General features: G+C 44.5%; 2 long non-coding RNA genes across 3 annotated transcripts; one reads left to right on the forward strand and one right to left on the reverse strand.

The window, feature by feature from the left end:
- Window positions 1–44,843: 44,843 nt before the first annotated feature.
- LOC142503350 (uncharacterized) lies at window positions 44,844–74,060 on the forward strand. 2 transcript variants are annotated; one of them, XR_012803966.1, is made up of 5 exons: window positions 44,844–45,075; window positions 45,152–45,282; window positions 56,730–56,782; window positions 70,042–70,130; window positions 73,979–74,060. It is a non-coding gene; the product is annotated as an uncharacterized LOC142503350 (long non-coding RNA). The 2 variants fall into 2 exon arrangements; XR_012803965.1 differs by lacking the exon at window positions 44,844–45,075 and having other exon boundaries at window positions 45,088–45,282.
- A 12,508-nt stretch (window positions 74,061–86,568) lies between these two features.
- Window positions 86,569–117,471, reverse strand: LOC142503435 (uncharacterized). The gene is made up of 3 exons (XR_012804018.1): window positions 117,365–117,471; window positions 113,534–113,687; window positions 86,569–89,652 (listed from the first exon to the last, which is right to left on the reverse strand). It is a non-coding gene; the product is annotated as an uncharacterized LOC142503435 (long non-coding RNA).
- Window positions 117,472–144,179: the final 26,708 nt, after the last annotated feature.

The raw sequence follows: 144,179 nt of genomic DNA on the forward strand, positions 1-144,179 counted from the left end.
TTCAAGTAGGATTCCCAGGGAATAAGAAAGATTTGCCTGTCAAATCTTTGTTGTCAGCCAAGCATGGCAAGATAATGGTGCCTTTCCATATTCAGAGAACAGATAGCATTAAATATAAGCATGCTGAAAATAGTGTGATTTTATTTAAAGCTGCAACATTTTAAAATGCTCAGGAAGTCTTTATTTTGGTCCATTAAAAGGTATCCCAGCTAAAGATGGGAGAACTCAAAATGTCACTGAATTTTTTAGACCAAATCCGTCCCCCCACCATAATCTGTCTGTGTATTGTGCATTATAAAATCAGTGTGGATACATTCAAATCCACCATTGGATTCAATCCGATCCGAGGATTCCACAATCCTTGGGCAGAATGTTATAAATTCCCACAGGGATTAATTAGCGGAGAGTGAGTATGTGAGTATGAGTGAGTGAGTGAGTGAGTATGAGTGAGTGAGTATGAGTGAGTGAGTATGGTCAGCAAGAAAACTGACACTTCCGTGACTGACCGGCAAGATGCTATCATACATCTGAGTGCCCGTGTGAGATGTGTGTGTTTCACTACAAAGCAGCAGGAGATTCACTGCTTTAGGCCGCATCCATGGTGGGTGGGTGCACGCATGCGACCGTGCGCGTGCCTTCACGCGCACCTCTAGCTGGAGCAGTTTGTGCCCTCTAGGTCTACGGGACAAGGGTGCTTGTCGTGGGCGTGTCGTGGCTGTGATGTCACGGAGCTGGTTCGCTCTCATTGGGCAAACCGCTCACATGACCCGCCGGGGCTTCTCATCGCGCACGCGGTCACACGCTCTAAGAACAGCCTCATAGAGGCACTGCATTGTGATCGCGCAGCGCACGCAGTCGCAGTAGAGAGATCCTCACAGAGCAGCAAAGCTACACTCACCTAGCAGCTGCAACGCTGCCCATTCCTGTAACCCAAGATAACAAAGAAACAAAGCAAAGGAAGAACCTGGAGTTGAATTTGGTTTAATGAACGCAGATCGCTCTGAGATGTGAATGTGCTCACAAGTGATATTTTTATTTGCTGCTAACCAATGCAACATGCCTCCGTTACCTTTCCAACCACATATAATAATAACGGTTTGTTCTTGTACAGTATAGCACTGCTAGTTTTACGTAGCGCTTTACAGAGACATTTTACAGACACCGTGCCTGCCCCGTGGAGCTTACAATCTATAAGTTTTGGTGCCCATACCACTAGAACATCTCATTACGCCCTCTTGGGGTTGCTGCAGAATGTATACAGTATAAAGCCCCGCAATGTGATGCTTGATAACTTCCATTAGAAAGCTAAAATAAAGCAGATTATAATCTTGAATTTAATGATGAGGTCCCACTTTACGCTTAACCATGTCTGCTTTATTGTGCCATGATTGCCCAAAATGCACAAGCTCACTATTTCTTAGTGATTGAGAGCCACCTTTTACTCCTTCTTACACTCCTATACTCACTTCTGCACTGTAATTAACTCACCTTTCACGAGTCATAATAAATAATAAATCTTGAGTAAATAAATCTGAAGCAGCATTGTAAAATACTGGCATATTTGTAATTTGTTTTCTACTGCTGTGCAAATCTTTTCCCCCCAATAATTTGTATGCTTCTGAGACTGTAATGTTTGTTATTAGGAAGTGTTCGCGCTGGAAACATTTTTTTGATAAGCTTCATGCATAATGGTTGTTTCATTGCAGTCTTAAACAACATATCTTATTTTATGGTTAACTTTCCATTTTCCTAGATATTTAACCAGCAGTCGCTGCAGTCATCAGATGAACCGTTTGTGAAACAAATATCAAACTAATTTTTTTTATTATTAAATTCAAGGAAATAGTGTAGTTAATGAAGGCCCCATTTGTGATGTTCTAAAACATGTATACACATAGGTATCGCCCCATTTATCAGACACAAGAGCTAATTACCTCATATACTGCTGTATTTCTTCCATCCTCTGCATTCCAATTCCCAATATTAACACATAGGTGGTCAAGCTGACCAACGAAAAGTCTGCGTGAGCATGAATGCATTAAATAATTTAATGTAAGAAGAGTTTATTAAACTGCCACATTGTAATCAGCATGCGGACCTGCGTTCATTAATCTCCCACTGCTCCGTGACGCGTCTCCGCAGCCAGCACAGGGAGCGCTAATGTTAATAGGAGCTTTTAACAAACAGGGACAGTTAATCATGGAAAGCGTGCTATTAACCACATGATCATGCATACTGCAATCTGATTACAGTCATGGTTAACCCTACTACTGCTGCTGCTATGGGGTTTTTAATGGGATGCCATAGGATTTCTGCAAATCCATGCCTTCTGCGTTAGAATCTACACAATGTAGGATACTGTAAAACAGAAGCAAGTTACAATGTGTGTTACATTGTGTGTTACATTGTGTGCTACATTAGGATGTATAGTGCACCTTAAAACATAACAAGTGACAAATATTAAAAGAGAATGCTTATTATTATTTTTTTAAACACTGTGATGTGGCTATTGCCATTCAACAATGACGTATTTGTGTGTTTATTCACTATAATATTTTATTTTACTGATGAATTTCCCCCACCGAACTGTATATTTTTATTTGATTATAAAGTATTAGTTTAATGTAAATTAGAGAGGTAGCCACGGTATTCCATTCCAAGTTTAGAAAAAACATTGTATTACAAACATTACAATTACAACCCCCCTCAAAACAGGAAACATTCGGGATATACAGCTGAACACTCGGATCACTAGGGGCCTTGATGAAGAATTAGATATCTGGTCACTCTATTAAGATATGGTTTTTATATAATATTTTTAATATTTCTAATATTTAGTATTCATTTTTTGTGTCCATTGGGTATTGACCCGAATTGTATTATTTATATTTTTAAATATGGTTTTAGTACTTGTGTCCAATCACTGTATTTTATTGTATTTTGTCTTGTCTCACTTTCTATGATATTAAGCAATTTTGCTCATATAATCGATCCTGCTAATATTGTGTTTCTTTTATATCAGCAATTTATTTAAAAGAAAGTTGTTGTGCACTTTTTGATGTTGATTTTTTTTAACCTTTCTTGTTATTAAATTTTAATTGTGTGTAATACTAGTTAATGAAATTATGTATCCATCTGTGTGTATTCTGTTCTCTAGCTGCGATTGGCTGATTAATACCTCCTGGACAGCCAATCACTAGCAGAGTTGGGGTTTAAATACACTATACATCAGTGCATTAATTATCCCTGAAGAAGTAGACTAGTTCTACGAAACGCGTAGGAGAATTGTATTTTGGCATATTGCTTTATTTCCCTAATCATTGCTTGAGCTTATGTGGTAGCTTGCGGTTGCTCTGTTGAGTCAGCGCCAGTCAGTCGCTTCAGTCTAGTAATGTCAGCGGTATCGCTTGGTAGCACCGAGGAGCTGAGGCTTGTACTGTGGGTTTTACCCTCCCAAGAACCAGCAGTGGGGGTTAGAGTGTTCCTCCGATCCGCAGTGTGTCTTGACTAATATTGGGTGTATTTTACTGCCGTGTGGACGTTCTCCAGTGCCGTGTATGCAGAGATTTTAACAGCTTGGAACAGGAGCGTCTGCACTGACCGAAGTGGGAGCCCATGAGGACAGCTGTTCTTCACGGAGTGGGAGTTCATTGACACCTGAGTGGTAACATGTACCAAAAACATGCCCTGCCTAACTGATTTTTTTCTGTACACTCATATTGTAGCACAAATTATTGTTTTATTATATATACATTTAAACACTATGAGAAGTCGTGTGTGGCCTTCCTTTCTTTTCATGATGCAGAGCCATATATCCTGATGAGCAGCAGACTTATCCCACTGTTTATGAGGTTTAACAACAACGTTTTTTGTTACACTGTCACAACTTTAAAAAAAATGTGGGTACAAATTTTTTTTGAGGTCCTCTTTATATAGTCGCTATTTAGACTACAAAATTACACAATTGTATTTCTATAAGTCACTAACTATTACACAATTGGTCCGCAGTTAAATTTTTGTTTTATATTTCGCCTGAGTCCTATTTGTATATATATAGACACATGACGTGGGGCCGGAGCAACTGGACACAACACAACTGTAATGAATTATAACCGGTTTTATACAAATATATGAATATTAGCCAACAGGACACCATGATCCTTAACTGCAGGATCACCTTACACATTACTACACATTTATAATATAGCACAATAGGATCGCTAAGCGAATGGGCTATAGAGTCTAGTACTGGCAGGCCTTCCAGTCCTGGGGGTACAGGCCTATATGTTAGGGGTGCCAGCACACCGGTTGGAGCTCGTTAGAAGGTGTGTGTTGAAGACCTGTGCTTTGCAAAGTTGCTTCGATACCAATATGAATACAGTAAGCGGGAGGTATCCCTCAAAGGTGTGTTCCAAACTTCTTCAGGGTCAGGCAGGAACTGACCCAACTGTCTTGGCCGCCCCCTCTTAACAGCTCCGCTCTTCCTTCTCCTTCACCAGCCTTCCCACTTGCTTGCTACAGTAACCTGACCTGTAGAGGCAAACCTGCTAGGGGCAGTATCCTGTGTTGCGTGTATTCACAGGGAGTTACATATAATGTCTTCCTTTCTCACTTCTCTGTGTAAATTCTTATTATAGGCTAAAAAGTTAGAAACTCCTGGCATTATTGAAATCCCTGCTCTCTGATTGGTCAAAATTCTGGGCATTATTCATTCATTAATGGGCTGGAATTTTTGGCACCTTGCCAAGTTTTTATTTCAACCAATCAGCTTTCCCTTGTCATGCCGTGAGTCAGATCAGCTCTCAGACAAGGGAGGTAATTGGATAGGAGGCACCAGCATGGCGCTGGCTCCGCCTCCCTGCAGAGAGCTCTGCACAGGAGACAGTGAGGAGAAAGGAGGGAGGGGGGGGGGGACTTCAGTGTATTTACAATTATATTTTAATAAACAAGTACAGTAAAAGTGCAAAATAAAATGTAGAATGTTTATAAAAATCTGTATATATTATTTATGGAAAAAAACATACAATTAGATTATAACAGTATTAATCCCCTCAGAACAGGGCATTACGCCCCCACTCCCTCTCTCTCCCCGCCCCGCCACACCTCCAGCATGATAACCTTCAATCCAGCACATTAACCCACAATCCAACACAATAACCCCCAATCCAACACAAACGCAAAATCCAACACAATTACTCCCTCCTTCAATCCAGCACAATAACCCCCAATCCAACACAAACCCAAAATCCAACACATTTACCCCCTCCTTCAATCCAGCACAATAACCTTCAATCCAACACAATAACCTTCAATCCAAAACAAAAACCCCAAATCCAACACAATAACCCCATCCATCCAACACAATAACCCCCAATCCAACACAAACACAAAATCCAACACAATTACCCCCCTCCTTCAATCCAGCACAATAACCCCCAATCCAACACAAACCCAAAATCCAACACAATTACCCCCTCCTTCAATCCAGCACAATAACCTTCAATCCAACACAATAACCTTCAATCCAACACAAAAACCCCAAATCCAACACAATAACCCCATCCATCCAACTCAATAACCCCCCATCCATCCAACACAATAATGCCCCATCCATCCAACACAATAACGCCCCATCCATCCAACACAATAACCCCCATTCATCCAAACCAATAACCCCCATCCAACACAATAACCCGCCATCCATCCAACACAATAAGCCCACCATCCAACACAATAACCCTACCCCCTCATCCAACACACACACGCCCCACCCCCTTACCTTGGGGGGGGGGCTTTATTGCTGTGCTGATTCGGAACTTGAGCCTGACTTCCTTGTGGGCCCAGCTTCTGGCGTGCATGCAGGAGCGGGTCCAACTTCCAGCGCCGGCCAAGCCCCCCGCAGCTGTCGGGCCTGGGACAGTTGTTATGGCTCTCGTCCCTTGTCGGCGGCCCTAAGTGTGTTACCATAATTTTTAGCAAGCTGATAACATGTCAAACTTTTTTTTCTTGGGAATTGACCCAATACCGCTCTTGTTTATCCTTCTATCCTGCCATACTGGGATTGAATATAAATCAAAGTCAGGTTACCAGGTCTTGCTGAATCTGGTGCATATTTGAAATGAAGGATTATTCATACGAGTCATAATGGTGACAAATTGCCATAGCACTGAAGTATAAAGCACATCCCATGAGAAGTCAGGGTGATACAATACGAAGCCTTGTTGAGTAATTATTGATAGAGGAAGTACAATTTAGTATGCTTGAACTAAGAAATGCCGCTCCTTTTGTCTACTAGGATCATTAAACAGTAGTCCTACTAATTTGGTATTAACTTCGTTCAATGTCATCCTACTTCAATCCTCCTGGAGATGAGATCCCCTTGAGTGGAATTTTTTATTTATTTAACTGCGTTTCGTATCTGGCATAATATATTGGCCCTAATATGTAATTAATGGATTACACCCTCTACCACAGCTCTCGGCAGTGGAAACAGCTTAAAAAAGAGATATACACTAGGAAACGCTGAGCAAAAAATACAGAAACAATAACGCTAATAAAAAAAAGCACATCACAAACTTCTCATAGAAACATGAACCACGAGAAACGCACTGAACTGCAAAATGCTGCAGCTTCGCAGGGCAGCAAACACATTGAAATAAACATAAAAACTAGACAGAAACAATACAATAAAGTGGCTGTAAAATAATTGATGGTTATAATATTTGCAGCTGTAGAATATTTAATGGTTTGGTTATGTAGCGGTTTGTAGAATCGCTTTCTAGCTTCCCATTGGGCGAACGAGGGAGGTTAGTGACCAGAGCTCTTTGGTGGTAGAGGAAAGGGTACTTGTGGTTTATTGTCTCTAGGGAACTTCTCCCAACATAATAATAACAACTTTATTTCATATAAGGATTTTCTCCCAATGGGACTCAAAGCGCCTCACAGTTACAGTATAGTGGGCGGGACGCAGCACATAGGAATTTTTACAGCAACAGTCCTGGCCCAGGTGAGCTTGCAATCTATCATTTTGGTGAATGAGGCACAGGGAGATAAAGTGACTTGTCCAAGATCATAAGGAGTTGACCCCAGGAATTGAACCAGACTCCGTGCGGTAGTCAAGGAGAAGCCCCAAATTGCAATTTGGAAAAATGTGTGCAATTCTAGTAGCCTCGATTATCTTATTGGGGCTCTGGAATTGCGATTTTGTCCTAGATTCTTCTTGCCAGCTGAAGTGTTGCGAGAGAGGGGCTTAAATAAAATGCATTTTTCCTGCATCGGATTGATGCCGGGGGTCTACGGAGCTGATACACATTAATACCAGCACTGGAAACCCCGGCATCAATCCGATGTATGAAAAATGCATTTACAGGCAGCTTCATTACCTTAGCTGCTAACCGCTAGGGCAATGAAAGGGTTAACTACAAGTATCCGTTTTATTGTGGGTAGCGGGGGTGGGTGATTTGGCCCATGTGTTTTTTTTGGCCCATGGTGGGTTTTTAGGCCTTGCGGGGGGGTTGCGGGAGGAGTTAACACCTTCATTACCTTAGCGGTTAATACCGCTAAGGTAATGAAGGGGTTAACCCTCTCGCTACCCACCCCATAGGTATAAACACCCACTGCGGGCCAAATACCACTGTAAACCACCCCTGCTAACCCCAATAAACATTTAAAAAAGAACAACCCTAATACCCACCTCTTCTACCCCCAACAACCCTTCGCACACATACACTAATGGGCAAAATTACTATTATCCAGATATATACAGCAGCATAAAGTAAATACAATTTCTACTTACCCATGCCAGGATGAAGGGCGTCATAGTCATCCTCTGCGTTCATGTCCTCCGCTGGCAGGAACACAAGAAAAAATACAATCTAATGGCCCCTAACCCCTTAATCACCTTAGCAGTTAATAACTGCTATAGTAATTAAGGGGTTAACCCACCAGGGATGCCTAACCACCCACCCAAGCACAAGTACCCCCAAGAAGATTTTTTTACCTGAAGCTGATCGTCGCGGAGGATGACGTCGTGGGTTGAGAGCTTGCTGATAGGCCGGGATTCGGAGGGTGAAGATATCTAAAGATAAGACAAATATTGAATGGATGTAATATTTTCAGGTTTTTTTTATTGTATGTTTTTCTTTTTATGTTTTTGATTGCCCATAGACAGCGAATGTATTTATCTATGCCCCTTTAGGCATTACCGGACCGAGACCAGGTAATGTTTACCAACGCGAGAAACTTAAAGGATAAATTGGCTCTTAGCCTTTTGAAGCCCACACCAGCTGAAAATACTTGGCTGGGAGAAAAACCAAAAGGATTCTTTAATGTTCAAAATGTAAAGCCTTAGCCTGCCAGTACGGTAACGCAAAAACTGATTGTTTTTATTGAATGTAATACAAGAAACATTTACAATTAAAGACTTTATTAATTGTAAAAGTACATCAGTTATTTACCTATTACAATGTCCTTGCGGACTACAATATGTAGCCGTAGAACTAGACCTTTTACGCGTGAGGATATTGGAGCATATTAGGAACATTACTATAGGACTGGGAAGCCACAATGTCACCCGTCCAACCCGTCAGGTCTTCTATATCAAGGTATCAATGTTGTCACATCACACAGGAGGGGGGTTAATCGTATACAGGATATCTCTCAACAAGAGACTTTCTGGATACACAAATTAAAAACCCTCAAACCCCAAGGCTTGAACATTGATGTAGATCGTATTTCCTTTTTGGACTAAATACACCACCGTATTATTTTTGATCCTTTTGATACTCTCTCGCCTCTCACCTCTCGCTATCACCTCTCAATACTCTGAACATTATTAGTAATGAACATTTTCTTATACATGCTTCACAAAATTATTTCCAAGATAGTGTACATTTAATCCAACACTTTTTACCCTTGATAACATGGATAAGTGAATATCTGTGGCATCCGTGCTTATTTTTAACAACATCTTCCAGTGGTGCTTTTAAGCGTTATATCCTACTTTGTCTGTAATGTTCCTTGTTGTTGATTGTACACTCAAAGTAATTCCAGGAATTACACTGTAGCAAGAAACCTTAGTGAGAGGATAATAATTTGTTTTAAAAGCACCTTTTAAATGGGAAGATCAGACAGTAATGTAAAATACTGGAAAACTTAAATATAGCTATAATTGTATCATTTTGTTAAATGTTATTTCAACAAATATAGCTTTATCCAGTCTCATTATAAAATATATTTCTATTTGGTAAGAATTATCTTCCTTCATTACATTACTTTTGCTTGACGTGTTAGTCTTTTTAATGTAGAAACAATCAGCCCAGATATTTTAGTAAAGGTTTTAAAATGGTTACCTCAATTTCATATTGAGTTGCAGTGTTAAACCGGAAACGCAAACACACCATTTAGTATCATGAAAATATGGCGTGGGTTACTATAACGTCATTCCCCTTCACTACATTTATTTATTACAATTCCAACATTTATAGTAATTCAAACACTGCATAATTAATCACTATTTAGAAAAAAGACACCTTCAGAACAAAGGAAAACCTGAACGTGAATGTTATGTAAAACTTTCTGCAAACAATAATATTACAATACTTATGGAATTGGTGGTGAGTTCCGAGACTATCACACCAAAAGCTGCACTCACATTCAGAGAAATGGGCATTCTAAAATGTATCGTTTGTTCGAGTACAGATGCAGCAGCCAGGATACGACCACATCTCGAGATAAAAAATGCAATATATTGTGTGGTGGTCCGAGATGGTCTGCTGCAGACTAAATGGCCCATCGGATTAGCACAGCGGGGGTCCCTGCTGTGTTAGTCCCACCGGGTTCTACCTGTCTGTAAGAGACGCGCAGTAAGAGATAGGCTGAATAAGTCACTCTACCTGTGCGCCTCTAACAGGCGATCGCAGGGTGTCTATTTAATTTTAATATTAGAGTATTGTAGCAGGGGGTCTCGAAAGCTGAACCGCATTGATTTTAGGTCCGGGACCCCCTACTTCCCGAGATACAGGCCCCGGTTATGGGGTGCCGGTATCCCTGCCGTGTTAAAATCCTGTGGGTCACGTGGGATTTAAATTCTGCGGGGGGATACTGGTAACCCCATAACAGGACCTGTATCTCGGGAAGTAGAGGGTCCCCGGACCTGAAATCAATGCGGTTCAGCTCCGTAGACCCCCTGCTACAATAACGTAATATTAAAATTAATTAAAACCACCGCGATTGCCTGTTAGATGCGCCCAGGTAGAGTGACTGATTCAGCCTATCTCTTACTGCACGTCTCTTACGAGAGCGAGGGGGTTGCGCGCGACAGAGAGAGGGGTGTGTGCGAATGAGAAATGATGAATAAATCATTTTGTATTTTGTCCTGGTTTGTCACTTTAAAATATGATCACCTTAACATTATTGAACTTTTATCTGGATAAATAAACTGACTAAAAATTAAACTGGATGAACCTATTGAACTTAAATTTTGATTAAATATAAAATAGTCTTGCTATAAGTCTGAATAGGCTCAGGAGTGGGTAAATGTGGTTTGCATTTTTTTGTAAGGGCAATAGGACTGAAAACTGATCGGCAGAGTTAACTTCCACAAAACCCATCTTATTTGTTGGATCCGCTAATTCAAATCAAGCAATTAAAAGTTGAGTTGACATTAGGCTATTTTATGTGGTCACTGTTATGACATATTTGATCCTATTGGATAATCTCTGTCTTATGTAAAAAAAAAAAAAAAAGAAAACTCAGTGAGAGGTTGACTATTAGGAAATACTGTTGTTAAAGGGATTCTAAGTTTGACCCTACAAATTAACCATATGTGTTCTGGGCTGTGGAAAGTACTGTGCTCGGTACAGGTGAATATTGTACCTGTGACGGTTTCCCTGTGCTACACTGTATTACCCAGAGGGGATTGCACTTGGAAACTTGCCACTTTAACTCCCAACCAATCGAATCACCACATATAACCAATCTCATGAAAGGATTTGGGTTTTAATTAATTTATCACCCCCTGAAGGCTTATGTATGCTGGGACAGGCAAATAAAAGGAGAAGCTGTGCGTGCCAGTATGATTTTGGGAGCAGTTAAAGTCAGTAATATTAATTATATTATAGCTGTCAATCAAAGAACCTAATCTTCCAGTAATTATTACCCTCCTTATTTCCTATTTCATAACAGGAGAGTAGTGTCTTTCTGTTTAGTATAGGTGGCGTGAGACAGTGCTGTCACTACGCATGTTCTGTGTTCTCTACACTGGGTATTTCTCATCAATGTAAGTTTTTATTTTCTTTCACAGAATGTAACAATCTCAAAATCCTACACAGCGATTTAGAAAATTTATCTGACTTACTGTACTTGAAACTTCATTGCATATAGTTCAATTATAATTATTTTTATCTACCTAGAGGGAAAGTTTCATACGTACTGTCTTTTATTTGCGTAAACCTTTTACCCTTGTAAGATCTCTTCATAATTACCTTCGTAACGTATAATTATGTGAAAGGGTTTTCAAGTGTAAAATGCTACATTTACCATATTAATGAATATGGGTGCGATTCCATGCAGAGTCAATATGTCAAGGGAATTTTAGTTCAACTTATTCATACATAAACTAAAAAAGGGAAACATCCACAGTGAAGAAAAATACATTTAATAAGTAAGTGCAGCACACAATTCCTCCTTTCAAAAATGTCAGTTCATATTGAACCTTCATTTTAGATATCTTACAATTACTTTGTCAACAGAAGGTGAAGTACTGATGGATGGTGCATTGCTTCTTGAAACCTAACTTTCTGTGAGTTACTTAGGCTAAAACTAAGTGCTTTTACATTCAAGTCTTATTGATGATAGTGGTTTTATATTTATCACCCTGTCATTTCAGTTGACTGTAGCAGCCTCTTCGGTGCAGGCGTAGGACAGTAATGGAGGTGTGTCCTCAGTACTCAGAAGGGTCACAGATTCATTCTGCTAACACGTCCACAGCACAAATAGCTAGAAGCCAAGAAACGGCTTTGCCCATTTTAAATACAGTAGTGATCTGTATCTGCTCTCTTATACGGCCTTTATACTTTTACTTCTTACAGGTTGCTTGTACACGATGACCTGTGTGACAGTGAATGTGTCGCTTTCACCTTTCAGTAATACAATGTTACTGTTTTGTAGCCCTCCCAATAGTAAGTACAATTCTACCTGGACCTTCAAAAGTCCAGGACCTGATTGCAATTCTTTATTTATAAGAAATTCTGTCAAGAATCAATAATAGTCCTGGGTCTCCAGTTCCTTCTTTAATAATACTTTGATATGATTTGTCACATGCTAGCCTAGAGTATCCACTAGATTTTATTACTTAGCTTGCAGCACAAGTCTCATCTTTGAGTCATGAGATCCGCCATGGGAAGACCTTTAAAAAAGCTATATTCTTTACTGTTTGGTTATTACAGAAAGTCTGTATTACTCAATAATATCTTTGATAAGGTGCGCTGTCACATCTTCACATAGGTGTTTAACCCCTATGTACGTATAGTACATTGAATGGCTTCAGGCCATTTTACTGCCACGGACATTGGCTCTCATGATTAGATGGCAAACGAATCAACAATGACAAAAAGTACAATTACTTTTACAATCTTTTTCTGACTGATAGTGTATTAGCCCCATAGCAGCACAGGTTGTATGTAGAGAGCACAACCCGACTGTAGTGTAAAATGAAAGCAACAACTGTTCTGCTTTATAATTTCAGGTACATCATTAATAAAATGGATACATATTGAAAGAGTACAATACATAAGAAATAAATAGCAATGAATTAAATATTAGTTAATGAGATATTTTTATAGCTTTGTTTAATGCAGCAACCTATATTAGATATCGGACGGAAGGGGCCTCCGGGGCTTACCCATGTTACGTGTTACGTGTTACGTGTTACGTGAGATACTAAGCAGTCTAGTTACCGGTGTTCCTTCCTGGATTTTCCAAGGTGGGAACTCTAATCAGAGTGCAGTATACTTTGTATTTTTGCATTTTCCTATGCCCTGCAGATAAAGCTGAAGAGAAAGGTCTGAGTAATAGTTGCATGGGGGCTGTAGACTTTTGCATTCGGAATGGACGGTGTTAAAACTAGGAGATAAAGATGCTGATTTAGAGCTAGGAGCTAAAGATGCTGATTTAGAGCTAGGAGCTAAAGATGCTGATTTAGAGATGGATCATGGCAAACATTTGCATTTTGTGTACTTGGACTTCTGTGGTAGAGAACAAAGTGATAATGCATAATGCATTTTTGTATGTATAATTGTATTTATATAGTGCCAACAATGTGCACAGCACTCTACTAAATTACAAACAATACGAATAAGTGCCACAGGTAAATGACAACATGAGGTAAAGGGAAACCCTGCCCCAAAGAGCTGACAATCTAAGTGCTATGTTAGGAGGCTTACAGGCACAGTAGGAGTAACAGTCCAGTCAGGGGAGTTCGAGTGAATCCGGAGTTCATAGTAGAGGCGCAGAAAATGTAATGAGATGCTTCATGTAGCAGGTGATTTTTCAGCTGGAAAAGTTGCTTGAATACTGTGGAAGGGCATTCCGATGGTCGGGAGATGTGATGGGGCGGCCTGTAGACGGCCATGCATTTTAGGGTGAACCAAAACGTTGAGTGGTTTATTTCTCCACAAACAACAAAACATTGGGCACACTGTCCCTTTAAGCCAAAACATAAAACATAAAATCAAAGCCTACTCCATTTGGGAGACTTACTAGACTGTGGGCCTCATTCAGAGAAGGTTCATAAAAAAAATCACCGGACCATTTAAATCACCCTTTTTATGAGCGTTGCTATCACGGTATCAGAAAGCCTTCATTACCTGTCATAGCAAAATTCACAAAACGGGTGATAAGCCGGTGATCTGATGAACGACCCTCTGAAAAGGCCTTACCCGGCGAGTTGTATCTGCTGCAGAGAGAGCTGCTCTGAGAGAGCCGTCTCTCCCTGTGCAAATATCGCCCGAAATTTATGTGTATAAATTTACATTTTGTTAATAGTTTAGATGAGCAGGGGGTCTCCTGAGCTGAACCGCATTGGTTTCAGCCCCAATGACCCCCTACTTCCCGAGATACAGCCCCGTTATGGGGTGCCGGTATCTCCTATGCATTTTATTCCCATGGTCACGTGACGCGGACATTTAAATGCATAGGAGATACTGGCACCCCATAACAGGCCTGTATCTTGGGAAGTAGGGGGTCACTGGGGCTCTCCGCTATGGTAATAAAGTTTACTGTAAATGCATTTTTATTGCACAGGGTTCATGCCAGGGGTCTCTGGTGCTAATATTAATGGATATCAGCTCCAGAGATTCCCGGCATCGATCCTATGCAGGAAAAATGCATTTTTTTTCTAAGTCCCATCTCGCCGCTTCTCCGCAGGTTTCCAACACCTTTAAGCCAACTTTTTCTGGCATGAGGATTTTGTGATAAAATCACCATTCTAGAGCGGTGATAGGCGTTCATAGCCTAATCACTGCTTCTAGAATTGCCCGAGTTTATGAACATGCCAAAAAGTGGTAATAAGTGGCTTATCACCGCTGCTTCTGTGATTTTTTTTATGACCAATTTTTTTTGAGCAATTCAGTCTTTTATCACCCACTTACCACTGCTTACTGAATAGCAGTAGGCATTTTGGGTGATAAGTGCTTGATAAGTGGCTTATGAACGCTTTCTGAATGAGGCCCTGTGTGTTTATGCATGGCCGAGATTGTGTTTAATTATCTATCTTATGGACGGACATTTATTTGGATGTCCAAACATACAATTCACCTTTTGTGCGTTGGAATTGGAAGCAGTGCATAAATTAACATTGAATGACTGCAGGTGATTTCTATATTGAATGTATTGTAATGAGTTGATTGCCTAATTGCAATCACACAGTTATTCAGGTATTTGGGTAGAAGTGACAGACAGGGCCATAACCCCTGATGAAGCCAGGAATGCGAAACTAGTAGGTCCATTGAGATAGGCATATTGGTGTCAGCGCAGAGACAGACCTTTCACTACAGCTCGCTGTGTTTGGCGGACGCCAAACTGACGGAGAAGGAGCTAAGAACGGACTCCAGGTCTGAAGCTGAATTGCCAGACGCAAAGATGGAGGCAAACACTCACGAAAGTGTGTGACGTCACGTCCGGGATCCGGCTGAGACCGGAGGAACTACCGCACATACCTCAGCTGGGACCAGCTGAAGGATTTCTCCACTGATCATGTGCTCATGCGACTCCACACCCGCCGGCATCTTCTCACGTGTGAGTGATATTATCTTTGTTACTATTGTAATACAGTTTTCCTTATACAAGCTGTGCTTGGCTGTTTTTTTCCCTGTTTTTACCTCAAGGTATTCCCCTTTCTAGGGGAACGCTGGATTTTGGACCCGTCACCCAGGCCCTAACTGATTGCGTACGCTGTATATTAGCTACCCCAGGCCCTAACTGATTGCGTACGCTGTATATTAGCTATCCCAGGCCCTAACTGATTGCGCACGCTGTATATTAGCTATCTATTTTCCCAGTAATCAGCTTAGTTGAGCACAGTTACTATTTGTATGATCTCCTGTTGTAGCTCTATACATTACCATCCATATCTCACTGCTGGTGCAATCCACACATGTAAGTTACCTTTAAAAGGGATTTCCCCCCCTGTTCTGGCACATACCCTGTGAGGGGGCGTCCCCCCCCTGTTCTGGAACATACCCTGTGAGGGGCTTCCCCCCCTGTTCTGGCACATACCCTGTGAGGGGGCGTCCCCCCCTGTTCTGGCACATACCCTGTGAGGGGCTTCCCCCCCTGTTCTGGCGCATACCCTGTGAGGGGCTTCCCCCCTGTACTGGCACATACCCTGTGAGGGGGATTTCCCCCCCTGTTCTGGCGCATACCCTGTGAGGGGCTTCCCCCCCTGTTCTGGCGCATACCCTGTGAGGGGCTTCCCCCCTATTCTGGCGCATAACGTGTGAGGGGCTTCCCCCCTGTACTGGCGCATACCCTGTGAGGGGCTTACCCCCATGTTCTGGCGCATACCCTTACAATGTGCGCTGGTTAAACTAAAAAGGCCATCAGCCAACTCCCAATAAGAAATTACAATCAGACAAAGTCAATATCATGTTCACAATTGTTCAAGGATGTCAGTGTGAAGACTGTAGTTGCTACTCCTGCAGAATCTCCTCCTTTATGTAAGTTAATAGGGAATCTGTGTGAAATGAAGGATTAGGCTATTAGTTATAAATTGTTAGTTTCCAGTGACGGCCTATTTAAAGATTTACTGTAGATTAGGGAATATTAAGTGGCGTGATGGTTATGTGTCACATATCAAACAAATATCTACTCCAGTTCTTATATTGCAAACCTGGTTTTGAAAAAGGATTTAGTTTAGCATGTCATAAGGTTAAGAATTTAAATTGCGGAGCTCTTGTATAGCAACTTAATATATTGCCATATTAATGAAATTGCATCTCATAGTAAACTGATTTTTTACATTTATAAATCATATTGAAACAGTGATCATTTTTTTTCTTTAATAATACCAAAGCAGAGATCCTTCTGTCTGTTTGAGATATGTGAATATTGTACTGAATAGATTAGTATTACCTGAGGTAGCCCCACTGATATCGTGCTGCCAGTTCCAACATCAAGTAGAGTAGGTGAACTGCAGAGGTTTGCAAATTGACTCTAACAAAGGCCTTCTGAACATCTTTCTAGTGTCAATATATCTGACTATTTTGGCCACATTTTGGTCCCTGCTTCTGTCATCACATGAGGTGGGGAATGATTACATGGAGCAAGATATTACTAAATATTACTAGATATTACAAAGTTACTAAAAGCGCATAATATTTGAATGGGGTATCTCATATTCAACAAAACTGTTTCCAATTTTTCCTTATCCGTGTTAAAATATTCTCTACGACTAACGGTCTGTGTTAAATATATAAAAACATCCAAAACATTCTTACAACTTATGTAGCAGCGAATAGAAGGAATAAAGTGGTCCGTGTCCTTCTGGACATGCCTGGCAGGAAAGTGATACTTACCCCGCCATGTCTTATAACACGTATAGGTCATTGGATAAGCGGAAATGTACTGTAGGTACAGCATGGCAAAATGATTTGAGAAAAAGCCTAGAAAATTAGTCAGTTTTACAGAAGAGAGGATTTTAATGCAATACACACAATGATAAGTGCATTTGTCAAAATGAAGGGAATTTATTTTTGCATCCCTTTTTGCTCTGATTTTGTCCAGTTTTGGGCATGTAGCCAGCATTAAATCATCTCATCTAGTGGAGTACATATGTGTGGCGGGGCAGTTTCAGAAGGTTTTGTGAAGATTAACCCTTTCAGTGTTCAATTTTGTTGCAGCACTCGCAGGCCAGTATTTAGGCATAGGCCTACTAGGCCTGTGGCAAATTTCAAGGGGAACATTTTGGGGAGGTTGGTGCTGCGGTCTCAGAGGCCCCAGTCTCTTCCCCACAAGAATTAAACTGATTGCCGGGAGAGAGCGCGGGTCCCCTGTCTTACCTCCTCCTGCAGCGTCGCCCACCTCCTTCTACAGCGTTGCACTGTCAAATAACACCGTGATGTCACATGGCCTCCCCTATGTCATAGATATGAGTCACCATGTGATGTCGGGACATTGCAAGAGAAGGAGGCCAGAGGGGCAAAGAGGTATGTATCTATGGCAGCAAAATGGTAAATCCGGCCTGAGCGCTCCCAAACACTAAAGAGGAGAAAGTTATATCATTTGTCTTGTGATTAATTCACAGCGTTGAAATCCACAATAATGTAACAAAAGTGTGCAAACCAACGGAACGACTATAATACAATCATTTTCTGAATTTGGAAGAAATATGTTGTATAAAAGCTCAGGCCAATACCTCCCTAGAACGCTGTCAGTGCTAGCGTGGTTAGCGCTCAATTCTTCCACAATGTGGTCAGCAGCTTGACAATGAACACACTGAGAGTAGTTCCTGTGGTTGATTGTTTTTATAATGCCACTAAGTTGTGTAATTGTGACATGCTCAATATCTCTTGCTATTGCCACTGCAGGAAATATTATAATATTGTATATACTATTTTTGTTTCTGTATTACTGCCACACGTAATGAAGGACCCCTAGAGGTTTGAAAGCTTGTAACATATAAACTACTTGTTGGTCCAATAAAAAGTATCACACACTCCCTCTTGTTACTACAGGACCATCTATAAAGGACCATCACGGCTACCTACAGTATCATTGTTTGCCTACATTAAACAAGTGATTCATTTGAGGGGATATCTTTTGTCTAATGCACTGAAAGATCCCAAACATTGAACATTTATCCGCCAATATATAGGTCTACAATTCTTTGCACCTACAACCTCTCAAAAGTGCCACTGGCAAACAAAGTTAAGAAAAAGGAAAAGGGTGGCACAGACTCCTCCTATAACTAAAAGAGAAACAGCGCAAAAAAACTCATGGTGTAGTAAATAAACAATATTGTATTAATAAAACAGGTAAGTAATGCACGTACATCAAAGAACTGTATAATTAGCAAGACATGTTAGGGACATGTTACCTCTCTGTGCTCTGCAGTCGTGGATGATAAGATGTGGGTCACCGGGATCGATTCTCCTCCCGCAAGCTCCGTGGGTAATCAATGCAAGTCCTCTGTTCGATCAGATCGAGACCCTTGGTCGCAGGATGCAAGCGCGGTGAACGCCGCCGCGAAGGGGGAGACTTCTCCGTCGGTTCCTCGGCTTCGGGTCACGAGATGCACGCCAGTGACGTCATCAAGCGGCGCCAGCCAAAGGACGCAGGTCGCGTCAAAATTAGTCACCAAAAGCCGGAGTAAGCAGGAGAATGTCCCGAACCACAAAGTGGAAGTGGGGGAGGCAAATAGCAATAAAAACCTCAAACAGCCTCAATGGGTGATGTTAGGAAAGCGCCCTCATTCAGTCCAACGCGTTTCGTATGTAAAACACACTTCGTCAGGGAATGGAGGAGGTGTCAGAAGGGGCGCTCTATATACCTATAGTCCTCCTGTGATTGGCTATTAATGGAAAGTCCAGCCTCTCACTTGGGAAGGTATAACATTCAATGTAAATGCCCAACAACTATAATCAAATGAATTAAATAAAAACCAATTACATTACACAGAATTTATTCAAAATAACAATTAAAAGCATAAAGATGATGATGCTAAAAAATAAAGAGACATATATTAGTCCAAAATAAAAAACGGTAATAAAATAACAATAATAATAATGGATAATTGAATTGCTGATGGAAAGGAGTGGAAATATAATCCAGAGAAATACCTTACACCAGATTTAGAACATAAGGAGAAGGAATGGAAAAAGGCATTCATGCACATATTAACATATTAAAATTAATATTAATATTTAAAAGTCAATATAAAGACCATATCAATTTCTTCATTTAGTCCTAAGGGGGACTAAGTTAGCATCTTGTAGATCCACAGGCTCTCTTGTTTAGAGAGCATCTTATCTCTGTCGCCACCGCATCTCCCAATTGGGACAGTTTGGATACCAATACATAGATCCCTAACAGCAGGAGGTGCAAAGTACCAGGATATATAGATGATAATGCTGTTCTTAGGGTGAGATTCACAAAGTCCAGATAAGGGATATTGGAGCATGATCGGCATTTACTGCCATATAAGGTAATGAATCCAGCGTTGAACCTCTATCCATACCCTACCATAACTGTGCTGCACGCTTTGTTTTATCTATACTGGTACAATTAGTGGATGTGTCAAAGATGTCTTGGTCCACAACAAGTCTCAAAGCACCAGAATAAAGCGCAATTTAAAGGAAAGGGAGGTTTTACTTTCCCCACAGTTTTACAGCAGAGAATCGATGCTATTCAGAGTACGTGTCTCTACATTCCTAAGTATCTACTTATACTTAATCATTTTTGTATAATCAGAAATTGAGTAAATAATTATGTATTTTATGTTATTTTTAACACAGTTTCTGAACATATTGTTATACATGCGGCATAAAAATACTCCATGCAGACAGGAAATTAATGATACATTTCTGTCTCTGACTCGTCCATTTGCCTTTAGTTTATGACCCACTACAGAGCACTTTTTTTGATAACCCATATTACCTTTTATAAGTAAATAACTATATATAATTTCACAAAAAAACAAAAAGGGCACGAGAAGGTTTTACCCAAAGATAAAGAAGACTGCCATATTTTTATATACCATATTCATGTCCAAGCCTTCACTCTGTAACCCTGAAAATTTATTATATATTTGGAAATGACACAGCGGGAAACCTGTCTGAGGAAGATGGGTTTAATTGCTCAGAATCCCTGACAATGTCTCTTGTGATGAGCCTTCAAGCAGGATGATGCCCTTCATAGCTGCCCTCAAACAATAACCACTCACTCACTATGCAATCGCTTCTGGGAAACTTTTCTGAATTACTTAAACCAATCTCAGTGGCTTGATGTCAGAAAACAAATCTTTTTATATTTCTGCACATCCTGCCTTTCCTATCCAGTCTTCATTTCTGTTTGCTCCTGTACTAATATTGATTTTAAACTGTAATATTTATGTTCATTGTGTTAATTAAAATGGGTTTAGTTAAATAGTTGTATGCAGGCCCTTGTAAAGAGGCATATATCTCATTCTCCCTCTAACAGAGGTAAAGAGAAGTTTCACAGTTCAGTGTTAGGACCTGCAAATTTGGTTATGCCTTGACATGGCTTGCAGGCTTATAACGCTTTGGCCAAATAGTTTAACTAAATGACCCTTACTCATGAGAATATTATTATTGAAGTATTTAACTATATACTATTTACTATGTATTTTGTCACATTGGAAATAGCATTGGGCTTTTGTGTCTTTTGTTGTATACATTTGGCCATGCTCAGTATCACTCCTTTTGACATAAATATATATGATGTGGTGGGTTTGTGGGGTTCTGAGTTTGCTGGGATTGTGTATTTGTTAATAAGCATATATTTAGTAACATATATTTAAAAATGACATTTTTGTAAAATCTTGTTTTAAACATGATTCATACACATCTGATTGTTCTGTAAATCATTCATAACAAATCTAAAATATCAAAACGATGTGATTGAGCTTTTGTATTTGTAAGGAAGGCTCTAAATAAAAATGTGTCGTCCCTATTCTATTCCTCGGCATTCATTTCAGAGTTTCTTCCTTCCAATGGTATTCACAGGTTATGACAAAAGCTTTGCTCAGCCCTCAAAGAGGGATCACATCTAAGTGCGGTAGAATAGATGGGTGCAGGTGTTGGTGCTTAGAATCTCATACCTTTTCTCAGGGTGCTGGCGCCCGGGCTGGTGTAAGCAGATGGTAAAAAGGGGGACATGGACTTTATTAGACATACTGGTCACTTTATTTATACACACAGGTTTCATACATACTTCTTCCCTGGGGGCTCAGAGTGCTTCCCAGGGAGACACACATTGGTTGTCACCTTCCCTTGCCCTGGGTATGGGGAACATGCAAATTCTGACTCCAGTGGACTGCAGTCACTCCCAGGTACTGTCCAAGACTGTATAGGACTGTACTTCTATTGCAGTTCCCATCTACCTGTCATCCTTACACTGCCCTAGTGTACGGGTTCCGGTCCTGGGTTTGGCTGGAACTCACCCTTGCATGGCTGTAGAGGTTCCAGGCAAATCTCTTTATTATTCATTTTATTCAGTTTATGCCGTGAACACGTATTTTATTCCAGGCAAATCTCTCCCTGAACTGAGCAATAGGCAACAGCTGTTTCTGGGCTTACACTGCAGTCTGCCTTGGTGCTGCCTTCTGTGCAGCTCTGCCCTGATTGGCTGTCCATGCTATTTAGGGTCAGCCCCTTCCACCAGGAAGGGGCTGAGCATAACACCTTCTTTCTGTGTAACCTGTGCTTGTCACAAGCACCTCTGCTTTGCCTATCTGCCGTATATCCTGCTTCCAGAGGCCTATACTCTGCTTCATGAGGCCTTCCCTGTGCCGAAGCCCCTGCACTGACGCTTCTCTGTTCCGGAGCGTTCCTGTGCTGAAGCACCTGCGCTGGATCCTCGGCGCTAAAGTTTCTCTATTCTGGAGGCCTTCCCTGTGCTGGATCTCCTGCGCTGAAGCTTATCTATTCTGGAGGCCTTCCCTGCGCTGGATCTCCTGCGCTGAAGCTTATCTATTCCGGAGGTCTTCCCTGTGCTGAAGCCCCTGGACTGAAGTTTCTCTATTCCTGAGCATACACAGTGATAGGGTGACCAGATTTTCAAAATGAAAAACCGGGACACATTCAAAAATTATTTATGAAACAATTTACATCACGTCACGCCCCTGTTGCCATGACAACGAGACACTCTAACGTCAGGCGGTGACATGCTGCCATGACAATGTGGCATCACGTGATGCCTCGTCGCCATAATGTGTCCCGTTGTCATGTCAACTTGATGCCGCGTGACGTCATGGAGCGTCTCGTTGTTATGGCAATGGGCATTACGTAACGTCTCGCAGCCATGTTGATGGAATTTGGAGGGGAGGATACAGCCCAAGGCAAGATAAATATATAATAAAAAGATCTAAAAAATGTTATCTCCGGGTTAGCTTTCAATAGAAGGTGGCAACCCTGGCTGCAGTGTGTTTATATGTATAAAGGTGGGTCCTGCAGTGTGTGTTTGTGTGTACAGAGGTGGGTCCTGCAGTGTGTGTTTGTGTGTATAGAGGTGAGCCCTGCAGTGTGTGTTGTGTGTATAGTGGTGGGTCCTGCAGTGTGTGTTTGTGTGTATAGAGGTGGGGACTGCAGTGTGTGTTTGTGTGTATAGAGGTGGGGACTGCAGTGTGTGTTTGTGTATAGACGTGGGGGCTGCAGTGTCTGTTTGTGTGTGTAAGGGGGTCACCCCCGGTTCCCCTGATCTTCCTTTGCCCCCTGCCTTACCCCTGTGGCAGTGGAGGAAGGGGACGGCGACTTCTCCCGGCGGGCCCCGCCCTCTTGGTTATGGCGCGAGCTTCGCCCATGCGCAAGAAAGATCGCGCACGCGGTCCCCATAGAAAAGAGCTTTGCCAAGGACTACAATTCCCAGCAGCCTCTGGGGACTGCACTTTCACCCTTGTCACAGGCAGCATTGAAGTCAATAGAGCTGGCAGCTTCTCATGCTGCAGAGTTGCAACAATGTTGTGTGCAGACAGGGTTTTTGTCAGTTGCAGCACGTTGGGCAGTCAGAGACCGGAGCAGCCCAGGGAAGGAGGTAGGGTACAGGAGTCAGGGACTCCCTGTACTAGGCCAGCACCCCCAGGGCCCGAGATAGCTCAGCTCCCCAGTAAAGTGAGTGTTGCCAGGGACAGCCCTCAGGTTAGGGACCCTGTCACTTGCATTAGTGGGAGCTGGGGAACAGAAGCAAAGAAAGGCAGCAGCGGACGTAGTGTTAAGTTGCAGGGTGTTGCTGCATGCGCTGATAGTGATCAGTTAAGCGAGTTGGAGTCAGGGAGCTGTGAGGGAAGGAAGGGTGCGGGGAGCGAGTGCAGCTCCTGCCCCATAGAGGTACCCACACCCCAGGTAGGCCCCAACTCCCCACTAGCTTAGTGGGTAAGTGCTGAGGGAGGCCCCAGATAGGGACGCTGCCCTTAGTATAGAGTGCTGCCTTGTCAGAGTCACGGCTGTTAGTGCTGTGAGGTCTGACAGGCAGGCACCTTGTTGCGCAGCACGTTGGCTGCAGCATCCAGTGCCTACAGCTTGCTGCTGTAGGCGCTGGGACACGTTAGGGATTAGTGAGGCTGAGAGGACTGGGAAGACTTAGGGGAGTGGGGCAGGTCATTAACCCCCGTAGGCCCCTAGGAGTTTTCCCCGAAGCCACTTCAGGTTGCTGTGCTATAGGGACGGCCTATAGCATAGAGCGTGTCATTTAGTGTTAGTTAGGGACTCAGCGGACGCTGCGGTTCCTGTGGAGCGGTTCGGACCCACGTTGGGGTCCACAGAGACTATTCCAGAGTGGGATCGCCCTGGCGGTCCGTGTGTACAAAGGAGTCCGGTGTAGGATCAGACGGAACCATCACACGACGGATCCTTTGTGAAGCCAGTTGGAGATCCGAGCACAGGAGTGCTCGGCAGGTACTATCTAATACACAAGTGCACCAACGGGCCCTTAGTATAAATAGTGACTGCGCAGTCACCCATTGCCTCTCTCTGCAAGAGTGCGGGACATTGGGTGGGGTTCTTTGGACACTGGGTGGGATCACCTGGTGTTGGGGCAGCGTCCTGCTGGACGTCGCAGTAAGTGTCTCCTCTAGAGAGAGGGACACCTGTTCTGATATGTTATGTGATACCTGTCATGATGTGTTATATTCTGTTCCTAAGTAAATAGTATTAGTTATTATATTTCAGTGTGTGAGTATTGATTATTAGTAATTGTCCTGCGAGGAACCACTCCCCCTCTGGTGGGAGCCATCGCAGGTGGAGGCGCTGCATCGTTGTAAGTGAGTACCCCTAGTATAATTGCCCCAGGTTCCCAGTGGTGGAAGCTCAGCCCTCCTGCGAGCCAACAGGTAATGCACCACACCTATGGTAACCTTGTATGTTCCCTTGCACCCCACACTATATCTGCGATTGGGGGGGGGGAATACCCGTTACATGTGTATAGAGATGGGGGCTGCCGTGTGTGTTTGTGTGTATAGAGGGGGGGGGGGGCTGCAGTGTGTGTTTGTGTGTATAGAGGGGGGGGGGCTGCAGTGTGTGTTTGTGTGTATAGAGGGGGGGGCTGCCGTGTGTGTTTGTGTGTATAGAGGGGGGGCTGCAGTGTGTGTTTGTGTATAGAGGTGGGCCCTGAAGTGTGTGTTTGTGTGTACAGAGGTGGGCCCTGAAGTATGTGTTTGTGTGTACAGAGGTGGGTCCTGCGGTGTGTGTTTGTGTGTACAGAGGTGGGCCCTGAAGTGTGTGTTTATGTATATAGAGGTGAGCCCTGCAGTGTGTGTTTGTGTGTATAGAGTTGGGTCCTGCAGTGTGTGTTTGTGTGTATAGAGCTGGGGCCTACAGTGTGGTTGTGTATAGAGGTGGGTGCTGTCTGAAATAAAGGGTGCACAAAGTCAAATATGAAGTGGAAATCAGTATTTAAATGTAATACATTTGCACCCTAAATCGGAGTTCTGGCCCAGAGATTATAGTGTGTGTGTGTGTGTGTGTGTGTGTGTGTGTGTGTGTGTGTGTGTGTGTGTGTGTGTGTGTGTGTGTGTGTGTGTGTGTGTGTGTGTGTGTGTGTGTGTGTGTGTGTGTGTGTGTGTGTGTGTGTGTGTGTGTGTGTGTGTGTGTGTGTGTGTGTGTGTGTGTGTGTGTGTGTGTGTGTGTGTGTTGTAAAACAGTTGAAAAAAAGAAGGAAAAGCAACATATACAACTGACCTGAGTTCTGTGTGGACTGGTGGTTTGTCAAAAGTCGTCCTCGTAGCAGACGCCAGAGTGCACACGCTGCATGAAAAAGGGTGCACAAAGTCAAATATGAAGTGAAAATCAATATTTAAATGCAATACATTCATATTTCTAGACAGCAAAAGAAGAAAAAAAACCACAAAAGGATGCATTTTTTAAAGTTTAACTTCAACATAACAAATTCTATTAAGTAAAAGGGGATTTCACTATAAGAAATAAAACAAACCACTTTGCAGCCTGAAATCTGAAATGTACTCTCTACTGTACTTAATAAAAAATTAATACATTAATTAAAATTAAATAAATAATGAAGACATTAATTAAAATTAAGACATTTAAAAAATGTGACATTCCTCATTCCTGACCTTGTGTATATATAATATTACAATTTGCAAAATAAATTGGGGAATGGGATTGTGTATTATATATGTTGCTACTTACTTATTAGCTCTGCTCCTAGGAGGTGGATTGAGAAGATAGACAGTCAAATGCAACAGTTTTTCTCAAATTGTCTTGCTCTCTCTTTTCCTCGTGGCTGGCAGTCAATGTCACGTCCTCCCCCACCCGGCATGCTCGCCAAAACTATGCCCCCCCGCCCGGCACCCTCCAATCCCCTGCGGTCCTGCAGCATCCTCCGAATCATCAAGGGCCGCCCACTGTATCAGACATCCAATCTACTGCAACATTATTGGTGTGCTCCTCATCTCACCTCTGCGCCTCTGCTCCCTACATCCGCCCCAGGCATCCTTCAACCAATCCCCTGAGGCCCGGCATTTCAAAGTCCCGGCCCCACCAACCTTCAACCAATCCCCTGCGGACCAGCATTTAGCCCAACCCCCCCGGCATTCTCCACATGAAAATACTCACCGGCTGCTGCATTCTCCTCTTCACCGCCGCCTGGCAAAACCGGGACTTTTTCAAAATGGACGGACAATCGGGACAGAACAGAAAAAAATGGGACTGTCCCGGCTAAACTGGGACATCTGGTCACCCTACACAGTGAGACTCCTCTCCTCTGGTGTCCTCCAGGAGCCTGGGGTGTGGAACCTTCTACACCTCCCCTTGTACCCCTGTGTGATGTAATTATCCTACCTCTGTAACTGGGCAAGATACAGACACCCGTAGCCTATTAGGATTCATACATTTCAGGTGACTATTCTGGCAGGTTCTGGAACTAAAGGGGGGCCGACCACCTGCCAGGAGTTACTTTGCTACATGGAATTAGTTCCATGAAATAAGCTACCGTTAACTAGGGCCTTTCCTCAACATTAACCTATTAACCCCTTTACTAGACAATAGTAATCCAACTAGAGCCATTTTATATATATATACATAACACCTGAGCTATCCAAATATTGAAATATGTTGAAAAGATAGTTTAACACTTGCGTGTCTGTGTTAATAAAGTAATTTCTCCCAAGTGTAGCTTAGAATCAGATATTTAGGTATTGCATACAATTTATATTCATTTTACAATACCAAGTCTTGTAAAAAATGTAAAAGTGAATGAAGACCTTCTTAGGACCAAAGTAAACCAATAGCAGTGACATGGGTAAGGGGTTTAATTTGGCCAATTGGCACATTTTATATAAAAAGACACCTTCTTGTATTTTTAAACTAATGTATTTGTTTGTGAACATTTGAAGCTGGGACATGGAGGGTTAGATGGGTTTTAGCTATTACATTTTGTCCGATGTTGTTGTGTGTTCTACTAGAGAACGGGCGGCCAACTCCAGTCCTCAAAGGCCACTAACAGGTCAGGGTTTAAGGATATCCCTGCTCCAGCACATTGGCTCACTCGATGACTGAGCCACTGATTGAGCCACCTATGCTGAAGCAGGGATATCCTTAAAACCTGACCTGTTGGTGACACTTGAGGACTGGAGTTGGCCAGTCCTGCACTAGTGTTTGCACAAGCAAATTCTCTTCCTCCTCTGCTCTGACAGAGGCACGCTGGGCTAAAGTTAGAGGAAACACGTGAGGAAACATTCAAAGGCCTCAAAGGCCTCAGTCAAAAGACATTCTCCCCAAGGGCCTTATTCAATATGCTGTGAAACTGCAGCCCACCCAGAGCTGGGGAAGAGTTCATCCTCCTGTAAATGAACAGGGCAAGAATGTAATCCAGCTGAGGGAAGCTGCTTCACAGCGTGCGGAATACAGGCCTTCATTCTCAAAGAAACCCAAACAGCCAAATATATATTCGTTTTGTGCATAATTGCTTGTGTGTAAGCAAGCCGACTACGTTAAGTTGTTTACAAAATGTTGTTTCATAAACTAGGAGGGGTTGCATCTTTAATGGATCCATTGCAGCAATATTAGCAATTTGCATGCTTCTTTGCTGTGTTTATTACTTAACATGCAAAACTAGACACATTTTCCTTGGATTCATCCACCATATGTGCTTTACCCAGAAGCATTAAGGCCCTCAGAGGCCTAATTGAAAGACAATGAGCTCTAAAATCCTAATGAATTTATTTACTTTGATATCAATCAAGGCAATCTAAGCTCTGTATTTTGCAATATCAACATATAATTGCATTGCTCTACCTTCCACAAAACCTATTGACCTTACATAGCATCTGTACAGGATGAGATGCAATGGCTGATTATAAAGAGTATAAAGAGAGTTTTAGAAAGTGTATATCATTTATTTTATGCTGTTGTTTTAGCAGAGATAATTTGGATGTAGAAGAGAAAGTTACTATAGCTATAGGGCACATTTAATTGCATTTTCAAAACTTCTTTTAATCCTATAATAACAAAAAATTAAATCAGTGCTGACATTTTTTTGTTGCCAGAAGAAGGTAGTAAAAGGGTAAAGAAATAATTGTTAATTCTGAGAACATAATTAGCAACTTTAAAGCTTTAATCTAAAAATGCATATTCTGAGCCTGGGTAAAAGATTAGGAAAAGATACTGAAAGTCTTTGAAAATGTAACTGTCTTTGTTTTTAATTGTAAATTATGATTGCTGTAATTAGCTCATTCAGGTTGATAAAATAAACAAATGTGAACCGTTTGGCATTTGGTGAAACATTTAAAGGTAAATGACAGAAAATGGATAACATGCAAGGAATCCGCTCTCGTGCTGTCTCGTCGGGCGTAACAATGGCACTCCTTGCAGTGGCTCCTCAAATTCTCCTAAATGAGATCCCCCAAAGGTGATCTCAGAATAACGATTTAAAATATGCACACAGAGGACCAATATAAAACATGACATTTAATATCAGGTCCAAACGACCCTAACAACCAGTTAAAGATAACCATACATATATCAAAAGCATATACATGAAAAGACTATAATGTAAGTAGATCTACTGACACAACCAGATCTCACAGATCACAGAAATAGCAAGCTCAACACTAAATGAAATACTTCAAATAAATACAATGCAAACAGGTACAATGACTAATAAAACAAAATAGCACAAAGGGGTGAACAAGTGCTAACCGTAAGCTGCAGAAGCGGGTGGCCGTGGGAGGTGCTGATGTATATGTCCGGACTGCACCGACACTCGGCAGATCTCTCCTCCGCTTGAGTTTCCTGGTTCCCGTGTCCCAGCCAATGGGTGCGCGCGCTGAACAGCCTCACATGACCTCTACGCGTTTCGCAACTGCGTGCTTCGTCAGGGGGTCCCTGCAATCCGGACATATACATCAGCATCTTCTACAGCCATCCGCTCTTGCAGCTTACGGTTAGCACTGGTCCCTTCCTTTTACAGAAACCTTGTGCACTTTAGGCAGCTTTCAAGCTTCAACCCTCTCTGTCTTTCTGTCTGTCTGTCTCTCTGTGTATGTCTCTCTGTGTATGTCTCTCTGTGTATGTCTCTCTCCTTCTCTGTCTCTCTCTCTGTCTCCCTCTATCTCTCTATATATCTATCTCTCTCTCTGTCTCTCACTCGTTGTGTCTCTCTCTGACTCTCTCTCTCTGTCTGTCTATCTCTCTGTGTATGTCTCTCTGTGTATGTCTCTCTGTGTATGTCTCTCTCTCTCTCTCTGTCTCTCTCTCTCTCTCTCTCTATCTCTCTCTCTGTCTCTCACTCTTTGTGTCTCTCTCTGACTCTCTCTCTCTGTCTGTCTCTCTGTCTCTCTCTGTGTCTCTCTCTCTGTGTCTCTCTCTCTGTGTCTCTCTTTCTGTCTGTCTGTCTCTCTCTCTCTCTCTCTCTCTCTGTCTCTCTCTCTGTCTCTCCATCTCTCTCTCTCTCTCTCTCTCTCTGTCTCTCTCTGTCTCTCCATCTCTCTCTCTCTGTGTCTCTCTCTCTGACTCTCTGTCTCTCTGTGTATGTCTCTCTGTGTATGTCTCTCTCTCTCTCTCTCTCTCTCTCTATCTCTCTCTCTGTCTCTCACTCTTTGTGTCTCTCTCGGACTCTCTCTCTCTGTCTGTCTCTCTGTCTCTCTCTCTCTGTCTCTCTCTCTGTCTCTCCATCTCTCTCTCTCTCTGTGTGTGTCTCTCTAGCTCTCTCTCTCTGTCTCATTAACATTTTCCTAAAATAAGGGTAAAAATAACATGATATTCAGATAAAATCATGCAACAAATGCTGTATAGTAGTTATAGAAACAGAGTGGGCCACTTTCAGTGGTACGTAAACAAATTCATTTTTAAAGAAACGTTTGTTGCAGTGTTAGGCCGCGATTATACAGCGCGCGATGGTAAATACAAATGTCATAATCCCTATGTGGCCGCTCCTAGTGCGCGCACACACCACGGATCGCGATGGCAGGACCGCGTTTTGAAAAGACAAAAAAATTGTCTTTTCAAGCCCGGTCGCATGACGTCATCGTCACATGAGCAGTTCAGCCAATGAGGGCGAACCAGCTATGTGACGTGTCTGCCACGCCTAACCAATCGCTTCTATCACTGAGCACACATTGCTCAAGCGAGAGGCGTCCGTGATGCGATGAACGCACGCGGTCACACGCCAGCATGCTGTATGATCGCGGCCTTACTGCAAAACGTATATACATAATTCAGCTATTATCATGCAATCTGTCAATTCTTGAGTGTGATTGATTGGGTGTGATTGTTTGGGCGTGATTGTTTGGGCGTGATTGTTTGGGTGTGATTGTCTGGGTGTGATTGTTTGGGCGTGATTGTTTGGACGTCATTGTTTGGGCGTGATTGTTTGGGCGTGATTGTTTGGGCGTGATTGTTTGGACGTCATTGTTTGGGCGTGATTGTTTGGGCGTGATTGTTTGGGCGTGATTGTTTGGACGTCATTGTTTGGGCGTGATTGTTTGGACGTCATTGTCTGGGCGTGATTGTTTGGGCGTCATTGTTTGGGCGTGATTGTTTGGGCGTGATTGTTTGGGCGTGATTGTCTGGGTGTGATTGTTTGGGCGTAATTGTTTGGGCGTGATTGTTTGGGCGTGATTGTTTGGGCGTGATTGTCTGGGAGTGATTGTTTGGGTGTGCTTGTTTGGGTGTGATTGTTTGGGCGTAATTGTCTGGGAGTGATTGTTTGGGTGTGCTTGTTTGGGCGTGATTGTTTGGGCGTGATTGTCTGGGAGTGATTGTTTGGGTGTGCTTGTTTGGGTGTGATTGTTTGGGCGTAATTGTCTGGGAGTGATTGTTTGGGTGTGCTTGTTTGGGCGTGATTGTTTGGGCGTGATTGTCTGGGAGTGATTGTTTGGGTGTGCTTGTTTGGGTGTGATTGTCTGGGCGTGATTGTTTGGGCGTGATTGTCTGGGAGTGATTGTTTGGGTGTGATTGTTTGGGTGTGATTGTTTGGGTGTGATTGTTTGGGTGTGATTGTCTGGGTGTGATTGTTTGGGCGTAATTGTTTGGGCGTGATTGTTTGGGTGTGCTTGTTTGGGTGTGATTGTCTGGGTGTGATTGTTTGGGCGTAATTGTTTGGGCGTGATTGTTTGGGTGTGATTGTTTGGGTGTGATTGTTTGGGTGTGATTGTCTGGGTGTGATTGTCTGGGTGTGATTGTCTGGGTGTGATTGTCTGGGTGTGATTGTCTGGGTGTGATTGTTTGGGTGTGATTGTCTGGGTGTGATTGTCTGGGTGTGATTGTTTGGGTGTGATTGTCTGGGTGTGATTGTCTGGGTGTGATTGTTTGGGCGTGATTGTTTGGGCGTGATTGTTTGGGCGTGATTGTTTGGGCGTGATTGTTTGGGCGTGATTGTTTGGGTGTGATTGTCTGAGTGTGATTGTTTGGGCGTGATGGTCTGGGTGTGATTGTCTGGGAGTGATTGTTTGGGCGTTATTGTTTGGGCGTGATTGTTTGGGTGTGATTGTCTGAGTGTGATTGTTTGGGCGTGATGGTCTGGGTGTGATTGTCTGGGTGTGATTGTTTGGGTGTGATTGTCTGGGTGTGATTGTCTGGGTGTGATTGTTTGGGCGTGATGGTCTGGGTGTGATTGTCTGGGTGTGATTGTTTGGGTGTGATGGTCTGGGTGTGATTGTCTGGGTGTGATTGTTTGGGTGTGATTGTCTGGGTGTGATTGTTTGGGTGTGATTGTCTGGGTGTGATTGTCTGGGTGTGATTGTTTGGGCGTAATTGTTTGGGCGTTATTGTTTGGGCGTGATTGTCTGGGCGTGATTGTTTGGGCGTGATTGTTTGGGCGTGATTGTTTGGGCGTGATGGTCTGGGTGTGATTGTTTGGGCGTGATGGTCTGGGTGTGATTGTCTGGGTGTGATTGTTTGGGTGTGATTGTCTGGGTGTGATTGTCTGGGTGTGATTGTTTGGGCGTAATTGTTTGGGCGTGATTGTTTGGGTGTGATTGTTTGGGCGTGATTGTTTGGGCGTTATTGTTTGGGCGTGATTGTCTGGGCGTGATTGTTTGGGCGTGATTGTTTGGGCGTGATTGTTTGGGCGTGATGGTCTGGGTGTGATTGTTTGGGCGTGATTGTTTGGGCGTGATTGTTTGGGCGTGATTGTTTGGGCGTGATTGTTTGGGCGTGATTGTCTGGGTGTGATTGTTTGGGCGTGATTGGGCGTGATTGTTTGGGAGTGATTGTTTGGGCGTGATTGTTTGGGCGTGATTGTTTGGACGTGATTGTTTGGGCGTGATTGTTTGGAAGTGATTGTTTGGGCGTGATTGTTTGGGCGTGATTGTTTGGGAGTGATTGTTTGGGAGTGATTGTTTGGGTGTGCTTGTTTGGGCGTTATTGTTTGGGCGTGATTGTTTGGGCGTGATTGTTTGGGCGTGATTGTTTGGGCGTTATTGTTTGGGCGTGATTGTTTGGGCGTGATTGTTTGGGCGTGATTGTCTGGGCGTCATTGTTTGGGCGTCATTGTCTGGGCGTCATTGTTTGGGCGTCATTGTTTGGGCGTCATTGTTTGGGCGTGATTGGGCGTGATTGTTTGGGCGTGATTGTCTGGGTGTGATTGTTTGGGCGTGATTGTTTGGGCGTGATTGTTTGGGCGTGATTGTTTGGGCGTGATTGTCTGGGCGTCATTGTTTGGGCGTGATTGTTTGGGCGTGATTGTCTGGGTGTGATTGTTTGGGCGTGATTGTTTGGGCGTGATTGTTTGGGCGTGATTGGGCGTGATTGTTTGGGAGTGATTGTTTGGGCGTGATTGTTTGGGCGTGATTGGGCGTGATTGTTTGGGAGTGATTGTTTGGGTGTGCTTGTTTGGGCGTTATTGTTTGGGCGTGATTGTTTGGGCGTGATTGTTTGGGCGTGATTGTTTGGGCATTATTGTTTGGGCGTGATTGTTTGGGCGTGATTGTTTGGGCGTGATTGTCTGGGCGTCATTGTTTGGGCGTCATTGTCTGGGCGTCATTGTTTGGGCGTGATTGGGCGTGATTGTTTGGGAGTGATTGTTTGGGTGTGCTTGTTTGGGCGTTATTGTTTGGGCGTGATTGTTTGGGCGTGATTGTTTGGGCGTGATTGTTTGGGCGTGATTGTTTGGGAGTGATTGTTTGGGCGTGATTGTTTGGGCGTGATTGGGCGTGATTGTTTGGGAGTGATTGGGTGTGCTTGTTTGGGCGTTATTGTTTGGGCGTGATTGTTTGGGCGTGATTGTTTGGGCGTGATTGTTTGGGCATTATTGTTTGGGCGTGATTGTTTGGGCGTGATTGTTTGGGCGTCATTGTTTGGGCGTCATTGTCTGGGCGTCATTGTTTGGGCGTGATTGTTTGGGCGTGATTGTTTGGGCGTGATTGGGCGTGATTGTTTGGGCGTGATTGTCTGGGTGTGATTGTTTGGGCGTGATTGTTTGGGCGTGATTGTTTGGGCGTGATTGTTTGGGCGTGATTGTCTGGGCGTCATTGTTTGGGCGTCATTGTTTGGGCGTCATTGTTTGGGCGTGATGGTCTGGGTGTGATTGTTTGGGCGTGATTGTTTGGGGCGTGATTGTTTGGGCGTGATTGTTTGGGCGTGATGGTCTGGGTGTGATTGTTTGGGCGTCATTGTTTGGGCGTGATTGTTTGGGCGTGATGGTCTGGGTGTGATTGTTTGGGCGTGATTGTTTGGGCGTGATTGTTTGGGCGTGATTGTTTGGGCGTGATGGTCTGGGTGTGATTGTTTGGGCGTGATTGTTTGGGCGTGATTGTTTGGGCGTGATTGTTTGGGCGTGATGGTCTGGGTGTCATTGTTTGGGCGTGATTGTTTGGGCGTGATGGTCTGGGTGTGATTGTTTGGGCGTGATTGTTTGGGCGTGATTGTTTGGGCGTGATTGTTTGGGCGTGATGGTCTGGGTGTGATGGTCTGGGTGTGATTGTTTGGGAGTGATTGTTTGGGCGTGATTGTTTGGGCGTCATTGTTTGGGCGTGATGGTCTGGGCGTGATTGTTTGGGCGTCATTGTTTGGGCGTGATTGTTTGGGCGTGATTGTCTGGGTGTGATTGTTTGAGCGTGATTGTTTGGGCGTGATTGTTTGGACGTGATTGTTTGGGCGTGATGGTCTGGGTGTGATTGTTTGGGCGTGATTGTTTGGACGTGATTGTTTGGGCGTGATTGTTTGGACGTGATTGTTTGGGCGTGATTGTTTGGGCGTGATTGTCTGGGTATGATTGTTTGAGCGTCATTGTTTGGGCGTGATTGTTTGGGCGTGATGGTCTGGGTGTGATTGTTTGGCGTGATTGTTTGGGCGTGATTGTTTGGACGTGATTCTTTGGTAGCCCAGAATAGAACACATGACACAAGTCAGAGGTCATCTGAAAATGGAGTTTCACATTGTGCCATGTTGTCCCATGTGTAGAGACGTTTATATGCGTTTTGCATCTATTAGGTCAGCGGTGCGCAAACTGTGGGGCGCGACCCCCAGGGGGGGCGCGAGACTGCCGACGGGGGGCGTGGGGTTTACAGAGGCCCCACGCGCTTCCCGAAGGCACTTAAATTAAGTGCCGGGGGAGCTGCAGGGCCTCTGTAAACCATACTTACCCGTGGCTCCGGCGGCTTCCTCCCGGCGTCGCCATGGCAACGCGGCGTCAAAATGACGCTGCGAGGTCATGTGACGTCACGTTGCTATGGCAACGTGACGTCATTACACCGGAGCGAGGGTAAGTTGGGGTTGGGGGGGGCGCGGGAGTGAGGGGACAGCCGGCAGGGGGGCGCAGGGAAAAAAGTTTGCGCCCCCCTGTATTAGGTACTGTACTGTATACTGGAAAGTAGCAATTTGACAAGACCAAACATGGTGGGATTTAGCTGTCTTTTCCCCCTATTCTGCCCTGAGGCCTTCATACAAGGTCAGATTGGTGTCAGAAGCAGTACCTTTCTAGGGCTTCATTAGAAGAAAGCCCTGTGAAGGTTTGCAGGGAGAGAGACGCTATCTGTGCTCTTCTCTCTCTTCTCGTGCAAATTGTGTTACATTGCTTAGTGAATAAACCAGATACACTCTAGTACAGGGGCGGCCAACTCCAGTCCATAAGGGCCACTAAAGGTCAGGTTTTAAGGATATCCCTGCTTCAGCACAGGTGGCTCAATCAGTGGCTCAGTCAATGACTGTTTCACCTGTGCTGAAGCAGTGATTACCTTAAAAACTGACCTGTTGGTCGCACTTGAGGACTGGAGTTGGCTACCCCTGCTTTAGTATCTAGTATCACTATTTTAATACTGAAATGATACCGCTTTCACTGCGTATAACAAGGACAATCAGTTTATATAGACAAACTGTACAGCAGTTTTCAAACATTAGTGTCACTCAACTCTGAATTGCAGCATTTCTTTCCTGTGAGATGCTGCTTCCATGGTGGTGTGGAACATATATTTATATCACATGCACCCGTGTAAAGCTCTCCAACGTAAGTATGGATCAGTTAGTACAGTGCCTCAGCCTTGAGGAAAGCTTTATGTAGCTTGATCTTTTCTTTGTGCGATTAAAGTATGTCGTTTGATAACACATTGCGTGACGAGAGATGAAACTGTTGCAGGGCAGAGAATCCCGACGTGCTGGGACCTGAGGTGCTTTTGTACATTGTACAGAAGAAGGCCACATAAATTAGGCATAACACAAATAATATCATACGAAGGAATGAAGAAGGGAAGGAGTGTGTGGTCAGGCTAGTTAAGAAGTTTCTATAAAACCTTACAAAACGATCATGGGGTTACGATGATCATATTTATAATACTTTCTATAAACATCTTCTGTACTGAAACATTCTTTTACACTTATTTGACTGATGTTTTTTTCTTGGCAACTGCAATGGACGTTCTCAGCGATCGCACCTGTACTATGTACAGTATCGCCTCTCCGATCCCTATGTACAGTAACGCCTCTCCGATCCCTATGTACAGTATCGCCTCTCCGATCCCTGTGTACAGTATCGCCTCTCCGATCCCTATGTACAGTATCACCTCTCCGATCCCTGTGTACAGTATCGCCTCTCCGATCCCTACGTACAGTATCGCCTCTCCGATCCCTGTGTACAGTATCGCCTCTCCGATCCCTGTGTACAGTATCACCTCTCCGATCCCTGTGTACAGTATCGTCTCTCCGATCCCTGTGTACAGTATCGCCTCTCCGATCCCTGTGTACAGTATCGCCTCTCCGATCCCTGTGTACAGTATCGCCACTCCGATCCCTGTGTACAGTATCGCCTCTCCGATCCCTGTGTACAGTATCGCCTCTCCGATCCCTGTGTACAGTATCGTCTCTCCGATCCCTGTGTACAGTATCGCCTCTCCGATCCCTGTGTACAGTATCGCCTCTCCGATCCCTGTGTACAGTATCGCCTCTCCGATCCCTGTGTACAGTATCGCCTCTCCGATCCCTGTGTACAGTATCGCCTCTCCGATCCCTGTGTACAGTATCGCCTCTCCGATCCCTGTGTACAGTATCGCCTCTCCGATCCCTGTGTACAGTATCGCCTCTCCGATCCCTGTGTACAGTACCGCCTCTCCGATCCCTGTGTACAGTATCGCCTCTCCGATCCCTATGTACAGTATCACCTCTCCGATCCCTATGTACAGTATCGCCTCTCCGATCCCTGTGTACAGTACCGCCTCTCCGATCCCTGTGTACAGTATCGCCTCTCCGATCCCTGTGTACAGTATCGCCTCTCCGATCCCTGTGTACAGTATCGCCTCTCCGATCCCTGTGTACAGTATCGCCTCTCCGATCCCTGTGTACAGTATCGCCTCTCCGATCCCTGTGTACAGTACCGCCTCTCCGATCCCTGTGTACAGTACCGCCTCTCCGATCCCTGCATGGAGCTGTATTTGTGCTCAGTCACAGCTAAAATATTGTCAATCATTACTACATTTCATTTGTAAAGCTTTTGAGACATTTTACTGTCTCTATAAATACCTTTGTAAATCCCAGTCTATTACATATAGAAAACACTTATATTATTTAATAAAACATTATTGAGAAAGCTTTGAGAGAACTGTTCATGTGCGGAGAAACGCCACTCTGGGCTAACGAATGGGTGTGAAAGTGCAGCGCTGTCTGTACAATCTGTGCACACTGACAGCATGTATCCTCAGACAGTTCATTCCTTCAGCTAGTTGTTAATGACCCCTAAATGACAGATACTCGCAGTTGTGCAACATGAAACCAGAGGTATGTTTCCTTTATCTTCCCATCCTTTACTAAATGAAGAAGTAAAAAGTATTTCAGAAAGTGAGGAATCAGAAGGTATGTGGCAGTGACCTGTGGTGTGCCTCAACACAGCACATTATGAATAAGCATTAATACAGTGGAATGATTCTTATATACACACTAAATATACTGTACAGCAGCGTGCTTGGCTGAGTGATGGTGGTGAGGCAGCGGTGAGGGATTCCGTGGAAGGAGCAAGGTTACCAGGCAGTGTGTATTGGTGTTGAGTTGATGTTGCAGTCACAGGTTACAGAAGCAGAATTCCTTTGGTCGCTCTGAACGCAGTTATAGAAGCAACACATAGAAAAACACATAGAATTACCACTGGAAACACGATAAAGTCTCGCAATGAGAGAAATTGCTCAATTGGAAGTGGATTTACTTCTGTCCTCCTTTATGGAACATCAATGCATCTGTAAATTGAAATGTCAAGATTTCCTACGTCACGGGGAGAGTGATTCTTCTATAGAGACCTTGCTGTGATTATACAGGTATCTACAGTCTTTGTTCAGCTGAGATTATACTGCATGTCCCTGCACATGGGGTGTAGGACAGTCACGGTGCCGCTCTAGCTAAACTAGGAGAACATGTAAGATAGTCCGGGCTAACATGAGATATACCATGAGATATACATGTAAGATAGTCCTGGCTAACATGAGATATAACATGTAAGATAGTCCTGGCTAACATGAGATGTAACATGAGATATAACATGAGATATAACATGTATAGTGTGGCTGGTCCAGCTAGCTCTCTACCTACCCGTGTCATGTAAGTTCGAATCAGATGTAGACAGTGACAGGCTAGCCTATGGGGGTTTCCCCCTCCTCATGCTGAATTCCTGAGTGACAGGAGAGCAGTTGACACGGGTCTGTGATAGCCATTGGTGGTACAGATACTGGGCCCTCCCTCTTTGAGCTGCAGGAAGAAAATGCCTAAATTATAGCTCATTTCAGCCCCTTACGGGTGAGACCTTGAGTTAGTTAGGCCTTGACCCCGCTGCCTAGTACAGCGTCCGCTGTGGCGGACGCTGCACGGATGAGAGCCCTCCCCTCAATGGCGCTGGGCCCGCTGCGAGGGGGGGCCGCAGCGCTGGGGCGAGAGTTGCTCCTGCTCTCAATAGAATTGAGCGATACGGGGCGGCCCCCTGGCGGTTCAGCCAATGAGGGCGAACCTGCCGTGTGACGTCATGGCCGTGCCCCCGTCACTCCCCCGTCACGCCACCCCCCCCCCCGGTCTCTCTTCCTGCTATGAGCTGCAGACCAGGGAATCGGCTGCACGCGCCGACAATCTCGCGGGCGCGCGTTGCAGCGGAGATACCGGGGCCTTAGCCTTAGTGTTGGAGTTGGTTCCAGCCTGCCCCTGCATGGGGCAGGAGCTTGCAGTGTCTCCTCCCAGCCGGGAGTGAGACATGTGCTCAGCCCCTCATGGGCTGAGGCACTAATCTAATCCAGCCAGGCCTCCTCATTCCGCGCAGGCAAGTACCATCCAGAAGCCAGGGATCCACCCTATCCAATTGAAGCCCACGCTGCAAAAACGCCACAGTGGCGGCAGAAATAAAGAACATCCTCATTTGTACTTCTGGCTCCGCTGCAGTCTGTATGGAGGAAGGTAGCTGAGAGTAAGGATTGTCATAGCGGGGACCCCCTTCAGTCATGCTGAAGCCCCCTATGTCTGGAGGCGCTCATAACGGGAAGAATAGAACCAGAAGGATCCCTACAAGTCTGCCCTGTACCCCCCACACCATCGCGGGAAACTCATCTTACCACGCAGGTAACAAGCACCACACTAGGCAGTCGCATAGCCATAATCTCCCAGAGGGCGGTAGAGGGGGGGGGGGGGGGAGGGGGGAGATATGTAAGATATTCCTGGCTAATATGTATGTATCTATGTATGTCTTAATATATATAGCGCCATTAATGTACATAGCAGTAAAACATATAACAATCATATAAATAAATAATACAAATAACAGATCATGGGAATAAGTGCTTCAGACATAAAAGTAACATTTAGGAAGAGGAGTCCCTTATAATCAAATTAGTATGTAGGAAGAACGTACAGAGACAGTAGGAGGGCGTTTTGGTAAGTGCGTCTGCAGGGGGCCAAGGTTTATGTATCATGTGTCCAGAATTATCCACAGTGCTACTCATATGCTCGTTTGAGCAAGTGTGTCTTAAGGTGGGTCTTAAAGGTGGATAGAGAGGGTGCTAGTCGGGTATTGAGGGGAAGGGCATTCCAGAGGTGTGGGGCAGTCAGTGAGAAAGGTTTTAAGTGGGAGAGGGCTTTAGATACAAAGGGGTAGAGAGAAGACATCCTTGAGCAGAACGCAAGAGTCGGGATGGTGTTACGAGGATGGGGCTTCGACCCTGCCCCCGTTATGCGTTCTATGATGAGACGGGTGATGCACATCGCGCTGCAAGGTTGGAGGACACCGCACGCACAGTGTCCAGGCTCCGCCCCCCTGGCACGCCCTGCGATAAGACACATGACGCACACCGCACTACAAAGCCGGAGGACACTGCACGCACCGCGCTCAGGCTCCGCCTCGTGACATCGCGGGTGAGGCGCATCGCACACAAGCTACGCGCAGGCGCCGCACGGCTCTGAGAAGTCTGGCTCTCTCTAATTATTTCTCTTCTCCCCGCCCCTGCCTATCAGTGGACTGAATGTGTGAGGGAGCGGTTCTCATTCATTACTCTGCAGCCTTGTACTAACCAGCTATTGGCTACCTGGTCCTTAAATGCTCAGCCAGCCCTTCTGCACGTTGGCTGAGCATAAACTTCTGTTTATGTGACGAAGTGCTTGCCCCAAGCATCCTGTTGCCTTGCCGTTGCCTTGTTTAACCCTTGCCTTGCCTTCCTTGCTCCTGTTTGACTTCGGCTCGTATTTGGACTTCTACCTTCTCTACTCCTGGACCCCGGCTCCGCACTACGACTATCCGACCTCTCCTATCCTAGACATGGTACCACGACCATTCTACCATCTCCTACCCTGACCCGGCTACTCGACCTTTGCTCTGCACTCCGGACTTGGTTGCTCGGGTGCAGGTCGGTGGTTAGCAACATCCCCACCTCATCCTCGCGGTCCAGTCCTGTTTGTGGTGAGCACACGTTTTAGGTGCATAACGAGAAATTAGGGCTGAGATGTAAGGAGGAGAAGAAGAGTGTAAAGCTTTAAAAGTGAGGAGGAGAATTGAGTGTGAGATGCGGGATTTGAAAGGAAGCCAGGAGAGGGATTTCAGCAAGGGAGACGCGGAGACAGATTTAGGAAAGAGTAGTGATTCTGGCAGCAGCATTAAGAGATATAACATGTAAGATAGTCTTGGCTAACATGAGATGTAACATGTAAGATAGTCCTGGCTAACATGAGATGTAACATGTAAGATAGTCCTGGCTAACATGAGATGTAACATGTAAGATAGTCCTGGCTAACATGAGATGTAACATGTAAGATAGTCCTGGCTAACATGAGATGTAACATGTAAGATAGTCCTGGCTAACATGAGATGTAACATGTAAGATAGTCCTGGCTAACATGAGATGTAACATGTAAGATAGTCCTGGCTAACATGAGATGTAACATGTAAGATAGTCCTGGCTAACATGAGATGTAACATGTAAGATAGTCCTGGCTAACATGAGATGTAACATGTAAGATAGTCCTGACTAAACTCCTGATTGCAAGGGTAGTAATAACAGTAATTGTGAGTGATTTACCAAACCCTCCTGGCTACAGAATGAAGACAAACAAATTGCACCAGTAATATCAAAGAAAAAAGGTCTTATTGGTTTTAATTGGAGTTTTTGATTAATCTGGTACAAATAATTTGCATTGACTTTATCATATATACAATTAACCCCTTAGGGTTCTGTGTGTCAAGGCAAAAGTAGCGCAATATTGGGGGGAACGTGGAAATTCTATTGAAATCAATAGGATTTAATAGATCTAGTTTGTTTTCTGCAGAATTGCATTTTGCCTTCATAATCGGACCCCCTGATGGTCGCCTAAGAGATCTTGGGGCCTATTAGAATTTATTTTAGATTTTTTTGTGCGTCATAAATTTTAGGTCTAAAAAGTCAAACAGACCTTAAACCTTGTTGTATACATTTGCCACGCCCAGTAGCACTCTTTTTGACATAAATATATATTCATGATGTGGTGGGTGTGGGAGTTTGAGCTAGATGGGAATGTGTGTGTGTTAATCAATTTCTGACTGGTAACAGTTGTATGGAGGTAGGTGGCACCTCCCCCCAGAGCTCACCCCTCCCCACCTTTTTAACCTGGGAGGTCTTTTCACTTTGCTGCAAAGAACAGGACTCACTGTGGTTGCTTCCCCTCATACAGAGGTAAAAGGAAGGGTTCACAGTGTAGTGTAGGACCTGCATTAATTTTGGTTATACCTTGACCTTTGGTATGCAGGCTTATGATGCTTTGGCCAAAGGGTTTAACTAAATAACCAAGTAAATATTATTATTATTATTGAAGTATTTAAACTTTATATTTATTACTTTATATGGTTTGTCAAATGGATGCAGCATTTGGCACCCCTGTCTTTTGTTGTAAACCTTAAAATGTGTTTACTATACAGTATATGAAAACCTCGTATATAAGACACATCATTTGTTATTTGAAATAAAAGTTTGACGCATGTTAAATACCTGACTGATACAATTTAAATGAACACTAGTATTAGTGACTATACATTTCAGTGTAATATTATTTATAAATAGCATTAATTAGTAACTATACATTTCAGTGTAATATTATGTAGCCCCGGTAAGAAATGGGGGCTATATATCTTTCTCCTACTGGTGTAAGTCCTGTTAAGGGCAGGCCTCCAGTAGTTATCATGGGTTTTTCCCCGTCAAGCCCTGCCTTGAGTGATAGAGGCAGGCCCCTGACTCTGTCTGCTGGCGAGTAACAGAGGGGGAGGTCCTGCTGACATCATGAGGGGTGGGGCTGTCTAAAGTTAGTTCTGCCTGTTCCTGTAAGTGACAAGTAGTTCTGTCCTGGGAGCAGAGAGAGAATATGGTTTGGGAGTTTGAAGGAGACAGGAGAGGAGACGCTCAGCACCGTTAGTAGAGCTGATAGCACTGTAGTGCTGTGGACCAATGCCCCTCACCCTGCTCAAGGGGTGAGGGGGGAATCTTGCCTCACCCAGAGGGTATACCCTAGGGGTGAGTGTCGGGGGGATATTGGAACCCCATACAGCCCATCCTGCAGGGATACAGCTTGGAGGAAAAGGAGAGGAGGTCAACATTCTGTACACTGCATATGGACTGCTGCTGTGCATGAACTGCTTCTGTGTGCTGTTGTAAGGATAATAAAGAGACATTGCTGTTTTATACAAAGAGACTGTGTGTGAGATTGGAATCTCTCGCCCTGGGACCAGGGCTTCTCTGGGAGGATTCCAGCCTATCCCCTAGGTTTCACCAGAGATGGAGGCGCTGCACCACCACCACTAAAGATGAAGGCATATACCCCAGAAGCCTGTCCCTGTTATCCCCAATACCAACGTGGGAGACTCAGGCCCTCCTGTTCCTCACAGGTATGCACCACCAACAAGCATGTAGCCAGCCCTCACTCCACCCTAGAGGTCCAATCTGCGACCGGGGAGGGGGGGGAACATGGGTTACAATTATTTATAACTAGTATTAGTAACTATACATTTCAGTGTAATATTATTGTAGCCCCCTTTCCCCCTTTCTCTAGGGTGACCACGTGTGATGCAATTACCTGAGTGGCAAACAGGAGGCCTGATCCTCCGCCACTGGGAGCCTGGGGTGTGTGTAATGAATATACTAACAGCGCCTCCACCTGGGAAGGATCCTCACACAGTGGGATAGCCCCTCCCAAGACAATACAGCAGTAATTGCACACAAGGGTATATGTAACAGTATTTACTGAACAGTAACTTATAACAACAGCTATGCAACATAACATAACACCACATCACAGTATAATGAGCACCCCGCCCAGTACCACCAGCGAGTGTCCCAAATGTACTTTGGGTGCTAGGCACCAATACCCTACTGTCCCTTCCCCAGTGCCCAGCCCACCCAAAAGTGCAAGGAGTAGCACTCTCCCATGAACTGTTGGTGCACTTGTTGAGGTACCTGCCGAGTACTCCAGTACTCGGTGTGGCCGACTTAGAAATGAGGATCCGTCTGATCCAGCGACGTGGCCCTCAGCGATGGCGTCCGCCTCTGCATTGGGTGGACTCCGGTAGAAGGGTCTCACCTTTAAGAGTCTTTGTTAACGCCGCGGTGGTCTGGTCCCAGAACACAACAGCGATCACCACAAAGCGTCTTCCTTGTGTCCCTGACACTATAGTAAAATGGGTAAGAGTCCCTATCTAAGGGGCCTTCCATGCAGCAGTCACCCGCTTCATGTGATTGGGACCTATCTGGGACCTAAGAGGAGGTTCTAGCCTAGTCTGAGTGCCACTGACACCCAGACCCTCCCTTTCCCTTGTCTGCCCTGGCTCCAACTCAAAAACTGACTCCTGACTAACTGACGAACTGACTCCTGACTAACTGACAAACTGACTCCTGACTAACTGACAAACTGACTCCTGACTAACTGACAAACTGACTCCTGACTAACTGACAAACTGACTCCTGACTGACTGACAAACTGACTCCTGACTAACTGACAAACTGACTCCTGACTAACTGACAAACTGACTCCTGACTAACTGACAAACTGACTCCTGACTGACTGACAAACTGACTCCTGACTAACTGACAAACTGACTCCTGACTAACTGACAAACTGACTCCTGACTAACTGACAAACTGACTCCTGACTGACTGGCAAACTGACTCCTGACTAACTGACAAACTGACTCCTGACTAACTGACAAACTGACTCCTGACTAACTGACAAACTGACTCCTGACTAACTGACAAACTGACTCCTGACTAACTGACAAACTGACTCCTGACTAACTGACAAACTGACTCCTGACTAACTGACAAACTGACTCCTGACTAACTGACAAACTGACTCCTGACTGACTGACAAACTGACTCCTGACTGACTGACAAACTGACTCCTGACTGACTGACAAACTGACTCCTGACTGACTGACAAACTGACTCCTGACTAACTGACAAACTGACTCCTGACTGACTGACAAACTGACTCCTGACTAACTGACAAACTGACTCCTGACTGACTGACAAACTGACTCCTGACTGACTGACAAACTGACTCCTGACTAACTGACAAACTGACTCCTGACTGACTGACAAACTGACTCCTGACTGACTGACAAACTGACTCCTGACTGACTGACAAACTGACTCCTGACTGACTGACAAACTGACTCCTGACTGACTGACAAACTGACTCCTGACTGACTGACAAACTGACTCCTGACTGACTGACAAACTGACTCCTGACTGACTGACAAACTGACTCCTGACTAACTGACAAACTGACTCCTGACTGACTGACAAACTGACTCCTGACTGACTGACAAACTGACTCCTGACTGACTGACAAACTGACTCCTGACTGACTGCCTCACTCCCTACTGTCAGAATCTCTCAGCCCTATTGGTTGCCTGGCAACATGTGGACTGCAGCCCCTGGGTGTGTTGGAACTTGCAGTTCCCTTGCTGCTATACTCCGATGGAAAGGTAAGGGGACAAACAGGGGATGAGGGGGACCCAGGCTATATTATTTATAACTAGTATTAGTAACTATACATTTCAGTGTCTGCAGCTCTGCTGTAGCCTACTGGGACTGGAGGCGCTGTAACCAAATGAAAAGAAGCTGAGGATCACCTAAAGCCTGTCCTGTTCCCCACAACATCGCGGAAGCTCATCTCTCTTGGACCGTCACAGGTAACCAGCACCACACATACCTGTAGCTTAGGCAAAATCTCCCCGGAGGGGAAGCAGTGCTACACTAGTATTAGTAACTATACATTTTCGTGTAATATTATTTATAACTAGTATTAGTAACATACATTTTCGTGTAATATTATTTATAACTAGTATTAGTAACTATACATTTTCGTGTAATATTATTTATAACTAGTATTAGTAACTATACATTTTCATGTAATATTATTTATAACTAGTATTAGTAACTATACATTTTCGTGTAATATTATTTATAACTAGTATTAGTAACTATACATTTTCGTGTAATATTATTTATAACTAGTATTAGTAACTATACATTTTCATGTAATATTATTTATAACTAGTATTAGTAACATACATTTTCGTGTAATATTATTTATAACTAGTATTAGTAACTATACATTTTCATGTAATATTATTTATAACTAGTATTAGTAACATACATTTTTTGTGTAATATTATTTATAACTAGTATTAGTAACATACATTTTCGTGTAATATTATTTATAACTAGTATTAGTAACTATACATTTTCATATAATATTATTTATAACTAGTATTAGTAACCATACATTTTTGTGTAATATTATTTATAACTAGTATTAGTAACATACATTTTCGTGTAATATTATTTATAACTAGTATTAGTAACTATACATTTTCATATAATATTATTTATAACTAGTATTAGTAACATACATTTTCGTGTAATATTATTTATAACTAGTATTAGTAACTATACATTTTCATATAATATTATTTATAACTAGTATTAGTAACCATACATTTTTTGTGTAATATTATTTATAACTAGTGTAACACCCTTTCCCCCCTCCCCTAAGCGAAATCTACCATGTTACGTGTACTCTGGTGCTGAGTAGCTCACCTGTTGTAGGCCAGGAAGCCTGAGTCTCCGCTGTTAGTGGGAATAGCAACGGGACAGATCGGTACTTCTTCGGTGCAGCGCCTCCATCCTGTAGGGTAGCTGCTGTAGGCAGATGGTATTCCCTACAGGAACCCCCGGTTTAAGTAATGACACAGAGAAGTGGAACCGTTCACCTTTTATTTGGCGGGCCAGGACCCGATTCCATCTCTTGCAAGCGAGGGACTTCTTACACGACCACCATATCATATCTTCCCTCGCATATTGCATTGCTGTCATTCCCTGACTAGTCACCCCGAGGCCGTTGAGGTCCATGAGGCTAGTCGCCACCCCCTTACCCCCTGATGGGGTAATTCAGAACCCCGCCTCACTCACTGGGGAGAAGACTACATCCTGGAATCGTTCTCCTCTAAATTTGGGTTAGGAGCCTCTTATATACCTGAGGAGGGGTTAGTGACGCTGCCCCAAACTGGGCAGGTGTTAGAGGAGGTGCCAGTGTTAGAGGAGGTACCGGTGTCACACCATACTACATGTGACACCTTACACTCTCCCCCCCCCCCAAGCGGCATGACGCTCCCAATTGCTATCCAGCCTGCACCTGGCTATAGCAACAATATTGCTAGTGTGCCAGCGGACTCACACCCTGGCCATGTGGAGGGATTTAACTGACACTGCCTGCACTTACCAGGACCTACATGTCAGGGCCGGGAAACACATAGCCAGGGGCACTAGGCTACACTAGTATTAGTAAGTATACATTTCCATGTACAGGTGGTCCTCGGGGTCCGACGGTGCGCTTTCCATTGAACGCCTTATCCGAAACCGCGTAATGCAGTTCGCTGGACGCGTTATCCGACATCGGAACCGCTTATCCAACGGTCACTACCGCCGATTAACATGGACCCGCAATCTGACGGTCCGTTACCCGGCGTTTTGCAGGACGCATTACGTCGGATAAGCGAGGACCACCTGTAGTATTATTTATAATAATCATACTGTGAAAATAAACACAAAATGTATTTTATATATATATATATATATAAAATGAAACATCCGCACTAACCCTATTGAGATTCCTTTTAACGTTCCGATTATGACGCACAGAAATGTTCCGTTTTAGTACATATTATTCCTGTACGTGTGTGCCAAAACAAATAATATATCTGGGGACGAAGCTGACCGGATGGCGCGGTTTGAGCGTAGAACAGAGGCGCACACGAGCACAATTGGGGTTGACATGTGGTGATGCTTGGTGCATAGGCACCTCCTATATGATCCAGATCAATAGTAGATTTCATGCTTCTGAATATTATCATTTCTTTCCTTACTTTGTAGATAGACAATATCAGGAAATTACTTAGTAAAATTAGATTTTTTTTTTTACATTTGGCGCCCAGTAAGCAGTTTAATACCACGTGTTTCTACGGAGACATTAGGGTTTCATAGAATTTTGGACAGCGAACATTTTTAAATGAAACAATTGAATTTTCTAAATGGTATGGCGGAGCACTTAGCTTAAGAGAATACACTTCCAAATCAAAAGCCTCTCAATCATTGTAAATAATATTTAGAGGATTTTGTGCTCTATGTTTTCCAGCAAGTTCACATTTTCATTGAATGTTTCACTGGCTCATGCACACATAGGTGATGTACGAATTTATTATTTCTTATGTATTTCTGTTGTTTTACATTGCAAGAGACATCTGGTTGACAGGGACTTGGAAAATGAGCAATAAACTTGAGGCTGCATTTATAGCAATCATATTTATTAAATGCTTTAAGATATGTTTAACCTTTTTGAACAGAAAAACTAGGTCAAAGTTTTTCAAATGGGTAAATGTGTTCTCAATAGCATGGTGGATTTAGGGGAACATGTGGTTTTCATTATTTTCATATTTGGGTAAAATGAGTATTTGTAGCAAAGCAAATTTGCAGACCCCCTACTGACATCAAGATCTGTGCCCCTACCGGCGAAATAAAAGGTACGTTTAGCATGATTGGTAAGTAATAGGAGCACATATGCTGCTGGAGTCAGCTGGGTCTTTGTATTACCATTAGCTCATATCAGAATCATTGTGTCTTGGTGCAGGGCCCAATTTAAGGGGAAGAGACACAGGGTCAGTAATGTACTGTAGGGTGTTGTAGGAGAGCTGAACAGTCACACCATGATTACAAATGGGTGTCTTAAAGCCCTCTGCTATATTGTATGTTAAAAGGGCTGTGCCTTGGTCACTATGAACAAATAAGTGATAAATACAGTATGGGTTATTTAAATGAACTATTGTAAACGCCAACATCAGAGAAACAAAGTTATGCATAAATACTGCTGGGAAGCGCTGTATAAATAAAGATATAGTTACCTACATATGGCACTGTACTTGCCACATTTTAACACGTTCACTTGGGTTACAATGTTTCTAGCACAGTGGGGAAGATTACACAATTCCACAGCATGCCCGGGATTACACAATACATTATCCGGGAGCCACCAACGCGCATTCTGCACTATCGCACCCGAGTTGGCAATAAATGCTTTAATTTACTTTAATGGCTGGTACTGGCGATTCAGCCGTGATAGTGCCGATCGGGCTTTGATAAATTCCGCCCACTGTCGCCTCTGAATTGATGTTCTATTTTGATCAAATGCAGTGAATACGAAATTACAAGACATTTTGCAGTAGGGTGAACCTAATTATACTACATATACATTTACACGTTAAGCGCCAAGTGAAGATTAATTCTGTGTGTCAAAACCGAGAAACCAAAACCCGAATAAAAGACAAGAGCTTTGGAGATTCAGCTCTGGTAATTGGATCCTTTAAAAAAAAAGGTCAGTTCAGGCGAAGAACACAGTCCATCATAGAACACAGTCCTTGATACATCACCAAAATGATCAATTGATACAGAAACACGGTCCCTGAAGCATGGTGAGAAGAAAGGGGTCCCCCAGCCAAAACTCCCGCTCCAACGCATTTTGACAACTGTCTTCTGGGAGTGGAGTTTGCCCATGAAAGAACGTACTGTTTGTTGCTGTCCCCTCTGTGATTTGAGAAGGCTGGTTGGAGCCCCCCTCCGTTTTATCATTCTCCCCTGTTTTTATATAATTAATAAATTATTTTGTCGGTATACAGTACCTGTGTGCTCCTCTTTGGATATCTTTTCGTGTGTGTATACAGCACACACACACCACACACACCACACACACCACACACTCTTTGAATTCTATGGTTTTACATATCAGGACATAAAAAGCTGTGTGTGCTGTGCTGTGTGTGTGTGTGTGTGTGTGTGTGTGTGTGTGTGCTGTGCACGCGCATAGTAAGTGAAACTTCTGTGTGTGTTGTCAGCAACATATAAAGTAACAATAATATTAGATGTTGTTATAGATGTTTGTAATAAAATTGAATCATTTTTAGATGTTACAATTGTATAGTTTTATTTTTAATACATGAAATAATCGAGTTATGATAACTGAAGTAAGATAAATATATTGTCGATTGTAAACTATGTAAATGTCGTTGAAAAACCGCATTAATAGTGGATCCAGATGTTGTAGTTTGTACTGTATGGCTGGATTGGTGTTGAGAGTTAAATTGAATTTTTATTTACTTATTGGTGTTTGTTTTGGTGTTTTTGTAGCCCTAGTACGAGCACGATACTCACGCACTCTTTCTGTGTTATTCTTAGCCATTTTTATTTTTGAGATTATTTTGAGATAATTTTTTTGAGATTATTTTGAACGTAATTTTATTTCTGCGCATAACTGTAAATTCCGTGTGTGTGTGTGTGTGTGAATATATGTGTGTCTGTGTGTGTGTGTGAATATGTGTGTGTCTGTGTGTGTGTGTGTGAATATGTGTGTGTTTGTGTGTGTGAATATGTGTGTGTCTGTGTGTGTGTATGTGTCTGTGTCTGTGTGACTTGTTGAAGTTGAGGCGGTGTTCGCTGCTGCAGATGCGCAGTATGCGCGAGCAATGCCAGCCGCTTCTGCGCATGCGTGGCGTCCGTCAGCGGCGCCATCACTACTGCACATGCGTGGCATCTGACAGCGGGCATGTGGGGGGAGCAGCGGCCTTTAGGAGCGTGACGTCATTTCCGTTTCACATTTTCGTCTCCATGAAGGAGTTTTGTTCCATCAAAATTGACTAGGTGCCACAAAGAAGTTTCACTTCAAATACCCAGTAACTCTTTGATAAAGCGCTGTCATAGCGCGAAACGCGTTAGAGGACCCTTTTTAATGTAGCTGTTGCTACCATGCATCTGGAATAAAGCATTTTTACTTCTCACGGATCTGCCTCCAGCCCTAATTCTTTGCAGTGCTCCACCATCTCCCTACACAGGCATGTGGGGGGAGCAGCGGCCTTTAGGAGAGTGACGTCATTTCCGTTTCACATTTTCGTCTCCATGAAGGAGTTTTGTTCCATCAAAATTGACTAGGTGCCACAAAGAAGTTTCACTTCAAATACCCAGTAGCCATAACGGACATTGATATAATAAAATTTTTGGTCAATTATGCCAATTACCACCTAAGCAGTATGGTATTGTAGCTCCTCCTACCTACAATTAATTTGTTCTACAACGTACGTTTCACATGTGACACATTTTTCAAAATGTCTTCGCAAACTTTTTAACCGTTTTTGTCCAAATTCCATTTCTGCCAAACCAGTTTGCAGAACTTTGACGGGCTAAACAATTCTCAGTTGTCGTCCGTTGTTACCATCAACTACCTGTCTCACCAATAAATACCGGCTCAGTCACACTTCACAAGCTATTTGCCACGCATTAAGTCAATGTGCATTTCAGTTTTGTTTAATGATGCTTCCTGGCATCATCAGAGAGAGCTGAAGTCCTATTTTAGGGTCTGGACGGGAGTTCACATTGTTAAATACAATGAAAATGCCCATTGAATTGATGGTTGGGGAATCGCTTGAGAACTCTGAGACGCACATTTCTTTCGTGAATAAAAAGGGCCAATTTTGTATGGTTCGCAAACTTGGTGAAAGCTTTGCAGACCTATCCAACACACAATACCTCATTTTATAACCTCAAACAAGAAAGCTGACTCCAGCAGGGTACATTTAATAATGTGTAATCAAAAGTAAAAGAAAATAAATCTCTCTTCTTGGTGAACAAATGTTATGCCTATAAATGGTTGTATGCTTCATTGAAACATTAATACATTTCATTACAGTCTCAGTTTTAAACATTCTAAGGAGCTTTTTTAAACGCTAGCTTTAAAACTATTTGTTTGGGGCAGCAGTGTATAGAATTAAAACATATAAAATATCTTTGTTTGGAGAGTCAAACACAGAAGATTTATTTCACCAATCACGCTTACACATATTGATGGCCCTACATTGAGAGAATGGGCATAAAGACAAAAGGTTTCTGACAACTCATAACATTTTTCAAAATCTAACATAATTTACAGCAAATTGCATAAAAACATTAGTGCTGCAAAGTAACATTAAGTGACGTAAAATAACAATCTGAAACCATCAATATCTCCAGATTCAGGATGTCATATTAATCTGGTTTGCTGGCTGATTCGATTTCCCCCATATATATATTTTAATATCACTTGTACAAACATTCCGTTGTATATTGAAGTTACAGTAACTGGACTCAGGCAGCTCTGGTATAGGGAAAGAAATATTAGGTATGTCAATAACAGTTATTAAGGGTTGGTGGAAAAGAAAAGTAATAAACAAGAGTTCAAGGAAATGTCTGTCGTAACCAGATGGAATTTCATATTTGGTTCATTTGTAATATTTTCATATTTTAGAAAAGGCACTATACTCCATTTCAAATTGATACCAGATTCCGTTAGTATGGTAGATTGCTTTTTTTAAACATTATTGCTGTCTCCAAAGCCCTGATTATATATTTGCTTTGCCAAAGTTTTACACTATTTTGACTGGATGTTTCCATAAAGAGAAACCTCAGAAATAAACAGTGAGGAAAAATATTTCTCTTTCTCCAGATAACCTCATTCTCCGTTCATCTTCAGAATAAAAAGTTACTTTTCCCCCTCTGTTTAACTCCTTCATTGCCAAATGGACCTGCCTTGCTTTGCAATGTGTTCTAGGTTTCAGAAGAGAGTAACTGGTACAGTAGAGGCAACTCTTATTCTAACAAAAACCAGTGGCAATTCCCCAAAAGACCCAGGTACACCCAGGTACATTCTGAATACATGCCTTAAACTTTCCTTAAACTAGCCCTAGCATTTCTGCATTGATTAATGGCCTATCAGATTAACAGCGGGGGTCCCTGGCAGTCCCATTCAAACTGAATTGGACTGCCAGGGATCCCTGCTGTGTTAATCCTATGGGTCGTTAGTCAATGCAGAAATGCCTTAAACGTGCCTCAAACTAGCCCAGAACATACCCAGCACATACCCAGCACACACCCAGCACATACCCAGCACATACCCAGCACATACCCAGCACACACCCAGCACATACCCAGCACATACCCAGAATGTAACCCGGCTAGTTTACAGCAAATGTTAGAATAAACGTTGCCTCTACTGTATGTGACGTGTCATGCTACATGCTAGCTACATACTACATGCATTCTGTTTAGAGCATGTTCCTAGTTTTTATCTCAAGTATTTGGTTCATTGTTCACGGGATATATGGTCAGAATGGGCAAACTCACAATGTAACTGACAAGCAGCGTTCTTATTCAGTTATATCCTTCATTGTATCATTAGGCCAGAGAGTCCAGTCCTCAGGCCCCCCGCCCACCCCAACAGGTAAGGTTTTAAGGATAATCCTGCTTCAGCACAGATTGCTCAATCAGTGGCTCAGTCTTTGACCTAAAACCTGACCTGTCGGGGTGGTCTTGAAGGCTGGAGTGGAGACCCTCTGCTTTATGCTACGCGATGAACGCTCCCCACATAGCACGTGCCAGTTGGAGAATTTATTTTGACACAAGTTAAAAAAGGAATACTATAAAGACGCATGTGAAGCACGGACTGTGATGGACGCCTGAGAGACGGGCTCCGGGCTGAGGCGGGCAGAGCGGCGGAATTGATTTGATCTAGGATCCCAAATCATATCCCAAAAACACAATCCAGGCCATCGGAACCCACCCTGATGTCCCAGATGCCCACAAAACAAAATAAACCTGCAGCAAGAGGCGCATTAATACTTTAACAGGAAGGATCTCCCGGCAGCGTCTCAAGATGGCGGAGGCTCACCACATGGCACACAAAATGAGAGGTCGGGATCTGAGTCAGACCTGTAGGAGATTCCGCTTTACCCCACCAAGCAGGACATTGAGGACCTATGCACTAGGCTCCAAAATATTGTCCAGATGGAGATGCAGTTGGCACTCACAGGAATCCTGCAGGATATAACCGCCTTGGGATCCCACACAAATCAGTAAGAAGAAAAGATGGATGCCACAGCAGAGGCCCTGCAGTCCACAGAGGCCAAGGTCCAGGTCCTGCAAACCTGAATGGAGAAAATGGCCACCCAGCAAGAGGACACAGACAACCGGGCAAGGCAAAACAACCTATGGATTTGGAATATTGCGGAGTCAGTAGTGGACCTGGATGACTTCTTGGGGCGATGGGTCCGGGTCCTCCTGTCGAAGCTGCTTCCGGAGCAACTGTAGATGGACAGGTTCCACCGGGCTCTCTGCCCAAAACCCCCACTGGACCATACAGCCAGAGATGTGGTTCTCAGGCTACACTTTTACAAAACTAAAGAGGCCCTCCTACGTGCCACCTGTGATGAACGATCCCACACATTTGAAAATATGCCCCTTCAGGTGTTCCAGAACATAGCCCAAGCCACACTGGCCCAGAGAAGAACCCCGAGACCAGTGACCAAGCTACTTCAGGACAAGGGAGTCCGTTACCGATGGAGGTTCCTGGAAAGCCTGGCGATCGATCCCCCACATGGCCAACAGTCCCTAGGCCTCAGCTGGCCTCGGCGCCGGAGTGGCATAGAGTGCCAGAAAGGAGATGCACAGACAAACATCAACCCCGTTCATGGTCCCAGCTAGAAAAAGAAGGCTGACGGTTCCACATCACTCCTTCCTGGAATTAACCAGAGACCTTTTGGGAGTGAGGTAAAAGCATCCTGAGTGTCCAGCCAGGACATTGGGCTTGCTGACCCGAACCATTGCACAGACATTTGACAATGCAGACATTGTCCGTTTACAACCTATAGGGGGCTATGCACTAAGCTCAATGGCTTTGCGTTCTGATTTGGCCAAAAAGCAGGTTCTTAAAAAGTGAAGCCGGGGACGCGATGCACTAAGGCCTTGAGGCCATTTTTTAACGTACCTGCTCAAAATAGCTCAAAACAGCCACAGCGTACGTGTTGCTTTTTTCCCCCCTGCTAGCGTTCTAAACCTTTCCGTTCGCTAGCTGATAGAAAAAAAAGCTGCATGTAACATTTGCATGGAGATTTGCCATCTCCATGCAAGACTGTTACAGGCGATTGTACACTAAATAAATATATTTTAATAATAGTGAACATGAGCAGGGGGTCTCCGGAGCTGAACCGCATTGGTTTCAGGTCCGAGGACCCCCTACTTCAGGAGTTACAGGCCCTGTTATGGGGTGCCGGTATCCCCTGCAGTTTAAAGCTCCCGCGTCACGTGACCAGGTTATTTACATTCTGCAGGGGATACCGGCACCCCATAAAGGTGCCTATATCTCCTGAAGTAGGGGATCCTCGGACCTGAAACCAATGCGGTTCAGCTCAGGAGACCCCCTGCACATCTACACTAGTATTAAAACACACATAACAATAAACAATAATTCATCACCGTAGCGGCTATACAGTAATGAAGCTGCTTTAATGTATTTTTAATAATAGTGTGCGGGAGCAGGGGGTCCCCTTAGCTGAACCGCATTGCTTTCTGCCTCAGAGATCCCCTGCTTCCCGAGTTACAGGGCATCGGGTGCCAGTGCCGCCGCCATCTTTGTAGCGTCCAAGACGCGACATGGGCTCTATAAAGATGGCGTCCGCACTGGCACCGATGCCCCAAACCGGGGCCTGTAACTCGGGAAGCAGGGGGTCTCTGAGGCAGAAATCAATGCAGTTCAGTTCAGGGGACCCCCTGCTCCCGCACACTATTAATAAAAATGCATTAATGCAGCTTCATTACCTTAGCGGATAGCCGCTAAGGCAATGAAGGGGTTAAGGCACATTAGCATGTTTATTGGGGACAATTGTCCCCAATAAACAACGCACATCCCCCCCGCCCCCTAACACATACAGTACTGTAATGGGCAAAATTACTATTATCCACATATGGATAATAATGCATTTGCCCATTTTAAATACATATAAATGACAATAAATACAGTAAAAACATTTTACACTTAAGTTTTACAGGCACCCACGATGAAGGCCGCCTTCATCCTCATCTTCATTCTGCCCATGCCCCTCCGGTGCTGCAAAACATGCACAACAATCACAATAGCCAATGTAATGTCCCCTAACCCCTTAATCACCATAGCGGTTATTAACCGCTACAGTTATTAAGGGGTTAACCCACCCTAACCCACCACTCGGGAGGCTTACATACCATCCCACACTAACCCCCAACCCCGTGAGGCCTAACCACCCTCACCCACTACCCACAAGGGAGGCCTACCCACATACCCTTGGGGCCAATACACCCCCCAACACCCCCAACACATACAGTACAATAATGTGCAAAATAAGTATTATCCAGATATGGATCATATATTATTTGCCCATTATGAAACACATAAAACATGCACAAATCAAAACATGAATTTTTAATCTTAAAATCACCACATTGCATGTTACAATAAATCCAGCATCTATTGTAAATATAAGGCAACAAATCAGCAGCTCCACAAATGTCTATGAAATGTCACACAATTGCATTGAGTGTGTACATGATGCAATTAATCTGTGCATCATGTAACACTATGCAAAATATATGTAACAATAAAATACACTATGAACAATGTCCCCTAACCACCAATGCCATCATGAAAATCAAATAGAAACTAACCAACATAAATACAATTAGCATCAATCAATTAATCCATTTCCTAAAACAATTAAAATACAATAGAAATCAATTATACAATTCCCTATTCAATTCCTAAAGCCAAACCATTGCCAAAACAATTCTAATTTAAAGTAACCACCATCATTCTAATCTAAGTACCATAAAGAAGCCATTACCTAAATACAAATTACAATATTCACAACAATGACAAAATAAAGCTGCTAAATACATTAGCCATACATTAAAAGAACCTAAACATGAGCCAAACAATCAATTATTATCCCTGTATGTCTATCCATACAGATAGATAAACATAACATACAGGGGCAATAATACAGCATAAAATACAAAGCATTTACATTCAAAATTCACATACAATACACCCATTCAGTGTCCGTGAATGTATTATATACATAGATACATTCACAGGCATTAAATGAGACGGAAAAAATAAAAGACATGAATGAAAAATCATAAAAACCTGTAAAAGTAAAAATAATCAACTTTTCTTTTGTTTACTCACCATTAGATGTCCACTCACCGAAATCCAAGCGACCTGGAAGCACAGGAACCAATCCACAGGTAAGCCATAAAATAAAAATCATAACAAAAAGAGGTGTATTGCCCTCACAGACGATAAGAAATCAGCTGACAACATTATTCTCCTGCGAGAAACCCACCTTAAATGATCTGACCCCCAACGAATTTATGATAAAAACTTTCCGCAGGTGTTCCTGACCTCGGCACCAGTAAAGAAAAATGCGTGGCAATTCTCCTTCACAAAAGGTTCCCTTTCATCCTAAATAGGGTGGTGCCGGACGGGCAGGGGAGTGTATCAGGTTCATTACATGGCACAGAGGTTATGATATCAAATGTCTGCCCCCAACACCAAACTCTATAGATTTGTAACCACATTTTTCAAAAAGCTGGGACATTTAGCAAAAGGCAAGATCATACTGGGTGGGAACTTTAATACCACACTCAATAGATCTATGGAAAGGTCATCCCTCATGTCACAGAGCCAATTGTTCGAGACTCCAGATGACCATTTGAAATTAATTAAACACTTAAAGGTGTTTGGCCTAGTGGATACCTGGCAGGAGATAAACCCCAGGGCCTGGGACATCACATTTTACTTAAACCCTCACAGACTATATACGAGAATAGATTACATCTTTATTTCAGACCCCCATGTCACCCAAATACAGTCAGCAAACATTAAAAGTATGACGTGGTCTGATCATGCTCCAGTGGAGGTAATACTCAGACCTATTGGCCCCTCCTCCATTTCACTCTTGGCGAATTCACAAGGCCCTGATTAAGATTTGGGTTTTGCCCAACGATTGGGCCTCCCTTCCCCTAGGTCTTTTTGAGACATGATGTCTCGACACCCCAACTCAAAAAGGGACAATATCGACCCTCTATTCCTCAATTTTTCTCACTTCACCGGAAAATTATTTCCCCATTATATAACAATGGCAGGCAGACCTTAACCAAGTTTTAGAGCTTGGGATGTGGGGTGAAATTTTCGAGGCAGCAGCCACGAGTTTCACCGGTACAGAAACCAATGAAAATGCAGATGGTATTTAACTTTGGAGCATCTATCAAGGATGTTCCTGTGGACATCCCCCATGTGCCCATAAGGGCTGCGGCCAGGAGGACACGTTCCTCCATATGTGGGGGTCATCTCCTGGGTTGGTAGAGGTATGGAAAAAAACACATAGACTAGTGCTGAAAGTGCAAGGCTTTCCCTTTCCCCTTGATCCCTGGTCATGTCTCCTGAATAGACCTCTGGAGGACGTAGGTAGACACCAAAACAAACTGATTACCCATATAATGACAGCAACATGCTGCTCCAAAGGGGCCTTATGGACGAGCCCAAATCTGCCATCTCTCACACAGATCAAAACGAGAATATGGTATTCCCACAAAATGGAAAGGCTCACAGGCATCCTAAGGGACTCTTGTTCAAATTTTCAGTGGGTCTGGCAGCCCTGGCTGATCTATGAGAGTCCCCCTCTTACCAAGACCAATATTCTCCAATAGGCCCAGGTCCTCTCCATGGCCCTGTATTGGGAAACTCTGCAATCCTTATATAACCACCACAAACATTACAACAATCACTGGAAACTCTCAGGTGGGTTGGATGTGTACTTTATTCACTGGGTGGGGATTCACCCAAAATGTATAAAAGGGAAGGGTCCAAGATACAAATGGTATACATATTTCTCTGTATAATTGCTCGTCGGGAGTGTTGCATCACTCCTACCCCCCCTCCTCTTCTATATCCCCCACTCCTCTTCTCTTCTATATCCCCCCTCCTCCCCTCTTCTATATCCCCCCTCCTCTTCTCTTCTATATCCCCCCTCTCCTCTTCTATATCCCCCCTCCTCCCATTTCTATATCCCCCCTCCTCTTCTCTTCTATATCCCCCCCTCTCCTCTTCTATATCCCCCCTCCTCTTCTCTTCTATCTCCCCCCTCCTCTTCTCTTCTATATCCCCCACTCCTCTTCTCTTCTATATCCCCCCCTCCTCTTCTCTTCTATATCCCCCACTCCTCTTCTCTTCTATATCCCCCCTCCTCTCCTCTTCTATATCCCCCCTCCTCTCCTCTTCTATATCCCCCCTCCTCTTCTCTTCTATATCCCCCCTCCTCTTCTATATCCCCCACTCCTCTTCTCTTCTATATCCCCCCTCTCCTCTTCTATATCCCCCCTCCTCTCCTCTTCTATATCCCCCTCCTCTCCTCTTCTATATCCCCCCTCCTCTCCTCTTCTATATCCCCCCTCCTCTTCTCTTCTATATCCCCCCTCCTCTTCTATATCCCCCACTCCTCTTCTCTTCTATATCCCCCCTCCTCTCCTCTTCTATATCCCCCCTCCTCTCCTCTTCTATATCCCCCTCCTCTCCTCTTCTATATCCCCCCTCCTCTCCTCTTCTATATCCCCCCTCCTCTCCTCTTCTATATCCCACTCCTCTTCTCTTCTATATCCCCCCTCCTCTCCTCTTCTATATACCCCCTCCTCTCCTCTTCCATACCCCCCTCCTCTTCTCTTCTATAGCCCCCCTCCTCTTCTCTTCTATATCCCCCCTCCTCTCCTCTTCTATATCCCCCCTCCTCTCCTCTTCTATATCCCCCCCTCCTCCCCACTTCTATATCCCCACTCCTCTTCTATATCCCCCCCTCCTCTTCTCTTTTCTTCTGTATCCCCCCCACCCCCCACCACCCACATTTTGGAGAAACTCAATATGTCATGTTAGAAATGCCCCTTTTCTATGGGGAGATCACATTCTTTTCATGTCATGGGGACCACGTGCTGGGGGGGACCCCAAGAGATCACATTGTGTGATCTGCCAGATCAGTGGCACTCTGATGCTACCGGGCATTACGCACTCAAAGAAATAAAAACACCTCCTAATAGGGAATATAAACACATACTGGGGGTCGCATCTCAATCCCGTGGTAACTGCTATTCAAGTCAATGGCAATTCATGCCGGATATTTCTGTATCTTTCTCCAGTTACAACATGCCCTATGCTCCATAGCTGCATGGCTCCGTAACACACCACCCAGCATGGCTCCGGAACACACCACCCAGCATGGCTCCGGAACACACCACCCAGCATGGCTCCGTAACACACCACCCAGCATGGCTCCGTAACACACCACCCAGCATGGCTCCGTAACACACCACCCAGCATGGCTCCGTAACACACCACCCAGCATGGCTCCGGAACACACCACCCAGCATGGCTCCGGAACACATCACCCAGCATGGCTCCGGAACACACCACCCAGCATGGCTCCGGAACACACCACCCAGCATGGCTCCGTAACACACCACCCAGCATGGCTCCGGAACACACCACCCAGCATGGCTCCGTAACACACCACCCAGCATGGCTCCGTAACACACCACCCAGCATGGCTCCGTAACACACCACCCAGCATGGCTCCGGAACACACCACCCAGCATGGCTCCGTAACACACCACCCAGCATGGCTCCGTAACACACCACCCAGCATGGCTCCGTAACACACCACCCAGCATGGCTCCGTAACACACCACCCAGCATGGCTCCGTAACACACCACCCAGCATGGCTCCGTAACACACCACCCAGCATGGCTCCGTAACACACCACCCAGCATGGCTCCGTAACACACCACCCAGCATGGCTCCGTAACACACCACCCAGCATGGCTCCGTAACACACCACCCAGCATGGCTCCGTAACACACCACCCAGCATGGCTCCGGAACACACCACCCAGCATGGCTCCGGAACACACCACCCAGCATGGCTCCGTAACACACCACCCAGCATGGCTCCGTAACACACCACCCAGCATGGCTCCGTAAATATGGCCCTATAATAAGTGGCTGCAGGGGAAAGACTTGTGTGCTTTCAAATGGCTCAATATGTTACCAATGGGACTGCAGCTCTTCCGACCTGGACAATTATTATGGAATATATCAAAGTCTTCGCCAGATGATCGAGCAGTCTTAATTTCCTCTTAATTTCCTTGTTGTAGCATTTAAATACACTAGGACTAAGGTGGTGGATAAAGATCTCTCTCCGGGATCGAAACATTGGACTTTCTGTGCAAGTATTTGTGTACTTTCATACATTTTTTCATTACTGAACTTCTGAGTGCCTTTGTCTCTTTACCTTTCAGGTATTATATGCTATATATATATATATATATATATATATATATATATATATATATATATGTATATATATGTATATATAAGCAGGGGAAAGCACAGACAGCGCCCTTGACAACACACACCCAAATTGCTGCAACTATAACCCCACCCAGCAAAATTGAACACCCAGCACAGATGTTTAAACAATGAATATTATTGATTAATTAAAAAGTGGTCAGGAACAAGTGGATGTGCATATAATTTGAATGTATAAAAAATACAAATTGCATGAATGAATAAAATGTGTAATAGAAAAAATTAAAAAATGTGTTTTGAACGGAATGAATAATGGATGAATATATCCATTGTATGTGAAAAATATGTGAAAAATAACAAAAAATCGTATTGAAAATGTGTCATAAACAAAAAAAACAAAACATATGCAATAAAACACAATACTTAATAGTCCATGAATGTCCTTTTAGAAGATAAAAATGGTCCGGGCTGCTTTGTTCTTGGGCTCACCAACCTCCCAACGATACCTATCAAAAAAATGGAAGAGCAAAAGCGCCCGATCCATGTGTAAAATCAGATAAAAAAGGTTTTAATTTGCCATGAACAGACGATTGTGAATTCTGCTTACTTTTCTGAAAACTGATTCTGAAAACTGATTCTGAAAACTGCTTCTGTGAATCTGCTTAGCTGTTTGATCCCCTGATGAAATCCGCTGAGACGGATGAAACGCGTAGGGTCACGTGGTACAGGAACTACGGTGGTCGAGTTGGCCCAGACGCCAGAGTCAAGACGTCAGTGCAGGAGCTCCCTTTCTGTGACTGGTGATATCTCGAGTGCAGACCGGGAAGCCCATCCGGGTGACGGAAAGAGGTTTTAACGGTGACACCGGCAAACAGCTAAGCAGATTCACAGAAGCAGCAATTGTATGCAGACAGAGCACAACTGAGGAACTTGGACGTCGGCGTGGTGCATGGGCTGGTCCCAAAAAATGCTCATTTTACATTGACAAAGTGTGAGTTGGCAATCGTCTGTTCATGGCAAAGTAAAACCTTTTTTATCTGATTTTACACATGGATCGGGCGCTTTTTCTCTTTTTTTTTATATATGTATATATATATATATATATATATATATATATAACTCTCACTGCCTGACGAAACGTGATTACGTAGCGAAACGCGTTGAGTGGAAGTCTTTCTTGCGGAGCAGTCTGGAGAGGGATCACGGAAGGTCCAGCCCCCACCAATAGACGAAACCGGATCTGACGTCAGACGCCGAGCCGTGCGGTGACGCAGTAGAGCAGAGGCAGAGACGGAGAAGCACGGAGAGTCACGGGATGGTGAGCCGGCTGGCTGATGATCTCCTCTTATACACTTATTAGGTGTGACATGCCCGATTTTATTCTTTACATTGTGAGTGCATTTTTTACCTAGATAAAATATTTCTTATACCTTGGTTGATCTGCGCTATGCAAGTTTGTTCTCTCTCTTTTACCTGGGATTTACCCTCCTGAGTACCGGAACCACCCTGATGACTGCCACACTAACATCTACCACTGACTGATTGTCAACATTGCTGTTTTGACTCTTACATCTTGTAAGTAGCCATCCTACAGGAGCCAAGATTTTGGAAACTCATTTTCCTTATTCCCATTTCCACTGCACTTAGATCTGTTTTATTTGTGTTTCCTCCCTATGCTCCCCCTGGATTTCGTGTCTACTATTGCAACTATTGGGGACGAGTGAAGACTACCCCTTCCAGTGGGTCTGTGCAGGGGGTGAAATTGTATATATTTTATATTTCTATATCACTTTTTCACTTTTTGTGTTACTTGATTGTCTTATTCACTCATTAGAAGAGTTTATTATTTTCACTTTAAGTATAGTGAAGGGTATACTACCCTTTTATCTGTTTGCGCCTTTTTTTCACTTTATCACTATAACATTACCAGGAAGTAATACAGTGAGAGTTACCTCTCGTTTTCAGGTATGGCCTGGGCACAGAGTTATGATGACAAATAATACATGGTTACAAAAACATAGTTACATTAAGTCAATAGGGTAAGTGAGTGCCCTGGTGAGTATCAATATATTACATTAAAAGTTGTGGTTATTGTCCAAGTTTTTAAAGTTTTATTTAATGACATGATTATATGTAATTTCACTACATGTACTGTACCACACTGCATCCATAAAGTGGGTTTCCATATATTAAATAAAACATTTGTGTCACAAACTGACTGTCATCATTTTGGAACTTTTGTTAGAAATCCTTCTTTTAATGGGCAAGATTGTTTTGTTTACGCATATTTTAAAACAACTGGAACAGCAAAATCCTGCAAGGGAATGTTATCTTCTGTACAACGTTTCATTGGGTTTATTCTGGCAATACGTTTTAAACGTGAATGTTTGCCTCTACATTATTCTTTGGAGCAATGAAACCCAGGATCATACGGTGTATCAGTAGCAGCATCGAGCACGTGAGCTCAGATCTATGACACATGTGAGAGCGATGTGAAGCAACGTTTCATTTATCCCACTTTCAGCTTTCTAACTTGGGTACAGTGTATGCAAAGCAATTTATAAGATATTGTAAAATTATAGTCTAAAAGGAATGCATATAACAGACATGAAACATTAAATTATTATGTGTTATCCAACTACAGGCAGATGTTCAGACACACAGGGTTTGTTTTTTTCTGATTAATAAGTGCAGTTGTTAAAATATTGTCTAGTGTTCCAAGACCACACAATATGCAAACATACCATTTTTACTTGCTCATTCCATACAGAAAACTATCTGCTGTTCATTTCCATTACTAAAGTACACAGGGAAAGGTCACAGTTAGTAATTCACAATGACGCTAAATCCTAAATATCCTAAACGCTGCTGCCAGAATCACTCTACTCTTTCCTAAATCTGTCTCAGCGTCTCCCCTGCTGAAATCCCTCTCCTGGCTTCCTATCAAAGCCCGCATCTCACATGCAATTCTCCTCCTCACTTTTAAAGCTTTACACTCTTCTGCCCCTCCTTACATCTCAGCCCTAATTTTTCTGCTCAAGGATGTCTTCTCTCCACCCTCTTTGTATCTAAAGCCCTCTCCCGCCTTAAACCTTTCTCACTGACTGCCCCACACCTCTGGAATGCCCTTCCCCTCAATACCCGACTAGCACCCTCTCTATCCACTTTTAAGACCCACCTTAAGACACATTTGCTTAAAGAAGCATATGAATAGCACTGTGGATAATCCTGGACACATGATACATAAAGCTTGGCCCCCTGCAGACGCACTTACTAGAACTCCCTCCTGCTGTCTCTATACGTTCCCCTACCTACCAATTAGATTGTAAGCTCCTCGGAGCAGGGACCCCTCTTCCTTAATGTTACTTTTATGTCTGAAGCACTTATTCCCATGATCTGTTATTTGTATTATTTGTTATTTATATGATTGTCTTGTGTATTACTACTGTGAAGCGCTATGTACATTAATGGCGCTATATAAATAAAGACATACATACAGTAGATACATACAATGACAAAAACAGCCTGATTGTGAGTTGGAGAAGGTACACTGCCACAAAAATAATAATATAATAAATACATCCCTAACCCCAACGTACACATTTACAAGCCGCATTTCTACTAAATTGCAAACTTCTTATTACTCAATGAGGGCTATTTACTTAATGGTCCCTGATATGTTCCAGGTTTTTCTGTGTGTTCAGTGAGTTTGTCCATATTCAGTCCCTGGGGAGGAGGCATTACACCACAATACCACAATACCACAATACCACAATACCACAATACCACAATGAGCTGCAGAATGCACACAGGCTCTTCCATCACCGCTTGTGTAAAGTAACAGGTAATTACATTCAGTAATCATCAATAGCAAAATCAAGCAAGTTTCATTTGGCAAGAAAGCTTACACTTTAGTCAACAGTGGGAATAGCTTTCTGATGTATTACAATAAATAATTAGGCGATGTGCACATATTCTGTGCACATAAGATCTAAGGGATGATATAAAATAGTGTTGTCTCAACTTGTCAGTTATAATATGTTATATCGTAATAACAAAAATTATTCCAAAATCATATCATTGTTTTCATTTTGTAATGTTGCTTTGAAAATAGCATTTGTGTATTTAAGTCATATATATAACATCGCTATTTAGCTGAGTATTAAAAATATATTACAGCTTAATTTAATGTGTTACACTAACTGTAGCCCTATTACTCTGGGAGAAAACACAACATTGCAGCATGACAAGTAACAATGCAGCGTGACAGTAACAGTGCAGCATGACAAGTAACAGTGCAGCGTGACAAGTAACACTGCAGCATGAAAGTGATAGTGCAGCATGAAAGTAATAGTGCAGCATGAAAGTAACAGTGCAGCGTGACAGTAACAGTGCAGCGTGACAGTAACAGTGCAGCGTGACAGTAACAGTGCAGCATGACAAGTAACACTGCAGCATGACAAGTAACACTGCAGCATGAAAGTAACCGTGCAGCATGACAAGTAACACTGCAGCATGAAAGTAACCGTGCAGCATGAAAGTAACAGTGCAGCGTGACAGTAACAGTGCTGCATGACAAGTAAGGCTGCGAACCCGCTGCGGCCGGTGGGGCGCGCGGCCGCGCTGCCGCGAACCACCAGACCCTTGCCCGAGTGGTCCCTGCCCCGCTGCCTCCTTCCGGCAGGGCGGACTACGTACTGTGACGCGTCAGCCGGCCGATACTGCAAGAATCTTGTGAATTTCGGCGTTGACGCGTCACGTGGTACGCGAGTCAGCCAATGGGGAGGAGGGGAGGGACGAAGCTAGGTGGGAGGCGCCTTGGGCGGGGAGCAGGGAAGGAGCTGCGTGTTATTAAAGTGTGTGTGTGTGTGTGTGTGTATGTATGTGTGTGGGGGGGTGGACGGCACCACAATCGGAGCCCGCCCACCTCCCTCCCACTCCCGCCCCCTCCCTCTCCGGCTCCCTACAGACCGCATATCGCGGTCTGTGTCTGTCAGCGCCCCGTCTGTCTGCAGTGCGGGCGCGCTGAATGAGGGAGCGGTACCTTAGCCTAACAGTGCAGCATGACAGTAACAGTGCAGCGTGACAATAACAGTGGAGAGTGACAGTAATAGTGCAGTGTGACAGTAACAGCATGACAGTAACAGTTTAGTGTGACAGTAACAGTGCAGCATGACAAGTAACAATGCAGCATGACAGTAACAGTGCAGCATGACAGTAACAGTGCAGCATGACAAGTGACAGTGCAGCATGACAGTAAGTGCAGCGTGACAGTAACAGTGCAGCATGACAAGTAACACTGTAGCATGACAGTACGTGCAGCATAACAAGTAACAGTGCAGCATGACAAGTAACAATGCAGCGTGACAGTAACAGTGCCTTTAAAAAATACAGTAAGTGTTTTTTTGCTATGTTCTTTATATTCTGTAATCTTGTGAGCAAATATCAGAAGGTACCGATGTACAGTATGTATGTATGTGTGTGTATGTGTGTATATATGTACATATGTATGTATATCTTTATGTATATGGCGCCATTAATGTACGTGGCGCTGCGCAGCAGTAACACACATACTGCTGTGTATCCTTCTTTCTTATGTTGCAATAGTATAGATTATTATTGTGGGGGTTATTTACTAAACTGCCTCGTGCATCACTGAAGTCATTGGGGGTTCCCGTGCAATAGGGACCCAGTCGCCACTATTGCAGTTCAATAAATGACCCCCTTTTTTTCTCCGCCCCACAATGCACGCATTGCCAGCAGATGAATTTGTTTTGTTTATTCATTCGTTAAAGTACATTGTTAAAAAAACTAATTATGCACACTAACAAATCATTACAAATGACAAGCATTGTTTAATCATATAATGAATTTTAAAATGAAAACAGAGACATATATATTTTGTTAGTTGTAGCGTGTTTTCAGTAGGACAGGCTTATCAGGGGGCAGCAAAGCATTCCTTTTGCACATGAAATATTTAGTAGTTAGTCAGAATCCAGAATACACATTTTCCATAAAGCTGAACCAACAGAACCCATCAATGTGATAGTTAATTAAGTGTGACCTAAACCAACTTGACTTGAGCTCTGCATTAAATGCACAAAACCCATTTGAGCTGACCAACAGCAGAAGTGCTACTCAGAGAAATTGAAAAGGATTTTTCCCAAATGCTTTCTACTTACTTACAGCACTCAAGTAATGGCTGAAGATTAGCATATGACATGACAGATTACATTAAATCATGTCTTTCCAGCGCTTTATGACAGCACTATCACGTTAGCTTCTTAGCACTGGCACATCCAGGCATGCAAATGTTTTCAGACCCTCTTATTCAAATCGACCACTTGACACGGCAGCCTTGATATGATTATTAGTCATTTGAGAGACTTTAATTCACGTCATCAGATAACACGTTCTGCTAAAAGGTTATAGAAACTGTCTGCTTTTAATGAAGCCCTCACAAAAAACTACGCTGATTTCTCCTCGTTTTAAACAATTTCCTAAAATGTAATTACTCACCGTCGCTCTCAATAAAATAAAGAATGAAATGCTGAAAAACTGTTTATATTTCAGTGCAAAAATATTGTGAATTGGATTGTAATATTTGGAGTTTATTTGGTAAAAACTATAGCAGATAATTACGCAAATCATTTTGAATGAAATATACGCTGCGTAATGAGACACCGAAACACTATAAATATCATTACAAACCTGACCACTGATTGCCATTTTCATTGAACCCCTTTGCTGACAGAGGTTCCCACAATAGGGAGTTAAGATTGACACCGGCATGTGTGTCTATCTGCCTCCAGTGTCTCTGACTCCAGTATTGTGTGTATACAGGGGTGAGAAAACGTTTGTGTGCCCCTTAGGATTTTCACATATTTCAAACCTAAAATGTTATTAGATCGTAATCTAGGTCCTATTAATAGATACAGATAACCTGATCAGATAAATAACACAAAAACATGATACTTTTTCAACATTTATTTATTCAAAAATTATTCGCCATTCAATATCCATGTGTGACAAAGTATGTGACCCTTCAGATTCAGTACCTGGTGGCGCCCCCTTGAGGAGCAATGACTAAGCTTGTCCTGTAACAGCTGGTTTCTCGCACATCGGATTTGAGGAATTTTGGCCCAGTCCTCATTACAGAACTGCTTCAACTCGGTGACATTTGAGGGCTTCCTTGCATGGACAGCTCATTTCAGGTCCTGCCACAACATTTCAGTGGGGTTAATTGTCCAAACTTGGAGTAGGCCATTCTAAAACGTGGAATTTGTTCTTCTGCAGCCATTCTTTTGTAGATCTGCTTGTATGTTTAGGATCATCGTTTTGCTGCATGACCCATTTTCGCTTCAGCTCATGGATGGAAGGCCTGACAGTCTCCTCTAAATTCTTCTGATATAATGCAAAAGTCATGGTTGTGTCAATGATGGGAAGCCATCCAGGTCCTAAAGCAGAAAAGCCGCCCCAAACCATCACACTCCCATCACCATGCATGCTTGGACGGTTGGGATGAGGTTCTTCTGTTCGAACGCAGTGTTTGGTTTTCGCGAAACATTATGTTTCTCATTGAGGCCAAAAAGTTCTACTTTTGACTCGTCTGGCCAGAGAACATTGTTCCACAAGTCTTGTGGATCATCTATGTGCTCTTTGGCAAACTTCAGACAGACAGTAATGTTCTTTTTAGAGAGCAGTTGTTTCCTCCTGGCTATCCTTCCATAAACACCTTTCTTGTTCAGTCTATTTCTGATAGTTGAGTCATGAACACTCAAATTAGCCAAGGTAAGAGCAGATCCTTGGATGTTACGCTGGGGTTCTTTGTGCTTCCTGTATTATTTACGGTTTGTTCTTGGAGAGATGTTGGTAGGACAACTGCTCCTGGGTACAGGTACTGTGGTCTTGAACTTTCTCCATTTGGAGACTGTGGTGGAGCCTTAAATCCTTAGAAAATGTTTTGTAACCATTTCGAGATTGATGAGCATCACTTAACTGCTTTTCTGAAGTCCTCAGATTTCTTTTGATCTTGGCATGACACGTTTCAACACACTAATATTGTGAAGACCAAACGCACAAAGTTTCGGATTTTTATATTTGAATAGGCCTCCCAAACCCACCCCTGAAGCTCTACCTAATAATTTAAACACCTAATTCTAATGATCCCCTTTAATTTAGCTGATAAAACCAGGGTTTCAAATACCCTGACTCTGAATTACTCATTGTTTGTCTAATTCATATATTATTTTGTTTCAAATGACATGGAATAAGTTAATATAAACCCTATTGGATATTTAAGAAAAGAGAGGTTTTGATTGAAGAAGGTCAGCATGTAAAAACTATGGAATGTCTGTGATTGTCATTGGGGTTCACAAACATTTTCTGTACAGTGGCGGGTTTCCCATTAGGCCCGGGCCAAGGGCAGCAGAATTTGGTGGCTGCAGATTTTGGAGCGCTTGCCGCCCGCCCATGCATGATTGGCGCTTGCCAGCTGCACATGCGTGATTAGTGCTTGCAGGCTGCACATGCGCGCTCAGTGCTTGCTGGCTGCACATTGTATTGTATGTCTTTATTTATATAGCGCCATTAATGTACATAGCGCTTCACAGTAGTAATACATGTGGTAATCAAATAAATAACAGATAATATAAATAACAGGTCATGGGGATAAGTGCTTTAGACAAACATAACATTAAGGAAGAGGAGTCCCTGCCCCGAGGAGCTTACAATCTACTTGGTAGGTAGGGAGAACGTACAGAGACAGTAGGAGGGAGTTCTGGTAAGTGCGTCTGCAGGGGGCCAAGCTTTATGTATCATGTGTTCAGAATGTTCACAGTGCTATTCGTATGCTTCTTTAAGCAAGTGTGTCTTAAGGTGGGTCTTAAAGGTGGATAGAGAGGGTGCTAGTCGGGTACTGAGGGGAAGGGCATTCCAGAGGTGTGGGGCAGTCCGTGAGAAAGGTTTAAGGCGGGAGAGGGCTTTAGATAAAAAGGGGGTAGAAAGAAGACATCCTTGAGCAGAACGCAAGAGTCGGGATGGTGCATGCATAGCTGGCAAGCACCGGAACAGAATGGTTAGAATGAGTTTAGTGACTAATAAATGAATCCTCGCCACATGCGCTGATATCTGTTATACCAATTTACTATAGGCCAATGTCCGAAACCGTTTTCATCTACACTGTAGGATGCCAAGATTCACAACCACTGGTCAGAACCCGACTAGAAGCCGTGTGGACAGGTCAGTCCGAGGGTGCCACTAATGTGACATACATAGCTGATTATTTGTGTGTGCTGGCAGTGTACATGTGTTTGACATTTCTTCATGCTGTCTGCATTAGAAGTCCTTTAGTGTTCCCTAGTGATGCTCCCTGAAAGTGGCACGAGGCTTCACACCACATTCACGCAGCATCACGGCTCTTGGCACATTTCTGGGGAAGATCACATCTGTAGCTCAGTTAGGGGTCACTCTGTAGTGATGCCCGAATGTCTGTGGCAATCTGATGCCTAGTTCTTCCGGCACTGAAAGAGTTAAGAAGTTGCAGGTTGTAGTTTGACGCATGAGAAGGAAATCTTCATTTCGGAGCCTTCACCAGTAGATCATTGCTTTGTGAGACAGGCTGTGCAAAGGCAGAAAACAATCAGAATCGCTGTGAGCAGAATGACAGAGACACCTACAGGTAGAAAGAAGTTGTTTGGTAGAAGTGCACTGACTCCTTCACAGAGAACCTGCCTGCATCTGTTACACAACTGAGTTATGCTCTTACTATTGTATTTTCACTCCCAACACTTTTATGCCTAGATTTACTAACGTACGATTATTCATGAACAAATATTAGATCTTTATTGATTTTTATTCGGTCATATTTTCTTGACAAATATTGTCATATTCACCAAGTTAAATAGATTTCATTTTCTGCCATTTCTATCCCATGTGACCAATATTTAACCAATGTAATTTAAAAATTGCGTGGCTTAATGTTCTACATAACGTGTTTTCTTAAAATGTAATTAGCATTACAATGTGATCATGAAATCAAAGCTTTGGGAAATATATTCAACTGTCTAACTATATTAACTGTAATAGATTTTATATTAAAAATGTGTTTTAGACATTTTTTACACAGTAAAGTTGCCACAGTGGCAATCAATGGGTTCGTGGGGTAGATTCTCAGAAGCGCGCTAAATTTTTAACGTTCTGTTAATGACAATTTAACATATCCATGTAACGCATATAACGCATATCACCCATAATCATAACGCATGTCCCTACCCATAATGCATATAATGCATATCCATACCCATAACGCATATAACGCATATCTATACCCATAACACCTATAACGCATATCTATACCCATAACACATATAACGCATATTTATACCCATAACGCATACCCATAACGCATATAATAAATATCCATACCCATAACGCATATCCATACCCATAATGTATATAACGCATATCCCTACCCATAATGCATATCCATACCCATAACGCATATCCATACCCATAACGCATATAATGCATATCCATACTCATAATGAATATAACGCATAGCCATATCCAAAACGCATATCCATATCCATCTTATACTATATTAGTGAAAGCACTGTATGTTTGCCTGCCTGGATGTCCGGTGTCCCTAGGGAAAATCTCATTGGTCCCTTGGGTCGCCCGCCCCCGCACACCTCTCATTGGCCTGAGGCGGAGGGACGGCCCACCCCCACACACACACACACACACACACACACACACACACACACACACACACACACACACACACACACACAACACAGCAGCTCTATACACACACACACACACACAACACAGCAGCTCTATACACACACACACACAACACAGCAGCTCTACACACACACACAACACAGCAGCTCTATACACACACACACACACAACACAGCAGCTCTATACACACACACACACACACACAACACAGCAGCTCTATACACACACACACACACACAACAGCTCTATACACACACACACACACACACACACACAACACAGCAGCTCTATACACACACACACACACCCTCTGTCCGCCCCCCCCCCTCACGTGCGCCGTCCTGCACTGGCTCCGGACGGGAAGCGCGGCCCTCCTACCCCAGCCGCTCCCTTACCTCCCCGGCGCTACCACCCGCTCAGGTAAGTCACTGTGCGTCCCGCCTCAGCCTCAGGCCCACTGCGCGTCCCGCCTCAGCCTCAGGCCCACTGCGCATGCCGCCTCAGCCTCAGGCCCACTGCGCGTCCCGCCTCAGCCTCAGGCCCACACACACAGGGCGCTTCCTACCGCCGCTCAGCCAGACGCCACATCGAGCGGGTGCCGGGGGGGGGGGGAGCGCGAGTCTTAGGCCCACACAGGGCGCTTCCTGCAGCCGCCTGCACGCCTCACTCAGCAGGACGGCACATCGGGGGACCAAGCGGGCGCCGGGGGGGGGGGGAGCGCGAGTCACAGGGAACGGGGGGGGGGGAGTCACGGGGAACGGGGGGGGGGGGAGTCACGGGGAACGGGGGGGCCACCAGCGGAACGGACGCACGGAGGAGGGGGGGGGGAAATGCCCATACATAAATTATGACAATACATATGCCCACTGCTCTCCACCCCCCCCACTCCCCTTTCCCCCCCCCCGCTCCCCTTTCTCCCCCCCCCCGCTCCCCTTTCTCCCCCCCCCGCTCCCCTTTCTCCCCCCCGCTCCCCTTTCTCCCCCCCCCACTCCCCTTTCTCCCCCCCCACTCCCCTTTCTCCCCCCCCCGCTCCCCTTTCTCCCCCCCGCTCCCCTTTCTCCCCCCCCGTTCCCCTTTCTCCCCCCCCCCGCTCCCCTTTCTCCCCCCCCCGCTCCCCTTTCTCCCCCCCCCCCGAAACCTTTACAACAAATACTCACCTATTGTTCCACGAGTTATAAATAATACTACCTATTACGCATTTACATCCCGGGCAACGCCGGGTCTCTCAGCTAGTAACGCATATAATGCATATTCGTAATACATATCCATACCCATAATGCATATAACGCATATCCATATTCATAACGCATATAACGCATATCCATACGGTATAACATATGGTATATAATAATGTATATCCATATATAGCTCAACCATATAAATTCATATTTCATTTTTATTAATGTACTATCAAAATAAATGAATGTAGTCTTTTAATTTTAATTGTAAATGAATAAAAATGAAATATTAATTATTATTGTTGAGGTATATATGGATATACATTACTGTACACCCATAGTTTATACCATCATTATTACATTGTATACCATATATTTAGGTGAAAAAGTTAATAAGTGTAAAAATTATACATTTCTCTGTTAGAACAAGATTTGTATTAGCTTTGTTAATGCACATGAAATTCTCCATTAATAGCGCTGCCTTAATAACGCCTTCACGTTTGACCAATGTGCCAGTCAGGAGGGGATTAAAAATGCGGTATGTTTGGGGGCGTTAGCCCAGTACTGATAAATATCAGGCCTGATGAAGACACCAAAAAGACTACATTTGCTGTACTTTGCTATATTTTGGTGCCTGTCCCAGTGTTTTTATAGGCCGTGCTTAAATATTTTTTTTCATTTTTGCCGTATGTTGCTGCTTTTTTATGCCGATAATGGTGCATTTTTCCCTTATCGAAGTTTGATGACTCCAGGCCAAAGAGTTAAAGTCCATCCCATAACCAAGTTATGATCAAAGCAGAAATCCCAATAATTTCACATTTTTTTCTTTATTTGAAAAAGTTAGTATAAGCAGGGAAAATGCTCCTTGCAGTTATAAATTAATACAGTTCAGCCAAAAATAATATGCACTGACAAAATGTGGCTGATTAAACTGTTTATCGGAGGAAGTTGCCAATTAACAAATATGCCGAAAAAGCATTTTTGGACTGGAAATATCAGACAAAAATGCCTGTATCAGAGTTAAGTGAATATCTGTTATGTATTGCATGAAAAGGCTTTGCAAGTTCCAAACTATTCAGGAAAGAGCAAAGGGCTCTGTGTACGCTTACTTCTCTGTACTTTCATTTAGGTTCGTACAAATGATACCAAATATGTTTTTTGTAGGGTGAAAGGAAGTTTGAATATGATATAAAGGAAGAGAGAGGATTTTAATTTGTGCAAATCCAAGGGAAGAGCAAAATGTTCCCATAAAAATAAAAACTTGATTTCTTTTGTCTCGTGCAAACTGTTTTTAGAATATTTGATGTCATTTCTAATATGTCTTTCTCCCCCCTGAATTTTCTTTAATGTAGATTTGCTTTTAGACTCCACGTTAATAATGATGTATACAAAACAAAGGAACACCCTGAACCGTTTAGGGAAAGGGAGCAGGGGAGAGGGGGAGGGCCGGGGGGTCAAGCCCAGTGTGGGCCAGAAGGAGTAAGAGAAAGCTGGATCAGGGCAAAGAACGGCAAAAGCCATCTAGGTGACTCACCGCAGCCAACCGCAGCCGACTCACTGCATAGGTAACCCCCAAACCTTACCCCAAAAGCCCTTAACGTCAAGTCCTTACCCTAACCTTATTACCCCTAACCTTACCCCTTACCCCAAAAGCCCTTAACGTCAAGTCCTTACCCTAACCCCATAACCCTTAACCTTAAACCCTAAACTTCACTCTAAAAATCTTAACCACTTACCCTAAATCCCGTAACTGTACCCCTTACCCGTAACCTTACCCCTTACCCGTAACCTTACCCCTAACCCGTAACCTTACCTTACCCCTTACCTTAACCTTACCCCTTACCCTAACCCATAATCTTACCCCTTACCCGTCACCTTACCCCGTAACCTTACCCTAACCCGTAACCTTACCCTAACCCGTAACCTTACCCTAACCCGTCACCTTACCCCGTAACCTTACCCTAACCCGTCACCTTACCCCTTACCTGTAACCTTACCCCTTACCGTAACCCGTAACCTTACCCCTTACCTTAACCCATAACCTTACCCCTTACCTTAACCCATAACCTTACCCCTTACCCTAAAAACCTTAACTCCTTACCCTAAAAAGCTAAATCTTAACCCTTTACCCTGAAAACCTTAACCCCTTACCCGTACGTAACCTTACCCCTTACCCTAAACCCTAGCCTTAACCATTTACCCGTAACCGTACCCCTTACCCTAACCCGTAACCTTACCCCTAACCCGTAACCTTACCCTAACCCGTAACCTTACCCTAACCTGTAACCTTATCCTAACCCATCACCTTACCCCTTACCCGTAATCTTACCCCTTACCCTAACTCATAACCTTACCCCTTACCCTAACCTGTAACCTTACCCCTTACCTTAACCCATAACCTTACCCCTTACCCTAAAAACCTTAACTCCTTACCCTAAAAAGCTAAATCTTAACCCTTTACCCTGAAAACCTTAACCCCTTACCCGTACGTACCCTTACCCCTTACCCTAAACCCTAGCCTTAACCATTTACCCGTAACCTTACCCCTTACCCTAAACCCTAGCCTTAACCCCTTAACCTTACCCTAACACATAACTTAACCCCTTACCCTAAACCCATACCCTTAGCCTCTTACCCTAAAAAGCTAAACATAGCCCCTTACCCTAAAACTCCTCAAGTTAACCCCTTAATAACTTACCTTAGCGGCAAGACGGCCGGCGGCGAGTTGTCCCATTCAGCGGTATGAGTGAAGGAGCCGCTAAAATGGGTATAAAGGACCCAACGTGGATGTGGAATACAGTACCTCTCTGATGGCTCGGCGACAGAGTGTTACGCCGGAGTAGCCCGCAGACCAGACCTGTCCCTAGAACTGAGGTGGCAGGTATGAATACACACACCGACAGAGCGAGGGACGTGTCCGGGTTGTGGAATTAGATGGTGCCAGGCCAGATGGGGAGTATTGTGTGAATACTTGCCGGTACCATTTTTCCCAGAAGAATGGTCGTTGCCGTTGCCGAGATCAGGGGTAGGAGAAGTATGGAAGGATGGAGGTGAGGGCCGTTGTTGAAGGGAGCTAGAAGGTACGTAAACAGGAACAATCCGAAGTCGAGAGCCAAAGGGGGTAGTCTGCCAAGCCGCGTCAAAACCGAGAGAATCAAAGAACAAGCACTGTGAAACACCCATACAAAAACTATGACGAGCGAGGAAGCACAGGACAGAGAGGGTATATAAAGCTGGAACAGCCAACCAGGAGAGGGGGCGTGCCTGGAGGAGCCCAGGGAGCTTCAGTGCATTGGCTGCTGTTCCTAGAGCCCAGGTGACACTCAGCAAGAGCCAGATTGTAACCGTGCGGTGTTTGGGGGCGGAGCCTGAGCGGAGATAAGTTCAGGGGCTGTTGTGTGTGCGCTGTAAGTCCGACGTGCGCATGAGTGGAAGCAACGTGGGGTGCACATGTGCGCACGGAGCGGCGATTCCGCGCCGACGACTGCGGCGTAGAGCGAGGAGGAAGTACCTTGTGGAGCGTCCTACCATGCCGAGGGGTAAGTGATGCAGCTGAAGGGGGCTTGGGTGGTTGTAGCGGAAGGGTCTGAGCAGTGTAAGGAGAGAGCCGTGAGCTCCGCCTGTGGCGCTGTGTGCTCACATTCCTAACACAGACGTTCCTGCCCTCCCTTGTTTTGGTGGTGATTGTTGTTCAATAAGTTAAAAAAAAGATTAAATACAAGTTTTATGCAAATTACTTTTTTAATGTCTGGTCAAATGAATGAAAAAACGTTGGAATCCGATTCCCGAATTTCCCAGTCTTTAAACGCGTATAAAATAAAGCTTCCGCAGTGTTAGGGGCTGTGTCAGTGGTTGGTCTGGTGAGAATGGATTCGTGTCTGTCTCCTCTCTTTCCTTCCTCCCCTGCTGATACACCACTCGCTTCCCTAAACGTCGTTCTTACAGAAACATGGCTAACCCATAAAACCCCTGATGCAAATATCGCCATTCAGGGATACTCCATTTTTAGGAGAGATAGGTCAAAGAGAGGAGGAGGGGTGTTATTTTATATTGCAGACACATTACAATTTACACTGTTAAATTGCCCCCCAAGCCCACCCTCTTTTGAAATTCTAGTTGGCAAAATCTGCCACCCCTTTTCCAAGCCCATCTTGCTCGCTGGCATCTACCGCCCCCCTAAAGCCCCTCTACAATCCCTGGCTGATATCACCCAGTTTCTTGGCTCCATTTCCTTCCTGAACGAGAAGAGTGAGCTGCTAGTTCTTGGGGATTTCAACTTCAAATGGCTTGACCCTAAAAACGATAAAATCCAGATACAACTCAAGTCACTTAACCTATCGCAACTCATTTCCCAACCCACACGGACAAACCTGAAATCGCATAACCATTCCTTGCTAGACTGGATTCTCTCCTCAAACCCCAGCAGAATCCAATCCTCTGGCATCCTTCCTGATATTTTCCGTGACCATGCAATAGTGTATTGTGTAAGGAAAATTAAAACGCCCCATTCAAGCCCTAAAGTTCTCCTCACTAGAACATTTAAAAACTTTAACCCACAACAGTTTCTGGATGACCTTACCAACTGCCCATGGCACAGAATCGATTTAATTCCCAACCCTGATTCTGCGCTCGACTATTTCCAATCCGAGTTCTTAAAACTGCGATACCCATGCTCCACTACGCAAAATAAGGATACGGGGGGCCCATCTTCCATGGGTTACAACTGACCTTATTGCACTCTACCAGCTCAGGGATACCTTGTGGAAAAGCTACAAAGTAACTGGCACTACCAAGGATCTCAATCACTACAGATGCCTGCGGAACATGTGCACACGGCAAATAAGGCACGCAAAAGCACAATATTACTCTGACAATCTCCTCCAGAATACATCAAACCCAGCTAACTTCTGGAAGGTTATCAACAATATATTCCAGCCTCCTAACCATCAACAACCAAGTAATATCACTAAGGGGGATATTACTCTGACAAACCCCACTGACATTGTAAATGCATTCAATGATTACTTTGTGGGGTGTGCCACTAACTTATTAGCGAAACGCAGCCTAAACCACAAACCTGAATCTCATCCTGGGAGTGCCCACATAGCCCCACCCCCTCCCAACACTGCCCACAATTTTCAATTTGGCCCAGTATCTGAAGAGGAGATTACACAAGCGCTCCTCAAACTAAAACTAAGCAGCCAATGCGGACCTGACTTACTACAATTTAGGTTCCTACGACTTGGTGCCCCAGCCATTGCCAAACCAATTGCTTCCATAGTCAACTCTATCCTGTCTGCAGGCCATATCCCTAAGACCTGGAAAACTGCCAGAGTTGTCCCAATTTTCAAAATTGGGGACAAAAACACTGTCTCAAACTACAGACCAATCTCACTTCTCCCAATTCTATCCAAAGTCATGGAAAAATGTGTCCACTCCCAATTAAGCGACTACTATACCAAGAAATTTCCCTAGCCAATTCCAATCTGGCTTTCGTCCCAAACACTCCACTGTAACTACCTGCTAAAAGTTTGCAATGAAATCCAGTGTGGAATGGGACACGGAACAACTCACTGGGGCAGTATTCCTAGATTTTGCAAAGGCTTTTGATACAGTTGATCATGCTATCCTGCTTAACAAACTCCAGAGCTCTGGAATAGGGAAGCATGCTTTAAACTGGTTTCAGTCCTACCTATCAGGAAGATCCCAACATGTGTCCATCTCAGGCTCTAACTCCAACCCCCTGGATATCACCTGTGGTGTCCCGCAAGGCTCTGTTCTGGGGCCCCTACTCTTCTCAGTGTTCATTAATGATCTTCCCACAGCTTATAAGGAAGCCTCAATACACATGTATGCAGATGACACAATCCTATATGCACACAGCCATAGCCTCTCTGACCTTCAACATATACTTCAGTCTGACTTTTTGAGACTCGAAAACTGGATTTCCCAAAACAAACTGTTTTTAAACACTGACAAGACTGTAACAATGGTATTTGGGACCAAGACTACATTTTTAAAGCTTCCAGCGACTGAGCTCCAGATTAGAACCAACGCTAACACCATCCTAACCCCTGTCACTAGTTTTAAATACCTGGGCTTATGGTTTGACTCCCACTTAACATTCGGAATGCACATTGATACCCTGACCACCAAGACCTATGCCAAACTAGGGGTACTTTACAGGAACAAATCCTCCCTAAGTCTCCTGGTCAGAAAGCGTATCGCACAGCAGATGCTAATGCCAATTATTGACTATGGAGACATAATATATGGCACAACACCTCAAACCCACCTTAGCAAACTTGACACCCTCTACAATTCAATTTGTCGTTTTGTTCTCCAATGCAACTACAACACTTATCACTGCGAAATGCTCAAAGAACTAGATTGGTCATCACTAGAGTCTAGGCGCAAAGTTCACCTTTCCTGTCTTGCCTTTAAATTGTTTATGGGCAAGCTACCCAGCTACCTGAACAAGCTCCTCGCCCCTACCACATACAGCACTTATCACCTGAGATCAGACTCCAAAAGACTGTTCATGGTCCCAAGGCTCAACAAAGTATCCGGACGTTCCTCCTTCTCTTATTGTGCACCCCAAAACTGGAACAACCTACCAGAGACTCTCACATCCACCACCAGTTTAAGTTCTTTCAAATCTAAGGCTGTCTCACATTTTAATCTGGTCTGTAACTGTTACATACGCCTATAAATATATATTTTCTTTAACTGTGCATGCAATGTCTTGTATATAATGTATACCCTGTTCATTTATGTAACTGTATTTGTAACCATGTATTATTTGTCTTAACTCTGTGCCCAGGACATACTTGAAAACGAGAGGTAACTCTCAATGTATTACTTCCTGGTAAAATATTTTATAAATAAATAAAAACGTCCTACCTGAATCTCTAGGGTAACCATAGGAAGCAACCAACAAGAGTTGTGAAATGCGTAGGGTGGAGCCAATGGAGATATGGAAACAGTGGGACCCCAGAGCTAAAATTACCACGGCTCAGCTCCAGAACCCCCTGCTTCATACCTAGTGTAGAATAACCCTAGATGGAACCACGCCTTAAACCCCTCCAGTGCGCTATTAATGTACCGTGCGCATCATTAAATGTGCCACCCTAGAGGCCTTATGACATACGGTGTGCGTTGTGGCCTTTTGCTTCGTTTTCAGGGGCTCTCCAACCACACTTAAGGGGTGGCCCCTAGCTATCCTCTTCACTCCCACCCCCGGAAGCCGGAAGCAGTCACATGATTACCCAGAAGAGTGGTTACATGATCTGTCAGTGTTGGAAGGTCCATGGTCACAGAAATGGCAGGAACCTCTGGCACTGAAGAGGTTAATGTCACATGTACACCTTGGATAGCTGTCTGAATCCTCCTGGAAATGGATCATACCCGTGTTATTGACATGTTCTGGCTGTACTACACAGAACACAAAAGCATATTCACTTCCTGAAGTTCTTGGATATGTGATCTGCTTTAGTTTTTGACTATTGCTTTTTATGCAATGAATGATGTGTTTACTGAATGTAATGTATTTCCTAAACAAAACCCTCAGATAGCTCTTTGAATATATTTTGATTAAAACCTTTCCCAAATCCCCATAATACATTACATTCATATAATTAGTTCATCCGCTACTTTGATATTAAAATATACGGAATCTCTTTTAATTCTCGCTGTTCCAAGAAGGCGTCTGGTTGATGATCCTCCAAAGTCTGCTTGTCTGGAGAACAATGTGGACGTAAGTTCTGGGAACATGTTTAACCTGTATACTGCGCATTACATGTGGATTTTCTGGCGGTTTTTACTTGTCTGAAATGTATCCGTCGTGGAAGTATTCATCAAGGATTTTAATCAGCATTTTTTCACAATGCACAAATCGTTTGAGTTTGCTGAAGTCTTTTTATGGTTCAGAGCCGTTTATCTGGTTCTTTTTTTATTAAGTGATGGGGGATTTTCGCAGCCATGACAAGTACTTGTGTAATAACATTCGTTTAAAAAAACAATAATCAGTGGCAAAAAAGAGCCCAAATATAGTTCTATGAGGCTCTTCTAGACGAGAGGGTGAGGTGAGTGTTCTGTGGGACATTTAGTGCTACCCTTTTTGCTGAAAGCCTAATTCCTTATTTTATTGTGTTCTCCTATAGATCTTCTCGAGTGGTCAGAGTTTAAATGAGACAATGTTCTACCTATCTGAGAGAATGCCTGACAATACTCGCTGACTGACTCCTGCTTTATGTATCACTCATTATGTGGTTAAACAGCTGGTATTCAAAACCAGACTCATTTGAAAACTTTGTTTAAATACTTGCATAGCATGTTTGAGATGTAAACACCTGTTCATTGTCAGCATTTTTTGTTCCTTTGCACTTGGCCATGCTGCTCCCTTTTCAGCTCATAGGGCATATACAATTCTTAAATCTTCAAAATGGTGCCCTAAGGATAAAAGATCTACACAAAAGAGGCTTCAAAATCTGTTTACTTAGCATATCGAGTTATATTTACCAAAGGAATGTTTTTATTTAACTTTACTGTGTTTGGATATACTCTCGCTAAGATGATCTTGTTTTAAATAATAATTTTAGTGCTTTGCAAATTGCTTTTTCATTTAATATAAAAGAGACGGCCTTTGAGTGCTTGTTGTTGTATTCCGGACTTGATTTCTAGCATTGCTGACAGCTTCTGAAAGATTTAAGGCCCGGCAGCAGGAAACATTCCCATCAAACCAGTACTGGTAAAGTTGGTTTCGAACACAACATTATTAAACAGGTAATATATCTGCAAAATACAGTCATGCAATAAGTGATTACTAATAGGATAAATCACCATGCACTGTTTTGCCGATTGAAAGCCAGGTTGGAGTTGTAAAAAAAAAAAGCAACCCACCCGAGCAGCCTTTCTTAGGTGAGAAATATTTTATACGACTGCTTGAGAAGAACACATTTGCTCTTGACAGTTTTATTTCTACATAAACAGATTTCTATTTCGGTTAAGGTTAATGCAGAAGGAGTTCATTTTTACATTTGAATAAGCAATCATACCTCCAAAGCACTTTGTTTGGTATGTAACTGCTAATTTATCCTTTATGATCTTGTCACTGGTTCAATTCTCCCTTAGTTTTCTAAACTAAAATAATCCCAGTGAAATCCTTTGATTGTCTGTTTGGACCTGATCCACTTCTAAAGAAGGACTGTAATGGGCTTTATGGCACTTACTTGGAAGTAATTTATCCAGCAGAGTGACTATAGATACTTGTTTTAATAAGAATATGCTTTATGGTAAGTGGGGACTGCTATTTAATTAGCCAAAAGGGAAAGGAGTTCATGATACAATCTGTTCCAATCATCTTGGACATTAAACAAAAAGTCAGACTGGGTTATTTATGTGTGTGCCCTTTATTTGTTGCTACATTGTGAAATCTCTTCACCAGAAGTTTTACTGTGCTATCTAAAAAATGAAATGAAAGTTTCTTAGAAAAAATGAAAACCCAGTGCTGCCGATGTTATAGAGACACACAGACAGTAAGAGCAGTTTGCAGCAGGCGCAGGCTTTTTTTCTGATAAGCATCTGCTGTTTTGTTAGGTACTATATTTGAATGTTTCTCTGCAAGTACTGTAACTTGCTGATGGAAATAGACATTTATGATATGATTAATCCTTTAAAACGGGAGGTACAGTAGGCAAACTGATTTCGTTTAAAACTAACAGACCTCCTTCTGGATCATCATAAACCACAGTGACCTCGGCTTTGCCTTTGACTCTAACTTGTACCTTGTCTCTTGCACTAAACGGACAATCGTCCTGTTTGTAGTTCAGCTGAGATTATTGAGCTGCTGATGATGGTATTTTGCCGACATGATTTGGAACATGAGCGTTCAATGCCGTCCAACCAGGGCACATGAATAAGGATTTTGTGTTTACTTTCTGTGCTCTAAATATTTGCATTGTATAGTTTACTTATAACTTTACCTGTCTGCACTCAATAGCAGTAAAAGAAACAGACTGGTTTACATTTCACTGATATTTTTTTGAGTTCCAAAAATATAGTAATTTTGAGCACTGGAAAGAATAGACAGAAAATGATACATACAATTTGAAGCATGGATTCTTTTTTTAAGGTTTAACTGAAAAACACCAGAAAAACAATGGAAACATATCACCGACAGACAGGACCACCGACAGACAGGACCCGCCGATAGACAGGACCCGCCGACAGACAGGACCCGCCGACAGGACCGCCGACAGACAGGGCCGCCAACAGACGGGACCCGCCGACAGACGGGACCCACCGACAGACAGGACCCGCCGACAGACAGGATCCGCCGACAGACAGGACCCGCCGTCAGACAGGTCCCGCCGACAGACAGGTCCCGCCGACAGACAGGATCCGCCGACAGACAGGATCCGCCGACAGACAGGACCCGCCGACAGACAGGACCCGCCGACAGACAGGACCCGCCGACAGACAGGACCCGCCGACAGACAGGTCCCGCCGACAGACAGGTCCCGCCGACAGACAGGATCCGCCGACAGACAGGACCCGCCGACAGACAGGACCCGCCGACAGACAGGACCCGCCGACAGACAGGACCCGCCGACAGACAGGTCCCGCCGACAGACAGGTCCCGCCGACAGACAGGATCCGCCGACAGACAGGACCCGCCGACAGACAGGACCCGCCGACAGACAGGACCCGCCGACAGACAGGACCCGCCGACAGACAGGACCCGCCGACAGACAGGACCCGCCGACAGACAGGACCCGCCGACAGACAGGACCCGCCGACAGACAGGTCCCGCCGACAGACAGGACCCGCCGACAGACAGGACCCGCCGACAGACAGGACCCGCCGACAGACAGGACCCGCCGACAGACAGGACCCGCCGACAGACAGGTCCCGCCGACAGACAGGTCCCGCCGACAGACAGGTCCCGCCGACAGACAGGATCCGCCGACAGACAGGACCCGCCGACAGACAGGACCCGCCGACAGACAGGACCCGCCGACAGACAGGACCCGCCGACAGACAGGACCCGCCGACAGACAGGACCCGCCGACAGACAGGTCCCGCCGACAGACAGGTCCCGCCGACAGACAGGACCCGCCGACAGACAGGTCCCGCCGACAGACAGGATCCGCCGACAGACAGGACCCGCCGACAGACAGGACCCGCCGACAGACAGGTTCCGCCGACAGACAGGACCCGCCGACAGACAGGACCCGCCGACAGACAGTTTCCGCCGACAGACAGGTCCCGCCGACAGACAGGTCCCGCCGACAGACAGGACCCGCCGACAGACAGGTTCCGCCGACAGACAGGACCCGCCGACAGACATGACCCGCCGACAGACAGGACCCGCCGACAGACAGGACCCGCCGACAGACAGGTCCCGCCGACAGACAGGACCCGCCGACAGACAGGTCCCGCCGACAGACAGGACCCGCCGACAGACAGGTCCCGCCGACAGACAGGACCCGCCGACAGACAGGTCCCGCCGACAGACAGGATCCGCCGACAGACAGGACCCGCCGACAGACAGGACCCGCCGACAGACAGGTCCCGCCGACAGACAGGTCCCGCCGACAGACAGGACCCGCCGACAGACAGGACCCGCCGACAGACAGGACCCGCCGTCACAGCCAGTCCTCCACAGCCAATGTGCCGCAGTCACCCCTCTGCAACCAACGCTCCGCAGCCACTCCTCCACAGCCAACGTGCCAAAGCCAGCATTCCACAGCCAATGCTCCGCAGTCACTGCTCCAACTTTCTGCCGCTGATTAGCCACCAAGGGCAGCTCAAACCCCCTAAACTTACCCCTGATGCAAAGAGCCCCTAACATTAAGTCCTTACACAGCCGTTACACCCCTTATCCTAAAACACTAACCTTAACCCCGAATGCTAACGATAATCTTCACCTTAAAAACCTTAACTCACTACCCATACCCCCTAACCTTACCCTTTAGCCTAAAAACCTTAACCCCTTACCCTAAGCCCCCTAGCCTTAACTCCCTATCCTAACCCCCCTAAAATTTAGCCTCTTACCCCAAAGCCTCTAAAGTTCACCCATTAATAACTGTCCTTAGCGGCGACTTGTCCCATTCCGGGAGACAAACGCCACAAAAGGTGCATCAATAAACACCCCATTCAAATTTGTGTCATTTGTATTTATTGTTTACACTGCTTTTCAAAAACAATGAAAAAAACTAAGAAAAACAACAAAACAAAATTAACAAAACAGAATAAATAATGAAAAATAAATCCCTAATTATAGGTCAGAACATTCATAAATAAATCACATTTTAAATACAAGTGTTATATTATCAAAGGGAGCTGCTCATTTTGTTTTCTGCATTTGAAATTGAAATCATATTTGTATAGCAAATAGTTTCCAGAGACAAGAAATAATAATGTGGAATAATGTCAATGTTCGCTGGTAAGGTTTGCACATACATTGTGTCTGCATTTCTGTACTGGGATGGTCAGTGCTGCGAAAGTATATTTTAGGAACTGAGGCCCTCATGTGAATAACAAATATATGACAAAGTTACTGACATTGTAACCGATTGTTATGCTCGGTACAGTTTCCCAGCCTCCCTTTCCCTCGAGGACTCGCGATACATCTGCTCTGCTTTGGTTTTGATCGGTATATAGTGTTCTTACTGCCTATTGCTTATCCTCCACTCCCCAAAAATACAGAGCATTTCCACTTATGATGTGAATGTCCGGTGATCTATCCAGTTTTACAGTATTGTTGTATTTGCAAAGGGAAAACGTAATCCAGATCTCAAGGCCGGAGAAATGAGCGCTGCAGAATGAGTGGGCGGGATTCCGTAAGCGCCAGTGAGGGCTATTGGTCGGAGCTTTATTCCGTGGAAACTGCGATTGTTTGGAAAGGGGGGATGTTGGATTGAGTTCTGATATCCCTGATTATTAATATTTACATTTTCACAGATTAAGACCCATAAGATGTCCATTTACAGGATGTTTTATTTTATTTTTAAGCTTAATGCTTATGTAAAAACACAATAAGGTAATTTTACCACCTGCTCTGAGCATCTTTAAGAGAACAAATATAGTTCAAATATGAGAAGGAACATCAAAATATCAAAGTAATTTGCTGCATTTTCTTGTTTTTGACTCATGCAGCCAACACTTTTTCTCATTAAGCCAAAGGCCCAAGAGATGAAGAATGTAATGAAACATGAATACACACCGTGCGAGAAAATGCACAGCGTTCCTGCACAAAGAAACGGTGCCTTCTCAGTACCTTCCATGTCACTTATCTTTCTTAAAGCATTCTTAAAGCAGCTGGCAATTTAGAGGTCTATGTATCAACCCAGAGAAACACAGTGACGTCATATGTAAGAAACAGGCCCTCGTTCTGTAAGGCGTGATACGCACAGATGTGCACGTTATCTCCACTTATCACACCTCACGGAATAAGGGCCACAGCTTCTTACATCTGGGGCAGACTGTGAGACTTCCCTGCTTTACATTTGGTAGATTGTTTGCCTCAAACAAAAAGGAAAAAGAATGTCACATAGAGACACAGAATGTAATAATGTACGTTGTGATACATTGTAATAATGTACGTTGTGATACATTGTAATAATGTACGTTGTGATACATTGTAATAATATACATTGTGATACATTGTAATAATATACATTGTGATACATTGTAATACTATACACTGTGATACATTGTAATAATATACACTGTGATACATTGTAATAATATACAGTGTGATACATTGTAATACTGTATGTTGTGATACATTGTAGTACAGTGTATGTGATGTCAATCCTCCCCAACTCATCCTGCTGACACCCTCCAAAGAGCTTGTTGGTGCACTTGGGGCAAAGTACTTTGATACATAAGTGCAGGATGAATATGTCCCAGTCGTGCTCCAAAATTGTCCTAATACACAGACCTTAGTTGTTTGTTTTATTTTATTTTTGAAAATGAGGATTTTGTAATCCATGAAATATCCCCTTTATAAAGAAAACTACCGTCATGCCTTTACTTAATGATTTGTATTATTAGTGTGTGCAGTTTTGCTGTTACTTTACTAAGCCATCAACCACTTCCTAAACCCAAGGTACAGTATATAAAACTGTGCATATTAACCTTGCATGTATTGTACTGTCAGCATATTACCATATTGATCAAATAATACAAATAATAGAGGAAATTGCATGTAATTGCTGCACCATGTGCTGGCAGCTGCCCTGGTGTGTTATAAAGATCACAGCATGTGAAGTGTGGCTGTATTTTACAATGTAAGGTATTAAGTATTGGCCAGGTGGTATCAATTTATTGCACGTGGTATTGTGTCAAGGTATTGTGTTACAATGGCGCACCACGGGAATATTGTATACAATACAAAATGATGTTCACCTGTCCTAAAACAGAAAAAGGAAATAACCCCCAACGCCAGTTGTAATAGCTTTTATCTTCATATAAAGATGAATATTTTTAGTCTGAAAACCTCATGCAAAAGATCATTTATGTACAACATTGTCATCGACTGTATGCAACATGGACCCTATACAACAGTACTTTGGCCAGGTCCCTGCTTGAGTTCTACCAAACCATGCGGAGCTACTGTACCTGCTAGATTAGAGTATGTGTTAGCCTTTCAGAGCTACCACACAACAGACCAGGCTTTTAGGGCAATATGTGACTAAGCAAGTTATCATAGTGATAATTAAGGCTTGGCTAATTGGTAAATTACAACATACAATAATTAGAAAAAAGTCTTGAACCTGAGTCTTCATCCATCACCTTTTTCTTTGTATCCAGCCCTGCTCTGGAAGCTCTTTGAGTCGTTGTATTGTGCCCCACTCAGCTGCTACAGCTTTGCACCCTGTTTCACATGGATCCAATCTTTCCTTACAGTACTCCACTCCAGCTACACCCAGAAGCCTAGCTCAGACCCAACAGGAATTCTTGTTGGCTCTGGCTGTGTTTTGCATTCTATCCTTCTTGATTCCAGTCTTGATTTGCATTGTGCCCCATCCGACTGAAGTGCATTTCTAATCCCAGTCCTATGTAGTGTAGCCTGGCATAACACCTTATTTAGGCCCAGGTATATCTTTCATTCTGTCATACTTTACTCCTTCCTTATCATGTTTACTGCCTATAGCCCCCATTTTAGAAGCTGCTGTCCCAACACATTATTCTGTGATTCACTGCTCAAGACAGGAGTGTAGGGGCGGAGGTTTGGCAATCTGTTTTAAAACAACCTTGAACCTTATGGCCCTCCCAGTGGGGCTAACTCAATCATTTGAGGGTATTGCTGCCTGGAGTGCTACGAGTGTAGGGTTTAGAGTCCTTCTCATATACCGCCCCGCTGGAGATAGGAAGGTATTTCTACAGACCTCATTGCTGGCCTAGTCTTGGAGTGCCCCAGATGGCTAATATTGCAAGATTTTAATGCCTGGGTCAATGATAAACTATCACAATTAATGCTCCGAGTTTCACACAACTTGTTTGCTCTGCTACCCATAGAAGTGGACACACATTTGATCTTGTTTTCCAGACCAGTTTAGAAATCTTCCTTTCCTAGATAAAGTTATTGAGAAAGTGGTGGAAACCCAACAGGAAAGCCGTCAATCAAGCCATAAGGTTTATTACCCATTCCAGTCAGGATTCAGAAGACAGCATAGTACTGAAAAAGCTCTGGTTCTTGTGCTAAATGGCCCCTGATGGCGAGAGACATAGGTGACTGTTCGATCTCGGTACTCCTTGACCTCTCTGCAACATTTGATACTGTGTACCATGGGATCTTAATGAGCGCCGGAAGGATTTCTATAGGCCGGGTGGCACTGTTCTCAGCTGATTTATAAATTTTCTCATTGGCAGGTCACAGAGAGTACCTTCAGGAGTTTACTCCTCTGCACCAATGCCCCCCGTCATGTGGAGTGCCACAGGGTTCTATCCTATCTCCTATGTTGTTCGCAGTGTACATGCTGCCACTAGGTGACATAATCAGACGGCATGGTCTGAGTTATCCCTGATAAGCAGAAGACACTCAACTCTATTTGTACTTTGCACCAGTCACTAAGGACATATTATCAGTCTTCAATAGATGTTTATCTGAGCTCCTAGAGTGGATGAAGGCCAGTTGGTTGAAGTTGAATCCTGATATGACAGAAGTGCTCATGGTGGATGCTCACCATCATAAGACAACAAGATTGTAGCTAGGTCAACACGCTGGTCTTACGCTTGGGAGCTCCCAGCTGCTAAACTCTGTCCATGTGCAGAATGTTGGTATTGTCCTTAATAGTGAATTGACCCTCAAACATCAGGTGTCAGCCGTGATCAAATCTTCATTCTTCCATTTAAGGAACATAGCCAGGATTAAGCACTTGATCCCCCCTGAGGATTTTACTATGTTTGCCCATGCCATTGTGTCCTCACGTCTGGACTACTGCAATGCACTCTACCTTGGTCTTCCAGAAAAGAGCTGCGCGCCCTGCAGCTGGTGCAGAATGCTGCGGCCAGGCTGCTAACTAACCAGAGAGTAGAAGAAAAACGGAGCACAATCCAGAACAAAAAAGATCCAGAGGGGGATCACTCAAATGTAGCCCTCTTTCCCCTACCCTCTGGGAAATGGTCTTGCTACCGGTGTATTCTGTGGCTGCTGTGGTCATACCTGTGAGGCAAACAGAAGGCCGGAGATCTCCGCGGTCGTGTGGGGAGTATCAGGACAGGTTCGCGGTGATTTCCTTATGTTGAGGTTTCAGGATGCATCTCATGGACACTTCTTTCCTTTAGTCATTACCATGCTTCAAGGGCAACACCAGTTGTTGCTTTGACTGAAATGAGAGAAAATAGAAAAAAATGGGTGTGCTTGAAAAGACCTTCTCCAATAAACCAATGACTGGAATCCGGTAACCAATGCGGAACACTGGGAGAGTGATGGGTTAAACCTGGAATGGGGGTGGGGCTGTAATAAAAACAAGCAATGGGACAAAAAATGAAAAAATAGATTGAATTGAAATGAGTAATACACTTGATATAAATGAATAAACCCCTATTGAGGTAAAGAAAGTGACATGAACCAAATGAGGAGCTAACTAATAAGGGTTATGGATCAGTGATGCATGCAAACAAGTCTCGGTGTCAAAAAAAGTCCAATGTCTTATTCAAATGCAGGAAAGATGCAGCCTCTACTGAAGTTTATTGGCAGTAGTATTTGTAGTACATTCACTGGATCATTATCACTGTACCCTATCCTTTCTTGGACTAGGCCTCAGTCACTTCTCTAGCAGAAGACCTCTGCAGAATCTGTATACTCTGGCATCTCTTTCAGAAGAACATCCTTCCCTGATCACTATCCCAGACAGAAGTAACTCACACTCACTGCTCTATACTATATAGAAGAGCACCCCCCTCATTCCCTGGGATGGGCTAGTAAGCCAGCCTATTCTTGTCGTAGGCCCCCCTTACTTCAGTGAGAGGCCACTATAACTTTATTGTTCATACCTGCTGGACAATGTAACATTTCACACACTAAACAATAGGACGGATTCCCCTTTTGGAATCATGCCCACACTGCCCACAACCATTGGGGACTCACAGTGGAACGTTAGGCAAGGAATAGTAGTCCAGAGAGACCTGGCTACAAATGTGTCAGCAATTGCTATATGTGATATACCGACAGGATACACTAGTCACTATTCTCCCAGCATTTGTTATGGATATGATCAATCAACTTGAAGGATGTACCTTATCTTATTACCTTTGAAGTATTAAATACTGGACAGATGTGTGTTTATGAGCACCAGATCCCTGCTTCTGTTAACTAACCAGACCCGTTCTTGCCACATGACGCCTGTTCTCCGATCTCGGCACTGGCTGGCTGTAAAATGGCAAATTTATTTCAAGACTGGCCTGCAGACATTCAAAGCCCGACATGCCCAGGGTCCCAGCTATGTGAGAGGGCTTCTAGTTCCCTACACTCCCATTCGCTCACTTCCACCTGCAGGTGAAGGACTCCTAACAGTTCCCAGAATCTCTGTGACTTCCTTTGGGGCCCGAGCTTTTAGCCGAGCTGCTCCCACCCTCTGGAACAGTCTGCCTCTTACAGTTTGAGAGTCTCCCCTCTGGGAATCTATAAGAACAGGCTCAGACCTACCTGGTTACCCAAGCGTTTAATTACTGAACCCCACCTGGCCGGCATTTAATAGCTACATTACCGACCCATCCTGTATTGTATCTTTCCATGTGTTTGGTCTCGTTTATAACCTTAAATGTTTTATTCTTTTTCTCTGTGAAGCGCTGAGTCCCATTGGGAGAAAAGCGCTATATAAATAAAGTTATTATTATTACTTAGATCCAGGGCAGCCATGCGTTCTGAATCTCAACTTTCAGTTTGAAAGCTACAAAGCTATGCAAGAACAGTGTACGGTTCCCAGTGCCGATAGAACTTGAGTTCCGCTCTTCTCTGGCCCAGCTTTGTATAATTAATAGCTCGGCCGTGTCATGGACCTAGTCTCTCTTCTTTATGAACGCTGGCTATCAACATGCATTTCATCAATGTAGCCCTCCATCTCAACTGCTCACACTGTGACTTCTTGGTGCTAATGGCAAAATGTCATGTCAGTCTAATACCAAGTCCAATTTACAAAACATCTACCACATAATTAGAGAGACATATAAAAATACAGCTTACTGTTTGTTCTGGAGTTAGTCAGAGGCACTTAGCTTAGCATACATTAGAATATTAATACACACATTCCCGTGGTAAGCTAATTGATTCCATATTAAATATTTCATTGCCCTGTACACCAGGAGAGATACTCTCATTAAATGACACCACAGTATGTGTAAATGAGCATATAACCCTATATATCGTGTCAAACAAACGTTAATACATTGCATGCCAATTGTTAACCAGTTGATGGTAGATTTTTTCATGTATCATTTATAAAATGAATACATTTCATTATAATATGTGTCATTACTCTTATTGGCTTTCCCTTGATTGATACAGTAGGATTATGATGTAGCTATGTTTGTAGAAATGATTTTACATTAACACTTTATTTTCCATTCAATGAACCATCAAGGTTGATTTAAAACATATGTCATGTTAATATTTCTCATAAGTAAGGTATAAGGAATAAGGAATATATATGCCAATCATCACAATGAATATGATATATTGGATTTAGTACATCAGTCGGATTCTTCCCTGTGAGCGTCTTGGGGAATTAGTGTTGGCAGCTTATTGTTGTCAGTTTTTTTTTATCAGATGTGGTCATTTGAAATGCTGTTCTTGGAGATCTATTTATTACAAATGTGGCATTTCAACTAGGAAGTTCTTGGCATGAAGATTGAATAGAAAGGTTATATACTAATAACGTGCTGTGATCACTGCCAGCTTTACAGTCAAAAGAGGGCAGTACATGGCACTATTACGGATAACAAGGAGAATAATTCTCTGATGGGAGCTCTAATATGTGTAGTAGGAGCATGTTGTAATAAAGAGCACTTGAAAATGGATGAGGTATAACAAAATTATTCATAAAGAGAAATGGAAAAGGATGTCATGCTGAGTGGTTACATGCACTTATATGGAGCCCTAACAAGGTTATATCCCTGGAAGCTGAGTGCTGCTACACTCACACGTCTTCCAACTAGCACAAAGAAGAAAATGTTTTAATCTTGGCGAACAAGGAAGACTGAAACTAGAAGTGATGCTAAATATTTCGTCAGGTTTTAAATAATTTAGAATGAAATAGCACAATTGGGCTCCCCCCTGTCAGTGTAACAGGCAGATACCTTATTTCTTGTGAAGAGTTCTCTTCAGAAATGTTCAGTCGGAGGCGTTTTTGGTTTTGTTTCTACACTATTGTGGCATGTACACAATGTGATGTACAACTACAAACTAACATTTTCTCATGTTAAAAAATGAAGGATTGGGAGAAGTCGTTGGCTAGGACATTGAAACAATATGCACAGGTAGAACAGTGTAAAAGCAGAGAAGTTTCAATTTAACGTGATGTTTTCTAGCACAGAAAGGGAAATACAGGCATACCCCGCTTTAAGGACACTCACTTTAAGTACACTCGCGACTAAGGACATATCGCCCAATAGGCAAACGGCAGCTCACGCATGCGCCTGTCAGCACGTCCTGAACAGCAATACCGGCTCCCTACCTGCACTGAAGCTGTGCGCAAGCAGTGAGACTATAGAGCTCGTTACAAATGCCTTATTTACATCAGTTATGCACGTATATGAAGATTGCAGTACAGTACATGCATCGATAAGTGGGAAAAGGGAGTGCTTCACTTTAAGTACATTTTCGCTTTACATACATGCTCCGGTCCCATTGCGTACGTTAATGCGGGGTATGCCTGTATGTGATTTTCAGCAATTTCTAAGGCCCGTACATTTAGGGGCCTATTCTGGTAGCCGTCATAAATCATCTCGCTGGCCCTGTTATGCCACCGTTTTTTCCCAGTGTATTTATCACGGTATTCAGAAAGCCTTTATTACTAGAATAGGCCTCATTCCCTGACACAAAACTTACGAGGATCGTCGATATTCACCTCTATCAAAACTTCTCACCCGTGCGATCTGCAGCGACGTGGTCCAGCTGCACAGAGAGAGCCGCTTCTCCCTGCGCATATCTCACCAGCGATTGCAGGGTTTTAATAAAAAAGCGATTACCCCACCTGTCCCCCTACGGCCCACCTCGCGCCGTCAGTATAAAATATATTAGCCGCCTCGAAGGAAGCTCCACGTCCTCAACTGGTTTTGCCAGTAGGAAAATCAGAGGGTCCACAGGAATGGACAGATCCGTTGTATCCGTAATAATTGTTTGGACCATGGTCCAAAATGTCTGTATCGCTGGACATGTCCACCAAATGTGCACCATATCACCTCTTTGTCCACAGCCCCTCCAGCACAGATCAGACACCAGATGGTAGATGTGCTTCAGTCGGCTTGGGGTGAGGTACCAATAGTAAAGAATCTTATATATATTTCCTTTGATAGTGGTACATATAGATGTCTGTGCGACAAACTCCCAAATATCCTCCCAATCGTCTCTATCAGTTTCCAGATTTAAATCGGCCGCCCATTGAGCATGTAATCATGGTCGGGGGTGTTTACCGAAGCCCCAGGGCCAGCATATATTCTTGTGATCAGGCCTTTTTGGTACACGCCACTTTTGCTCAAAGCTTGAGAGGGGGGAGAATTCTAGCTTGGTGAAATTTTTTGTAAGAAATGTCTCATTTGAAGATATTTAAACATATAGAAGTTTGGCTCTTCATACTTAATTTGAAGCTCTTGGAAGCTGAGAAATGTCCCATTATGTAATAAATCGGCCACTGCCCTGATATTCTTTACTTTAAATTGGTCGAATTGTTTGGAGTCGCATCCTGGGGGGAACTGGGGTTGTTGTGGCGATGTGTTTTTGACGAGAGACAAAATTGCATTCGCCGCCCACTTATCGAGGCTTTCTGAATCGCTGTAAGCATTTCTGCCCGATAACAGCTAAAAAGCCTCGATATGAGGGTTATGACGCTGCTAGAATAGGCCCCTTCGTTTCGCTACTATATTTGTAACTATTACACTAATGCACTGCAGCTGTTTGCAGAAAGTATAAATACAGGTGATTATAAAAAGGAAACTGTGATGATTTAAATTACTTTAGGAGTAGATTTTACCTTTCATACTGTGTAATTTGACCAATGTAAAAAGCCCAGAATGTGAGAGTTTTGAACAGCGGGGAAACTGTATAAAACTAAAATCAGAGAAGTACAGTAGGAAAAATAGAAAAAGGCCCCGTATTAATAAAAGCTTGTGTTGCTATAACACATTGTTTGTATCACAAACAGAAAAGAAAACTATGACCACTTTTAGCATCCATATAACTGAGCTATGTCATATAAACCCCGTATCCATATAATGTGGCCACAAATCCAGAATCACAGTGTAAATAAAGGTTTCCTGGGAAATCGAATGTTAATAGCTACCATTATTGTTTGCTTCAGTTATAAGGCAAAATGGATGGGGTATCTTTTGGTGACGTGGGAAAACAGGCGGGAAGCCAAAAAAATGGCGCTCTGTGCATGAAGGGACTTCACTGGGGGCCATCTTCAATCCACAGGAGTCTCAGGAGCAGATTTTAATCAGGATTAATCATTTTAAATAATCAGTAATAATCACTTTATTAGCAGGAATTGTAATTAAGTGAACAATGTTTCGGGAGAAACCGCTCATCAGGTTAGAAAACCCCCAAAGGAATTTACCATCTACACTGTCTTCTGTGACTTCAACCTGATAAAGAAGAGGTTGGGGTAACAAACCTGCATACAGTACTTACCGCGTATAGTACTTACCGCGTACAGTACTTACAGTACAGGGTGTCTGATACAGCATGCAAAGGAGTTTTGCATAATTAAGATACCTGTCTAAATTTCACTGATGTTGGTATAAAATAAGAATTAAATAAGGGTTCTTGTAGTCTGACATTATTATAGAACATGGGAATTTGTGCAAATGGCGTTATCCCCACATTAATACTGGTTGTTGCTTGATTATGGTAATGGCAGGGATTACAAAACATTCACATGAGGTTTACCACCATGCATAATTTGGCCTTTTTAAGTCACACTCGAACCAAAATAGCGGCTCATTTAGAACAATTTGTCCGGAAGAGTTTCTAGACCCTGAACAAGGGCGAGGAGAGAGAGAGACTCATTTTGTAGAGTACCCACTGACTTATAAACCTCCCAAAACATCATCTATACAACAAGGAGAGAAACCTGTGGACACACCAAGGAAATAAGCCAATTTGGATATGCAAAGTATATCACAGCAGTGGGAAGGCAGGGGTCCGGCCATGTCCAATCACAGTGATGGGAAGGCAGGGGTCCGGCCATGTCCAATCATTGCAGTGAGAAGGTGAGGGTCCGGCCATGTCCAATCACAGTGATGGGAAGGCAGGGGTCCGGCCATGTCCAATCACAGTGATGGGAAGGCAGGGGTCCGGCCATGTCCAATCACAGTGATGGGAAGGCAGGGGTCCGGCCATGTCCAATCACAGTTATGGGAAGACGGGGTCCGGCCATGTCCAATCACAGTGATGGGAAGGCAGGGGTCCGGCCATGTCCAATCACAGTGATGGGAAGGCAGGGGTCCGGCCATGTCCAATCACAGTGATGGGAAGGCAGGGGTCTGGCCATGTCCAATCACAGTGATGGGAAGGTGAGGGGTCCGGCCATGTCCAATCACAGTGATGGGAAGGTGGGGTCCGGCCATGTCCAATCACCATGGTGGGAAGGCGGGGGTCCAGCCATGTCCAATCACTGCGGTGGAAAGGCTGAACCTCTGTCTGTACATGGACCTTGTATGCCTTGATCCTGCACTCACCTTGGAACCGTGACCCCCAACTACACTGCCACACCTTGGCTTTCGACCCAGATATTCTCCTCAATCACAGCACAGTCCCTAGGCCTGCGGTCAGTTCCCATATCCTGCGGGTTCGCCTCCTGGTTACAGACTAGTCACAATCCCCTTCCGAGCACATGCTTTGCCTAACTAACAATTGGTGTCTTCCTGTGCAGAGTAAAATCGATGTGTCTTTCCTGCGGAGTGGACCTGGAAGCATTTCTAAGGTCCCTCGTGCAACAAGGTCACTGGCCTTCCACAGCGCTACCGTGCGCTCTTAGTTTTAGTCTTTAGTCTTAGTTTTAATATTAAACATTTTGATCTTTGGAAGTTAGCAGGCAACGTCCTGTCCGCGTGAACCTGAGCAGTGGTGCATGGGATTTAGTGGAAGTATATTTGTTAATCTTCAGATTGACATTAACCAATTGTGAATAAAGGATTTTGAATCAATTAAATATATTATTGGCTTTCCTGAGATGCAGAAAAATATATAAAGTCAAAAACATATATATTTTCAATAACGTTTATTTCGAGTGAATTCCATCCAGAGATGTGAGGAAGACAATGGGCTGACATGGATGTCTGAGGGGTTCTGATTTGGGGGGTCATTTTGATGTTTTTATGATAAACATGTGTCTTATAAAACAAGAAGATTTGCAAACATGTTGCATGATTTACTAATAGAAACAATTCAAGCAAATGAAACTGGATACATCATATACAACAAACTGTTTACAATTCAACACACAGGAAGGAGTTAAACGTTGGGACTTAATGTATTCAAACTTCCCAAGATTGAAATCATATCAAGACACGTCTATAAGTATCAGTGGCCCTGTTCAGAGCCAATAAAATCCACGCAAGTGTTTTTATATAGAAATTGGCCTTCAGGGAGTTTTCTTTTGAGATTACATTTTAATTGAAGCGCTTGGTTGGTTCAGCTTGTAGTGAAAATAAAAAGCCCACTTTACCATGAGAATTCCCTGCCGAGCTCTGCTTATTTGGTCATGTTAGTTCAGAGATTGCTATTGGCCTGTGCTTGTTAGCCTCGGGATGATGAAACACTGTGTCACTGTTTCATAATTGCTCTGCAACTATCAACAGCTTAATTACTCTGAAGTGAGACATATATCTGTTAGTGATGTTCCGATTAATTTACATACTCTTCATCCTTCTTCATGATATTCAAAGAATCCTAAAATAAATACAAATCTCTCACATGCAGATTTCCTTCAGTTTGAGAGTAGGTCTCTGTAAAATATAGAAATCTATTAGAGTTTCTGTCTGTTAAGAGTACTCAGCATGTCTGCAGTGTATGGGGATTTGTATATACAATGTGCTAAATATATGTAAACATGTATTATGTGTTTGAAGGGGAAACTGGTGCTCTATATCAGGGCTCTTCAACAAGCTCTCCAAAGGGGCCAGATTAGAAAGCATTTACAGGTTGAAAGTCACCAGCTTATTGTAATTTTGTATATATTACTGTAAGAAATGTGCGCAGAGGCTAACACAGCGGAGACATTTTTAGGGGAAAACAAACATAGACTTTATTAGCCAGCAGCTTTAAACAGAAAACAGCTTCAAATCAGGAAATAACATTAGAGCACAAAATAACAATCAGGCCTAACCCCATGTAGGGGACAGACCAACATTCAGCAGTGCCTATCTGAGGGCTGGAAGGCTAGGCCTCTTACCAACCTCTTGACACAAGTCAAAAGAGAGGTATCTGTAGGCAGGACGCTCTCCACGTCAGGCCAGGGTCTGTGATGTGGGGTGATCCCTCTGGCATGTTCCAGGGACCGGGTTGCCTGGCACAGAGAGTCTCTGTTCCCCTGGGATCTCTCTCGCAGCACAGACTCTCTCTCCCTGCAGTCAGTGTAGTAGGCTTTTAAACATGCTTGATGAGCCACGTGGAGACTGGTCAATTAACCCCTCCTGAAATTAACCATCTCTTTGCTGGACTCATCAGGAAATGCGGGGAAGCCAGGGGGAGAGTGTGCTCGGCAGGATCCAGGGGAGGGGGGTGTAACAGCATCAGAGGCGCTCGCTCTCCCCCCGTTCCTGGCGCTCGCTCTCACCCCATTCCTGGCGCTCGCTCTCACCCCTCCTCCGGTCCTAGTTCTCCCTCCACTCCTCCGGCGCTCCCGCGGGTGAGCCGGCACTAGTTCTCCTCCTTCCCCGGCGGCCAAGGCCGGTGGGGTGATGTGTGTGCAACACAGCAATGAGTGAGAGCGAGGGGGGGAGGGGCAGACACAGCGGGCAATGAGAGCCGTGGGGGGGTGGGACACATTGGGGGCGGGGGAGACACACCGGCCAATGAGCAGTGGGAGGCCGGGCGGATCGACGGCCAATCAAATTGTCTACAGGGACTCACAAACAAGATTTCAAATTTATATATAGATATACACACACACTATAGTCATACTGTCAGAACAGAAAATGAGAAATCTGCTTTATCTTAAAAGTGATGAAAATGTATTTTTAAATAGCAAAAGTAATTAGTGGTACTTTGTACTCCCAAATGTTATTAAAGTTAGTATTTCATATATTTGCAAAGCCAATAAAACTCAGGTTAATTTGACAGTGTTTTACATCACAAAACAATCAATGCTCAACATGAGGCGATTTGTACATATCCTTTAATTTTAAGATTTCTATGACTGGAGAGATGCAGCAATTTGTTCCTCCCCCTAAAACACAGTTTTCGTCTGAAGAGGAGGACTGCCAACATCAGCCGTACAAGTAAATTGCATATTGGTTAAAAACATACATTTTTAATGGGGAAGGAATGCATTTGATGTACTTACTTAATGTGGCAATACCACTTTGAGGCTTTGGAAATGAATCCTAAATTTTAATCATTTCAATATGCAGTGACAATTTAATCTTGTGGGGCTAGAGATCTAGCCTTTCAGCTAAGAGTAGGAATAGATATCCCAAAGCTTGAAAAGCCAAATATCATTTAATCTGGTTCATCTGGCGGCCATCAGAGAAAGCCTCACAGTGGTTTCTGCTCGACAAAGTGCATTAAAGTAAGCTGAACACGTTAATGGATCTCGTATAATTGTTGTATGCATGGATCTCCTGGTGACTTTCGAAAGGCCTGACAGTGATAGGTACATACTTTCGTGCATGTCCAAGGTCATACTTTCACAGGTGCAAATTAACCTTTAGGGTGGGATTACATTAAACACTATACTTTAGAAAACCTTATAGTGGCTTGTTATTGTTAACCGTAAAATAAAAATAAAAAAGCACACAAAGGTTTTGGGAAGATATGCTTAAATATGGGTCCCTAATCTGAATGGAGTATTGTGTTTAAAGAACAAAGAGAGAGTGTGTGATGGAAGGTGCTGCACCTACACTCTAAACTGTGCCCCATACACTGCTCAAACACTAAGGGCATCATGCAGTAAGCAGCGAAAAAATGCATTAGCCAGTTTAGCAATTAGCCATGTTTTTGGCGTGTTAAACTCGCTGTATGCTGTAAGGGGCGAATCCCTGGCGAATGAATGCGCCACCACCATTTGATAAAATGGTTAGTAACCGGTGGCGAGACGGCTGCCTGGCGAGAAGCTGCCGAGAAGCCGTCCCCTGCCGAGTTCTGTTTGCAGCAGAGAAAGATCCGCTGCTCTCTCTGCGCAAACATCGGCACATTAAAAATTATTTTTTAAACCATTTTTGTTCATAGTGTACATGTGCAGGGGGTCTCCGGAGCTGAACCGCATTGGTTTGAGGTCCGGGGAACCCCTTCTTCCCGAGATACAGGCCCCTTTATGAGGTGCCGGTATCCCTCTGCATTTAAAGGTCCCGATCACGTGACCGCGGAATGTAAACAAAGCAGAGGGAAGCAGGGGGTCCCCGGACCTAAAACCAGAGCGGTTCCGCTCCGGAGACCCTCTGCACATCTATACTATGACTAAAACACACATATCAATAAAGACTCGTTCCTTACCTTTGTGGCTATCTGCTATGGTAGCGAAGCAGCATGAATATTTATTTAATAATACTGTACAGTGAGCAGGGGGTCCCCTGAGCTGAACCGCATAGCTTTGTGGACCAGGGACCCCCTGGTTCCCGAGTTACAAGCCCCGATATGTGTGATCGGGTGGGCAGTGTCGCCGCCATGTTTATAGCGTCCCATACGCTACGTGCCCGCACTAACATGGCGTTGACACTGTAACCGATACCCCAAACCGGGGCCTGTAACTCGGGAAGCAGGGGGTCTATGAGCCACAAATCAATGCGGTTCAGCTCAGGGGACCCCTGCTCCCGCACAATATTATTAAAATACATTAATGCTGCTTCATTACCATAGCGGATAGCCGCTAAGGCAATGAAGGGGTTAACGCATAATAGTATGTTTATTGGGGACAAATGCCCCCAATAAACATAGCAATACACAACATACAATACAGTAATGGGCAACATTACTATTATCTACACATGGATAATAGTGCAGTTGTCCATTTAAAATACAGACAGAGCAATAAATACATTAAATACATATAGCACTCACACATGTCCGGCTGCCACGATGAAGGCCATCCTCATCTTCATCCTGCCCATGCCCCATCCGCTTCTGCAAAACAGACACAAGAATAAAAACATCCAATGTAATGTCCCCTAACCCCTTAATCACCATAGCGATTTTATTTTTATTTTATTTTTTCATGATGAAGCCACTGTACAAAGGAATGTGTGAAGGGTGGGTATGTGGCCAGGATGGCTTAACCCCTTAATTACTTTTGCGGTTAGTACCCGATAAGGTGATTAAGGGGTTCATTGATATGTGAATGTCATTGCAATGTATTGGCTATGTATTATTTTGGCAACGGACCACAAGGATGATGCGGGCGATGGGGCCTTCTTATTGAAGAGGTCAGTAGAATTTTCTTTATTTTACTATGCTAGTTAATGTGTTTAATAATGGCCAAATAATGTATTATCCCTATCTGGATAATAGTTATTTGGCACATTATTGTACTGTATGTGGTGGGGTGGGGGGAGGGGGTATTGGCCCCAAGGGTATGTGGTAGGACTCCCTTGTGGGTCCTGGGTGAGGGTGGTTAGGCCTCAGGGGGTGGGGGGTAGTGGGGGAGGGTGTGTGGGTGATGGTGGGTTAACCCCTTAATGACTGTAGCGGTTAATAACCGCTATGGTGATTAAGGGGTTAGGGGACATTACATTGGATGTTTTTATTCTTGTGTCTGTTTTGCAGAAGCGGATGGGGCATTAGCAGGATGAAGATGAGGATGGCCTTCATCGTGGCAGCCGGACATGGGTGAGTGCTACATGTATTTAATGTATTTATTGTTCTGTATGTATTTTAAATGGACACATGCACTATTATCCATTTGTGGATAATAGTCATTGTGCCCATTACTATGCTGTATGTTAGGGGGGTACAGGTGTTGTTGGTGTAATATATATATATATATATATATATATATATATATATATATATGTATTTATATATGTATTTATATATATATTTTTCTTTAGTTAGTGTGGGGCTGTTGTGTGTGTTTTCTTTTTATTGTGGGTAGCGGGGTGTGTGAAGGGGGTATTAGCCCCAACGGTGGTTTGTTTAGGGCTTGCGGGTGGGTAGCGGGAGGGTTTAACCCCTTCATGAACGTAGCGGTATTAACTGCTACGGTCGTGAAGGGGTTAAACGCACCCGCAACCCCCCCACAAGCCCTCAACAAACAACAAGAGCCAAATACCCCCTTCACCCACCCCCGCTACCCACAATAAACCTGGCACGGCTGTTTAACCCCTTCATTGCCTTAGCGGTTAGCCGCTAAGGTAATGAAGTGGCCTTTAAATGCATTTTTCCTGCCTCCGATGCATGCCGGGGGGGTCCGGTGCTGGTATTAATGGTATCAGCTCAGGAGACCCCCGGCATCAATCCCAGCCAGGAAAAAGGCCAGAAATTTTTCTAAGTGCCGATCCGCCACTCATCAGCAGCCTCTCACCATCAACTTGCCAACTTTTTCTTGCGTGGCTGATTCGCCATAAAAACGCCATTCTAGAGTGGCGAATAGCTCCACTAAGCTACTCGCCACTACTAGAATACTGCGTGGCGGAAAATGTTTCTATTTTAGGCGGAAAGTGCCTTCTCGCCTCGCCGGTGGAAAAAAAAAACCGCCAACAAATCTGGCGTTTTTTTTTATTCTCGCCACTTTCTCGCCCCTTACTGAATAGGGGTAGCCATTTTTGGCGGGAAAGTGGCGAGATTTGCCTTTCCGCTGCTTACGGCATGAACCCCTAAGTCTACCAAAGTCTGACAGAGGGATACAGTCACAAGACAAACTTTATTCCGAGCCAAGCAACGAGTAAACAATTACATACAGTATATATTTTGCAATGTCACTGCTTCAAACCGAAACTACTTGTGCAATGTTTAGTGTTGTACTGAGCTGAGGAATATGTTACTCCCATATAAATAAAATATAATATGTAGCCAGGTCCCCCCTGCCTGTCAGCACCCCCCTCACCTTGCTGGCGATCGCGTGTGCCGCCGAGTCCAATGGAGGCCCCGCCAGCCGATCGCAAGAGTGAGAGCGGTCAGGATCCTGCTCGGGGGTTGCCAGGGGCGCGTGCGGCCGGTATCCAAGGCCGTGATCGCGTTGCAGGGCTCCGGGCGCTCCCGAAGCATGGCGGTGAGGGCGCCGCCATCTTCTTGTTGTTCACGCATGCGCAGTGCAGATCTCGGTGCGGTGGCCAGCAGGGGAGTTGCGCATGCGCAAGGAGAGCACGAGGAGAGCCCGCGAAACCCTAGCCTACCAGGGAAGGCTCTAAGCAGGGACTATGAGTCCCATGAGCCTCTGCGCACCCCACGTGACGCCAGGGAGCCAATAGGGCTGCAGCATCTCCCTGCAGGGGAGATGAGATACATTTCGCGGGCTTGCAGCACGCTAGTCAGTCAATGCCAGGAGCAGCCAGGGGAAGGAGGTAGGGTGCAGGAGTCAGTGACTCCCTGCACTAGGCCAGCAGCCCCCAAGGCCCGAGAAAGCTCTGAGCCACCTAGTAGTGTTGAGTGTTGTAGGGACAGGCCCCAGGTTAGGGACCCTGTCACTTACTATCCAGAGCCAGTTAGGGACACAGCGGACGCCGCGCGTCTATCCCGAGGTTTGGGCTCAGACCTTCGCTGTCGTTGCAGTAGCCATCCGGATGGGATCGCCCCGGACGGTAGCTCCTGCATTCAGCCGACATCAGCCTTCGGATCCTTTGTGAAGTTCCTTGGCAGGCCCGGGCACCGGAGTGTCCGGCAGGTAATCCACAAGTGCACCAACGAGTTCTCTCACATTCACACGGGACATAGTGGCTGCGCAGTCACACATACACATCTCACTTGAAGGGTGGGGTAATACTGTGTGGGGTTACTGGACACTGGGTGGGATCATCCGGTGGGGTTTGTGAGGGAAGGTAGCGTCCTGCGAGACGCGTTAGTTAGTGTCTCCTCTAGGGAGGGACACCTGTTGATTCATGAGTGTTATGCTTGATTACGGTCACGCAAGTAAAAGCATTATTGGTTACACATACGGTGTGTTGAGTATTTGTATGTGTCCTGCGAGGAACAATTCCTGCTCTGCTGGGAACCATCGCAGGTGGAGGCGCTGCACCGAGTACAGGGTTACTCCTAATATAATTGCCCCAGGTTCCCCGTGGCGGAAGCTCAGCCCTCCTGTGAGCCTAACAGGTAAAGCACCACACCTGGTAACCTTGGGTTCCCCGCATACATATACCATATGCTCTTGGGAGGGGTGGAATACCCGTTAGATTTGGAGGCACTGCTGAGATCCAGACCTGGGGTGCCCTGTTCCATTTTTTTGTCAAATTGTCCACCATGTTTGTAAAGTCCGGACACGAGGTCCTCGCCTGTGCCTTGAGGATAAATCTTAGCCCCCGCCGTGTGGTGGCCGTAGAAGGCCTTCCCGCAAATATATCATATGAGGAAGTCTGTGACCATATGCGTAAAATCCCCGGGTGGTCGTACGCCTGTGTTATAGATGAAGATCCAGACCCCACGTCCAGATCAATACATTTGTGGTGACCCCCACGTGGGATATATGCCTATCAGAGGCACCGTCCACGTTGTTTATGCCTGGGCGCCCCCCTGAGGGTTACCCTTTAGTCTACTCTGACCAAGCGCCATGGTAACTTTCCCCAAGTTGGCAGCGTGCACGTGGTGCTGCGCTCAAGGCGGCGCAGAATGACTTTGCAGAAAACTGTCCGGGATTGGCGGGAAAACCTAAGCCCCACCCCCGCCAACTGAGTGGCACCATGCAAAGCCAGAAACGCTCCTTGAAAGATTGTGCCGCCCTTCCTTTAAATTACACCAGGGGGAGCAAGCACAGTGAGCTTCCATAGTAACTGCTGTCTCCACCAAAGAAAGTACTGGACGCAGAGAAAATCACCCTCAGTCGTATGAAGTCTGGCAGATTAAGGGAGGGAGCGTATCTTTTCTTTTGTGTCAGTGCTTACCAAAAGTATTGAGTTCGTCTGGTAGTATGGATTTTGGCACCTTGAAGCAAATAGTAGAAAATCAGGTGGCAAACTCAAGCGAGGAGGGATGCATAAAATGTGTCTGTAACAAATGTGACTGCTCATTTTGTGAATTGGCCTGGGGACCCAAGTGTGCCTGCTGCGGGATACAGCTCCTGAAACCCGTGCTGCTGTGGGCTGCAGAACCAGCAGAGAAAGAGGAGCCTGACCTCTCTACTGAAGGGAGTTACAATGCTACTCAGTCTGCATTAATCCCCAAGGCTCCACGGGGCCTGTGTGTCCAAAGTGATGTTCCAGACACTGTTGCTGAAACAGATTATTTTCCCCTTGGAACTGAAATAGACTGCAAGGAGTTACACTCTAACGCGTATGTGTGCCGGCAATTGCCCGGAATACAGTAGATGCACTCGTTCTAATGTGCCCCTGCCTTCAGGAAGCCTGTGACAAGGGAGTCGGCATATCTGAGTCCTCGCTAGGTTTCGAGACAACCAAGGTGGAAGGAGAAACGTGTATCCAATGTTTTAGTACCACCTGTGACTGTTCTAGAGGCGAACTGGCGTGGGAGCCCGAATGTGCCCACTGCGGGATATGTTTCTTGAAGCCTATTATGCCCCAGCCTGCAGAATCCGCCGGGGAAGAAGCGGTCGACTTTAATACGGAGCCGGTCAGTATATATAACCAATCTACCCCTCTCACAGAAATTTCGGAGGACTTGAGCATCCTACCCACGGTTCCAGACCCTCTCAATGGGGACGTCCTAGTGGTAGAGCAGGAACCTCTGATGACGGAAACCGTGGAGAAAGACGCGCCTGATGTCTCTACCCTGGTGGTCGACGCCGCTGCTAGTCCACCTACCTCGGAGGTGGAGTTTGTGGAGGGCCCGTGTGCCCAAATGGACATTCTAGATTCAGGTCCTGAGCCGGAGCCACCGAAGGCCGAGCTACCGATGTTGGAACCCCAGATGTTGGTTCCAGACCTGGTTCCCGAGCAGGAACCACAGCGCCCAGACCAGCAGATTCCGGAATCACAGGGTAAGGTGTCTCTACCCCCATCCCCTCTTGGTGATTCCAGCAACCAACAACCAGCTGTGGTGATGCGCCAGCCGGCAGACCACATCAGTGAAGCTGGAGATAAAGACCCAACTACCTCAGTTGCAGTGAATCCTGATATGGACCCGTGTGCCCTACACCGGCCAGTCCGGCCTACTCCAATGGTACCATCGGTCCTAGGCTGGAGACCAGTACCTAACGAAGACCAGGGTGAGTTGACTGCCCCAGGGGTGTCGGGTGTGAGCCTCCAGGTGACCACGGAGCACGGTAGCTCCTTAAGTCTGGCCACCAGGGCGAATGGCTCCACTCAGCATAGCGTCCTGGCGGAGGTAACCCCTTAGAAGATAGCTGTCCAGTGGTGCGAATGGACCAGTACCTACCGCCTATCGTCCAGACGAAGAGAAAAGTCAGCCCCATCATGATGTCCAGTGAAACCCAGATGGTACCTGACAGTGTTCCAGATGAATAGGAACCCTTTGCACGCCAGCGGAGTGGTGCAGAACCTCCTTACTCCCCACCGGCTCCTGATCTGAGTGGGAGCCCGTGCTCTGCAACCCAAATGGTCCCAGGACTGGGATCCAACACTCCCGAGTTTCCAGCAAGTAAGTGGACTGCCCCAGAAGTGCCGGGGGCAGGTCCCGAGACAGCCGAGGTGGGAACTGACAACGTCCCCGAGGACCTGTTGGCCACGTGAATCACTGCAGTGGTAAGGTATCTACCCTTTACTCCCTGCCGGGTGAAACAGAGACTTTGAGTAAAGAGACATTGTCAATTGCTCGCTTCCCAGTGGAAGCCTCGCAAGTACGTAGGAACAAGGACTGTGTGGCGAGGGATTTAGTAAAAATTGCCTCCTTTAAGCTCAAAGAGGAGCGCTCCATTCACAATGTGGTCGACCATGGCAAAGGTAAAGACCTCCTGGCCTACTGCATCCATGCCGCGGATGGCCGGGTAAAGATCTGGCCAAGGGACATGGTACTATTCTGTCCACCAGGGGGAGGAAGTAATAAGGACCCTGTGACTGTTGCCCTCGAGCGTGCTCTCCAAGAGATTCTTCCGGGGGAGGCTCACGAACGTAAAAGTGAGGTACCTCCACATGATCAGTTAGGGGCACCCCACAAAGGGTCTCAGCAAACAGCAATCACTCAGCTGGCCTCGGGTATTACTGTGGGTGTTATGTGGTGTACCAAGTCATATAATTGCCATATGATAAGTTGTATTTTCTATGTACTGCATTTTGATTATATAACGCTTGTACATGGTTATGTCGGCTACCCAAGCGAGGGCGCCGCCATCTTCTTGTTGTTCGCGCATGCGCAGTGCAGATCTCGGTGCGGTGGCAAGCAGGGGAGTTGCGCATGCGCAAGGAGAGCGCGAGGAGAGCGCGCGAAACCCTAGCCTACCAGGGAAGGCTCTAAGCAGGGACTACGAGTCCCATGAGCCTCTGCGCACCCCACGTGACGCCAGGGAGCCAATAGGGCTGCAGCATCTCCCTGCAGGGGAGATGAGATACATTTCACGGGCTTGCAGCACGCTAGTCAGTCAACGCCAGGAGTGTATTCACCTTGATAAAGGACCACTAAGGTCTGAAACGCGTTGGTGTGTTTTGTAACTGATTTTTGAGCCATTAAATAGCTTTATTTTGGGAACGCATACCCTGTGGTTTATTGGCTGTTTTTTACAGCATTGGAGATAGTGCTCCGTTCTTTTCCCTCTCCCTGTCTGTGAAGATTTCTACAACGGAGGCACATTCAACCTGGAGGTGCTGGATATCTACAAGGACTTTCTTTTCATCGTGGAATCTGCTTTCCCAAGTGAGTCCGTTCCAGCTTTGCCTCAATCAATATCCAGGGATCATCAACTGGTAACTATCCTTACCTCATTGCCTTGTGGGATAGCTGTTTACCTGATCCAATAGGACTCATACATATCAACAGGTTGTCTTCCAATTCATTATAAAAAAATTTCAAACTACACAATTGTCTTGAGAGCATCACACATTTTTTTCTTCTAACGCCAGGAGCAGCCAGGGGAAGGAGGTAGGGTGCAGGAGTCAGTGACTCCCTGCACTAGGGCAGCAGCCCCCAAGGCCCGAGATAGCCCTGAGCCACCTAGTAGTGTTGAGTGTTGTAGGGACAGGCCCCAGGTTAGGGACCCTGTCACTTACTATCCAGAGCCAGTTAGGGACACAGCGGACGCCGCGCGTCTATCCCGAGGTCTGGGCTCAGACCTTCGCTGTCATTGCAGTAGCCATCCGGGTGGGATCGCCCTGGACGGTAGCTCCTGCATTCAGCCGACATCAGCCTTCGGATCCTTTGTGAAGTTCCTTGGCAGGCCCGGGCACCGGAGTGTCCGGCAGAAAATCCACAAGTGCACCAACGAGTCCTCTCATATACACACGTAGTGGCTGCGCAGTCACACATACACATCTCACTAGAAGGGTGGGGTAATACTGTGTGGGGTTACTGGACACTGGGTGGGATCATCCGGTGGGGTTGTGAGGGAAGGTAGCGTCCTGCGAGACGCGTTAGTTAGTGTCTCCTCTAGGGAGGGACACCTGTTGATTCATGAGTGTTATGCTTGATTACGGTCACGCAAGTAAAAGCATTATTGGTTACTCATACGGTGTGTTGAGTATTTGTATGTGTCCTGCGAGGAACAATTCCTGCTCTGCTAGGAACCATAGCAGGTGGAGGCGCTGCACCGAGTGCAGGGTTACTCCTAATATAATTGCCCCATGTTCCCTGTGGCGGAAGCTCAGCCCTCCTGTGAGCCTAACAGGTAAAGCACCACACCTGGTAACCTTGGATTCCCCTGCATACATATACCATATGCTCTTGGGAGGGGAGGAATACCCGTTACAAATAATACAGATATTAACAGTTTAAGAAAAACTGAGGATTTCCATATGAGAAATGAGAATTGTGCAGTGGATTTGAAGCTGTTCTTAATCAAATGTAGCATGATTTCACATTCATTGGCACTTTTCAACACAGTTTCCCATTAGAGATGATCCTATTTAAGTCACAATTTCTGTATTCTTTGTTAATGTTTGTTTATCTGCATATTGATTGTATCTGTACATGAGATATGTGTATTAGGAGTGACAAAAATGCAAATAAGCACCAACGACAAAAAAAGCAATTAATACAAAATATTTAGCATTGAGTGGTGAAAACTTAACAAGTGATAATGTAGCAATATTCATGAATTTAGTTTTAAAACAGCAACATTGATGATAAAAGCGTGAAGGCGGCATCCTGCTCTGCGACAACGCTGACCTTTTAGTCTGTTCTGTTCTGCTTTGGCTATATGTAAGTGCCTCAGGTAAGACAGAGTGGTGACTGTTTTGTCAGGTCATATTGTTTAATTAGATTTTAAAATTCAAATATTCTTTTGGCACATGACAACAGTTTCACAGTTTGCCGTTTTTAATTTGAAATACGTCTTAAATGAAATGCAAGAGGCACTGCAGGGACAACAGGCCCGGTCTTATAGTTCTGACTCAATACGAGTGCTCCAGGTCAGATTGCATAACATGTGACTTCATGGAAGGGGACGCTGACTTTTCATTAGACTGATATTGACATTAAATGGACCTAATTAATAGGCCTAGAGACATACACATTTCATGGTACACAAAGGCATAAAGGCTGATTCTTATACTTCAAATACTAAAGATACAAAATCATGTTCAGTCTCGATTGCCAACATACACAGAAGCAAACCCAGGGAAATGCACCTTCTCTACAATGTGTAACATTCCTTTTATAACATATGTCTAACAGTTTTCTTACGTGTGTGGGCTGAAGTTAACACGGACCCCTGTGAGCATGGCTGCCGCATTACACAGCGTTTCAGCATGGCTGGGTTTGAGTGCAGAGCCAGTAACCTACTCACAGGCAGTTCCACCTTTTGGGTCTCATCAGATCAAGGCTGCTTTCTAGTTATGCCATGTGAAGCTGGTACGTGGGTATAACCAGACATTAAAAGACTTATAGTGGGTAAAAAAAAAAGTGTCAAAACCGTCCTAGGGGCCCATGTTGGTGGAGAACTCTAAAAACCAGCACACCAACCACTGCTCACTCAAATGGCAAACATCACAAATCTACAACTTGCAAACAACTACCCAAATTTCTACTCATACTATTACTCTCTTTAGCAGGTGATATTGAAACTAACCCAGGTCCTCCCATTTCAAATCTGTCCCATGCCCCTGAGAATTCCACCTTTAAATTCCAAAAAGGGCTATCTGTCGCCCATATAAACATCCGGAGCCTGCTGCCCAAACTTGACGAACTAAGGGCATGGTGCCTTATGCATAAACCCAAAGCCTTCGTTCTTACAGAAACATGGCTATCCCCAAAAAACCCTGATGCAAATATTGACATTCAGGGATACTCCATTTATAGGAGAGATAGGTCAAAGAGAGGAGGAGGGGTGTTATTTTATATTGCAGACACATTACAATTTACACTGTTAAATTGCCCACCAAGCCCACCCTCTTTTGAAATTCTAGTTGGCAAAATCTGCCTCCCCTTTTCTAAGCCCATCTTGCTCGCTGGCATCTACCGCCCCCCTAAAGCCCCTCTGCAATCATTGACTGATATCACCCAATTTCTTGGCTCCATTTCCTCTCTGAATGAGAAGAGTGAGCTGCTAGTTCTTGGGGATTTCAACTTCAATTGGCTTGACCCTAAAAACCACAAAATCCAGATACAACTCAAGTCACTTAACCTATCACAACTCATTTCCCAACCCACACGGATAAACCTGAAATCGCATAACCATTCCTTGCTTGATTGGATTCTCTCCTCAAACCCCAGCAGAATCCAATCCTCTGGCATCCTTCCTGATATTTTCAGTGACCATGCAATAGTGTACTGTGTAAGGAAAATTAAACCGCCCCATTCAAGCCCTAAAGTTCTCCTCACTAGAACATTTAAAAACTTTAACCCACAACAGTTTCTGGATGACCTTACCAACTGCCCATGGCACAGAATCGATTTAATTCCCGACCCTAATTCTGCGCTCGACTATTTCCAATCCGAGTTCTTAAAACTCTGCGATACCCATGCTCCACTACGCAAAATAAGGGTACGGGGGGCCCACCTTCCATGGGTTACACCTGACCTTATAGCACTCTACCAGTTCAGGGATGCCTTGTGGAAAAGCTACAAAGTAACTGGCACTACCAAGGATCTCAATCACTACAGATGCATGCGGAACATGTGCACAAGGCAAACAAGGCACGCAAAAGCCCAATATTACTCTGACAATCTCCACCAAAATACATCAAACCCAGCTAACTTCTGGAAGGTTATCAACCATATATTCCAGCCTCCTAACCATCAACAACCAAGTAATATCACTAAGGGGGATATTACTCTGACAAACCCCACTGACATCGCAAATGCATTCAATGATTACTTTGTGGGGTGTGCCACTAACTTATTAGCGAAACGCAGCACAAACCCCAAACATGAATCTCATCCTGGGAGTATCCCTACAGTCCCACCCCCTCCCAACACTGCCCACAATTTTCAATTTGGCCCAGTATCTGAAGAGGAGATTATACAAGCGCTCCTCAAACTAAAACTAAGCAGCCAATGTGGACCCGACTTACTACAATCTAGGTTCCTACGACTTGGTGCCCCAGCCATTGCCAAACCAATTGCGTCCATAGTCAACTCTATCCTGTCTGCAGGCCATATCCCTAAGACCTGGAAAACTGCCAGAGTTGTCCCAATCTTCAAAAGTGGGGACAAAAACACTGTCTCAAACTACAGGCCAATCTCACTTCTCCCAATTCTATCCAAAGTTATGGAAAAATGTGTCCATTCCCAATTAAGCGATTTCTACACCAAGACAAATTTCCCTAGCCAATTCCAATCTGGATTTCGCCCCAAACACTCCACCGTAACTACCCTGCTAAAAGTTTGCAATGAAATCCAGTGTGGAATGGAACGGGGACAACTCACTGGTGCAGTATTCCTAGATTTTGCAAAGGCTTTTGACACAGTCGATCATGCTATCCTGCTTAACAAACTCCAGAGCTCTGGAATAGGGAAACATGCTTTAAACTGGTTTCAGTCCTACCTATCAGGAAGATCCCAACATGTGTCCATTTCAGGCTCTAACTCCAACCGTCTGGATATCACCTGTGGTGTCCCGCAAGGCTCTGTTATGGGGCCCCTACTCTTCTCAGTGTTCATTAATGATCTTCCCACAGCTTGTAAGGAAGCCTCAATACACATGTATGCAGATGACACAATCCTATATGCACACAATCATAGCCTCTCTGACCTTCAACACATACTTCAGTCTGACTTTTTGAGACTCGAAAAGTGGATTTCCCAAAACAAACAGTTTTTAAACACTGACAAGACTGTAACAATGGTATTTGGGACCAAGACTAAATTTGTAAAGCTTCCAGTGACTGAGCTCCTGATTCGAACCAACACTAACACCACCCTAACACCTGTCACTAGTTTTAAATACCTGGGCTTATGGTTTGACTCCCACTTAACATTCGGGATGCACATTGATACCCTGACAACCAAGACCTATGCCAAACTAGGGGTACTTTACAGGAACAAATCCTCCCTAAGTCTCCTGGTCAGAAAGCGTATCGCACAGCAGATGCTAATGCCAATTATTGACTATGGAGACATAGTATATGGCTCGGCTCCTCAAACCTACCTTAGCAAACTTGACACCCTCTACAATTCAATTTGTCGTTTTGTTCTCCAATGCAACTACAACACACATCACTGCGAAATGCTCAAAGAACTAGATTGGTCAACACTAGAGTCTAGGCGTAAAGTTCACCTTTCCTGTCTTGCCTTTAAATTCTTCATGGGCAAGCTACCCAGCTACCTGAACAAGCTCCTCACCCCTACCACCTGCAGCACTTATCACCTGAGATCAGACTCCAAAAGACTATTCATGGTCCCAAGGCTCAACAAAGTATCCAGACGTTCCTCCTTCTCCTTCCGTGCAGCCCAAAACTGGAACAACCTACCAGAGACTCCCACATCCACCACCAGCTTAAGTTCTTTCAAATCTAAAGCTGTCTCACATTTTAACCTGGTCTGTAACTGTTTCATACGCTCATAATATACATTTTCTTTAACTGTGCACGCAATGTCTTGTATATAATGTATACCCTGTTCATTTATGTAACTGTATTTGTAACCATGTATTATTTGTTTTACTCTGTGCCCAGGACATACTTGAAAACGAGAGGTAACTCTCAATGTATTACTTCCTGGTAAAATATTTTATAAATAAATAAATAATGTTAAAATGGATGATAAGCAAAAAGTGACACCCTGTGCTATTTTGCATGTCATTACCCAGAATCCTTGGCTACAGTAGAAGCATTGTCTCCTAAGCGATAATGGGAAAGACAGGGTTGCAAACCTGACTTGTTGGTAGCTCTTGAGGATGGAGTTGGCCACCCCTGACTTAGAGCTTGTTGGTAGATATGAAAAAAACCTTATGCGCGCTACTTTTAACCATCTCTCTTCCGGAGTCAATATGAGCCCACTTTTACCTTTGCGGCTGTTTATGTTATAAATAATAGAGTAAATGCCACGCCCTGCCAGAGTGCTCCTTTAAAGGGGAAGGACCGGTCAGCCGGTCATTGAACCGCTGACCTCGTGACCCTTACGGCCAGCCCCATGTGACCCGTTGTTGCGAGTGGGCTCCCGGAAGTCATGTCACTCACCACTCCCCCGGACTTTAACAGCCCAGCTCCCAGTCTGGCAAGAACAAGCAGCTGCCCAACAAAAGCCTCCGCGACAGAGGCAAATAGTCAAACGACCCCTCCTCGTAGGAACTTCAGTCCTTCGATTTTCTCCAAAAAGTATAAAGACTTCGCGCTGTAAAAGAACAATGAGAAACGTCAATATTCACATGCAAAATACGACAAGCAAACAGTGGCAATTGTTAACAATAAGATCGATGTCATGGTTCTCCATGAACGATTCACACTAACAAGGGAAAGGTGGGCAGCGAGGAGCCACACTCCCCAACAGCTGGGCTTTAAGTAGCCCCTATCTCCTCCCCTCCCTATACCAGAACCGCAGGTTGGCCGATACCCACAGAACCGGATGGCCCCGAGCCCACAAAGGGCAGGAGAAGCACGAGTAACATAACACAAGGGAGCGAACTACGCGGGTACAACTACCTACGGGGACCCCAACATATAAGCAGCTTCCCCTCTCCGTCACCACAACACAGGCCTGCAATGCTGCTCATCACACACTGTGCTACCTGTTAACTGGGCCCCAGGGAAATTGCCGGGAAACTACTGGGACAATTGTGCAAGCGCTGGGAACGGGGGAAGTGTTGTTGTATGAATGTTGTGTTTGTAATCTGTGTTAAGGTTAGAGGGCAGTGGCCTCTCACCCCGTTATACTAGGGGTCCGGCCTAGCTCACCTTTTCCAGTTTCATATATAGCCATGGCTGGTCCAGACTATCTTTCTGCCCTCCTGTCACATAAGTTCTGATAGCTACAGACAGTGACAGGCTGTCCTGTGGGGTTTACCCCCCTCAAGCAGTCTCCCTGAGTGGCAGGAGAGGTGGTGACACTGGGTCTGTGTTGCAGCCAATCATGGTGCAGACCCTGAGCCCTCCCCTTTTGCATTAGGGAGGATCAGTGTGTGTGCCTTCCCACCCAGGGAAGGAAGAGGAGCTCAGCCCCTCCTGGGGCTGAGGGAACCAAGATCTGTGCATAGCACAAGGCCTCAACATTATCTGCTGGCCCGCACCATCCAAGGGCCTGAAACCCATTCTCCACTGTATGTACTCTGTAGCCACAGCGTTATATGCTACTGTAGATATAAGTATGGCCAGATAGCTTAACTCACCCCCCTTTGAAAGCACAACAAGTCCTTTTGTCTTTTCTTAACTTTATTGAGGGATTTACAGAAATTAAAGGTTCTTGTGTGGGTAGAGAGGGCTTCTCTGTGTGATGTGCTTCTGTATCAAGGGACGGGCACACGGATTGCTTTGCAAGGGAGTAGGGAAGAATGGGAGTACTCACTCAGTTGCAGGATAAGAAAAGGAAGTGTGTAATGTTTGTCACACAGGAATATGGACAGGGCGAAGCTACCTGTGACTACAGATAGGGGAGTATAGAAAAGTCCATTTAGCCAGGGGAATTAAAGGGGTTGTCACGGCAACCAATGTCTAGCAGGCTGGAGAATTGGGAAGTATCTAAATGTATCCATTCCCCCTGCACTAGGAGTGATAGTTGCAGGGAAAGCTTACATCCAAATAAAGGCTAGCAGGCAGAGCTGCAGGAAAGGGTGGGGGGGGGGGGGGAAACAGAAATGGACAATCCTGTTCCAGGACAATATGCAAACGCTGTTATACCATCTGCAGTGGCTGCATCAAATAAAGATCCCTTTTATATACTTCGCAGTCTATTGGACAGAAGTATAGGAGAAAAGACTGTTATGGTAGAGACTGCCTGCAGCTCGCCACTTGTGACGAATTGGCAGTAAAACTGTGGCGAACAGGGCCGCCGGGACACTCAAACCCCCTATTTCCCATACCGTGGTAAGGAGCGCACTCCAGCGGTGTGACGCGCTCCTCTCCCTCCAACACCCTAGCCTGCTCCAGCAGGCGCGTGACGCGCGCTCCCTCCCCTGCGAGGCCGCTCCATGACGCGCTCCCCCCCCCCCGAGCACGCTCAAGCGTGACGCGCTGACGGCCGCCCGCCACCACTGCCCCCCGTCCGCCTGCCACCACTGCCCGTTCACCACCACTGCCCCCGTCCTCCTGCCACCACTGCCCGCTCGCCACCACTGCTGCCCGCTGCTGCCGCCGCGATCTGGTAGGCATTGGTGGGGGCGGGGGGTGCTTTCAAGGGTGCTGGGGGGAGATTCTTGGGGGAGATGAAGGGTGGTGAGGGGAGATGAAGGGTGCAGGGGGGAGATGAAGGGTGCTGAGGGGAGATGAAGGGTGCTGAGGGGAGATGAAGGGTGCAGGGGGAGATGAAGGGTGCAGGGGGGAGATGAAGGGTGCTGGGGGAGATTTTGGGGGGAGATGAAGGGTGCTGAGGGGAGATGAAGGGTGCTGAGGGGAGATGAAGGGTGCTGAGGGGAGATGAAGGTTGCTGAGGGGAGATGAAGGGTGCTGATGGGAGATGAAGGTGCAGGGGGGAGATGAAGGGTGCAGGGGGAGATGAAGGGTGTTGAGGGGAGATCAAGGGTGCTGAGGGGAGATGAAGGGTGCAGTGGGGAGATGAAGGGTGCAGTGGGGAGATGAAGGGTGCTGAGGGGAGATGAAGGGTGCAGTGGGGAGATGAAGGGTGCAGTGGGGAGATGAAGGGTGCTGAGGGGAGATGAAGGGTGCAGGGGGGAGATGAAGGGTGCTAAGGGGAGATGAAGGGTGCTGAGTGGAGATGAAGGGTGCTGATGGGAGATGAAGGGTGATGATCGGAGATGAAGGGTGCAGGGGGGAGATGAAGGGTGCTGAGGGGAGATGAAGGGTGCAGAGGGAGATGAAGGGTGCTGAGGGGAGATGAAGGGTGCAGGGGGGAGATGAAGGGCTGGGTGTGTATGTGTGGCTGGGTGTGTGTGTATGTGTGGCTGGGTGTGTGTGTGTATGTGTGGCTGGGTGTGTGCGTGTATGTGTAGCTGGCTGGGCGTGTGTGTGGCTGGCTGGGCGTGTGTGTGGCTGGCTGTGAGTGTGGCTGGCTGTGTGTGTGTGTGGCTGGGCGTGTGTGTGGCTGGCTGGGCGTGTGTGTGGCTGGCTGGGCGTGTGTGTGGCTGGCTGGGCGTGTGTGTGGCTGGCTGGGCGTGTGTGTGGCTGGCTGGGCGTGTGTGTGGCTGGCTGGGCGTGTGTGTGGCTGGCTGGGCGTGTGTGTGGCTGGCTGGGCGTGTGTGTGGCTGGCTGGGCGTGTGTGTGGCTGGCTGGGCGTGTGTGGCTGGCTGGCTGGGTGTGTGTGTGTGACTGGCTGGGTGTGTGTGTGGCTGGCTGGGCGTGTGTGTGGCTGGCTGGGCGTGTGTGTGGCTGGCTGGGCGTGTGTGTGGCTGGCTGGGCGTGTGTGTGGCTGACTGGGCATGTGTGTGGCTGGCTGGGCGTGTGTGTGGCTGGCTGGGTGTGTGTGGCTGGCTGGGCGTGTGTGTGTGACTGGCTGGGTGTGTGTGTGTGTGTGGCGTAATGTCACATAGCCCGCAACTTCATTTGACGCCGGTTTCTTGGAGAGGGGGAACGCTGCGACTGCCAGGCAGGGGGGCGCAGCACGAGAAGTCTGTGCTCCCCCGCCCTATGGAACGTACACTCTGTCTGCAATAAAAGCAAAGCAATCCCTGGCTTATTCATTTCAAACTCAACCTCGTAGCCCAGGGGATTTCAGGATATCCCTGCTTCAACACAGGGGGCTCAATCAGTGACTCAATCGAAGACTGCACCCGCTGTGCTGAAGCAGGGATATCCTTAAAACCTAACCTGTTAGTGGCCCTTGAGGACTGGAGTTGCCCACCCCTCTTCTAGTCATTACGGAAACCTCCCCCCCTCAGACACCGCCTCCCCTGCTGCTCTCACCTATGGTGGTCTTTCCCTGTGCTACTATAAAGGCATATATACACTTTCACCCCTCCAAGTCCTGCTTTACTCTTTGCTGCTTCCGCCTTCTGCACTGAAAGAAATTGGCCAATGACATACTCACAGAAAGTCCAAGGGTCACTTCTCTGAACTGATTCTCCTGCTCTCTCTTCTGCCTTCAACACGTGATCCCCCCCTTCATCTGCACACTCTCCACCCTACTGGCCATTGTGATGCAGCCCTCTCCTGATTCATATCCTACGTATCCACGCGCTCTCTCAGTGTTTCCTTCTCTGGTGTCTCACCGACAACGCAACTGAATCCTTACTCACTCGCTCATCTTGTCCCTCTTTAACTACTGCAACCTTCGCTTAGTTAGCATTCCCCTCGTCCACCTGTCCCAAATCCAACTCATCCAAAACCGTGCAGCTGAACCGAACTCCATGCTATCTGACACCCCCTAATATCCACACCCCCAAACCTTAACAGAACTCGCTGTGCGGTCGGCCCAAACTCCACCCTGAGGTCCCACAATGAGCAGCCACTTTACCTCTTTGTTTCAACGTTGCCCCTTGTTCCCTTTCAGGTTGTAAGCTCTGCCGAGCAGGACCCTCACCCCCTTCTGTACCTGTCTGCACTTGTTTATCCATACTTTGTATGTCATTCTGTATATGTCATGTATATCACCCAGTGCCCCCATTGTACCACAGTGAAGAATATGCTGGCACTTTAATCATTAACAATAATAATAATACATCTGCAAAACAACTTTAAAGTGTTATCTAAAAATGGCTTAATATTAGTGATTCTTTCTTTGCAGACAGCATCTTGTCCCCACTAATGCATTTGCATCACTGGCCTGTTTCACCTCTGTACTAGCAATACGTACCACAGATACGGAGGTTATTTCTGGGACCACTGCTTGTGTTAGTTTTTATGCCGGCCTCACAGTCAGTAGTGCTGGGACAATTGTTTGGGTCGGGGGGCTTCACATACAAAATAAGTAACATATGTACATTTCCACAACGTAAACATGTAAACCCACGGGGGGCTGCATCGCCCCCACACCACTAGTTCCAGCTATTTGTAACTATGACTTTTAGAGAGGTTTCATAACCGGGAGCCTGGCGTATGCTCACAGCTTCACTTCCTCTGAGTATTGGCTCGGGTGGCAAACTGAATGGGGGTTTCCAGCTCTCCTTGTACTTTTTCCAGCACGTGCAACTCCAATTAAATTGAAATTTTCTGTATGAGGAAATTGGATAGATGCCTTAAGCAAATGCAAATATGTACTTATATGAATCTGTATGTGTCACAAAAGAACATTTAGTATATTTTCAAAATATTTGTTTTCAATTATCTAATATTGAGCTAGGGTCAATCATTCATATTTGCATCCTGCCCCCATACAGTATGTAATAGCCCCACCCTCAATATCACAGCCTCCACCAGCATGTGACACAAACCCACACCCCGATGTCACAGAAATGCTCCCCTGCTCCCTCTGCAGTCACTGACCCCCTTGCAGAGACGACGAGTGGTCTGACAGCTCTGTACACTGGTTGTTAGTAGTTTGCATTCTTCATGATTACATGACATGTTACTGTGCATAACACCACAGATATAACTTGATGGAAGATATAAAAGTTTGTGTAGCTCTCTGACCCCTTCAGAACTTTTCTCTGCAAAGTCCTTGTTCCATGATGTCTGATATCAGATTGTTATTATATTATTGCAAGTAGTGTTAGGGTTGTTATTATTTTTATTATTATTATGTTGTCAATATGTCTTCTCCGTGCTGGAGATGAGTTCAGCTCTATTCAGATGAAAGTCAAATAGCAGCCACAGCGCACACGGGCTGAGATTATCTGCACAGCGGGCCTGGTTTAATGAAGTGAAACATGACGACTAAGGCACAATGCTACAGGGGTCTGGGCCACTTCGCCAAGTACAATAAACCAGCCTGATGTGAAGATCCCTATCAGCCTGCTGTGCTATAATATAACTGAGACCGCAGCACCAGGACAGGGATCCCTGCTCTCTTCTCTGGTACACACCCCTCTGAAGACTTACCGTTCTCCAGGGAGTAAGTGCCCACCGTACATATGTTGTATTCTCCAGCAGAGGGAAGGCTGCTTTAACCCTTTGAGTGTGAACGGATATTCCCCCAGCACTCCAGTAGTGATCTAGTGTGCAAAGAAAATGCCAAATGGCATGGAAGACACACCTAATGGTGTGACAAAAATAAACACTTTATTGTGATAGGTAATAAGATATAAGTGCAAAATGGTGAAAACAATACATTTACAACTGCTGCTCGACTCCCGTTGAACCTTCCTCCTTGGTTCTCAATAGTGGTGATGATGAAGATAATCGATGAGTGCACAAAAACATGAAAAACACAAATAGTGCAATTCTGTATAAAAAATGGGGCTTAAGGTGAGTCTCCAAAAGATGTACACTCACATTCTCATGGAAATAAACAGGCCTTGATTCCCAAAAGGGAGTCTTAGGCTTAGTCCATGGTCCGCGCTTAGGCGCTGACCCGTGCTGAGGCGCGCTGACGCTTGTCAGTGAGCCCCTGCAGCCGCAATGAGAGCGGCTTTAGCAGGGGCTCGCGCACGCTTCCGCAGGCGTGCGGAGACGTAGCTGTTAAATTTATTTTAGTTTCGGCGCTCACGGGAGCGCAGGGCCGGTCACTTGAGCGGTTCGCCCAATGAGGGCGAACCAGCTCCGTGACGTCACTGGACCGCCCCCCGACACGCCCCCGGACGGCGCGCGAACTAAGGCCATGGAAAGCTTTCCCTCAGCCTCAGCGCGCCTCCGCACGGCTGGAGTCACCATGGACTCCGCCTTAGTAGTGATTCTCTCCGTGTTGCGCTTGAATGCAGAGTTGCAGGAAACGTGGGATGAACACAATCCTGTCTTTCTCTGTTTCTTCATCTGCCTGAGATTTTGTCAACATGCTTTGTATTTAATATTATGTACAGTATTCTGTAATGCTTTCCAGGTGTTTTTAATTATGTGTTCAAATCCAGAAAGCTGAAGTTACATTAAATCACACTCCCCCCCTCCTCATTTGCTTTACATTACTAGAGAATTCATGCAATGTTCTTTACCAGATTGCAATAGAATTGCACAACTTGACTCCTGCAAACACTGGCGTTCCATCCATTAAATTATCCCCACACAGTATGTGATCCCCACGCAGTAAGTGATCCCACACAGTATGTGATCCCCATACAGTATGTGATCCCCATACAGTAAGTGATCCCCATGCAGTAAGTGATCCCCATGCATTAAGTGATCCCCACACAGTAAGTGATCCCCATACAGTAAGTGATCCACATGCAGAATGTGATCCCTGTACAGTATGTGATCCCCATGCAGTATGTGATCCCCGTGCAGTATGTGATCCCCGTGCAGTATGTGATCCCCATGCAGTATGTGATCCCCATGCAGTATTTATTTATTTATTTATAAAATATTTTACCAGGAAGTAATACATTGAGAGTTACCTCTCGTTTTCAAGTATGTCCTGGGCACAGAGTTAAGACAAATAATACATGGTTACAAATACAGTTACATAATGAGCAGGGTATACATTATATACAAGACACTGCATGCACAGTTACAGATAATATATATTATGGGTGAATGAAACAGTTACAGACCAGATTAAAATGTGCGACAGCCTAAGGTTTGAAAGAACTTAAACTGGTGGTGGATGTGAGAGTCTCCGGTAGGTTGTTCCAGTTTTGGGATGCACGGTAAGAGAAGGAGGAACGGCCGGATACTTTGTTGAGCCTTGGGACCATGAACAGTCTTTTGGAGTCTGATCTCAGGTGATAGGTGCTGCATGTGGTAGGGGTGAGGAGCTTGTTCAGGTAGCTGGGTAGCTTGCCCATGAAGAATTTAAAGGCAAGACAGGAAAGGTGAACTTTGCGCCTAGACTCAAGTGATGACCAATCTAGTTCTTTGAGCATTTCGCAGTGATGTGTGTTGTAGTTGCATTGAAGAACAAAATGACAAATTGAATTGTAGAGGGTGTCAAGTTTGCTAAGGTGGGTTTGAGGTGCTGAGGCATATACTATGGGGGTCATGCACTAAGCAGTGATAAGTGCTTTTAGGTGAGATAAATGCCTTTATAGCGTGATACTGTCTGCTATGAGATTCACAAAGTAGTGATAAGTACTTTTAAGTGGGAAAAAATGCCATTATAGCACGATACTGCAGTATTATCACTGCTTTGTGAATCTCACAACAGGCAGTATCTCGCTATAAAGGCATGTATCTCACTTAAAAGCAATTATCACTGCTTTGTGCATAGCACCCAGAAAACCCACTTATCACTGCTTAGTGCATGACCCCCACTGTCTCCATAGTCAATAATTGGCATTAGCATCTGGTGTGCGATACGCTTTCTGACCAGGAGACTTAGGGAGGATTTGTTCCTGTAAAGTGCCCCTAGTTTGGCATAGGTCTTGGTTGTCAGGATATCAATGTGCATCCCAAATGTTAAGTGGGAGACAAACCATATGCCCAGGTATTTAAAACTAGTGACAGGGGTTAGGGTGGTGTTAGCGTTGGTTCTGATCTGGAGCTCAGTCACTGAAAGCTTTAAAAATGTAGTCTTGGTCCCAAATCCCATTGTTACAGTCTTGTCAGTGTTTAAAAACAGTAAGTGATCCCCATGCAGTATGTGATCCCCATGCAGTATGTGATCCCCATGCAGTAAGTGATCCCCGTGCAGTATGTGATCCCCGTACAGTATGTGATCCCCATGCAGTAAGTGATCCCCATGCAGTATGTGATCCCCGTACAGTATGTGATCCCCATGCAGTATGTGATCCCCATGCAGTATGTGATCCCCATGCAGTATGTGATCCCCATGCAGTATGTGATCCCCATGCAGTATGTGATCCCCATGCAGTATGTGATCCCCATGCAGTAAGTGATCCCCATGCAGTATGTGATCCCCGTACAGTAAGTGATCCCCATGCAGTAAGTGATCCCCATGCAGTATGTGATCCCCATGCAGTATGTGATCCCCGTGCAGTATGTGATCCCCGTGCAGTATGTGATCCCCGTGCAGTATGTGATCCCGTGCAGTATGTGATCCCCGTGCAGTATGTGATCCCCGTGCAGTATGTGATCCCCGTGCAGTATGTGACCCCCGTGCAGTATGTGACCCCCGTGCAGTATGTGATCCCCGTGCAGTATGTGATCCCCGTGCAGTAAGTGATCCCCGTGCAGTATGTGATCCCCGTACAGTATGTGATCCCCATGCAGTATGTGATCCCCATGCAGTATGTGATCCCCGTGCAGTATGTGATCCCCGTGCAGTATGTGATCCCCGTGCAGTATGTGATCCCCGTACAGTATGTGATCCCCATGCAGTATGTGATCCCCATGCAGTATGTGATCCCCATGCAGTATGTGATCCCCGTACAGTAAGTGATCCCCATGCAGTAAGTGATCCCCATGCAGTATGTGATCCCCATGCAGTATGTGATCCCCGTGCAGTATGTGATCCCCGTGCAGTATGTGATCCCCGTGCAGTATGTGATCCCCGTGCAGTATGTGATCCCGTGCAGTATGTGATCCCCGTGCAGTATGTGACCCCCGTGCAGTATGTGACCCCCGTGCAGTATGTGATCCCCGTGCAGTATGTGATCCCCGTGCAGTATGTGATCCCCGTACAGTATGTGATCCCCGTGCAGTATGTGATCCCCGTGCAGTATGTGATCCCCGTGCAGTATGTGATCCCCGTGCAGTATGTGATCCCCGTACAGTATGTGATCCCCATGCAGTATGTGATCCCCATGCAGTATGTGATCCCCATGCAGTATGTGATCCCCATGCAGTATGTGATCCCCATGCAGTAAGTGATCCCCATGCAGTAAGTGATCCCCATGCAGTATGTGATCCCCGTACAGTATGTGATCCCCATGCATGTGATCCCCATGCAGTAAGTGATCCCCATGCAGTATGTGATCCCCGTACAGTATGTGATCCCCATGCATGTGATCCCCATGCAGTAAGTGATCCCCGTGCAGTATGTGATCCCCATGCAGTATGTGAGCCCCATGCAGTATGTGATCCCCATGCAGTATGTGATCCCCATGCAGTATGTGATCCCCATGCAGTATGTGATCCCCATGCAGTATGTGACCCCCGTGCAGTATGTGACCCCCGTGCAGTATGTGATCCCCCTGCAGTATGTGATCCCCGTGCAGTAAGTGATCCCCGTGCAGTATGTGATCCCCGTACAGTATGTGATCCCCGTGCAGTATGTGATCCCCATGCAGTATGTGATCCCCGTGCAGTAAGTGATCCCCGTGCAGTATGTGATCCCCGTACAGTATGTGATCCCCGTGCAGTATGTGATCCCCGTACAGTATGTGATCCCCGTGCAGTATGTGATCCCCGTACAGTATGTGATCCCCGTACAGTATGTGATCCCCGTACAGTATGTGATCCCCATGCAGTATGTGATCCCCGTACAGTATGTGATCCCCGTACAGTATGTGATCCCCGTACAGTATGTGATCCCCGTACAGTATGTGATCCCCATGCAGTATGTGATCCCCATGCAGTATGTGATCCCCATGCAGTATGTGATCCCCGTACAGTAAGTGATCCCCATGCAGTAAGTGATCCCCATGCAGTATGTGATCCCCGTGCAGTAAGTGATCCCCGTGCAGTATGTGATCCCCGTACAGTATGTGATCCCCATGCAGTATATAATCCCCGTACAGTATGTGATCCCCATGCAGTATGTGATCCCCATGCAGTATGTGATCCCCATGCAGTATGTGATCCCCATGCAGTATGTGATCCCCATGCAGTATGTGATCCCCATGCAGTATGTGAGAGCAGAGTCAAAGTTACTTCCAGTTTCTCTTCAGCTGATGCTGGGAGACCAGCCACCGTCTGATCTCATGAAACTTCCTACACAAACAGTAACAGCTGATAGTATTAGACCAGGGACTGCAGGAAACGCCTGATTTCTATACTTACATGTATTATAGACAAGGAGAAACTGAAGTCGCCCGAATATTGCTGGAAGAAAATATATGTGACGACATCAGACTTTGTTCTTTGAGATACAAAGCACAAGGATATATCTCTTTGAAAAAGAATGGACATTAGTTATGAATCTGTAATAACATATACTGCATCTTCATCGATTACTATTACAGGTAACTATGTACTAGCGATTAAAACACTAATAAAACGTGTGTGTATATACAGCAGCAATCAGTTCAGAGGGCTGTAACTTGGTTCGAATAGTTCTTCCCCTTCCTCTTCTTGTCTTTAGCGATGTGCATGCACTGACTTGTCTGGCTGCTGGTTAAACTTTAGCCAAAGTCTTTCTTTACAGTGGAAGTAATAGCAGCCAATGAGAAATAAAAAAACAAAAAAATGAATATACTGTAGGTTGATTTACATGATTGACTTTAATTTATAGGTGAAGGGTGGGTGGTAGAAGTATTTTATCTGCCTAAATGTGACCCTAAAATAACATTCACTTATTCCCTTTCATTCTATAAAAAAAATACAATTTAAGAACCTTCTTTTTTTAACCCCGGATTCCTGAGGTGCTGGAACCAAGCAAAGACATACACATATATACCCATATATACACATATATACATAACATATAATACAATACCAATGTATAACAAATACTCTTTAATGTTAAAAAGGCAGATGTTACACAACTAAGAAAGTACAAGAAATGAGTTGGTATGAAGTTTATGCAGGACAAATACATAAGATAAATGGGCAGTCTTTATATCATTGTTGGATGAGTACACTATCAGTTTATACCCTTGGGTAATAAATTAAAAATGATCAAATCCAAATTCAATGTGGCAACATAAACAGCCAAGAGAAGACGCTTAAAGTAAGAACAAAGCGTACAGATTAGATCAGAGGAGGGGTACAAGGTAACCAGTGGTACAGTAGATGTGTGATAGTACAAAGATGGGTTACAGAATGGCGCAGGACCAAAGCAACACTAGTTTTTGTTATAACTGTTCCACATTTTATTTAAAGTAATGGATTGATCTTAACAAGCATTTATCTCTTTCGTCTTTTTAAGCATAAATACGGAATACATCCCTGAGAAAGATGGTCAGAATAGATTTCTTTTTTACCACTTGGGCCACTGAATGTAATGACCATTGGAAAAGGGGGTACATGGAAAATATCCCAGAACATCCACTTGCACAGGAAGTAATCGGGATTATATGATACTGTAGCATTTGTCTAAAACAGGCAGAAGAGCTAAGGCTTCTTAAAGGTGCAGTCCCATGTAGCTCGGCAAAAATGTATGTTGTAATGAATTTAGTCTAATTAGGTTCCTCAAACTAATGTAAGCGTACTTAAAGAAAAACAAAAAGAGAAACAGCGCAAAAAACCTCATGGTGTAGTATATAAAAGTATATTGTGATAAAACAGGTGAGTAATGCACGTACATCACGATTCAGAATCACTAGCAGGACATGTATTTGGACATGTTGCCAATCTGTAAACAGCAACAATTGGTGGGTTGACAACGATCACCGGATCTATTCTCCTCCTGCACTTCCCATAAGCAGTCCTGGTAAAGCTGCACTCATTCAGACAGAAGCCTGCTGCTGTAAAGCGTGGGCACGACCGCTGCTGCAGGAAGGAAGGCTCTCCCGCTGGGTCCTCGGCCTCCGGTCAGCATGCGCGGCATACACATTCGTCAGGGATCGAAGTACATTCTGTGTACGAAACGCGTTGGATGAAGAGGGCGCATTCCTACTATCAACCTTGTGGTTTGATCCAATCTGCCATCACATTCATACGGGACATTCTCTGGCTTTCCTGGCTGGTTGCTGGCCGCGCGAGACATCCGCCGTCGCCATCTGATGACGTCACCGGCGCGCGTATGCTGTGTATGCCGTGCATGCTGACCGGACGCATGTTTCCCCCCCCCCCCCCCCCTGTGTTGATTTACTGCACTATTATTTTTCTTTCTCTTTTTCTTTTTTCACATATGCACTGCTGAGGTGAGAATCATCACTATTCATCATCCCAAGGACTGTATTTGGACTGTCACAACAGGACTGGTATTTACCCTCTTTGGCGGCGGTTAACCCTTTTTTTTCATCTGTTTCCCTGACTGGTTGTACCACCAGTCTTTCACCTGGCTGCCTGAACATTTATTCATTAGTATTCCTAGCGCTGTTTTGCACCTATTCCTTTTTTCTGTGATTTTTTGTTTTGTACATTTGGTGTTAGCTGCTTTTATATTTATATTTTATTGATTGTAAGTGTCATCATGAGTTCTCTGTTTATGAGATCTCGTCATAATGTCAATGTTGATCATATCTTTAGTGATCCTAGCTCAGTCCAAGGTATAGAAAGTGTGACTGAAGATTTCCACCCAATACTTGATCAGTTAGAGAAAACACTTATGCTAGAAAGCAAACAATGGTGGGAAGCCACCACACTGAGCAAGTATTTGGAAAATCACCGTATCCCTAGGGGGCTTAGGGTTCGAAAAAAGCCCACCGGGGATGCACATAATGAGGGCTTCATGAGGGAATGGAATGAAATATTAGATCATTGTTCATTCTCTCTCATGAAGCTTTTAGTGCATCAACGGAGGAAAACCCTAGTCGAACTGGACGATCATATATTAGATATGAAGATCCAGTTAGATCCCTATAAAGACAACAAAGAGTTGCTCGCTCTAGAACCGACTATTAAGAAAAGGCTAGATCAGGCTGAATTAGAGATAGTTCAAATCAAACAACAAAAATTTTTCAGGGATAAACAAGACTATGACACTGGTTGTCAGAGAGATTGGGCAAAGAAATCCAAAGAGATTAATGTTACAAATGTAGATAATAAGAAACCCAGTGTAACGATAGGACCTAAAGAATCCAATGCTAAAAGGAGCAGATTTATACAAAAGGGAGCTAACAATGCCCCAAAAAAAACCTCCATTAATGTACTGGTTCCCACACCGTTCGTTCCGGTTAAACAACCGTTGCATGATAAAAATCTATATCTGCAACAAAAAAGAGCTAAGGAGCGATATGATGCACTAACATTACCTCAATCAATTCCTATCACGGTCAGCAATAGATACACATTGCTGTCCGATATAGGATCAGAGAGTGATGTGGAGAGCATCTCGTATACACCACTCCCCACACCAGCCATTAAATCAAATTTTTCTTTTTTAGAGTGGAGGAAGGAAAGAGATCACATCTTCCCAGAGGTGGAAATAATCAAACATGTATCAGAAATCCAACCTCCACTAAACCACAAAAAAAGAAAGACAGGACCCGAGGGAGGAGAGGAGGTACTAGTAGAAATCGGGTAAAAATTACAAAAGAGTATCCGAATATCTTTAATATAAGTCAGTACCAGCTCACCGACATTGAGAAAAAAGTACTCAATAAAGGACTTAAGTTTGCTCCAGTCTGTGGACCAAATAGTTTTAATCTCTACATAGATGTTCACAAATTTGCCCGCAAACTCGCCCTGAAAAAATATTTTGCTAGGGATAAAATTACTAACCAAACCAATCCCATTCAAGAGGTACGCAGTACTGCTGATCCTCAAGAAAAAACTTTTAAAAAAGCATCCACGTTCTATCCAAAGTTCGCGCAAGGACATCTAGTAAGCTCCTTCGTAGAAATGGTCAGCATAGATCTAGAGAACTCATGTAGAACATACAAAATCAAAAAAGATAATTTTAATATTAAAGAAAAAGAGGCAGTCCAAGATCTAGAGAATAATGACTCGATTGTTATCAAATCGGCTGATAAGGGTGGGGGTATTGTGGTCATGGACAAAGAGTATTATCTAAAAGAGTCCATGAGATTACTGGGAGATGAGACCACATACCTCCCCCTTAACAGTGACCCTTTGGTGCATTTCAAAGCCGAACTGGGAGAATTGTTGACTTCTGGTGTAGATAGTGGGGCATTATGTGAGGATGAGTTTAAATTTCTGTCTGTTCAGTTTCCACGCACACCGTTATTTTATTTTATACCTAAAATTCACAAAAATTTAACTGCACCTCCAGGGAGACCTATTATTTCTGGTATTTCTTCCCTCACTTCAAATCTTTCACAATTTATAGATCACCATCTTCAACCGGTAGTCACTGGTGGTAGGTCCTATTTGCGAGACACGACACATACGCTACAAATTCTAAAAGATCTTAAATGGCAGCAAGGATACATTCTAGCCACGGCTGATGTAACATCCTTATACACAGTTATTGACCATCATCAAGGTTGCCAGGCCGTGTCTCGCAAACTGGAACACTCCAGTGGCTATTCACGCACCAAGAGGGATTTTTTGATGGAGAGTATTTGGTTTATTTTAACACATAATTATTTCACCTTCAATTCTCACTATTACATTCAGAAATGTGGTACCGCCATGGGCACGAGGTTTGCTCCTAGTTATGCCAACTTATTCATGGACAGTTGGGAGGAGGAGTTCATTTGGAACAACTGTCCTCTAGGGGCAAACCTGGTGCTCTGGCGGCGCTACATTGATGATGTGATTTTCATTTGGTCAGGCACTCAGGATTCTTTAAATGATTTTTGCACTTATTTAAATCACAATCACCTTAATTTAAAATTCACATGTAGTTTTAGTACTGAACACATCGATTTTTTGGACCTCCACATATATGTCAAAGATGACATATTGCACACAAAAACCTTTTTTAAGCCTGTGCAGGCAAATAACTATGTGCGCGCGGATAGTCACCATAATCCGCAGTGGCTGCGAAATATTCCAAAGGGACAACTGGTACGTCTTAAACGTAACTGTTCAGAAGACGAGATTTTTAAAAAACAAGCAGAAGATCTAAAACATAAATTCATTAATAGAAAATACAAAGAGTTTGAATTAAATGAGGCTTTTAATCAGGTCAATGAGATCAATAGGGACACTTTACTTCAATATGAGGTTAAAAAGAAGGAAACAATAAATACACGTCACAACCAGGTAGCGTTCATTACTCAATATAATGAGATGGCGCCAAAAATTAAACAAATTATAAATAAGTATTGGCCTATTTTATTACAAGATGAAGTATTGGCAGATATCCTCCCAAAAAAAGCCAATATTATATTTTCCAAGGCTAATAACTTAAAATCCAAACTAGCTCCCAGTTGTCCGGTGAACCAAAGAAAGCAGAAACTAGGAGGGAATTTAAAAGGTTTCTTCACCTGTGTAAAATGCGTAGCATGTTCATTTAGTAAAAATTCAAAAAAATTTACATCTAATGTTACTAATAGGAGTTACCCTATATATAATTTCATTAACTGCAACTCCACATATGTTATATATTTATTGCAATGCCCTTGTGGCTTGCAATATGTGGGCAGAACAGGGAGAACTTTTCAGAGACGTGTCTATGAGCATATTTACAATATCAGAAGGGGCTTAGTGACACATAGTGTCTCACATCATTTTTCTCTGTACCATGATAAGAATCCCAAGGGTCTTATCTGTCAGGCAATTGAGCAGGTTGATGTTAATCCTAGAGGGGGGAGTAGACTCCAGCAGGCCAGTATACGTGAGGCTTACTGGATATATGAACTTAAAACCCTCTCCCCTAAGGGAATGAATATCGACTTTGAACTCAAAGCCTTTTTATAATCACTTATTTTTAAGTCATTAATTCTTTGTTCTGCCACTGTTTATATTTTTAATGTCTTTTTAAATGTTTTTAACGTTTTTCTTCTTTTTTCTGTTATCCCAATTAATGTTGTATGTTTGTTATGTATGTTGATTAGCATAGGCCATTGTTCATGTGCTGTTGTCTATTAGCCCTAATTGGGGTTAATACCACTTATCCAATTAACCAACCAGGACTTTGGACTGAGGGTATATATACCATAGAGACTATCAGACAAGCACATCCCTTGAAGAAGTACGCGCATGCGTACGAAACGCGTCGGGAAGTTTCAAGTTTTTAGAGTGTTTCAGTGTGGTGAAGTCTGCAGTTCCAAAGGAGAAACTCTGCAGTCTCCAACTAGTGTTTTGAACCGAGGTACGGCGATATTGCGGCTGTTGATGAGGACTGGAGGACTGGAGTCCTGTGAGCCGGTGGAGAATACACAACGGGGGTGACGTCACGTCCGCCCAGAGGCCTCGTCATCTGAGTCATCTGCCTGGCTTCCTAGTCACGTGTGGACGCCAGCACAAGTGCTCCGGTCGCCATCTTGAGAGCCCAGCTGCATACAGCAGATCTGCCTGTACCTTTCCAGCATTTTGTGAGTAGGGTTGCAATTTTACCCCTCCGGATGCGGTTTATGCACATTTCCACACCAATAAATATGCTTTTTATTAATATTTAGGCCGTGCTAGTGTTTCATGTTTGTATGTCTTGTTTGTTGTTTTTTTGTTAGTATCTGTGTCCCCCCCCCCCCCCCCTGTGTTGATTTACTGCACTATTATTTTTCTTTCTCTTTTTCTTTTTTCACATATGCACTGCTGAGGTGAGAATCATCACTATTCATCATCCCAAGGACTGTATTTGGACTGTCACAACAGGACTGGTATTTACCCTCTTTGGCGGCGGTTAACCCTTTTTTTTCATCTGTTTCCCTGACTGGTTGTACCACCAGTCTTTCACCTGGCTGCCTGAACATTTATTCATTAGTATTCCTAGTGCTGTTTTGCACCTATTCCTTTTTTCTATCCAAGGATCAACAGGCCACTCTCGCTTTGGCTAATGTGAATGCTCATGACTCAACTATCAGAAAAAGACTTAACAAGAATGGTGTTCATGGAAGGATAGCGAGGAGGAAACCACTGCTCCCCCCAGTGGAGGGACCACTGTCCGTCTGAAGTTCACCAAAGAGCACATTGATGATCCACAAGTCTTCTTGAACAATGTTCTCTGTGCAGATGAGTCAAAGGTAGAACTTTTTGGCCTTAATAAGAAACGTTATGTTTGGAGAAAACCAAACACTGTGTTCGGACAGAAGAACCTCAACCTAAGCGTGGTGGGAGTGTGATGGTTTAGGACTGCTTTGCTGCCTCAGGACCTAGACGGCTTGCCATCATTGACACAGCCATGAATTCTCATTAAATTAGAAGATTCTAGAGGAGAATGTCAGGCCATCTGTCTGTGAGCTGAAGCTGAATTGAAAGTGGGTCATACGCCAAGACAATGATCCAAACATACAAGCAGATCTACAAAAGAATGCCTGCAGAAGAAGAAATTCCACATTTTAGAATGGCCTTGTCAAAGTTAGGACCTAAACCCCATCAAAATGTTGAGGCAGGACCTGAAGCGAGCTGTTCATGCAAGGAAGCCCTCAAATGTCACTGAGTTGAAGAGGTTCTGTAAGGAGGAATGGACCAAAATGCCTCAAAACCGGTGTGAGAGACTGACCCGCAGTTACAGGAAACGCTTAGTCATTGCTTCTCAAGGGGGCGCCACCAGGTACTGAATCAAAAAGGTCACATACTTTGTCAAACATGGATATTGAATGTTGAATCATTTGTGGATAAATATATATGGTATGTTGAAAAAGTATCATGTTTTTGTGTCATTTGTTTGATAAGGTTCATTTTAGGTTTAAAATATATAAATATGTGAAAATTCTGAGGGGTTCACAAACTTTTTCTTGCCACTGTATTTAAGGGGTTAAATCTAGACGACTGACACTTTCTTATTCGTTCTTTTTTTTTATTAAACCAAAATCCAAACATCTACAACTATTTTTAAATGATTCTTTAAAGCATCATTGCCTTTAAAAATATATATATATATATATATATATATATATATTCGGTATTATATTATTTATATTTGTTATAAATTCTCGTTTTCTAAGGGAAGATCGTGTCATAACCAGGGAGTTATAGCTTGCAAGCCTGACATTAATAGCAGGGGGAGCTTTAGTGGAGGGCAATATTCTGGAATACCTTTAAGACAATAGGTAATGGTTGGCATGGATTAACAAGAGATGGGTCATGCCAAGCTAGAAGTCATGCCAAGCTAATCATGATTTTCAGGTGGTAAATAGGGACGGAGGTCAAACTAATACAACTGATGTAATCTGTTTACATTTTGCAAAGGCTGTTGACATATATATATATATGTATATATGTATGTATGTGTATATATGTGTATATATGTATACAATATAATGCCAACCAAGAGGTACAAATAAGGGAAATTGGTCTGGTTTCAAGTATTTGAACCTGGATTGAGAACGGCCTGAATGATTGGAAGCAGACCGTTGTCATAACTGGACTGATTGGTCTCGAGTAAAGATTGCGAAACTGTCCAAAATGCATTATTGAAATATAACATTTCAATTTGGCTAATTATCGTATTAAACGAAATTGCAATGCAAATTGACTTCATGTTCAGATTAGAGTAGTAAGTGGATTGCCTCATGGTTACGTACTGGGACCCCTGCTTTTTAACTTGTTTATTTATTACCTTGAGGTAGGCATGGAGAGCAAAGTATCCATCTTTGCTGATGACAATTAATTATGTAAGGTTGTAAAATCAGCAGCATCTATTTTCTCTGCAGAAAGACGTGAATAACCTGGCAGCCTGGGCAGCTAATGGCAGATGAGGTTCAAAACAGACAAATGTAAGGCTATGCATCTGGGAAGCAAGCGTAGGAATGCAACCAAGTGGGACAAAATATGCACGTCCTCGATGGGGAAGATTTAGGAGCGCTTTTAGACGGCTCACGTCACAATAATACCCAATGTCAGGATACCAAGATATTATACATAAAACGTGGTATACATGGAAGGGAACAAAGCATTATTTGGAAAATGTACAGAGAAAAGCCACCAAGTTAATAAAGGGGAGGGAAGGTCTGCTTTGCTTTGCTCTCCATTACCAAAATCTATGTCTTTCTGTGATTAATCTGGTACTGTTTTGCCCCATTATACCATATACCATTTTTGCAGCTGGGAGACATCAATAAGTCACCATATAAACACAGGATTTGATAGTAGTTTTTTCCGTAGTTGGGATAAATCCTTATGTATGTCGCAGGCATACCCAGCACACGGGGAAATGCAGCAGTACAGCGATTCTTCTATTGGAAACTTTGTTGCCATCCTTAACTCGGTTTGTGAGATCCGTGGGTAAGGTCGGGGTGCTCGGGCACATTATCCCAACTGGATTAGTACACAGAATTAGGGGCGGGGGGAGATGGGGATTAATAGAAATAATTATCCTGATGAATTGCTGATCTTTGCCACTCGTGGTTCCCCCGTCCTTGAGTATGCGTTAGCACTTTAAAACCAATCGCTGTGCAATATTTCTGTCACGCGCAAACCATTCCTTTTCTGGCAAAAAGCGTATTCCTTAATGTAAGCACTTAGAATTGAACACACATTCAAATGCAGCCAACACGTAACAAAAATACTGATGCAAAATCCAATAAAGTCATTTAAGACAAATCTATCTGCAAATGTTCTAATGGGTTATTCAGTTAGTGCTTACAGTAAGTCCTTTCCAGATGTTAAAATTACTTGAATTTGTAAGCGGTGCATTAATTGGCATAAATCTTGACTATAGAAGGAGTTTTTTTCTTCTTCTCGTATTGCTTTTATCTCCATTGCCCTTGTTTTAAGCACATCAGATACAGTTCCTTTGAAAGCCTGTTTTTTTTTTAAATGTAAAAGCTTTAAATGCAAAGCTGGAAAGCGCTCAGCTGAGTAAGATATTTGCTTATAACACTTGTGTAACTTTAGGATCCTGGCAGTGGATGAATCTTGAAGATCTTGACTTGTCTTTTATCCTTTGATACAGTATCTAACTACACATGGACACTTGACCCTGTGTTTTTCCAAAACTTGTCAAAAGTTTTTTGTTTCTGGATTACGGGGAAAATGTGAATTTGATATATACAGTATATATAAAAAGTTGTGTAATCTGAAGCTTTATTTGCTTCCTAATTAAGTATTTGTCATACACAATATATTTTGCCAAAATAATTATATTTAATAATAATGTGGTTTGTCCTGAGGCAGATGTTCCCCTAAACTGTCTAGGCTATAGCCTAGAGTGACAATTGTTTGGGGGACAGACATTTTTGTTTGTGTTGACAATGGATCTTACCTTCTCCGGAGCCACCCCTCTCCACCAGCATCGTGTTGTCATGGCAACCCAACATCAAATTACACTGTAATGTGACATTGCCATGACAACCCGATGTCACATGCTGCCCTGCTGCCAGCAACAGTCTATGGGCGGAAAAATGTGAAATCCGCCACTGGGTTTGTCGGTTTCCGTTGTTCGTTAACAGGAAGAGGTAAAAGGAAGGCAGGACAACGACTAGTTAGGAGGAGAATAAAATATATATAAATATATTATAGCAGCCATCAGATCCGATCTTCACTTTTACCGCTACTGGAACTGATTGACTGGTACTGTTAAATATATATTCTGAGAGAGTAGGGCACAGGTCAGATGGTGGTATATCTCCACTCTGATCAAGGTAAGATGTATTTACGTCAACCCAACTGCAGCTGTTTGACTGATGTAATTACTTATCTAATATACTTTATCTGTGTACTAATGGTATAGGTAGAAAAAGTAGAGTCAGGTCAGATGATGGACTGTGGTATCCCTGTCTACCATTATATCCAAGATTAATAAACTAAACCCAAATTAAGTCTCAAGGACTGAAAACAGGCACCTACAATATATCTGTATAGAAAAGACGCTGGATTTAAGGCTAAGTTATCTTTAACATTTCTGTATTAAATATATCAGTTTTGGGGTATATATCTACACACACACACACACACACACACACACACACACACACACACACACACACACACACACACACACACACACACACACACACACACACACACACACACACACACACACACACTATATACACACACACTTTGTGGTGCCCTAGAGATGATCCGCTTGCATTAGAAGACAGCATGCCGGTGGCCCTTGTGACATTACCTGAATGTCATATAATTTATGGCCATTCTGGACTATGACAAGCACTTACTTTGTATGTTTAGGATATCCAGGGGATAAATCAAAGCCATGAGATAACTGTACACCCGAACACGTGGCCTTGGTGGTACATGGCACATTTCTGTGGACAGGATGAGGGTTACAATGCATTTGGAAGCCACCTGCCACTGAATCTCTTGAAATTTTGAACGATTTGAAATCTAAAGTAAATTTTATATCTAGGATTCAAATATTAAATTAGATTTGTATGAGGTTATTCCAGATACCCGGTAATAACCCTATATGTAGCAATGTCTGCTCCGTCTCTAACTGCTTTGTTTATCACAGGTTTACGAGGATGCCACAAGTATCAATGTTATTTGCAGAGAGGAGTGGGACATAGTGAAAGGGAATGTGAGAGAAGCAGCCCCCTGTCCTTCCCACAGACCAAGTCAAGGTTACCCAAGCTCTGTACTCAAGGGCTACCGACCACCCAGGCACAGTACCCTAAAAACTGAACAGCATGGATCTCTCATAGTCTAGTTATTCCATCCAAAGAGGATTATGATAAAGGCCAAACTCTTGTGGAGGATTCACTAGTAACGTTGGTTCAGCTTGTCCCTTATATGTGGATAGTCCTTGCTGCACTTCCCATTGAAAGTCTGATCCCAGAGGAATTTATAAAGGGGATAACTTCTGTTTTTCATATTGTGACTACCTGGTCTAGCAATCAAAATTGGACACCACAGTTTTTTGGTGTTATAAAGTTTATGTACAGCATTTCTTAGGGATTTATGCGCTGGTCCTATAAATTCAATTAGTGTCTGCCAAAAAAGAAATAAGTGGTACATTTGTCTAGCAGCAGTAACATTATTGCATATAGAATTCTTCATATTTTATTTAAACCATTACTATACATGCTTTTCTATTGGGGAAAGTCATACCATCATTGAAAGTTATTTGAGAGAGTTGGAGGAAAACAGCATACATTTGAATATATTCAGCATCTTTGTGAGGGGTTTTAAACAGACATTACACACATGGAATTCATATGGTAAAATGTCTGTAAGGCCAATAGCAAGCGTGTCCTGCTTCTATTATTTATCAACTAGATGAAGACATTTAACAACAGATAGGCAATAGTCACTGTACGATCATAAGATTGTTTCTTGAAAGACAAAATCAACACAAACAAATTTGGTTTTACCTCTTCAAAATAGGGTATAACAAATAGTTATATTTGTCTTAATGCCTGACAGATCAACTTTACTGGAATTGTAGCTCTCTTACGCAAGTTGTGCAGAAGCTGATATTTCAATCATATTTGAGAATTATTAACCAGTTGTACAGAATTTATATCCTACATAGCCTGATTTATCAATCTTGTGGTGTTTATTAAGGTGTTAAATTAAGAGATGAGACACAATTGATTTTACTGCAATAATTCTCCATGTTTGTTGGCACCAAACGCATGAGGAGCAAAGCCGAAATGCATTTCTAAACACCCTAATGTGTAGCCAAATACATCAGGTTTGAATCCCATTATTTAGTCCTATTAAGGTTGTTGAAGACTAATTTAGTGACCATGATTGTATTACAATTGTAGACATTACCGCTAATTGACACAATCTGCTAACGATTTAATAAACAAAATACACGTGTGTTGTTTTTGTTGTTGTTTTTGTTTAAAGCCTGAATTCCACATTTTTATCAGATTTGGGTTAAGTTGCTCAGTATGTTGAATTGCCATTAGGAAGATTTATTCAAAGTTGTGTTCTTAAAAGTGCCCCCAGGCACATGCAGCATGTTTCCTGTATTCCTTGGGCTGAACACCTGTAGGGGGATCTCTGCATGGAAATATTGCTTATACTATCAATAAGCAAGATTATGAGCCATATTTACCAAACCGTGCTACTCCATGAGACATCTTCCAGCGGCAGAGATGAGTAAATATGGCCGTTTCCAGCTCATGCAAGTGAAGGGACTGTAATGGCGTGTTCTGGCCTGGAAGAGGCGTTCTGGGGTAACACCCCCATGGCCTGCTCTGGCCTGGAAGAGGCGTTCTGGGGTAACACCCCCTTGGCCTGCTCTGGCCTGGAAGAGGCGTTCTGGGGTAACACCCCCTTGGCCTGCTCTGGCCTGGAAGAGGCGTTCTGGGGTAACACCCCCTTGGCCTGCTCTGGCCTGGAAGAGGCGTTCTGGGGTAACACCCCCTTGGGTAAAGATGGCGGGTTCCGGCGCAACTGCAGATGACTGACTCAGAGAGGCTGCTGGGATACTTCAACAGCTTTATTGTTCCAAAACACACAAGGGCTAACACCGCATTCTCCCCCTCAACGCGTTTCACCCTTAGGAATAGGGCTTCGTCTTGGAGTGGGGAGAAGCGGATGCTGCCTGTTTAAATACAGGAAAGCCCGCGAAAACGGGTACAAACATATTAAAACATTAACTCCTCCAATGCCTTTGCCTGTTACTTATGTTATCAATCGGGTAATCAGTACTCCGTACTTATATACATTGTTGCACTTATGTTGTTATTTTAGCATTTTGTTTAAACATGTTAGTAAAAGATATGCCATTTGAACTCAGGTAGATCATTGGAGAAAATTGAAAGGATATAAGTAAAAAGTGGCTGCAAACACTGCTAAAGCCTGGTATATATCCAACGAATTTATGCTAACTGCCTATAATAATTGTGCATAAGTTTCTACTCACACACATATTATACATTGTAAAATTAAATAGACAATGTAAATTATTGGGCTGATTCATGCATCATACATTGGACTATAACCAGTTTTCCCCCCTCCCTTTCTTTCCCCTCCCCTCCCTTCCCCCCCCCCCCCTTTTTTTTTCCCTCCCTCCCCCCTCTCCCCCCCCCCCCCCCCCATTTCTTCCCCTTTCTTTTCCTCTTTCTTCCAGCACCTGGTTATAGTCCAATGTATGATGCATGAATCAGCCCAATAATTTACATTGTCTTGGAACAATAAAGCTGTTGAAGTATCCCAGCAGCCTCTCTGAGTCAGTCATCTGCAGTTGCGCCGGAACCCGCCATCTTTACCCGATTTCCTTCTGACGGTGGCACGCAGGAGTAGCCGAGGAGAGCAGGCCCCAGACTGGAGATGCAGGTAAGGTAAGCAACCAACAACCCCCTGCACCAGTCAATTCAGTGGCCCAGCGGAGCTCCCTCATGCGCTACCCCACTGACTGACAGCAATACAGTTTGCCACAGTGCACACGGAAGCGCAGGCAGATCCCCACATTCCCTGTAACACCCCCTTGGCCTGCTCTGGCCTGGAAGAGGCGTTCTGGGGTAACACCCCCTTTGCCTGCTCTGGCCCAGGTACTTGGATATGTCTGGAAGTTGCAGCACGGGATGTGTATTATGGAGAAACTCTTCTTAGTAACTAGGTTTATCCGGCTGCTTCTTGGCATCCAATTCTCAGCAAGCTTAATACTACTCTACATAACACGACACGCCGTGTGCGTTACTGTTCCAAGGAAGTGAAACCCTCAGCCTTGTGATGCTTTGTTTTAACAGCTGTTTAGCAAGTTATGGATTAGTCATTAGTCTATCAAACTTGGTACGGAAGTCATCCTCCAAAAGGCACAATAAATGTTTTGCTTTTTTGGGGGAGATTGGTTTATTTATTTACAAGACATTTCCCCACGACATTGAGAGTTACCTCTCGTTTACAGGTATGTCCTGGGCACAGAGTTATGATGACAGATACATGGTTACAAATACATTGTTACATTAAGTGAACAGGGGAAACATTATATATGTGGCAGGGTCTCCCTCTCTGCTTCCCTCAGTCCCTCTAACCTCCACTGCGGGCGGGAGCGCTACGGGTCCGCGCAGCTGCTAGAGGAGGAAGGTGCGTGCACTCGACGAGTGCCGGTGCTGCGCGGAGGTGCTGTGGGTAGTTGCGGTGGGCGATGCGCCGTCTTGTATTACATTGCGCATGTGCAAGATGCCGCGCATGCGCAGTACAGGCACGCGAGGTGCATTAGTTAGAGTAGGCAAACCTACCCCTAACATAAAATACCCCCACAAAAGTATATATTATATGAAAGTGAATGGAATTTAAACATGGGCAGCATATATTTCCCCACAAAATATTCTGGCTGCAGTTGCAAATGTTTATTGAAAATGGCGTACATGTGGTAAAAGACCATTAACGTCAGAGTAATACGTTCTCATAGCGGCGTATTGTAATAATGACAAGGAATAGTACATGCTCCTGCCTTGGGCCTCCACAGTACACTGCCCACAACAGTGTGTAAACCTATTCATAATTCATACTTGTATTATACAGAGAGTAAGTAAGACTGCATAAGGCTCTTTGCGCCTCCTGACATTTTCAGGGCTGAACACAAATGGTGCAATATAACATTGGCAAAACCACCCTCTAGCCTACAAATAACCGCATGAAAGTGCCGATTTTCTGACGGTATACACTCCAGCGACTTTACCTTGGTAACATATTTCTCCCCCAAAAAATATTCTAGACAGGAATTTTTGTTGAAAATAGTTGTCTTAATATTGTTTCTCAAATTTACACTAACTTTAGACAAAATACCCCCACTAAAGTATTTATTTTCTGAAAGTACAGACCCACTGATGTGCCGATGAGGGCTATTTGTTGTTCCCACAAGGATATCTTTCCAGGAATCCCCTTTTTACTGCCAGGGGTGGTTCTTTCCGTTCGAGGCGGGGTAATTTTCCCATTTTTTGGGCGGATTTGTGCCAGTCTCATGGTGTTCCCAGCAGGCTTCACTGCATAGGAAAAGGGGAATTGTAAATTGGTGTTTGTCCCGTGTGCAAGTAGTATTCAAAAAGTAAAATACTGTATGTTTCAAAATGTACTATGCAGGATGGAATATCGCTATTCAAATTTTGTCTGGATAACAAAACCCACAATAAAACATTTTGTCTACTTTTAGAAAATCTAACATTCAATACTTTTTTCATTTTGCTTCGACAATGTTTTTACATGAAAAAGGAAAGATGCGCCCCAAAGAAGCATTACACAGGGTTTCATGTACCACTATATTGTCATCTAATTACCTTTATTAAACAACTGCAACTTAATAATAGCATGTTTTTGTATAGCGCTGCTACTTATACGAAGCGCTTTACAGAGACATTTTGCAGGCACAGGTCCCTGCCCCGAGGAGCTTACAATCTATGTTTTTTGGTGCCTGAGGCACAGGGAGATAAAGTGACTTGCCCAAGGTCACAAGGAGCCGACACCGAGAATTGAACCAGGTTCCCCTGCTTCACACTCTCAGTTGGTGTTGTCCCTTTCTACCACAGATTAAATACATTTTCAGTGATGTGTCTGCCCAGGGTGGGTGCGCATAGTCGATACCTAGGGTTGCCAGGTGTCCGGTATTGAACCGTACTGTCCTGTAAGTTGGACACTCTGTCCAGTAAAAAATTAGAGGTAATACTGGACATGTCTGTGTCTGGTATTACCACTCTGGACATAGTACCTGGACATAGTACCTGGACATAGTACCTGATCTGACCAGCTTAGGGAGCCGCAGGATTTCCTAGAGCAGGGCTATTGCAATGGGGTTGGGCAGCGTCAGCCTGATTGGCTGCTGCTGGGTAATGCAGCCAATCAGCAGGTGGTGTCAAGAGGCTGGGGGTGGGGCCAAGGAGAGGAGGAAACAGTATGGAGCACAGAGGTGTGTGTGTGTGTGTGCCATTGTGTCCAGAATTATTGGAAATGCCACCTGGCAACCCTATTAATGCCGCCCCCAAGTACAGTTATTATTCTTACATATACTGTATGTCCCAGGACATACCTGAAAACGAGACGTAACGCCCAATGTATTTCTTGCTGGTAAAACATTTTTATAAATAAATAATAAATAATGGGTATAAGGTTTACTGGCAGAGAATTCTACTAAAGTCAATCAAGGCTGCCTCCATACCGTATTTGAGTGAATTAAATGTTCCTGTGTATTCTTGTGAAATAGAAGTGTTCAAATACATTGCATATGTAAATGTATATGCAACATGTGGCTTCGGAGGGCTCACATCTCATTTGTGATCCTGGGGTGAGAGGGGAGGGAATATCTGCTAATATTGTGATCTCCTTGTTTGCCCCCCACCCCCTGCTATGTGTATATACTGGTGAGAGGGGTGACTGGCTTGTAGTGGTCTGGTGAGCTTCGGTGCACTGTGTGTATGCTGCCGCTTTGATGCGGTGTGTCTCTGGATGATGACTTCCTCTTCTGGAGACACAGGATAGGAGTGGCAGTACAGAGCACCTAAGCTCATCCAACCACTAGAAGCCACCGTTCTCCTCCCCCACACCGAAACTGGCCGGGGAGGGGGCGGGGCGTAGGGTTGCCAGGTGTCGGGTATTGAACAGGACAGCCCGGTATTTGGTTACTCTGTCCGGTAAAAAATGAGAGATAATACCGGACATGTATGTGCGTGGGGGAGGGGGAGCGGACAGACATGTATGTGTCCGGTATTACCTCTATGGGCGTGTATGTGTATACCGGTATCTCCTCTCTGTACATGTATGTGTATACCAGTATTACCTCTCTGTACATGTATGTGTGCGGGGGCGGGTACATGTATGTGCGCGGGGGGGGTACATGTATGTGTATACCGGTTATGTCTCCGGACTTAGTAACCAATCGCGGGATTCCCCCTGAGAAGGGAGAGAGCAGGGCTGCTGCTGCTAGGGGGCTGGGCAGCTTCCTCCATCCTGATTGGCTGCTGCTATGTAATGCAGCCAATCAGGAGGAGGTGGCAAGAACCTGGGGTTGGGGCCAAAGAGCGGAGGAAAAGCATGGAGCAGAGAGTGAGGCCGTGTCCTGTGTCCCGTGTCCCGTGTCCTGTGTCCTGTGTGTCCCGTGTCCCGTGTGTCCTGTGTGTGTCCTGTGTCCCGTGTCCTGTGTCTCGTGTCCCGTGTCCCGTGTCCTGTGTCCCATGTGTGCGTCATGTGTCCTGTGTGTCCTGTGTCCCGTGTCCTGTGTCCCCCGTGTCCTGTGTCCCATGTGTGTGTCATGTGTAATGTGTGTCCCGTGTCCTGTGTCCCATGTGTGTGTCATGTGTCCTGTGTGTCCTGTGTCCCGTGTCCTGTGTGTCCCGTGTCCTGTGTCCCATGTGTGTGTCATGTGTCCTGTGTGTCCTGTGTCCTGTGTCCTGTGTGTGTCCTTTGTCCCGTGTCCCATGTGTGTCCTGCATGTGTCCTTTGTCCCGTGTCCCGTGTGTGTCCTGCGTGTCCTGTGTGTGTCCCGTGTCCTGTGTGTCCTGTGTGTGTCCTTTGTCCCGTGTCCTGTGTGTCCCATGTGTGTGTCCAGTGTCCTGTGTGTCCTGTGTGTGTGTGTCCCGTGTCCTGTGTGTCCTGTGCCCTGTGTGCGTCCTGTGTGTTCTGTGTGTGTCCTGCGTGTCCTGTGTGTGTCCTGTGTGTGTCCTGTGTGTGTGTCCCGTGTGTGTCCTGTGTGTCCTGTGTCCCGTGAGTGTATATATTTGTACTTGTACAAAAAATGTTTTGTGTGTGTGTGTCTGTGTGTGTGTGTGTCTTCTCATGTCTGCCTGTGGGGGTGATAATGACAGGGGGGGGGTGAGAGGATGAAGGGAGGAGGGGATAGGAGGATGAAGGGAGGAGGGGATAAGAGGATGAAGGGAGGAGGGGATAAGAGGATGAAGGGAGGAGGCGATAAGAGGATGAAGGGAGGAGGGGATAAGAGGATGGGGGGAGGAGGGGATAAGAGGATGAAGTGGGGGGATAAGAGGATGAAGGGAGGAGGGGATAAGAGGATGAAGGGAGGAGGGGATAAGAGGATGAAGGGAGGAGGGGATAAGAGGATGAAGGGAGGAGGGGATAAGAGGATGAAGGGAGGAGGCGATAAGAGGATGAAGTGGGGGGGATAAGAGGATGAAGGGAGGAGGGGATAAGAGGATGAAGTGGAGGGGATGAGAAAGGAAATGTGTATTTTTAAGAGGCTGCCCTGACACTGCTAGCCAATCACAGTGCGGCCTACCGTTGTGACATCATGGCCATGCCTCCTAGCCGCACTTCACCGTTTAGCCTACAAGCACTAAACACGCGCGCCATGTGCACACGCAATACCGTGCACGCGAGCTTGCGCTTACTATATTACATGCCTCCCCAACGATTCGAGCGCGCGTCGCACCTATCACCATTTTGCCCAGTATTTTTGGACAAGCCACCGGGCTCTCAGCCGTACGTTCTGTACGTGCTCTCAGCCGTACGTTCTGTACGTGCTCTCAGCCGTACGTTCTGTACGTGCTCTCAGCCGTACGTTCTGTACGTGCTCTCAGCCGTACGTTCTGTACGTGCTCTCAGCCTTACGTTCTGTACGTGCTCTCAGCCGTACGTTCTGTACGTGCTCTCAGCCGTACGTTCTGTATGTGCTCTCAGCCGTACGTTCTGTACGTGCTCTCAGCCGTACGTTCTGTACGTGCTCTCAGCCGTACGTTCTGTTCGTGCTCTCAGCCTTACGTTCTGTACGTGCTCTCAGCCGTACGTTCTGTACGTGCTCTCAGCCTTACGTTCTGTACGTGCTCTCAGCCGTACGTTCTGTACGTGCTCAGCCTTACGTTCTGTACGTGCTCTCAGCCGTACGTTCTGTACGTGCTCTCAGCCTTACGTTCTGTACGTGCTCTCAGCCGTACGTTCTGTACGTGCTCTCAGCCTTACGTTCTGTACGTGCTCTCAGCCGTACGTTCTGTACGTGCTCTCAGCCACACGTTCTGTACGTGCTCTCAGCCGTACGTTCTGTACGTGCTCTCAGCCGTACGTTCTGTACGTGCTCTCAGCCGTACGTTCTGTA

Source organism: Ascaphus truei, chromosome 10 (genome assembly GCF_040206685.1).
Source record: "Ascaphus truei isolate aAscTru1 chromosome 10, aAscTru1.hap1, whole genome shotgun sequence".
Lineage (NCBI taxonomy): Eukaryota > Metazoa > Chordata > Amphibia > Anura > Ascaphidae > Ascaphus > Ascaphus truei.